This window comes from Dendrobates tinctorius, unplaced genomic scaffold, assembly GCF_039654945.1.
Source record: "Dendrobates tinctorius isolate UK_male_01 unplaced genomic scaffold, ASM3965494v1 ptg000386l, whole genome shotgun sequence".
Lineage (NCBI taxonomy): Eukaryota > Metazoa > Chordata > Amphibia > Anura > Dendrobatidae > Dendrobates > Dendrobates tinctorius.
This window is the reverse complement of record NW_027362052.1, coordinates 1,375,030-1,519,208: the sequence shown is the minus strand read 5'-3', so window position 1 is coordinate 1,519,208 and position 144,179 is coordinate 1,375,030. Positions and strand designations below refer to the sequence as shown.

The following is a 144,179-nucleotide window of genomic DNA, read 5'->3' as shown; positions in this document are numbered from 1 at the left end:
GGCTACCTTTTCTGGGAGTAGGTTAACTGCTTTTAAAGGCGGAGCATGAGGAACTGGTTTTGGCTTACATTGTCGAAACAGACTCCAGCAAATATGCCACCCTCTTCTGAAGTTTCAAAAAATGCAAGCACTGAGTCGTCAAGTGCTGGCTCCTGGTCAGGAAGAACCCCTTTCCTTGTGTCCTTCACCCCCACCAAAAGTGAATGATGCAGCAGGCCACACTTCCCATTAGTCTATGTAGCTCTTTCTATCATACCATGCCTGGGTTATCAAGTCAAATCGTGAATTCCCCAGTCCAAGATGAATCTGACATGGAGTGTGAGTGGCCAGCCAGGGCAGTGGGGTTAATTGGTACCAGGCCGGTGTCTCACAGGGATGTGTCAAGGTGGTGGTGACCCGTTCCGTGGCCCTTGGTGTCCATGCAAAGGGGTGAATTACGTTTATAAGTGAATGATACATGACGCCACCTGTCGTTCCTGATTAGATTGACCAGTGCTGCAGTGTCGCTTCTCTGGGACAGATGTTGTGGTGCAGCTAAGATGTAGAAGCCCTGCACAGGTAGGGCCGTAGTCGCAGGGCAGATGAAAGAGTTGGGAGATGGTGTGCAGTGCAGGATGTAGCAGAGCCGTGCGCCAGGCGCAGGAGAAAGATGACAGACACATTCGTCCAGTTCCTTTACCTGTACTTGGTAAGTGCCATCCAGGACCCAGAGTACAGATGGAGAAGAAGTTGGTCAGCCTGGAAGCCAATTTCGAATTCTCTCTCTGCAGATAGGTAGTGTGGCCTCCATTCTAGCGCTTATCTGAGGTACTCGCAGTGCTGAGTTCAATGAAGTTCCCCCTGTTGACTCTCTTTTGGAACTTTCTCGTATGGCAGGCAGCCGTAGCCTTTTCCTTCTGGCTCCCACGTCGATGCTGGGGCCTCCGAGCCTTAGTTGGGTTCAGAGCATTTACAACTGCTACTTCCTCCGGTTTCGGCTGCAGGAACATCAGTGCCCCTACAAACTCGGAGACCAGAATCCGGGCCATGCGCTCCAGCTAGGAGTGAGCCTTAACTCTGCTCATCCTCCAGCTCCCCTTCTCACGTCCACACACTTCCCATTCCCTGCACAGAGTGCCCTAACTTACCTCCTCCCGACCACAGAGAGCAGCTCCTCAGCAGTCAGGTTCAGAGGTCTCCCTGCTGGCCTGGAGTGGGAAATGTGTTGTGTGTTGGTTGAACTGCTAGAGAGATCCTTCGTTGCTCCCAAGCATGACATCACACTCCCTAGGAGGAAGGTAATGCCACTGTGGCGACCGTACTCCTGGAGACGCCACAAGTGCACTGATGCCCAGCCACTGCTAGATGATTCTGCTGGTACATTGACCCAGACCACTACATTCCCCTCACACTCTACACAGCCAGAATGTGACCAAGGAAACTCAGATTCCCCTTCCCGCATACTATACCACCTTACAAGGTGACAAAGAGGAAGATGCAGATGAAAGTGCAGGTTCCTTGAGCAGGTGGGGGGGGCAAACTCATGGGCACTGGCACAGGGCCCCTCATAGTACGCAAAAGTGTCTCTGCCGGTGGGAGAGGGCCACCCGCCGTCAGACAAACCGCCACACACCGCCGTACTATGAGGGGCCCTGTGCTAGTGCTGTCGCCAATGAGTGGGCCCCCCCTGCTTGCTCCGGATCACAGCACTTGCAACGTTGAAATACTTACCTCTCCCTGCTCCACCACCGTGATGTCTTCCGCGTGTCCTGACAGTGATATTCTGATCAGAGAGCGGGATGACATCACGTCTGTATGCCCTCTGCCTAAACAGCCAAGTGCAGTGAGATGGAAGATGGGGACGACGAGGAGTCCAGACTAGTACAGGGATTCCCTAGCGAGGAGACTTATTTAATTGTTTACAATGTTGGGACAGCAATCTCTGAAGAATGATATATGGGGCCCACCATACACTGGAGCATTCCAAAGGAGGACATCAGACACTGGAGCAGCATTTACAGGTCCCATTATACACTGGAACATTAGAAATGGGGCCCATTATATATGGAGCATTATTTGGGCCCATAAGACAGTGGAGCTTCATCCATGGGGACCAACATATACTGTAGCATTATGTGGAGCTCATCATATACTGTATGGAACATTATATGGGACCAATGATTCCGTATGGAGAAATATATGGGCCTCCTTACTCTGTATAGCGCACTATGCGGTGGCCATAATACTGTATGGAGTTATATACTGTCCGTTTTTGGAGGTATTGGAGAATTTAAAATGGATATCAGTCATGAGATGTAAGAAGTGAAGTATTTTTCATTGTACTATACCGCTATTTCTCTGCCGTATCGGAGCATGATGAGTTGTGGTATGTGTTAAAGGGGCGCTCTTTCGCCCAGGGCACATGAAAACCTGGAGCCAGCCCTCCCCCCCCACAACTTTAGCCAAATAACCCCCATTTTTCAGTGCGTAACTTGTATTATGAAGTAAATTAAGGTTGACAAGCTTCAGTAAGAAGAATTGATGTTTTTGCCATTCAAATGGGCACTGTAGGTGTGTTTCCTGTCCTCCTCTCACTGCCGACTTTAATTCTCCATTGACTTGCATTGGGTTTCGTGTTTCAGTCGGCCTTCGACTTTTTTTTTCAGTAAATATATTTATTAGAATTTTAAACAATAAGAGCAGTAAAAAGAATCATTACAGTGTCCAGAGCTATACATTACACCTCTGTAAAAGCAGCACACATGTAACCAAACAAGGACTCTGACATATGAGGGATATATGCTTGCTTTCTTGAGGATCCCATCCGGGCATGGACCTTACATACATAGCAAATAACCTATAAAAGGCAATTATAGAGATAGAAGAAAAGGAAAGAAGGAGAGAAAGAGAAAAGAAAAGGGGGGAAGAGGGAAGTAAGGAGGGAGAGGGGAGGGAGAGCTAACAGAGACCCAGCAGTGAAAATGCCCGCATATAAAGGATTATGAACATGTACGCAGCCAGGAACCCCGCGCTCTCCTTGAAGGATTGCCAGAGGAACCAGGTGCGTCCTTGTTCATACATAGCATCACTGCCACTCGCCGCCAGTGACTCCAGGCGCTGCAGTCTCTCCATCTCAGCTATCCATTCCTCTGTGGAGGGGACCTTAGTGGACCTCCAATGCCGGGGAATAACTGCTCTGGCAGCCGTTAGACAAAATCTTAGAATCCCCTTTTTAATGGAAGCTATCGAACTGGGTATCAGGGACAGTAGGGCCATTTGGGGGGAGGGCTCGTGGCGGACCCCAGTCATCAGGTGGAAGGCATCAAAAACTGAATTCCAGAAGGGTTGCAGTGAACCACAGGACCACAAAACATGGAGCATAGAGCCCACGGCGGATCCACATCTCCAGCAGGCGTCCGGGGTCTCCGGGTTAATCCTGTGGAGAAGTGTGGGACACCTATACCAGCGTGTCAGTAATTTATAATTCCTCTCCTGCGCCTGACTGGACATTGTCATCTTATGTGCAAGAGCGAAAATTTTTAAACTATCCGCCTCAGAAAAGGTGATCCCCAGGTCCCTCTCCCAAGCCTCCATAAATCCAAGCATAATGGGGGGAAGAGAATTCAAGACCAAGCCATAGAGCACCGAAACCATGTGGGAGGGACCCTCGGTAGGGAGCATCAGGGACTCAAATGGTGTCAGCGCCCCCAACGGCGTACTGAGAAAGAAGCTCTGCAATTGCAGGAACTCCAGCCAGGACAGCGGCATCGCACAATCAGAACTTCGCAACCCCCGCACGTCGTAGAGCCCCGCAAGCTTATCCCTCACCTGACCCAGTCCCACCTCGTCAAGTCGTGACCAGCACAGATACGTAGATCTATTAATTGCTGGGGGAAAGGCCGGATTGTCAAAAGGAGGACTCAGTCTGCTCAGTCGGGAGGTCAGGCGTAATTTCACATAGGATCTGTCCCAGAACCTCAGAACAATCTGTGTAAGTGGAGCATAGCTCGACTCAGGTGGGCGTCCGACCCCCCCAGCCAAGGCAGCGAGTACAAAGAAGAGGGCGATAAAAGTTTCACAAAGAACACCCACTGTTTATGAGCGTCACCAAACCTCCAGTCGACAATCCTAGAGAGCAGGACTGCCTGGTAATAACGTTTAAAATCAGGAAGGCCTACTCCCCCCTTAGTCTTAGGTCTCACTAGTACTGAGAACAGAGTCCGCGGTTTCCTAGTTCCTCAAATAAAGCTATTGATAGCCGAGTGCAGGCGCCTGAAAAAGCAATCCGGAACCTGCACTGGAGCCGTCTGAAAAAGATAAAGGAATCGGGGCAAGACCTCCATTTTTATCACTCCTACCCGTCCGAACCAAGATAGCTGAGGCCTGCTATAGAGTTTAAGGTCCGAGATAGTTCTCTGCAGGAGCAGGATATGTTGCGTCAATGTCAGCAGGTATTAAGACTCCTAAATATTTCAAGGCGGTAGTCTTTCATTTAAAAGAAAAGGACGCCTGGAGCTGAGAAACCAGATCATCAGGCAAGGAGATACTAAGCGCCTCCGTCTTGGAGTAGTTGACTTTAAAGTTTGAGACCTCCCCAAACCTACGGAACTCTCGGAGGAGTACAGGAAAGGCCACAGTCGGGTTGGTAATGTATAGCAGTAGGTCATCCGCGTACAGGGATATCTTAAACTCATGTTGGGCAATCCGCAGACCCTCAATATCAGTTGTCTTCCGTAGTGCTACTGCCAGATGTTCCATCGCAAGAATATAAAGTAAGGGGGAAAGGGGGCAACCCTGACGGGTCCCGTTCCTTATGTTAATGGGCGAGGAGAGGGTGCCATTCACTCTGAGACGGGCCGTAGCTCTATGATACAAAGCAAAAATCCTCTCCAACATATTTGGACCCACTCCCAGTTGCTTCAGGGAAGCACATAGAAAGGGCCAGCCAAGGCGATCGAATGCCTTCTCAGCGTCAATAGATAATAAGCATGCTGGTACCTTTCCTGTGCGCATGTACGAAGTCAGAAGCAACGTCTTCGCCGTGTTATCCCTGGCCTCCCTATATGGCACAAAGCCCGCTTGATCATTATGGATGGACCCAGGGAGAACAGGGTTCAGTCTACCAGCTAACACTTTCGCGAACACCTTTACATCCACATTAATAAGGGATATGGGCCTATAGCTTGCACATAATAGGGGGTCTTTCCCTGGTTTAGGAATCACGGTAATTGTAGCCATCAGCGTTTGGGGGGCAAAGGGACAGCTGGCCGAGATGGAGTTAAACAATTTGGTCATGAAGGGGACCAGGGAATTCGCATACAACTTATAAAAGGCGGCAGAAAATCCGTCCGGGCCAGGGCTTTTACCGTTAGCTAAGGATTTTATTGTGTCTAAATCCTCCTGTTCTGAAAGAGAACTCTCCAGGGCCTCCGACTCCTACACCGACATAGGTGGGAGCTCAGTGTCCCGGATGCAATCGTCCACCCATGCTTGAAACTCGGGAGGGGACATATCAGACAGCGGGCCGTTTAAATTATAAAGAGAGTCGTAATATGCTCTGAATGAGCCCACAATCTCCTCAGGAAAATGGACCAGATCGCCTGCGGCAGACCTCATGTAAGGAATATAAGTGGTGGGGGCACGGGGATGCAAAAACCTCACCAGGGCTCTCCCAGGTTTATCAGAATACTTGTACAGAAATTTATGAAAACGGTCTCTCTGTCGCGCTAACGTCGCGTCCAACAAGATACTCAGCTCAGAGCGTGCCCTAAGGAGATCAGTCAACACCCTGACGTCTCTAGTCCGTTTATGATCAAACTCCAAAGCTTGGACATGAGTCAACAAGTCCATTATGTTAGTTTCCAGCTCTCTTTTCAGTCGGGCCCCCTGTTGTATAAATACTCCCCGTATAACTCCCTTCAAAGCTTCCCATTGATACGGAATAGCCGTGGGGTCATGTTTGTGAAAATCTAGAAAGTCCGAGATTGCTGTCCGCACAGCCGCCTGACATGTTAGATCTCCGAGGAGTCCAGGGTTTAAGGACCAAGTCCATTCTCTCGGAGCGAGACTCGGCAGCTGCAGGGAGAGCAAGACCTGGGCATGGTCCGACCACAACATCGTGTCGATGTCAGACTTTGGGTGAAAAGACAGGAGTCCATGGCTTATGAAAAAATAATCCAATCTACTGTAAGAATTATGCACTGTGGACAAGTAGGTATAATCCCGGGCAGTGGGGTGTAATAACCTCCAGACATACACCAACCTTGAGTCCGTCAGGGCCCGACGTAGGCTCTCCAACTGTGAGGGGGACACTGCCGACCCGCCTGAAGAAGAATCCACAGCGCGGTTCAACACCATATTAAAGTCCCCTCCCATGATCACATAGCCCTCCGCAAAGGCCGAAAGGTCCCGCAGGTACTTTCTCCACGCTCGGACCTGGTCTTGATTGGGGAGATAAATGTTAGCTATGGTGAACAAATCGTGGGCAATTTTAAGCTTCAGAAACACATATTGACCATCAGAATCCGTCTTAGAGGCGACCACCTGAGCCTGTAGAGACTTATGTAATGCAATGCTGACTCCCTTAGACTTGGAGCCAGAATGACTTCCATGGAACCACTGTGTGTAGTATTTATGATTAAGCGTAGGGATTCTGTCTGATCGGAAATGTGTCTCCAGTAGCAAAAGTACGTCAACTCGTTGCTTATGCATACTGTATAAAACCTTCGATCGCTTTTCTGGGACATTAACCCCCTGACGTTAAGTGAGCAGAGCTGCAGGGATGCCATACAAACTATCGGGCCTACGGGTGGTATAAACGGGTCAGAAAGGAGAAGGGAGGGTGAAGAGTAAGAAGAGACAGAAACAGAGAAAGTAAAGCACCAAAGAGAAAGAGTAGTTCAGCCGGGAGACAGGGTTCCGACCAAGAAGAAAAGAAGAAACCAAAAGGCCACTAGCCCTCCGGTGTAGAGAACAAAATCAGAGAGACTCTGAAAAGTAGTGTCAAAGACACACCCTAGTGGGGATGTGATTGGGCAAAGAGCAAGCAGCCAAACCCCTGCAGCAGAAAAAGAAAAAAAAAAAAAAAGGGAAGTCCAAACTCCACCCTATAGGTCCGTAAACCTGTTAACATAAACATTATTAACAAACATGACAGGACGGGCCATGGGCCAGATATATTTGTAAAGGTGAGCACAGTCGGAATGAGACCCCGAAGGGGCATCCCCAGGAGCTTAATTTAGGAGAGAGAGTAGCGTTAGTCAACCAAGGATAATATTAGCGAAGTCATGCAGTAATACAACAGTTGAGCACAGCACAAAGAGCGCCATCGGAGCAGGAAGACATGCATAAACAGTGCAAAATAGACTAAGCTAAAAGCACCGCTCAAGGGTCCCAGATAAAGTCAGCTAGGAGTGACATCGATACCAGACATGCGTCTCAAGTCCCCCTACAATAATCAAATTTCAGCAAAGTTACGACCTGACTCCCTATGGGAGCTCAGCAACACATAGGGACAATGCAGGCGGCGAAACAGAGAGAAGGAGCAGTGGAAACCATATGGTCTGGGGTGAATGATCAAGTGTCGACAGCCTGAGTGACGGAACCACGTCTGCGGCGGGAGCCCCGTTTTCTCTTTCCCATAGACCCAGCAGGAGGTCCTCCATCGTGGCATAGTCCCCATAAGTCAGACGCAGTGAGACGAGGCCAGTCACCCAGTGTGACCATGGGTAGGCTCAGTGCAGCAGTGAAGTTCTGGAGGTCCGACGGGGATCTCAAAATTGTCAATCCCTTGTCACTGCGCACTTGCAATTGGAATGGGTAGCCCCAGCTGTAGGGGATCTTATTTTCACGCAACATCTCCAGAAGGGGACGCAGAGCCCTCCGTTTAGCCAGGGTAAAGCATGAGATATCAGCCAGGAGGAGGATGTCAGATCCATTAAAGTCTATGGCATCGTGGTACCTCGCCTTACGCATGATATCATCCTTAGTTTGGAAGTAGTGAACCCTGCAAATGACATCCCTCGGCTTAGCTGTGTCAGGGCTCCTTGGACCTAGCAACGGTCCATCAATTTCAATGTGCTCAGTGGATGATCTCCCTAAGAGCGAATTGAAAATGCCATGGAGGGCCGAGGGGAGGTCACTTGGGGCCACAGACTCAGGGATCCCTCGAAGCCTGATGCTATTCCTCCGGTTTCTGTTCTCAGAGTCCTCTAGCATATCTAGGACCACATTGAAAGATTCCGAGTGTAGGTCCAGAAGTTGTTGCTGACTCTGCAATTGCGAGGAAAGTGACTCCACCCTAGCCTCCAATGCAGAGACGTTGGTAGTAAGGTGGGACACGTCCTCCTTAAGGGACCCCATTTCACCCCTACACACCGCCTCCAGACGCTGTATATAGCCCTCCATATCAGCCTTGGTGGGGATGGCGCTCAGCTGTGCTCTCAGCCCTGAGGCATTTATAGGGTCATCAGGGCCCACAGATCTAAAGGGAGCCGGTGCAGGGGGACCACGAGACCAGGCAGGAAGAAGCCCCTCTCTCCTGTCTCCCTGATGGTTGTGGGAGGTCCGCTCCTGTCCCCTGGGTCTGGTAGGGGTGTAGTACAGGGGGAGACATGTCCCGCTCAGCCTGCGATATGGTTTGACCGGGGGGTGAGGGGCAGGGTGCAGCTCTCACCTCTCTCAAACTCTGTGCTTGGCTCCCTCCTGTCGGCTTCCCAGGTGAGCGGTCGGTCGCTGGTGCAGCAGACATCTGTTTCCCATCCAGTGCCTTCTCCGCTGTGGCCCCATTCCCCTGTGCGCCCATGGTCCCAGGCGATGAGCACCTGTGTGTGTGTGTGCGCGGCTGCATGAAGGAGGCACCTCCCCCCTCCACCATTGCTGAGAATGCCGCTCTCCTTCCCACGCTGCCAGGGGCCGACATGTACCTGGTGATTCCAGCTCCCCCGGGACCCGCAGTAAGCTCTCTGGACGTCTGGGAGCGGAGCCCGACCTTGCCCTTCATACCAGAGGGTGAGTGGAGCTGGAGGTAGCTGTTTAATCGCTGCAGGGGTCTCAGGCACGCTGGAGCTCAGAAGAGATGCGGCTTCACGGCTCCATGCCCAAGCCACGCCCCATGGCCTTCGACTTTTCACGATAATCGGCCGATTTCGTTCGACCCGACTTTTGAGAAAATCGGGTTTCATGAAACCCGACTCGACCCGAAAAAAGGCAAAGTCGCTCATCTCTAGTGATGAGTATTGATGCAACTAACAATCATTCTCTCCCCAGGAATGATGCTGATGGTGATGTAAATGTACCAAAGAAACCTGATAACCATTCTTTTCCTAGGAATGATGATGATGATGTATCTGTGCCGACTGAACCTGCTAACCATTTCTTTGAAACGGTAGATGTATCCACAGGTACCAAAGTGCTCAGCCCCGTCACTCTGCGGAGTGAGACGGCTGAGGAACCCCTAGCGGGAGCAAGCAACGGTGCTCAAAGAAATGTGGAGGTGCATGGGGACCATGAGGAAGGTAATGCCATGCAACTGACCAGTTCCACCGAGGAAGGTAACTGGCCCATAAGTAGCACTGCTCCTGAAGTGTTGGGGGTGGATGGGGAGGTAGAGCCCATAGCAGCACCGACTGGTGGGTCTGTAGAAATCCCCGGGGAGACAGCATACATAGCAGCTGTCACATGCAGCCAGAGTGCCCTGTCTTCTGGACCCTCTTCTGCTACAGGAGAGACTGAACCAGAGGTGAACCCAGAGCAGGTTCCCGAGGGTCCCAGTAAGGAAGGAACCCTGATGTCACTTCTGGCAGCCTCCAGCAATGAGTTCCAGGCAGCTCTGCACTCAGATGCAAGCCCGTAGAAATTGAGACACCTCGCCGAGACGCCCACCTCCGAGTCTGATAAGGAGAGGGTGTTCTGGGAACGAGGAAGGTTATACCGGGAGACAGTACCCGGAGATTCTCAAAAGGTGTGGTTGAGGGAAAGACAGCTAGTCATCCCCCTACAGTTCAGAACTGAGTTGTTGCGGATTGCCCATGAGATTCCACTTGCTGGTCACTTGGGGATCAGCAAAACAAAGGCACAGCAGTCTCAACACTTCTATTGGCCCAAGATGGGGACAGATGTAACACAATACTGCCGCTCCTGTGCCACCTGTCAAAAAGTGGGTAAGGCGGGGCCTGCTCTTAAGGCTCCCCTTATTCCTTTGCCAGCGAGAGGAGCCTTTCCAGAGAATCGTGGTGGACATTGTAGGCCCGCTGGCCATCCCCAGCAGCTCTGGAAAGCGATACATTCTCACGGTGGTAGACTACACTACCCGGTACTCAGAGGCAGTAGCTCTGTCTTCAACCAGGGCAGATAAGGTGGCTGACGCACTGGTGACCATCTTTTCAAGGGTAGGATTTCCCAGGGAGATGCTTACCGATCAAGGGACCCAATTCATGTCTCGCCTAATGGAGGCTCTCTGTGAGAAAATTCAGGTGAAGCACCTGGTATCGAGTGCGTATCACCCACAGACTAATGGTTTGTGTGAACGTTTCAATGGTACCCTCAAACAGATGCTCCGCATGCTGATTGAGACCCAAGGGCGCGACTGAGAGCGGTACCTCCCACACCTGCTGTTCGCTTACAGAGAAGTTCCGCAGGCCTCGACCGGGTTCTCCCCCTTCGAGCTCCTGTATGGCAGGTGAGTCCGGGGAACCCTTGGGTTGATAAGAGAATCCTGGGAAGATGAGCCAAACCCCACAGAAGTGTCCATCGTGGATTATGTCATGCGCTTCTGTGACAAGATGCAGACCTTGACGCAGTTGGTGCATGACAACATGACGCAGGCTCAGGCTGACCAGAAGCACTGGTACGACCAGAACGCCCAGGAGCGGACCTACCAGGTGGGTTAAAAGGTGTGGGTGCTGGTCCCCGTACCAACGGACAAGCTTCAGGCAGCCTAGGAAGGCCCATACGTCGTCCACCAACAGCTCTACCTGGTCACCTACATGGTCACGCTTGACCATGCTCGGGGTAGGCGCAAGACCTTTCACGTCAACCTGCTGAAGGCGCACCACGAATGTGAAGCTTGCGTCCTACCGGTCTGCAACCTGCCCGAGGATGGGGAGGAAGATCCCCTCCTGGACATGCTGGCCCAAGCTAAGGCCAATGGGTCCATTGAGGACATGGAGATAAGTGGTTTGCTAACCGTATCCCAGCGGTCGCAGTTGGAGGCCACCCTAGAACCCTTCCAGGACGTGTTTACCAACCGACCTGGGAGGACGGAGTTAGTGGTTCATGAGGTGGACATCGGAAATCACGCCCCACTATGGCAAACACCTTATTGGATCTCTGAGGTGCAACAGGTCATGCGCCAAGAGATCCATGAGATATTACAGCTGGGGGTGATTCGATGGTCAAAAAGCACGTGGGCCTCACCTGTAGTTCTCGTGCCCAAAAAGGATCGGACCACCCGGTTCTGCGTGGACTACAGGGGGCTCAACGCCATCACAACCTCTGATGCACACCCGATGCCACACATCGAGGATCTGCTTGAGCAGTTGGCAAAAGCAAAATACATATCCATCATGGATTTGAGTTGGGGACACTGGCAGATTCCCCTGAGCCCTGAGGCGCAGGAGAAATCTGCCTATATCACCCTCTTTGGACTGTACGAGTCCACAGTCATGCCCTTCGGCATGAAAAATGCCCCTGCCACTTTCCAGCGAGTGGTCAACCACCTGCTCCCGGGACTGGAGGAGTATGCGGTGGCGTACTTGCATGACATTGCAGTCTTCAGTTCCACCTGGAACACCTTCAGCATCTCCAGGAGGTACTCAAGCATCTTCACCAGGCAGGCCTGACCATCAAGCCGGGAAAGTGCCAGATGGGAATGAGTGAGGTCCACTACCTGGGGCACCGGGTAGGCGGGGGTTCCATAAGTCCAGAGCCAGAAAAGGTGGACACAATTGTGTCCTGGCGCACCCCAGGACCAAGAAACAGGTGAAGTCCTTCTTGGGCACTGCAGGGTACTATAGGCGGTTCGTACAGGACTATAGCGCCCTTGCAAAACCCTTGCCTGACCTCACCAAGCAGAAGCTAGCCCAAACAGTTAACTGGACGGCTGGCTGCGAGGCGGCTTTCCAAGCTTTAAAAACAGCCCTGTGTAACTCTCCAGTGTTGAAAGCAGTCAACAGCAGTCGCCCGTTCCTGGTACGGACCGACGCCAGCGAGTTTGGCCTCGGTGCAGTGCTCAGCCAGGTCGACTTGGGGAACCAGGAGCACCCCCCGTGTTGTACCTGAGCTGGAAACTTTTGCCGAGGGAAGTGGCATACTCCACCATCGAGGAGTGCCTGGCCATGGTGTGGGCACTGGACCATTTGCAGCCCTACCTGTACGGGCGCACCTTCACGGTGGTAACCGACCACAACCCTCTGAGATGGCTGCACAGTGTCCGGAACCAACGGAAGGTTGCTATGCTGGAGCCTTGCCCCTCAGTGCTACGAGTTTACCGTACAACACAAAAAGGGCAGTGAGCATGGGAATGCCGATGGGTTGTCCTGCAGGGGCGAACCTGCTGAGGTGCGCATGGCGGATTACCGTCAGGTTATGCCTCCGTAGCGCACTCAAAAAGGGGGAGGTGTAATAATAAGTAAGATATTGCTTCACTGGAACATTCCAGAATCTCCCATTGTTACACTGCAGATGAGATCCTACCTGTCAGCTCCTGCAAACCCCCTTCCCCCCTTAGCAGCTGTGTGTGTCCTCTCTGCCTGTTGGTAATCCTACACATTTCTTGTGCCAGCAGCCCTCTCTCTCTCCCCCCCCTGCACAGCCAGGAAAAGGATTCCTTTTGTTTTACGCCATGCGGCTGGATACTGGAATAGGAGATCTTAGAGGAGTCATAATGCAATGGTAGTCGGTACTACAAATATGAAATTGGCATATGGTAACGTACTCCGAGCCGGCTTCACTATGGTGGATCTTGCGAAGTTCTAACCCAAGGCAATGAGAAAAAACTTTGTCCAGCTCCACGATGTAGTGAAAAATATTCTTTATTCACTCAGTAGAAATGAGGTTTAAAAGCCAGCATGAGTTACAAGGCATGCGATCGATCTACGCGTTTCGAGTGGCTAGGCACTCTTAATCATGATACGCAGCTTTGTCCATGGGTAGATCTTATATACTCTATCCGGTCTACACACCGGTTAAATAATTAATTAAAACAAATATAAAACAAATAGAGAAAAAACTAACAATCACAATTAAATATAACAATTTGATTCGTTAAGATACAATATTATCGCCTTCAGTAGTATTTTATCTTTATTTTATTTCTTAATTTTTATTCATTATTCTCTTGTTATTATCCATGAAAAAATGAAGCAAACTTCTGAAATAGAAGAGAAACATAACAGATCTCAATGTTGCAACCATTCACAACAGTAAAATTCACATAGATACAATTTTTTAAGATGCATGCGGTTTTCAATTACATGTCAAATTTATATTTCTTTTTTGTGCAATGTTAATTTTAGCACAGCAAACCATTTTTTAGTATACACATGTATACAAAGAAAAAAAAAATTCAAGATTGGAAAGATCTTTTCAGGGACTATTTCAATTAGCGCACCAAATGTGCACACAGCCATAATATATTCGTTTAAAGAGGAGATAGAAAACTCCAATTTGCACTGTTCTAAAGAATTTTTTTCAGTGTATGTGATTTTTTTATTTATACACAGCCAAAAAAACATTTAATTCTTTTATTCCCCATCATACACCAATCATAAAAAATCCGTTCTGATACATTTATTGAAAAGTCGTTATCATAAACTTTGTCCAGACAGAAAGATAAAAAACTTCAATTTGCACACAAAAAAAAAAAAAAAAATTTTCGTTATATTTAATTTTTAGTTTATATCTGCAACCTAAAAAAAGGGGGGGGGGGAGCATTCGGTTATTATATTTCCACTTCATGCACTGAAAAAACCCGTTCTAATGCATATAGAAAGATTATCATAGACTTTCCCAAATAAATGAAGTATTTCTTAAGTAACTGTACAACACAAAACCATGTCGAATATTTTGGTTTTTATATTTTAAACATGCAGATTCGAAAAACGGCATGAAAATACAGTTCTGTGCACAAAAAATACCCCATGAAAAACCTTGCAAAAAACTCCCATATTCCCACATATTTTAGTATATATTTAATCAGAACATGAGGATTCATTATAGATGTAATAAGATAGATATTTCAGAGAGGAAAGGGTTAATAAGTGCTGGTCTAATAAAAGAGCATGGTGTCTCTTCTCTTATTCAGGCCTCGCGGCATACTGGTGTTTAACATCCCCCGCGCCTCCCTGTTCCTCCGCACAGGTTCTAGGTCCCCACCTCTGATCCGGTTGTGGACTCTCTCAATCCCATAGACTTTTAATGAGTCCAGTTTTTTTCTATGAGTCTCAATGAGCTGTCGGGAGAGCTGCGATATGTTTCTTTTCATATTAGCGTTCTCTACATCGAGAATGTGCTCTCTGATCCTAGTTTTTAACGTGCGTTTTGTGCCACCCACATATTGTAGTCGGCATGAAGCACATTCCATGATATAAACTACATTTTTGGTGTTGCAGTTTATGAAATCTTTGATGTCAAATAGGTTACTGTCATCAGAATCTCCACATTTATCACACCTTTTGGTATAGGTGCACATCTTGCACTGACTGGCAGCACATTTATAAAAATCCTCTCGTTTTCAACCAATTGCCCGTATGTTCTTGCCGAGTACAAAGAAAACTTGGTGATAAACTGTTTTTTAAGGATTGTGCTTTTCTGGAAACTATCCTTAGTCCTTTTTTTTATTATTTTTTCAATATCTGGATCTTCTTTTAAAATTGCCAGGTTATCCTCAACTATTTTTTTGATATTGGAAAACTGATTAGTAAATTGTAACACCATTGTTATGGGATTAGCAGAGTTTTTGGACAGTTTGTGCGAGTCTTTAAAACGAGATTTTTTTGAAACAATCTTTTCAGCCCTGTCTAGACTCCATCGATCGTAACCTCTCCTACCCAAACGTTGTCTGATGTCAGAAGCTTCTTTTTATAACCAGAGGGACAACTACAATTTCTCTTCGCACGCGTCATTTCACCCACAGGAAGACCCTTAATTGTGTGCCGGGGGTGATGACTTTTTGCATGGAGAATTGTGTTCCCAGCTGTCTCCTTGCGATATGTACGAGTAATAACGGATTTATTAGGTATGCCAGTCAGATTTAAATCCAAAAAATCAGAAGTGGTCTTTTCATGTCGCGTTAGAAATCTCAGATTCAGAGAGTTGCAATTGATATACGCATCAAACTTCTGTACTGTTATTATATCTGATTTCCAAATAATGACAATATCATCAATGTATCTACCGTAAAACTGTATCCAATCAGTGTAAGGATTATCAAGACTGTAGATATACATTTCTTCCCACCAACTCATGACAAGATTTGCTAGGGAAGGGGAATATTTAGCCCCCATGGAGACGCCATTCACTTGTATATAGTAATTCTCATTGAATATGAAATAATTGTTGGAAATCAACAAAAAAGTGACATCCAAGATGAAATCCTGGGAGTCACACGAGAAATTACTATATTTTTGTAGATGAAATTTTAATGCGTTAATTGCTACTGTGTATGGAATCGATGTGTAGAGAGAAGCAACATCAGTAGTTATCCATGAGAATTTGGAATCCCAGATTAAACCATCCATTGAGTTTAATACTTCTGTACTGTCTCTAATAAAACCAGGGACCCTCTGAACCGAGGGTTGTGGAAGCAGATCTAACCATTCCCCTAGTTTCTCACTCACAGATCCTATCCCTGATAGAATCGGTCTCATGGGTGGAGGAAAGCTTTTTTTATGGGTTTTTGGTAACGCATAAAGCGTTGGTGTAACTGGATTTAACACCTTTAGATAATCCCTCTCTCTCATAGTAATAAAACCCATACAAAAGCCTTCATCAATAATCTGAAAAATACGCTCTTTGATATTAAGAGAAGGATTCTCTAAAATACGTTTGTAAATCATGGGGTCATTAAGCATATTTTTAACCCAGTTCACAGAATCATCCCTATTCATAAGGACAATCGATCCACCCTTATCTGAATTGTTTTTTTGTGCAAATTGAAGTTTTTTATCTTTCTGTCTTGAGAAAGTTTATGATAACGACTTTTCAATAAATGTATCAGAACGGATTTTTTTTGATTGGTGTATGATGGGGAATAAAAGAATTAAATGTTTTTTTGGCTGTATATAAATAAAAAAATCACATACACTGAAAAAAATTCTTTAGAACAGTGCAAATTGGAGTTTTCTATCTCCTCTTTAAACGAATATATTATGGCTGTGTGCACATTTGGTGCGCTAATTGAAATAGTCCCTGAAAAGATCTTTCCAATCTTGAATTTTTTTTTTCTTTGTATACATGTGTATACTAAAAAATGGTTTGCTGTGCTAAAATTAACATTGCACAAAAAAGAAATAAAAATTTGACATGTAATTGAAAACCGCATGCATCTTGAAAAAATTGTATCTATGTGAATTTTACTGTTGTGAATGGTTGCAACATTGAGATCTGTTATGTTTCTCTTCTATTTCAGAAGTTTGCTTCATTTTTTCATGGATAATAACAAGAGAATAATGAATAAAAATTAAGAAATAAAATAAAGATAAAATACTACTAAAGGCGATAATATTGTATCTTAATGAATCAAATTGTTATATGTAATTGTGATTGTTAGTTTTTTCTCTATTTGTTTTATATTTGTTTTAATTAATTATTCAACCGGTGTGTAGACCGGATAGAGTATATAAGATCTACCCATGGACAAAGCTGCGTATCATGATTAAGAGTGCCTAGCCACTCGAAACGCGTAGATCGATCGTATGCCTTGTAACTCATGCTGGCTTTTAAACCTCCTTTCTATTGAGTGAATAAAGAATATTTTTCACTACATCGTGGAGCTGGACAAAGTTTTTTCTCATTGCCTTGGATTGTGCGCTTTGACACAGCAGTCTCGTGCTCCGATGTTGGAATGCCGTATCTGGTGAGCTGGATTTGTATCCTGATTTATTGCTTCAAGAGTCTCCGTGCACCCAGAGGCTTCCCTTCTCTATTTCACAAGAGGTTTTAAAGTAAGTGCTGGCATTATAAAAGACTTTCTTATTTGGCTATTTGACCATGGAAAATGAAGCTAGACAGAATAAAGCTGCCAAACTGTTTGCTGGGTTTACCGCTGAATCTGCACATGTTTCAACAAGCTCGAATGTGGAGCTAGAGGATTTGTTAGCACTTATGCTAAAGGAAAATCGGATATGGTGGAATGTGAGTTCGTTAAGAAATTATAGAGATAAAAACATTATTCCAGGAGGACTTAGAGTTAAAAAAGTCCCTAGTACAGTGTACTCAGATGGGTTTGTACAAGAATGGGATAATATATTATCAGACTGCTCCTTGAAATTGATTTCCCTAATCATAAGAAATGAAGAAATTCTCTTGCAAGATTTACAAAAACAAATTGATATCTTGAAACCAAATGCGCAAGACAAATTATCAAAAGAAGTTTATGAGGAATTTTTACATAATACTACTATCAAGATTAATAAAACTGAGGAAAAGATTATGGTTACTAAAAAACGCAAACTGGCGCGTGATCTATCTGATTATTCCAAAGAGCAGGTGTACGAATGGGGGAGATGGGAAAATGCTAACAAGTCTCCCAGGTCTATACTGCGAAGACCTAAACGACACCCATGAGACCGATTCTATCAGGGATAGGATCTGTGAGAAACTAGGGGAATGGTTAGATCTGCTTCCACAACCCTCGGTTCAGAGGGTCCCTGGTTTTATTAGAGACAGTACAGAAGTATTAAACTCAATGGATGGTTTAATCTGGGATTCCAAATTCTCATGGATAACTACTGATGTTGCTTCTCTCTACACATCGATTCCATACACAGTAGCAATTAACGCATTAAAATTTCATCTACAAAAATATAGTAATTTCTCGTGTGACTCCCAGGATTTCATCTCGGATGTCACTTTTTTGTTGATTTCCAACAATTATTTTATATTCAATGAGAATTACTATATACAAGTGAATGGCGTCTCCATGGGGGCTAAATATTCCCCTTCCCTAGCAAATCTTGTCATGAGTTGGTGGGAAGAAATGTATATCTACAGTCTTGACAGTCCTTACACTGATTGGATACAGTTTTACGGTAGATACATTGATGATATTGTCATTATTTGGAAATCAGATATAATAACAGTACAGAAGTTTGATGCGTATATCAATTGCAACTCTCTGAATCTGAGATTTCTAACACGACATGAAAAGACCACTTCTGATTTTTTGGATTTAAATCTGACTGGCATACCTAATAAATCCGTTATTACTCGTACATATCGCAAGGAGACAGCTGGGAACACAATTCTCCATGCAAAAAGTCATCACCCCCGGCACACAATTAAGGGTCTTCCTGTGGGTGAAATGACGCGTGCGAAGAGAAATTGTAGTTGTCCCTCTGGTTATAAAAAGAAGCTTCTGACATCAGACAACGTTTGGGTAGGAGAGGTTACGATCGATGGAGTCTAGACAGGGCTGAAAAGATTGTTTCAAAAAAATCTCGTTTTAAAGACTCGCACAAACTGTCCAAAAACTCTGCTAATCCTATAACAATGGTGTTACAATTTACTAATCAGTTTTCCAATATTAAAAAAATAGTTGAGGATAACTTGGCAATTTTAAAAGAAGATCCAGATATTGAAAAAATAATAAAAAAAAGGACTAAGGATAGTTTCCAGAAAAGCACAATCCTTAAAAAACAGTTTATCACCAAGTTTTCTTTGTACTCGGCAAGAACATACGGGCAATTGGTTGAAAACGAGAGGATTTTTATAAATGTGCTGCCAGTCAGTGCAAGATGTGCACCTATACCAAAAGGTGTGATAAATGTGGAGATTCTGATGACAGTAACCTATTTGACATCAAAGATTTCATAAACTGCAACACCAAAAATGTAGTTTATATCATGGAATGTGCTTCATGCCGACTACAATATGTGGGTGGCACAAAACGCACGTTAAAAACTAGGATCAGAGAGCACATTCTCGATGTAGAGAACGCTAATATGAAAAGAAACATATCGCAGCTCTCCCGACAGCTCATTGAGACTCATAGAAAAAAACTGGACTCATTAAAAGTCTATGGGATTGAGAGAGTCCACAACCGGATCAGAGGTGGGGACCTAGAACCTGTGCGGAGGAACAGGGAGGCGCGGGGGATGTTAAACACCAGTATGCCGCGAGGCCTGAATAAGAGAAGAGACACCATGCTCTTTTATTAGACCAGCACTTATTAACCCTTTCCTCTCTGAAATATCTATCTTATTACATCTATAATGAATCCTCATGTTCTGATTAAATATATATTAAAATATGTGGGAATATGGGAGTTTTTTGCAAGGTTTTTCATGGGGTATTTTTTGTGCATAGAACTGTATTTTCATGCCGTTTTTCGAATCTGCATGTTTAAAATATAAAAACTAAAATATTCGACATGGTTTTGTGTTGATCAGTTATTTAGGAAATACTTCATTTATTTGGGAAAGTCTATGATAATAATCTTTCTATATATGCATTAGAACGGGTTTTTTCAGTGCATGAAGGGGAAATACAATAACCAAATGCTCCCCCCCCTTTATGCTTTGATATAGTGTGGTCATTAGACCAAGGATGGAAAGTATTGCAAATATGAAATATGGTTGTTTGAATCCAAACACTATATTGCAATATACTATGGTGTAATATCATTAATGCTGAACTTTGACACTGACACAAAGCATTTGCTCATAATTCATAATAATTGTATGATTCACATGAAATTAATTAACAAGACAGGGTAATATTATATCTGCCATTCCATTAACTTGGTGTTCTATCATTTAAATTAATCATTGTATAATAAAATTGTGTCATATCCAAGTAGTAGCCTTCTTTAAAGCCGTATCCGAACCTTATTCCTGAACAGCTGGCAATACATAAATTGGCGTAGTCGGCAGGATACGCAGAAGGCCCAGAAGTTTTTTTTCTTTGTTGGGATAAGAAATAATCCTCACGTCCTAACTTATTTTAGAGTAAGAGAATAATTTGTTGGCACTAGGCCAAAATGTTCGGCTTTTTGGCACAAAGTCAGAAAAACAAAATGTTTAAGAAAGGGAAAAAGAAAGAGGATGGTTGTGTGATCGCCGGCTGGACCTGGGATCCATACAATATTATAGCGCAGGAAATGCGTTGTTGTGGATCGGCAGAACCCTGGGAGAATAAGCTCAAAGGGTCAGCACCCACTGATGTTGTTGAAGTACTCAGGGGTGTCCCTGCTCAGGCAGGTGATGTAGTGTCTGTAGGACGGCGTATGTGGATTTTACTCAGTGCGTATCGAGATATGCATGAGCAAAACACCCATATGCAAAGAAAGTTGTCAGAAATGGAACAAAAAGTGGTTGTGAGTCTATTGAGACTCCAGGGTGGGAGGAAACCCCATATGATATTTTGGCGACTATGTGGTCGCACAGTGTTGGTTCAAGTGAACATTGGGACAAATATGGGCAAGATGCAAAGCTTGTTGATGCAGCAGAATGCTGGCAGAAAGTAAAAGTAGAAAAAGGGAAAGAATTCTGTGCTCTTGGTAGGTCTGGCTGGATCCTGCAAAAAATGTTAACTAAAGTGCAGGAATTGGAAATACAGCTATGTGAGGCCCAGAATGCATTGGTGGCAGCACAGGGTCAGAATAAGTTAGTAATGGACACATGTGTTGGAACTCATCATGATGCAGGACAGACTGCTGTATGTGTAACACAGTATAAGTGCAGAAAGAAGAGGGGGAAGGTGAGCAGGAATGAAGCTTTGGCCATGGCCAGAGCAGAGATGGAGAGGACCCCAGATCAGGGGGATGGTGATGCACAGGAGTCAACTGACTCCGAAACTGTCACCAACCCAGAACAGGGGGATGATCATATTAGTGGGGAGATGGAAGAAATGGATCCTCTTCTTAACCCATTAAAAGCTCATCGCATTTGCCAGACCCAGGTTGTAGAGACAGCTACAGGGAAGATAGGCCAGAGTGAGGTAGAAGATTGCAGGGTGTCTGATAGATTTGAGTTGCAATCTACCTTTAGTAGAAGAAATACTAGGGGTGGCAAGGCCCCGGCAAGGTTCAGATTCAGGCGATCTGATGATCCCATGTTGTTCTGTAGTAATTATTTGGCATTGTACAGAAATGTTTGCAATCATCCCGATATGTCTCAGAGTGATCCTAGTTTTCTATTTTCAATGGCAAATCATTGTAATGTAGATTATGTCACAAAAGTGTCTCTAAGAAATACCAGATCATATGAAAGATTTGTAAAACTATTAAACGAGTGGTGTCTAAAGTCAAAAGAGCAGGATGGAGTATCCGAGAATGTGTCTGCTGTTTACAGGCCTAGGCATTGCTTTACATGTGGGAAGATGAGTCACATTAGACGTTAGTGTAATCCCAGACCAGAGAGCCATTCATTGCACCAGAAGATTGATAGTATGGAGAATAAGGAAGAACCTGCCATCTACGATACTGAATCTACAGACTCCTGTAGAAAAGCCGACATTGCTACAACTGCACAAAAGTCACAAGAAATGCAGATCCCAACAGTGGATAAGAGTGAGGCTGGGAAAGAGCCGGATGGAGTATCCGAGAATGTGTCTGCTGTTTACAGGCCTAGGCATTGCTTTACATGTGGGAAGATGAGTCACATTAGACGTTACTGTAATCCCAGACCAGAGAGCCATTCATTGCACCAGAAGATTGATAGTATGGAGAATAAGGAAGAACCTGCCATCTACGATACTGAATCTACAGACTCCTGTAGAAAAGCCGACATTGCTACAACTGCACAAAAGTCACAAGAAATGCAGATCCCAACGGTGGTTAAGAGTGAGGCTGGGAAAGAGCAGGATGGAGTATCCGAGAATGTGTCTGCTGTTTACAGGCCTAGGCATTGCTTTACATGTGGGAAGATGGGCCACATTAGACGTTACTGTAATCCCAGACCAGAGAGCCATTCATTGCACCAGAAGATTGATAGTATGGAGAATAAGGAAGGACCTGCCATCTACGATACTGAATCTACAGACTCCTGTAGAAAAGCCGACATTGCTACAACTGCACAAAAGTCACAAGAAATGCAGATCCCAACGGTGGATAAGAGTGAGGCTGGGAAAGAGCAGGATGGAGTATCCGAGAATGTGTCTGCTGTTTACAGGCCTAGGCATTGCTTTACATGTGGGAAGATGGGCCACATTAGACGTTACTGTAATCCCAGACCAGAGAGCCATTCATTGCACCAGAAGATTGATAGTATGGAGAATAAGGAAGGACCTGCCATCTACGATACTGAATCTACAGACTCCTGTAGAAAAGCCGACATTGCTACAACTGCACAAAAGTCACAAGAAATGCAGATCCCAACGGTGGATAAGAGTGAGGCTGGGAAAGAGCAGGATGGAGTATCCGAGAATGTGTCTGCTGTTTACAGGCCTAGGCATTGCTTTACATGTGGGAAGATGGGCCACATTAGACGTTACTGTAATCCCAGACCAGAGAGCCATTCATTGCACCAGAAGATTGATAGTATGGAGAATAAGGAAGGACCTGCCATCTACGATACTGAATCTACAGACTCCTGTAGAAAAGCCGACATTGCTACAACTGCACAAAAGTCACAAGAAATGCAGATCCCAACGGTGGATAAGAGTGAGGCTGGGAAAGAGCAGGATGGAGTATCCGAGAATGTGTCTGCTGTTTACAGGCCTAGGCATTGCTTTACATGTGGGAAGATGGGCCACATTAGACGTTACTGTAATCCCAGACCAGAGAGCCATTCATTGCACCAGAAGATTGATAGTATGGAGAATAAGGAAGAACCTGCCATCTACGATACTGAATCTACAGACTCCTGTAGAAAAGCCGACATTGCTACAACTGCACAAAAGTCACAAGAAATGCAGATCCCAACGGTGGATAAGAGTGAGGCTGGGAAAGAGCAGGATGGAGTATCCGAGAATGTGTCTGCTGTTTACAGGCCTAGGCATTGCTTTACATGTGGGAAGATGAGTCACATTAGACGTTACTGTAATCCCAGACCAGAGAGCCATTCATTGCACCAGAAGATTGATAGTATGGAGAATAAGGAAGAACCTGCCATCTACGATACTGAATCTACAGACTCCTGTAGAAAAGCCGACATTGCTACAACTGCACAAAAGTCACAAGAAATGCAGATCCCAACGGTGGTTAAGAGTGAGGCTGGGAAAGAGCAGGATGGAGTATCCGAGAATGTGTCTGCTGTTTACAGGCCTAGGCATTGCTTTACATGTGGGAAGATGGGCCACATTAGACGTTACTGTAATCCCAGACCAGAGAGCCATTCATTGCACCAGAAGATTGATAGTATGGAGAATAAGGAAGGACCTGCCATCTACGATACTGAATCTACAGACTCCTGTAGAAAAGCCGACATTGCTACAACTGCACAAAAGTCACAAGAAATGCAGATCCCAACGGTGGATAAGAGTGAGGCTGGGAAAGAGCAGGATGGAGTATCCGAGAATGTGTCTGCTGTTTACAGGCCTAGGCATTGCTTTACATGTGGGAAGATGGGCCACATTAGACGTTACTGTAATCCCAGACCAGAGAGCCATTCATTGCACCAGAAGATTGATAGTATGGAGAATAAGGAAGGACCTGCCATCTACGATACTGAATCTACAGACTCCTGTAGAAAAGCCGACATTGCTACAACTGCACAAAAGTCACAAGAAATGCAGATCCCAACGGTGGATAAGAGTGAGGCTGGGAAAGAGCAGGATGGAGTATCCGAGAATGTGTCTGCTGTTTACAGGCCTAGGCATTGCTTTACATGTGGGAAGATGGGCCACATTAGACGTTACTGTAATCCCAGACCAGAGAGCCATTCATTGCACCAGAAGATTGATAGTATGGAGAATAAGGAAGGACCTGCCATCTACGATACTGAATCTACAGACTCCTGTAGAAAAGCCGACATTGCTACAACTGCACAAAAGTCACAAGAAATGCAGATCCCAACGGTGGATAAGAGTGAGGCTGGGAAAGAGCAGGATGGAGTATCCGAGAATGTGTCTGCTGTTTACAGGCCTAGGCATTGCTTTACATGTGGGAAGATGAGTCACATTAGACGTTACTGTAATCCCAGACCAGAGAGCCATTCATTGCACCAGAAGATTGATAGTATGGAGAATAAGGAAGGACCTGCCATCTACGATACTGAATCTACAGACTCCTGTAGAAAAGCCGACATTGCTACAACTGCACAAAAGTCACAAGAAATGCAGATCCCAACGGTGGATAAGAGTGAGGCTGGGAAAGAGCAGGATGGAGTATCCGAGAATGTGTCTGCTGTTTACAGGCCTAGGCATTGCTTTACATGTGGGAAGATGGGCCACATTAGACGTTACTGTAATCCCAGACCAGAGAGCCATTCATTGCACCAGAAGATTGATGGTATGGAGAATAAGGAAGAACCTGCCATCTACGATACTGAATCTACAGACTCCTGTAGAAAAGCCGACATTGCTACAACTGCACAAAAGTCACAAGAAATGCAGATCCCAACGGTGGATAAGAGTGAGGCTGGGAAAGAGCCGAACTTGTCATATTGTAGACCCCCAAAAGACGGCGCTCCTATTCCTGTGCTCTGTCTATGGGGCTGGATCATTTTACATGGGTCACCAGTCATCATTCCTGGGCTATCCTTTTAAGACAGTGTCCAGTGAGGTTGTTTGTTTTTCTACAGATAGGATCAGGACAAAGTGCAGTATTTGACTTGTACGTATTCTAACCTTTTCTTTGTGTTTTCTTTCTCCAGACCGGACAAACCAGTTTTTCAGAGGAATCGGATTCAATGTATTTAGCTATTTATAAGACATGGGGGTAGACTAATGAGCTCAAAGGTAAAGGTTAAAATAATTGTTTGCAAACAATTAAATAAGTAATCATCCCACTGTGATGAATCGGACTGTATTTAGCTAAAAGTTGTGGTTTAGTTTTATAGAATCATAGAATCGTAGAGTTGGAAGGGACCTCCTGGGCCATCTGGTCCAACCCCCTGCTCAAAGCAGGATTCGCTAAATCATCCCAGTCAGATGTCTGTCCAGCCTCTGTTTGAAGACTTCCATTGAAGGAGAACTCACCACTTCTCGTGGCAGCCTGTTCCACTCATTGATCACTCTAACTGTCAAAAAGTTTTTTCTAATATCTAATCTGTGTCTCTTCCCATTCAGTTTCATCCCATTGCTTCTAGTCTTTCCTTGTGCAAATGAGAATAAAGTTGATCCTTCTACAATGTGACAGCCCTTTAGATATTTGTAGACAGCTATTAAGTCTCCTCTCAGTCTTCTCTTTTGCAAACTAAACATTCCCAAATCCTGCAACCTTTCCTCATAAGACAGGGTTTGCAGACCGGTCACCATTCTGGTCGCTCTTTTCTGAACTTGCTCCAGTTTGTTGATGTCTTTTTTAAAATGTGGTGCCCAAAACTGGACACAATATTCCAGATGAGGTCTGACCAAAGAGGAGTAGAGGGAAATAATGACTTCACGTGATCTAGACTGTATGCTTCTGTTAATACATCCTAGAATTGCATTTGCCTTTTTTGCTGCTGCATCACACTGTTGACTCATATTCAGTCTGTGATCTATTAGTATACCCAAGTCTTTTTCACATGTGCTGTCACTTAGCCCTATTCCTCCCATTCTATATATGCTTTTTTCATTTTTATTGCCCAGATGTAGTACTTTGCATTTCTCCCTGTTAAAAACCATTCTGTTAGTTGCTGCCCACTTCTCCAGTTTATTTAAATCTTTTTGAATCCTCTCTCTCTCTTCTCTAGTATTAGCTATCCCTCCTAGCTTTGTGTCATCAGCAAATTTAATCAGTTTACCCTCAATTCCTTCATCTAAATCGTTGATAAAGATGTTGAACAATACAGGGCCCAGGACAGAGCCCTGTGGTACCCCACTTGAGACATTCTTCCAACTGGATGTGCAGCCATTTACGACCACTCTTTGGGTCCGATCACTAAGCCAGTTATGAATCCACCTAACAGTTGCCTTGTCCATTCCATACTTAGTCATTTTTTCAATAAGGATTGTATGAGAGACTTTGTCAAATGCTTTGCTGAAGTCAAGATATACTATATCTACAGCATTTCCTTGATCCACCCAATCAGTGATACCGTCATAGAAGGAAATTAAGTTAGTCTGACATGACTTATTAGTTAGAAACCCATGCTGACTCTGTTTAATCACTTCATTCTTATCCAGATATTGACATACATGTTGTTTAATAATTTGTTCAAAGATCTTTCCTGGTATAGAAGTCAGACTCACCGGCCTATAGTTGCCTGGGTCCACCTTCTTCCCCTTTTTGAAGATAGGAACAACATTTGCTCTTCTCCAGTCTTCTGGCACTTCTCCTGTTCTCCAAGAATTTTCAAAGATTATGGAGAGGGGTTCAAAAATTTCTTCTGCTATCTCCTTCAGTACTCTGGGGTGTAATTCATCTGGACCTGGAGACTTGAATTCATTTAGGTTAGCTAAGTGTTTCCTCACTATCTTTCTGTTTATAGATATCCTGGATTCTTCTATTCCCTTAATAGGACAGTGAATAACAGTTGATGTTGCATTTCCTTTCTGAGAGAAAACAGATGCAAAATAGGAATTTAAAAGTTCAGCCTTCTCAACATCCTGTCTTACCATTTCATCATTTTCATCCTGTAAAAATCCTATAGCATCTTTGACTTTTCTTTTACTTTTGACATATCCCCAAAATCCTTTATTATTGCTTTTGACATCTCTTGCAAGCCTCAGTTCATTTTCAGCTTTAGCTAATCTGATTTGTGCCCTGCAGGTTCTGCAGACAGCATTATATTCTTCTTTAGATATGCCTCCCTCTTTCCATTTTATAAACATTTTTTTCTTCCTTTTTAGCATGTGCTTAAGTTCTGTGTTCATCCATCCTGGTTTCCTTAAATGCTTCCTATTCTTCCCTCTTTTCGGAATTGTTAACAACTGTGCTTTGAGAATTTCATTTTTCAAGATTTCCCATCCTTCCTGGACATTTTTGTCTTTAAGGATATCCAGCCATTGGATCCCTCCAATTCTCTTTCTGAATCCCTTAAAATCTGCCTTTCTGAAATCTAACCTTGACGTCTGAGTCTTCACAGGTCTTCCACCTCTAGTAATCCAAAATTCTAAAATAGCATGGTCGCTACCTCCTAGGGTCCCAGCCACTTTTACCTCCTCAACCATTTCCTCCCTGTTTATAAGGATTAGATCCAAGGTAGCAGTTCCCCTTGTTTTCTCCCTTACCTTTTGGAAGATAAAGTTGTCAGCAAGAGAGGATAAGAATTTCCTTGACCTGTTAGTTTTGCCTGAGAGAGATTCCCAACAAATGTCTGGATAGTTGAAATCTCCCATGACAACTATGTCATATTTTTTGGAGAACTTGGCCATCTGATGCATAAAGAGTTCATCTATATCTTCGGCTTGCTCAGGCGGCCTGTAGTAAATGCCTACAATGGTGTCCTTTCCATTGTTCTGTCCTTGTATTCTTACCCAAACAGTTTCCACAGAACTCCCAGTCTCTGAAGCTTCAATCTCTGTGCAGATATACGCGTTTCGAACATACAATGCGACACCCCCTCCTCGTTTATCAAGTCTGTTTCTTGCAAATAAGTTGTATCCTTCTAGTCTTGTATTCCAATCATGTGTATTGTCCCACCAAGTTTCAGTGATTCCAATTACATCATATTTCTGTTCCTGTGTTAGTAGTTCCAATTCTCCTTGTTTGTTGCCCATGCTTTGTGCATTAGTATAGAAACATTTTAGTTTGTGATTGGTTTCTCTTTCTCCAATATTTTTATTAATTAGATTCTTTCGTCTTTGTTCTTCCTTTCCACTTCTAATAGCAGAGTTCTCAATAGCATTTGTCAGGTGTATGGCTTTTTCTGGTCTTTTGCTTCCCTTCCCATGTTGTTCTAGTTTAAAGCTCTCCTTACAAGTGTAGCAAGGCGACTTCCAAATACATGCTTTCCAGTCTTCGTAAGGTGCACCCCATCTCTAGCAAGTAGTCCATCGTATAAGTAGTTCACTCCGTGATCCAGAAATCCAAATCGTTGCTGACGGCACCATCGACGTAGCCAGTTGTTCACCTGCAGAATCTTATTCCACCTCCTTGTTCCATGGCCATCCACTGGGAGGATGGAAGAGAAGACCACCTGCGCTCCCAGTTCTTTCACTTTCTTGCCTAAGTCTTCAAAGTCTCTGCAGATGGTTTCCAGGTCGTTTCTTGCGGTGTCATTTGTCCCCACATGTAGTAGCAGGAATGGGTAGTCATCTGTAGGTCTGAAGAGTCCTGATATCCTGTCAGACACATCTTTAATTTTTGCACCTGGAAGACAGCACAATTCTCTTGAAGTTATATCCGGTCTGCAGATAGCGGCCTCTGTTCCTCTCAACAGGGAATCCCCCATGACCACCACTCGCTGTTTCTTCTTCACATTTTTCTTTCTCCATCCAGGAGGACTCTGAGGGCGTACAAGGTTGGTGTTTGTTGGCAAAGTCTTATCCTGATGTATTTCTTCATCGTTTTCCTGCGTGAGAGCCTGGTACTGGTTCCTGAGCAGTATGGGTGCTAACTGCCTCCTGATCCTCCTGCTTCTCTGGGTCACATGTCTCCATTCCTCTGTTTCTTCAGGTGCACTTCGAATTTCTTCTCTTTCTGTAACATGAAGAGATAATTCTGCTCTGTCCAAGAACTCTTCACCTTCCTTAATGATCTTCAACGTAGCTAACCTCTCTTCGAGATTTTGCAACTTTTCCTCCAACAGGGACACAAGCTTGCATTTGTGGCATGTGAAGTTTGGCTTTTCCACTGGTAAATCTGTGAACATGTAGCAAGAAATGCAGCTCACCAAATGGCTCCTGGCCTCTTCCATCTTGAGATTTCTTAAAAACGATGAAAGATGAGCCAATTCCCTCTTTTCAGCTGCAACGGCCAAAACCCAGTGATCGTTGAGCTCGCAGAGACTCTTCACTTATCCCAGAAGGCACTGGGAATATGCAAATGATCTCCTCAAGACTCTTCCCCTGGTTTTCCGATTTCCTCTTTTCAGCTGCAACGGCCAAAACCCAGTGATCGTTGAGCTCGCGGAGACTCTTCACTTATCCCAGAAGGCACTGGGAATATGCAAATGATCTCCTCAAGACTCTTCCCCTGGTTTTCCGATTTCCTCTTTTCAGCTGCAACGGCCAAAACCCAGTGATCGTTGAGCTCGCGGAGACTCTTCACTTATCCCAGAAGGCACTGGGAATATGCAAATGATCTCCTCAAGACTCTTCCCCTGGTTTTCCGATTTCCTCTTTTCAGCTGCAACGGCCAAAACCCAGTGATCGTTGAGCTCGCGGAGACTCTTCACTTATCCCAGAAGGCACTGGGAATATGCAAATGATCTCCTCAAGACTCTTCCCCTGGTTTTCCGATTTCTTCTTTTCAGCTGCAACGGCCAAAACCCAGTGATCGTTGAGCTCGCGGAGACTCTTCACTTATCCCAGAAGGCACTGGGAATATGCAAATGATCTCCTCAAGACTCTTCCCCTGGTTTTCCGATTTCCTCTTTTCAGCTGCAACGGCCAAAACCCAGTGATCGTTGAGCTCGCGGAGACTCTTCACTTATCCCAGAAGGCACTGGGAATATACAAATGATCTCCTCAAGACTCTTCCCCTGGTTTTGTATGTCTTTAATCTTTATTTTCAATTAGGAACATAATAGGTTTGTAAAATCCGTTTGTAAGTTGCATCTTGAACAGTTACGATTGATATTTCAATGAATGGAGGTGATGTGATAGATCAGATTTATCCAGCAGAAATGTGTGAATATTGAGTGAAGTGACACGTCAGTAATACAGAGAGAAGCGAGAATAGCTCAGCCGGTGGATCTCTAAAATTTGGTGGAATCAGTTAGGTGTCCAGAATCTGCTCAGCTCATTTCTCAAGTAGCAGTCAATGATCTCAGATAATAATGTTTTTTGTTTTCCCTTTAGATCAAAATCTGATCTGTGAGTGTTATATTATTGCTTTCATCTTGTGCGACTGCTTTCAAGAGCCGAGCAATCTTCAGACAGACGCCAGCTATGGGAAGTGTGGATGTCTGAAAACCAAACAGAATCTATGGCTTCACTTGGCTCAGTGGACACGAGCCATTTTTGAAGGACAAACACCAAGAAGATGGGACCCAAAGTGTGAACTGTACTGAAGAAAATGTCTAATGGGAGACATGATTAACAGAAGGACTCCAAGAATGATGCCAGCTGATCCGTGCTGTCAGTGGACTTGTGATAAACATTGAAATGTGATGAATCAGACTGGGGATGGGGAGAGGGCTATTATATGTGGCTCCAGTTCTTAGGGTGGGCAATAGTGATCGCTCCATCATTTACAGAACATGTAAGATTGCCTAGAGGTGGGATGTTTTCCTTTGGAAATATCACTTCTCGTTATATTCCAACTAATGTAACTAGTGGGTCAGGTGTTGGCTCCAGGATAGCTTTAAGGAGTAATTTGTATTATGCATGCATTGGTTTGTTGTTGTTGGATAAATAATGTGTGGCTATAAGATATCCAAGGGTGGATTGTGGTGCTAATAAAAATATGGATATCTTATAGCCTACATATTGTAATAGATTGTTTATATGCTTTGATATAGTGTGGTCTCTAGACCAAGGGTGGAATGTATTGCAAATATGAAATATGGTTGTTTGAATCCAAACACTATATTGAAATATACTACAGTGTAATATCATTGATGCTGAACTTTGACACTGAGCCACAAAGCGTTTGCTCTGTGTCAATACCATAAGACAAGGAATTGTTCTGTGGTCTTTGAAGCTCTGTGCTTCAAAGATTCCTTATCCTGATTTGCATGCAAGTGACCCCTGTTGACAAACAGTGATAGATACTGAATACTTTCATTTGGGGGGTGGTTGATGGGAAGGAACTTTCCAACTAATTCTGTGTGGTGTATTCTTTACACATGTGCTAGGAAAGTTACAGAGACAATAGGAATAACAACTGTATAGATAATGAATATTTATGCTGCTTGAACAAGGAAGTCTTGTGCTCGGTAATAGAGAGACCAAAATGTGATGGTCTCATGTAGCAATGATCATGCATGACATCCATAATCGAGGACCGATTGTGATACATATCTGACATGTATGCGTGTGTGACTGGGTTACGATAGGTATCCAGTTTTCAGAATAGGTGATTATGGAAGTCATGCTGCCCATATGTTACCATCTTAGAGCGTTATGCTATGAGCATGAAGAGTTAACTTTGTAACACTAAACATATGTTGAACTTTAAACAGTGATAGACAACTTTGACAAGTTTACCAGAGGCAAACAGATCCTGGGTTATAATCAGTAGCAAAACATTGTGCTATTTTTAAGAGACATGCTAATGGCAAACGAATCTCTGCTTGGTGCAAACTAAGATTGTAGTAATCTATAACAAACAGACCTTGAAGTCTTGTGCTGTTATCAAGACAACAATGCACTGTGCAGATTCAAGATTCTGTTGCAGACTAAACATACTGCACAGTTGTAATGTGGGAGTGTTGTGTATAAAAAGGTGGACCCTACGTCAGTGAGGAGGGGACATTTCCAGGAAGGGACATTTCCAGAAGCTATCGTGGGTGCACGGTTTCTGTGATGACAAGACCAGAGTATTTCCTTCTCGCTGACACTGTGGTCCCTCCAGTAGAGAAGTGATGCTACAATGCTTGGTAATGTATAGTATTGATGCTTATTTCTCTATGTACTATAATTCATAATAATTGTATGATTCACATGAAATTAATTAACAAGACAGGGTAATATTATATCTGCCATTCCATTAACTTGGTGTTCTATTATTTAAATTAATCATTGTATAATAAAATTGTGTCATATCCAAGTAGTAGCCTTCTTTAAAGCCATATCCGAACCTTATTGCTGAACAGTTGGCAATACACTGTGACGGAAAGGGATTTTATAAGCTAATTGGGTGGCTGTGGCCAGAGCGTTTTAATTCCCTCACTGCAGCGTGCCGGGTGGCCAGACCTCATAGAAGCAGCCGGCCGGTGACCAATTATCCCAGGTGTAGTTCCCTGACTGACCTGAGGGTAAGGGGGACGCCAGAGAGCTGCGAGTTCCAAAGTGGAGCTGAGAAAGTGGGATATACGTAAATCCCAGCAGTTTGTGGAAGATTGCTAGCAGTGGTGGGGCACCCAAAATACCCCCCTGCGGTAAATTGTTAGAGCAAGATTAGCTTGCTGTTTTTATCACATGGTGCCAGCAGTGGGATAACTAAGATAAGCCCCCCTGCGCCTGTGATAGCAGTGTGTCGGTAGTGCGTCGCATCCCTCCGTCCGTGACATACCGGTGTCAGCGGTGGGATTGTGACATATTGGCGACAGAGGTGGGATCGTGACAGTCTGCTGTAATCCATTTAATAACGAGTGTCCCACGACGATCTCACATGTAGAACAGTCACATCGGGAGATGTGGGAAAAGTGAAAACGGTCTTAGGAGCGCAGGAAAGAGACTCAGACAAGAGATGGGTTTAAACCACAAGTGAACTTCCACCTGATGAAGACGGATCCTCCGTCGAAACGCGTCGTGGTTTAAACCCATCTCTTGTCTGAGTCTCTTTCCTGCGCTCCTAAGACAGTTTTCCATTTTCTCATTGCTCTTATCCTCCATTGGAGGTTTTCGGCTGGAGCTGCGGTGGAGACCTGACATCCTTGTCTGCCCCTGGGTTGCTTCCTAAGCGCTCCTTTATGACCGCTTATCACTGACTCCTACATCGGGAGATGTGACTGCTCCATCCGGTCTCCGTTGATGCACTGACAGGAGATAATCCTCCTGCAGTGCATCAGAGTTCATTGGAGTTCGTGCTCTCACTTTATGGCACTATCGCTGTGTGAGAATTTTCTCATGCAGCAGTGCCGCAAAAGACAGCACGAACTCTGGTGAACTCTCGGCGGCGGAGCGATACACTGACAGGAAATAATCCTCCTGCAGTGTATCACTGGAAGTCGGGTAGAGCAGTCACATCTCCCGATATGACTGTTCTACACAAGAGATCGTCGTGGGACACTCGTTATTAAATGGACTACGGTGGAAAGGTAATTATATGTTGGTTTATTACTTTATTTTTGTTGCAGATCGAGGGAGTCGGGGGTTAGCTGTTTGGGGAGTATGAATGTTTTTTTTACTATTGAACACAGACGCCGGATGATGGGACTACTTGTGTGCAGTTTTGGGCACCACATTTTAAAAAAGACATCAACAAACTGGAGCAAGTTCAGAAAAGAGCGACCAGAATGGTGACCGGTCTGCAAACCCTGTCTTATGAGGAAAGGTTGCAGGATTTGGGAATGTTTAGTTTGCAAAAGAGAAGACTGAGAGGAGACTTAATAGCTGTCTACAAATATCTAAAGCGCTGTCACATTGTAGAAGGATCAACTTTATTCTCATTTGCACAAGGAAAGACTAGAAGCAATGGGATGAAACTGAATGGGAGGAGACACATTAGATATTAGAAAAAACTTTTTGACAGAGTGATCAATTAGTGGAACAGGCTGCCACAAGAAGTGGTGAGTTCTCCTTCAATGGAAGTCTTCAAACAGAGGCTGGACAGACATCTGACTGGGATGATTGAGCGAATCCTGCTTTGAGCAGGGGGTTAGACCAGATGGCCCAGGAGGTCCCTTCCAACTCTACCATTCTGATACTATCCCACCATCAGCTCATGTTGTCACTGTTATATGTGACAGCAAAGCCGGATGGGAGTAGTAGTCCCATCAGATGATGCCTGCCCACACGCAGACCCATACACAAACACAGACCTGTACACAGCCACACAAACCGCAGGTACCCGCGCACACACACAGAAACACACACCCGACACCCACATATTCTCCGCTCACACACTCTTCCTCCTGCCTTTCTGCAGCGTTTTTGGCATGTATATCCTCAGCAAATCCGCAAACCTTCTTACACCTGCAGTTTTGCTGTGGATGTGCCTGACTCAATGGAAGTCAATAGGTGCAGAAATGCTGCAGGTCCGCAAAAAGAATTGACATGCTACAGAAAATAAAACGCTGTGAATCCGCAACGTGTGCACATAGCCCTCTCGCTCCCCTCCAATCTATCCTAAACTCTGCTGTCCGACTAATCCACCTGTCCCCCCGCTATTCCCCGGCTTCTCCCTTCTGTCAATCATCCACCTGTCCCCCTGCTATTCCCCGGCCGCTCCCCTCTGTCAATCACCCACCTGTCCCCCCGCTATTCCCCGGCTTCTCCCTTCTGTCAATTATCCACCTGTGCCCCCGCTATTCCCTGGCCGCTCCCCTCTGTCAATCACCCACCTGTCCCCCTGCTATTCCCCGGCCTCTCCCCTCTGTCAATCATCCACCTGTCCCCCCGCTATTCCCCGGCCTCTCCCCTCTGTCAATCATCCACCTGTCCCCCCGCTATTCCCCGGCTTCTCCCTTCTGTCAATTATCCACCTGTCCCCCCGCTATTCCCCGGCCGCTCCCCTCTGTCAATCACCCACTTGTCCCCCCGCTATTCCCCAGCCTCTCCCCTCTGTCAATCATCCACCTGTCCCCCCGCTATTCCCCGGCCTCTCCCCTCTGTCAATCATCCACCTGTCCCCCCGCTATTCCCCGGCCTCTCCCCTCTGTCAATCATCCACCTGTCCCCCCACTATTCCCCAGCCGCTTCCGTCAATCATCCACCTGTCCCCCCACTATTCCCCGGCTTCTCCCCTCTGTCAATCATCCACCTGTCCCCCCGCTATTTCCCGGCCGCTCCCCTCTGTCAATCACCCACTTGTCCCCCCGCTATTCCCCGGCCTCTCCCTTCTGTCAATCATCCACCTGTCCCCCCGCTATTCCCCGGCTTCTCCCTTCTGTCAATTATCCACCTGTCCCCCCGCTACTTCCCGGCCGCTGCCCTCTGTCAATCACCCACTTGTCCCCCCGCTATTCCCCGGCCGCTGCCCTCTGTCAATCACCCACTTGTCCCCCCGCTATTCCCCGGCCTCTCCCCTGTCAATCATCCACCTGTCCCCACGCTATTCCCCGGCTTCTCCCCTCTGTCAATCCCTGCATTGTCTCCCCATTATCCAGACTCCAGATCAAAACCCTAACCATGACATACAAAGCCATCCACAGCCTGAGTCCTCCATACATCTGTGACCTCGTCTCCCGGTACTTACCTGCACGCAACCTCCGATCCTCACAAGATCTCCTTCTCTATTCCCCTCTTATCTCCTCTTCCCACAATCGCATACAAGATTTCTCTCGCGCATCACCCCTACTCTGGAACTCTCTACCACAACATATCAGACTCTCACCTACCATGGAAACCTTCAAAAAGATCCTGAAGACCCACCTCTTCCGACAAGCCTACAACCTGCAGTAACCACCGATCCATCGCACCACGACCAGCTCTACCCTCGCCTACTGTACCCTCACCCATCCCTTGTAGATTGTGAGCCCTCGCGGGCAGGGTCCTCTCTCCTCCTGGACCAGTTGTGACTTGTATTGTGTAAGATTACTGCACTTGTATTTATTATATATACCCCTCCTCACATGTAAAGCACCATGGAATAAATGGCGCGATAATAATCTTCCTATGCTTGTCGTTACCTCCTGTGTGCGTGCCAATGGTGGGATAGTCGGCCATGGAAACCCCGAAATAGCAGCTGCCCTAATCCCGGCGAGTCTGCGGAGGGGTGAGACTTTTTGTAAGTTGCACCCTCTTGGGTCCTGGACTGGGACTGCTCTGCGTGTTATCTGCCAGTTTTGTGGTTCAGTAAAGCATTGCCACACTGTTTTATGGTAAAAGAAGAGCGGGCGCTCAGTAGGATGACCCTTGGTCCATGTGGTCCAGTGGACGAGAGCACCCACTGACCCCAGAGCCTCCACAAGGGCTGGAACTCTAGTGCCACCTATAGGAAGTAACAATCCCAATAGTGACGCTCGACCCTCTAATGAGCCTTGTCACAACTTAGAAATCAAAGCTTTGCCAGGCTTGACATGTCACTCTCTGCAAGGAGAAACATTAGCCCTTGGATCCCGGTCAGACGCCTCTCACACAGCCAAACCAGATCTCACACTTGGCACTGATGAGGGGCAGCACCCTGAAACAGTGTCTGCAAACTGAGATTCTGGTTTTAGTTTTTATCCTAAGTCATGTTTCAGGGCGCGTTAAAGGGTCGATATTGACTTTTATGATCGCTACTTCCTATAGGTGGCGCAAGAGTTCTAGTCCTCTTCCTCACTGAAGAGACAATTTGCATAGGACTGCAGGCAACATCTACTCGATGATCTGTAATCAGTGGTATCACTGTTATGTGTGGTGTTACACAGGACTGTGGACGGAGACAGAATCCCTTCTTTTTATTGCGGCAGTGATGCACTCATTTGCAGGAGTCGTTATCCTGGAGGCCACCTCATCTGACGGCCACCGATCACATGTAGATGGAGGTGATAGACGGACTGTGCCCCCTGCTGGCCATCATTGATAACTGGAAGAAGAGGGACAATTATTGTGGGGGGCGACCAATAGTATTGACCCCACTGTGTACATTATCTATCCACTCACCGATCCGATATCCATTCACCAGACCTTCCTTCTGTGCCAGGTGACTGGCGGTGACCAGTAGATGACCCAGGAGCTGGACAACCACAAAAACGCCAGTGACCAACAGTGTGAGGAGGAACGGATACAGCAGATAGGGACCAGTTGTGGGATATACAGTGGGTATAGAAAGTATTCACACCCTTTTACATTTTTCACTCTTTGTTTCATTGCAGCCATTTGGTAAATTCAGAAAAGTTATTTTTCCTCATTAATGTCCACTCCGCACCCCATCTGGACTGAAAAAACAGAAATGTAGAAGTTTTTGCAACTTTATTAAAAAAGAAAAGCTGAACTATCCCATGGCCATAAGTATTCAGCCCCTTTGCTCAGACACTCATATGTAAGTCACATGCTGTCCATTTCCTTGTGATCCTCCTTGAGATGGTTCTACTCCTTCATTGGAGTCCAGCTGTGTGTAATTACACTGATAGGACTTGATGTGTAAAGGCGCACACCTGTGTATATAAGACCTCACAGCTCATAGTGCATGTCAGACCAAATGAGAATCATGAGGCCAAAGGATCTGGCCAAGGAGCTCAGAGACAGAATTGTGGCAAGGCTCAGATCTGGCCAAGGTTACAGAAGAATTTGGGTTGCGCTGTCATCAATGGCTGATAAGTATACTTTCTGCACACTGTATGTGGCAGACTGTGACATTATACCTTGTAGCACTATGGAGGTTAATGGAGTACCCGGATGAGACGGCCTTTATAAGCATCTGCTATGTCCATGTGGAAAGTGTGTGTATATAGTCCACTGGGAAAGATTATATGTTGATCTGGCCCTAACCTCTTGCTACATAGGGTCATTGGTACCCCTGTCCCTAAGATTCATCATTGGGACACACCCGATGATTTGTTATGTGGGTTATTACATACTCTGTCTGTCACAGTGTGCTCCATTATACAGGCTGGTCCTGTGCTTTATTGCCACATCGTTTGCTGTAGACGTTTTTCTGAGGCATAATAAATCACACGTCGGCCCAGTAGCAGCATTTAATATTCCTTTTATTACGAGGTGTCGATAAGCTGCCTTAGCTCTCACTACGAGATATTACTTACTACGAGATATTAGCACTTTATATTAGTTTTTCCGGTATTGTGGTGTATGTGTGTGTTTTTTGTTTTTTTGTGTCCCCCATTTTTGTATACGCAGGGTGGTCTAGGGCGTTACTACAGGGTCTGTACCACAGGACTGGTGTATAGCAAATGTGGGGCCAATATTCAAAAAGGGGACAAAAACTGAACTTGGAAATTATAGGCCAGTAAGTTTAACCTCAACTGTGGGTAAAATCCTGGAGGGTTTTCTAAGAGATACTATACTGGAGTATCTGGAGAAGAATAACCTCATGACCCAATATCAACATGGGTTTACAAGGGACCGTTCCTGTCAGACTAATCTGATAAGCTTCTATGAAGAGGTAAGTTCCGGACTGGACCAAGGGAATGCAGTGGACATGGTGTACATGGACTTTTCAAAAGCTTTTGATACGGTGCCACACAAAAGGTTGATACATAAAATGAGAACAATGGGGATAGGGGAAAATATGTGTAGGTGGGTTAAGAGCTGGCTCAGGGATAGGAAACAAAGGGTGGTTATTAATGGAGCACACTCGGACTGGGTCACGGTTAGCAGTGGGGTACCACAGGGGTCAGTTTTGGGCCCGCTTCTTTTTAACATATTTATTAATGACCTTGTAGGGGGCATAGAGAGTAGAATTTCAATATTTGCAGATGACACTAAACTCTGCAGGGTAATCAATACAGAGGAGGACAATTTTATATTACAGGAGGATTTATGTAAACTAGAAGCTTGGGCTGATAAATGGCAAATGAGCTTTAATGGGGATAAATGTAAGGTCATGCACTAGGGTAGAACGCATAAGATGTATAATTATGTGCTTAATTGTAAAACACTGGTCAAAACTGTCACTGAAAAAGACCTGGGTGTATGTGTGGATGACAAACTCACATTTAGTGGCCAGTGTCAGGCAGCTGCTGCAAAGGCAAATAAAATAATGGGATGCATTAAAAGAGGCATAGATGCTCATGAGGAGAACATAATTTTACCTCTATATAAGTCTCTAGTGCGACCACACTTAGAATACTGTGTACAGTTCTTGTGTCCGGTGTATAAGAAAGACATAGCTGAACTGGAGCGGGTGCAGAGAAGAACGTCCAAGGTTATTAGGGAACTGGGGGGTCTGCAATACCAAGACAGGTTATTACACTTGGGGTTATTTAGTTTGGAGAATCGAAGGCTTAGGGGTGATCTTATTACAATGTATAAATATATGCGGGGACAGTACAAAGACCTTTCTAATGATCTTTTTACTCTTAGACCTGTGACGGGGACAAGGGGGCATCCTCTACGTCTGGAGGAAAGAAGGTTTAAGCATACTCACAGACGCAGATTCTTTACTGTAAGAGCAGTGAGACTATGGAACTCTCTGCCGTATGATGTTGTAATGAGTGATTCCCTACTAAAATTTAAGAAGGGACTGGACGCCTTTCTTGAAAAGTATATTACAGGGTATATACACTAGTCTCCTTAATATTGCGTTGATCCAGGGAGCTAGTCTGATTGCCGTATGTGGAGTCGGGAAGGAATTTTTTTCCCCAATGTGAAGCTTACTGTTTGCCACATGGGGTTTTTTTGCCTTCCTCTGGATCAACATGTTAGGGCAGGTTAGGATAGGATATGGGGTGAACTAGATGGACTTAAAGTCTCCCTTCAACCTTAATAACTATGTTACTATGTTACTATGTTACTAGGGACGCCGACGTTGAGCGGGGGCGCCATGTCATCAACAACTAGGGGGCCAACCTCCGCGGTTAGGAAGAGCCTTATTAGGGCATTATAGCTTTTCTGCCCCTTCTGTGATTTAACCATACTTGGAAATACATATTTTTTTGGACCCCCTGGTATTGTGTGTAATTTTACATGTGTGTGGTATCTTTTAATATTGAATTAAAAGTTATATTTTAGGGGGTTTTCCTTGTTGTGCTTTCTGGTTTAATAATATTACAAAAGAATTTCTGCAGTACTCAAGGCTCCTAAGAGCACAGTGGCCGCCACAATCCTTAAATGGAAGAAGTTTGGGACCACCAGAAGTCTCCCTAGACCTGGCCGTCCAGCCACACTGAGCAATCATGGGAGAAGAGCCTTGGTGAGAGAGGAAAAGAAGAACCCCAAGATCACTGCGGCTGAGCTACACAGATGCAGTAGGGAGATGGGAGAAAGTTCCACAGTCAACTATCACTGCAGCCCTCCACCAGTCAGGCCATTATAGCAGAGTGGCCCGACGGAAGCCTCTCCTCAGTGCCAGACATATGAAAGCCCCCATAGAGTTTGCTTTAAAAAAAAAAAAAAAAAAAAAAAACACATGAAGGACTCCCAGACTATGAGAAATAAGGTTCTCTGGTCTGATGAAACGACGATAGAACTTTCTGGTGATAACTCTAAGCGGTATGTGTGGAGAAAACCAGGCACTGCTCATCACCTGCCCAATACCATCCCAACAGTGAAACATCGTGGAGGCAGCATCATGCTATAGGGTGTTTTCCAGCTGCAGGGACAGGGCGACTGGTTGCAATTGAAGGAAACATGAATGCGGCCAAGTACAGAAATATCCTGGATGAAAACCTCTTCCAGAGTGCTCTGGACCTCAGACTTGGCCGAGGGTTCACCTTCCAACAAGACAATGACCCTAAGCACACAGCTAAAATAACAAAGGAGTGGCTTCAGAACAACTCTGTGACCATTCCTGACTGACCCAGCCAGAGCCCTGACCTAAACCCAACTGAGCATCTCTGGAGAGACCTGAAAATGGCTGTCCACCAACGTTCACCATCCAACCTGACGGAGCTGGAGAGGATCTGCAAGGAAGAATGGCCGAGGATCCCCAAATCCAGGGGGGAAAGACTTGTGGCATCATTCCCAAGAAGACTCATGGCTGTACTAGCTCAAAAGGTGTGTCTACTCAATACTGAGCAAAGGGGCTGAAAACTTATGACTACCCATTCCTGCTACTACATGTGGGGACAAATGACACTGCAAGAAACGACCTGGAAACCATCTGCAGAGACTTTGAAGACTTAGGCAAGAAAGTGAAAGAACTGGGAGCGCAGGTGGTCTTCTCTTCCATCCTCCCAGTGGATGGCCATGGAACAAGGAGGTGGAATAAGATTCTGCAGGTGAACAACTGGCTACGTCGATGGTGCCGTCAGCAACGATTTGGATTTCTGGATCACGGAGTGAACTACTTATACGATGGACTACTTTCTAGAGATGGGGTGCACCTTACGAAGACTGGAAAGCATGTATTTGGAAGTCGCCTTGCTACACTTGTAAGGAGAGCTTTAAACTAGAACAACATGGGAAGGGAAGCAAAAGACCAGAAAAAGCCATACACCTGACAAATGTTATTGAGAACTCTGCTATTAGAAGTGGAAAGGAAGAACAAAGACAAAAAAATCTAATTAATAAAAATATTGGAGAAAGAGAAACCAATCACAAACTAAAATGTTTCTATACTAATGCACAAAGCATGGGCAACAAACAAGGAGAATTGTAACTACTAACACAGGAAAAGAAATATGATGTCATTGGAATCACTGAAACTTGGTGGGACAATACACATGATTGGAATACAAGACTAGAAGGATACAACTTATTTGCAAGAAACAGACTTGATAAACGAGGAGGGGGTGTCGCATTGTATGTTAGAAACGCATATATCTGCACAGAGATTGAAGCTTCAGAGACTGGGAGTTCTGTGGAAACTGTTTGGGTAAGAATACAAGGACAGAACAATGGAAAGGACACCACTGTAGGCATTTACTACAGGCCGCCTGTGCAAGCTGAAGATATGGATGAACTCTTTATGCATCAAATGGCCAAGTTCTCCAAAAAATATGACATAGTTGTCATGGGAGATTTCAACTATCCAGACATTTGTTGGGAATCTCTCTCAGGCAAAACTAACAGGTCAAGGAAATTCTTATCCTCTCTTGCTGACAACTTTATCTTCCAAAAGGTAAGGGAGAAAACAAGGGGAACTGCTACCTTGGATCTAATCCTTATAAACAGGGAGGAAATGGTTGAGGAGGTAAAAGTGGCTGGGACCCTAGGAGGTAGCGACCATGCTATTTTAGAATTTTGGATAACTAGAGGCGGAAGACCTGTGAAGACTCAGACGTCAAGGTTAGATTTCAGAAAGGCAGATTTTAAGGGATTCAGAAAGAGAATTGGAGGGATCCAATGGCTGGATATCCTTAAAGACAAAAATGTCCAGGAAGGATGGGAAATCTTGAAAAATGAAATTCTCAAAGCACAGTTGTTAACAATTCCGAAAAGAGGGAAGAATAGGAAGCATTTAAGGAAACCAGGATGGATGAACACAGAACTTAAGCACATGCTAAAAAGGAAGCAAAAAATGTTTATAAAATGGAAAGAAGGAGGCATATCTAAAGAAGAATATAATGCTGTCTGCAGAACCTGCAAGGCACAAATCAGATTATCTAAAGCTGAAAATGAATTGAGGCTTGCAAGAGATGTCAAAAGCAATAATAAAGGATTTTGGGGATATGTCAAAAGTAAAAGAAAAGTCAAAGATGCTATAGGATTTTTACAGGATGAAAATGATGAAATGGTAAGACAGGATGTTGAGAAGGCTGAACTTTTAAATTCCTATTTTGCATCTGTTTTCTCTCAGAAAGGAAATGTAACATCAACTGTTATTCACTGTCCTATTAAGGGAATAGAAGAATCCAGGATATCTATAAACAGAAAGATAGTGAGGAAACACTTAGCTAACCTAAATGTATTCAAGTCTCCAGGTCCAGATGAATTACACCCCAGAGTACTGAAGGAGATAGCAGAAGAAATTTTTGAACCCCTCTCCATAATCTTTGAAAATTCTTGGAGAACAGGAGAAGTGCCAGAAGACTGGAGAAGAGCAAATGTTGTTCCTATCTTCAAAAAGGGGAAGAAGGTGGACCCAGGCAACTATAGGCCGGTGAGTCTGACTTCTATACCAGGAAAGATCTTTGAACAAATTATTAAACAACATGTATGTCAATACCTGGATAAGAATGAAGTGATTAAACAGAGTCAGCATGGGTTTGTAACTAATAAGTCATGTCAGACTAATTTAATTTCCTTCTATGATGGTATTACTGATTGGGTGGATCAAGGAAATGCTGTAGATATAGTATATCTTGACTTCAGCAAAGCATTTGACAAAGTCTCTCATACAATCCTTATTGAAAAAATGACTAAGTATGGAATGGACACGGCAACTGTTAGGTGGATTCATAACTGGCTTAGTGATCGGACCCAAAGAGTGGTCGTAAATGGCTGCACATCCAGTTGGAAGAATGTCTCAAGTGGGGTACCACAGGGCTCTGTCCTGGGCCCTGTATTGTTCAACATCTTTATCAACGATTTAGATGAAGGAATTGAGGGTAAACTGATTAAATTTGCTGATGACACAAAGCTAGGAGGGATAGCTAATACTAGAGAAGAGAGAGAGAGGATTCAAAAAGATTTAAATAAACTGGAGAAGTGGGCAGCAACTAACAGAATGGTTTTTAACAGGGAGAAATGCAAAGTACTACATCTGGGCAATAAAAATGAAAAAAGCATATATAGAATGGGAGGAATAGGGCTAAGTGACAGCACATGTGAAAAAGACTTGGGTATACTAATAGATCACAGACTGAATATGAGTCAACAGTGTGATGCAGCAGCAAAAAAGGCAAATGCAATTCTAGGATGTATTAACAGAAGCATACAGTCTAGATCACGTGAAGTCATTATTTCCCTCTACTCCTCTTTGGTCAGACCTCATCTGGAATATTGTGTCCAGTTTTGGGCACCACATTTTAAAAAAGACATCAACAAACTGGAGCAAGTTCAGAAAAGAGCGACCAGAATGGTGACCGGTCTGCAAACCCTGTCTTATGAGGAAAGGTTGCAGGATTTGGGAATGTTTAGTTTGCAAAAGAGAAGACTGAGAGGAGACTTAATAGCTGTCTACAAATATCTAAAGGGCTGTCACATTGTAGAAGGATCAACTTTATTCTCATTTGCACAAGGAAAGACTAGAAGCAATGGGATGAAGCTGAATGGGAGGAGACACAGATTAGATATTAGAAAAAACTTTTTGACAGTTAGAGTGATCAATGAGTGGAACAAGCTGCCACGAGAAGTGGTGAGTTCTCCTTCAATGGAAGTCTTCAAACAGAGGCTGGACAGACATCTAACTGGGATGATTTAGCGAATCCTGCTTTGAGCAGGGGGTTGGACCAGATGGCCCAGGAGGTCCCTTCCAACTCTACGATTCTATGATTCTATGTGAGATTTCAGTTTTTAATAAATTTGCAAAAATGTCTACATTTGTTTTTTTTCAGCCAATATGGGGTGCGGAGTGCACATTAATGGGGAAAAATGAACTTTTCTGAATTTACCAAATGGCTGCAATGAAACAAAGAGTGAAAAATGTAAAGGGGTCTGAATACTTTCTGTCCCCACTGTGTACAGCAGGTATGGGGTTAATAGCATGGGGGGATTTATACAGCAGATCAGTAACAGAGGGTTATAGACAGTGGGCCGAGGGTCAGTAACGTGGGGGGGCTATATATAGCAGGTCGGGGGTCAGTAGTGTTGGGGGTTATATATAGCAGGTCGGGGGTCAGTAGTGTGGAGGGTTATATATAGCAGGTCGGGGGTCAGTAGTGTGGAGGGTTATATATAGCAGGTCGGGGGTCAGTAGTGTGGGGGGTTATATATAGCAGGTCGGGGGTCAGTAGTGTGGGGGGTTATATATAGCAGGTCGGGGGTCAGTAGTGTGGAGGGTTACATATAGCAGGTCGGGGGGTCAGTAGTGTGGAGGGTTATATATAGCAGGTCGGGGGTCAGTAGTGTGGAGGGTTATATATAGCAGGTCGGGGGTCAGTAGTGTGGAGGGTTATATATAGCAGGTCGGGGGTCAGTAGTGTGGGGGGTTATATATAGCAGGTCGGGGGTCAGTAGTGTGGGGGGTTATATATAGCAGGTCGGGGGTCAGTAGTGTGGGGGGTTATATATAGCAGGTCGGGGGTCAGTAGTGTGGGGGGTTATATATAGCAGGTCGGGGGTCAGTAGTGTGGGGGGTTATATATAGCAGGTCGGGGGTCAGTAGTGTGGGGGGTTATATATAGCAGGTCGGGGGTCAGTAGTGTGGAGGGTTATATATAGCAGGTCGGGGGTCAGTAGTGTGGGGGGTTATATATAGCAGGTCGGGGGTCAGTAGTGTGGAGGGTTATATATAGCAGGTCGGGGGTCAGTAGTGTGGAGGGTTATATATAGCAGGTCGGGGGTCAGTAGTGTGGAGGGTTATATATAGCAGGTCGGGGGTCAGTAGTGTGGGGGGTTATATATAGCAGGTCGGGGGTCAGTAGTGTTGGGGGTTATATATAGCAGGTCGGGGGTCAGTAGTGTGGAGGGTTACATATAGCAGGTCGGGGGTCAGTAGTGTTGGGGGTTATATAAAGCAGGTCGGGGGTCAGTAGTGTGGGGGGGTTACATATAGCAGGTCGGGGGTCAGTAGTGTTGGGGGTTATATAAAGCAGGTCGGGGGTCAGTAGTGTGGGGGGGTTATATATAGCAGGTCGGGGGTCAGTAGTGTGGAGGGTTATATATAGCAGGTCGGGGGTCAGTAGTGTTGGGGGTTACATATAGCAGGTCGGGGGTCAGTAGTGTGGGGGGTTATATATAGCAGGTCGGGGGTCAGTAGTGTGGGGGGTTATATATAGCAGGTCGGGGGTCAGTAGTGTGGGGGTTATATATAGCAGGTCGGGGGTCAGTAGTGTGGAGGGTTACATATAGCAGGTCGGGGGTCAGTAGTGTGGGGGGTTATATATAGCAGGTCGGGGGTCAGTAGTGTGGAGGGTTATATATATAGCAGGTCGGGGGTCAGTAGTGTGGGGGGTTACATATAGCAGGTCGGGGGTCAGTAGTGTTGGGGGTTATATATAGCAGGTCGGGGGTCAGTAGTGTGGGGGGTTATATATAGCAGGTCGGGGGTCAGTAGTGTGGGGGGTTATATATAGCAGGTCGGAGGTCAGTAGTGTGGGGGGTTATATATAGCAGGTCGGAGGTCAGTAGTGTGGGGGGTTATATATAGCAGGTCGGGGGTCAGTAGTGTGGGGGGTTATATATAGCAGGTCGGGGGTCAGTAGTGTGGAGGGTTACATATATAGCAGGTCGGGGGTCAGTAGTGTGGGGGGTTACATATAGCAGGTCGGGGGTCAGTAGTGTGGGGGGTTATATATAGCAGGTCGGGGGTCAGTAGTGTGGGGGGTTATATATAGCAGGTCGGGGGTCAGTAGTGTGGAGGGTTACATATAGCAGGTCGGGGGTCAGTACTGTGGGGGGTTATATATAGCAGGTCGGGGGTCAGTAGTGCGGGGGGGGTTATATATAGCAGGTCGGGGGTCAGTAGTGTGGGAGGTTATATATAGCAGGTCGGGGGTCAGTAGTGTGGGGGTTATATATAGCAGGTCGGGGGTCAGTAGTGTGGGGGGTTATATATAGCAGGTCGGGGGTCAGTAGTGTGGGGGGGTTATATATATAGCAGGTCGGGGGTCAGTAGTGTGGGGGGTTATATATAGCAGGTCGGGGGTCAGTAGTGTGGAGGGTTACATATAGCAGGTCGGGGGTCAGTAGTGTGGGGGGTTATATATAGCAGGTCGGGGGTCAGTAGTGTGGGGGGTTATATATAGCAGGTCGGGGGTCAGTAGTGTGGGGGGGTTATATATAGCAGGTCGGGGGTCAGTAGTGTGGGGGGGTTATATATAGCAGGTCGGGGGTCAGTAGTGTTGGGGGTTATATATAGCAGGTCGGGGGTCAGTAGTGTGGGGGGTTATATATAGCAGGTCGGGGGTCAGTAGTGTGGGGGGTTATATATAGCAGGTCGGGGGTCAGTAGTGTTGGGGGTTATATATAGCAGGTCGGGGGTCAGTAGTGTGGGGGGTTATATATAGCAGGTCGGGGGTCAGTAGTGTGGGGGGGTTATATATAGCAGGTCGGGGGTCAGTAGTGTGGGGGTTATATATAGCAGGTCGGGGGTCAGTAGTGTGGGGGGTTATATATAGCAGGTCGGGGGTCAGTAGTGTGGGGGGTTATATATAGCAGGTCGGAGGTCAGTAGTGTGGGGGGTTATATATAGCAGGTCGGGGGTCAGTAGTGTGGGGGGTTATATATAGCAGGTCGGGGGTCAGTAGTGTGGGGGGGTTATATATAGCAGGTCGGGGGTCAGTAGTGTGGGGGTTATATATAGCAGGTCGGGGGTCAGTAGTGTGGGGGGGTTATATATAGCAGGTCGGGGGTCAGTAGTGCGGGGGGGGTTATATATAGCAGGTCGGGGGTCAGTAGTGTGGAGGGTTATATATAGCAGGTCGGGGGTCAGTAGTGTGGGGGGTTATATATAGCAGGTCGGGGGTCAGTAGTGTGGGGGTTATATATAGCAGGTCGGGGGTCAGTAGTGTGGGGGGTTATATATAGCAGGTCGGGGGTCAGTAGTGTGGAGGGTTATATATAGCAGGTCGGAGGTCAGTAGTGTGGGGGGTTATATATAGCAGGTCGGGGGTCAGTAGTGTGGGGGTTATATATAGCAGGTCGGGGGTCAGTAGTGTGGGGGGTTATATATAGCAGGTCGGGGGTCAGTAGTGTGGGGGGTTATATACAGCAGGTCGGGGGTCAGTAGTGTGGGGGGGTTATATACAGCAGGTCGGGGGTCAGTAGTGTGGAGGGTTATATACAGCAGGTCGGGGGTCAGTAGTGTGGGGGTTATATATAGCAGGTCGGGGGGTCAGTAGTGTGGGGGGGTTATATATAGCAGGTCGGGGGTCAGTAGTGTGGGGGGTTATATATAGCAGGTCGGGGGTCAGTAGTGTGGGGGGTTATATATAGCAGGTCGGGGGTCAGTAGTGTGGGGGGTTATATATAGCAGGTCGGGGGTCAGTAGTGTGGAGGGTTATATATAGCAGGTCGGGGGTCAGTAGTGTGGGGGGTTATATATAGCAGGTCGGGGGTCAGTAGTGTGGGGGGTTATATATAGCAGGTCGGGGGTCAGTAGTGTGGGGGGTTATATATAGCAGGTCGGGGGTCAGTAGTGTGGGGGGTTATATATAGCAGGTCGGGGTCAGTAGTGTGGGGGGTTATATATAGCAGGTCGGGGGTCAGTAGTGTGGAGGGTTATATATAGCAGGTCGGGGGTCAGTAGTGTGGGGGGTTATATATAGCAGGTCGGGGGTCAGTAGTGTGGGGGGTTATATATAGCAGGTCGGGGTCAGTAGTGTGGGGGGTTATATATAGCAGGTCGGGGTCAGTAGTGTGGGGGGTTATATATAGCAGGTCGGGGGTAAGTAGTGTGGGGGGTTATATATAGCAGGTCGGGGTCAGTAGTGTGGGGGGTTATATATAGCAGGTCGGGGGTAAGTAGTGTGGGGGGTTATATATAGCAGGTCGGGGTCAGTAGTGTGGGGGGTTATATATAGCAGGTCGGGGGTCAGTAGTGTGGGGGGTTATATATAGCAGGTCGGGGGTCAGTAGTGTGGGGGGTTATATATAGCAGGTCGGGGGTCAGTAGTGTGGGGGGTTATATATAGCAGGTCGGGGGTCAGTAGTGTGGGGGGTTATATATAGCAGGTCGGGGGTCAGTAGTGTGGGAGGGTTATATATAGCAGGTCGGAGGTCAGTAGTGTGGGGGGTTATATATAGCAGGTCGGGGGTCAGTAGTGTGGGGGGGTTATATATAGCAGGTCGGGGGTCAGTAGTGTGGGGGGTTATATATAGCAGGTCGGGGGGTCAGTAGTGTGGGGGGTTATATATAGCAGGTCGGGGGTCAGTAGTGTGGGGGGGTTATATATAGCAGGTCGGGGGTCAGTAGTGTGGGGGGTTATATATAGCAGGTCGGGGGTCAGTAGTGTGGGGGGGTTATATATAGCAGGTCGGGGGTCAGTAGTGTGGGGGGTTATATATAGCAGGTCGGGGGTCAGTAGTGTGGGGGGGTTATATATAGCAGGTCGGGGGTCAGTAGTGTGGAGGGTTATATATAGCAGGTCGGGGGTCAGTAGTGTGGGAGGTTATATATAGCAGGTCGGGGGTCAGTAGTGTGGGGGTTATATATAGCAGGTCGGGGGTCAGTAGTGTGGGGGGTTATATATAGCAGGTCGGGGGTCAGTAGTGTGGGGGGGTTATATATAGCAGGTCGGGGGTCAGTAGTGTGGAGGGTTATATATAGCAGGTCGGGGGTCAGTAGTGTGGGAGGTTATATATAGCAGGTCGGGGGTCAGTAGTGTGGGGGTTATATATAGCAGGTCGGGGGTCAGTAGTGTGGGAGGTTATATATAGCAGGTCGGGGGTCAGTAGTGTGGGGGTTATATATAGCAGGTCGGGGGTCAGTAGTGTGGGGGGTTATATATAGCAGGTCGGGGGTCAGTAGTGTGGGGGGTTATATATAGCAGGTCGGGGGTCAGTAGTGTGGGGGGTTATATATAGCAGGTCGGGGGTCAGTAGTGTGGGGGGTTATATATAGCAGGTCGGGGGTCAGTAGTGTGGGGGGTTATATATAGCAGGTCGGGGGTCAGTAGTGTGGGGGGTTATATATAGCAGGTCGGGGGTCAGTAGTGTGGGAGGTTATATATAGCAGGTCGGGGGTCAGTAGTGTGGGGGGGTTATATATAGCAGGTCGGGGGGTCAGTAGTGTGGGGGGTTATAGACAGCAGGTCGGGGGGTCAGTAGTGTGGGGGGTTATATATAGCAGGTCGGGGGTCAGTAGTGTGGGGGGGTTATATACAGCAGGTCGGGGGTCAGTAGTGTGGAGGGTTATATACAGCAGGTCGGGGGTCAGTAGTGTGGGGGGTTATATATAGCAGGTCGGGGGTCAGTAGTGTGGGGGTTATATATAGCAGGTCGGGGGGTCAGTAGTGTGGGGGGGTTATATATAGCAGGTCGGGGGTCAGTAGTGTGGGGGGTTATATATAGCAGGTCGGGGTCAGTAGTGTGGGGGGTTATATATAGCAGGTCGGGGTCAGTAGTGTGGGGGGTTATATATAGCAGGTCGGGGGTCAGTAGTGTGGGGGGTTATATATAGCAGGTCGGGGTCAGTAGTGTGGGGGGGTTATATATAGCAGGTCGGGGGTCAGTAGTGGGGGGGTTATATATAGCAGGTCGGGGGTCAGTAGTGTGGGGGGTTATAGACAGCAGGTCGGGGGTCAGTAGTGTGGGGGGTTATATATAGCAGGTCGGGGGTCAGTAGTGTGGGGGGTTATAGACAGCAGGTCGGGGGTCAGTAGTGTGGGGGGGTTACATATATAGCAGGTCGGGGGTCAGTAGTGTGGGGGGTTATATATAGCAGGTCGGGGGTCAGTAGTGTGGGGGGTTATATATAGCAGGTCGGGGGTCAGTAGTGTGGGGGGTTATAGACAGCAGGTCGGGGGTCAGTAGTGTGGGGGGGTTATATATAGCAGGTCGGGGGTCAGTAGTGTGGGGGGTTATATATAGCAGGTCGGGGGTCAGTAGTGTGGGGGTTATATATATCAGGTCGGGGGTCAGTAGTGTGGAGGGTTATATATAGCAGGTCGGGGGTCAGTAGTGTGGGGGGTTATATATAGCAGGTCGGGGGTCAGTAGTGTGGGGGGTTATATATAGCAGGTCGGGGGTCAGTAGTGTGGAGGGTTATATATATAGCAGGTCGGGGGTCAGTAGTGTGGGGGGGTTATATATAGCAGGTCGGGGGTCAGTAGTGTGGGGGGTTATATATAGCAGGTCGGGGGTCAGTAGTGTGGGGGGTTATATATAGCAGGTCGGGGGTCAGTAGTGTGGGGGGTTATATATAGCAGGTCGGGGGTCAGTAGTGTGGGGGGGTTATATATAGCAGGTCGGGGGTCAGTAGTGTGGGGGTTATAGACAGCAGGTCGGGGGTCAGTAGTGTGGGGGGTTATAGACAGGAGGTCGGGGGTCAGTAGTGTGGGGGTTATAGACAGGAGGTCGGGGGTCAGTAGTGTGGGGGTTATAGACAGCAGGTCGGGGGTCAGTAGTGTGGGGGGTTATAGACAGGAGGTCGGGGGTCAGTAGTGTGGGGGTTATAGACAGCAGGTCGGGGGTCAGTAGTGTGGGGGGTTATAGACAGGAGGTCGGGGGTCAGTAGTGTGGGGGTTATAGACAGCAGGTCGGGGATCAGTAGTGTGGGGGGTTATAGACAGGAGGTCGGGGGTCAGTAGTGTGGGGGTTATAGACAGCAGGTCGGGGGTCAGTAGTGTGGGGGCTATAGACAGCAGGTCGGGGGTCAGTAGTGTGGGGGTTATAGACAGCAGGTCGGGGGTCAGTAGTGTGGGGGGTTATATATAGCAGGTCGGGGGTCAGTAGTGTGGGGGGTTATAGACAGCAGGTCGGGGGTCAGTAGTGTGGGGGGTTATAGACAGCAGGTCGGGGGTCAGTAGTGTGGGGGGTTATATATAGCAGGTCGGGGGTCAGTAGTGTGGGGGGGTTATATATAGCAGGTCGGAGGTCAGTAGTGTGGGGGGTTATATATAGCAGGTCGGGGGTCAGTAGTGTTGGGGGTTATATATAGCAGGTCGGGGGTCAGTAGTGTTGGGGGTTATATATAGCAGGTCGGGGGTCAGTAGTGTTGGGGGTTATATATAGCAGGTCGGGGGTCAGTAGTATGGGGGGTTATATATAGCAGGTCGGGGGTCAGTAGTGTGGGGGTTATAGACAGCAGGTCGGGGGTCAGTAGTGTGGGGGTTATAGACAGGAGGTCGGGGGTCAGTAGTGTGGGGGTTATAGACAGGAGGTCGGGGGTCAGTAGTGTGGGGGGTTATAGACAGGAAGTCGGGGGTCAGTAGTGTGGGGGGGTTATAGACAGGAGGTCGGGGGTCAGTAGTGTGGGGGGGTTATAGAGAGGAGGTCGGGGGTCAGTAGTGTGGGGGGGTTATAGACAGGAGGTCGGGGGTCAGTAGTGTGGGGGGTTATAGACAGGAGGTCGGGGGTCAGTAGTGTGGGGGGTTATAGACAGGAGGTCGGGGGTCAGTAGTGTGGGGGGTTATAGACAGGAGGTCGGGGGTCAGTAGTGTGGGGGGTTATATATAGCAGGTCGGGGGTCAGTAGTGTGGGGGGTTATATATAGCAGGTCGGGGGTCAGTAGTGTGGGGGGTTATATATAGCAGGTCGGGGGTCAGTAGTGTGGGGGGTTATAGACAGCAGGTCGGGGGTCAGTAGTGTGGGGGGTTATAGACAGGAGGTCGGGGGTCAGTAGTGTGGGGGTTATAGACAGCAGGTCGGGGGTCAGTAGTGTGGGGGTTATAGACAGCAGGTCGGGGGTCAGTAGTGTGGGGGTTATAGACAGCAGGTCGGGGGTCAGTAGTGTGGGGGTTATAGACAGCAGGTCGGGGGTCAGTAGTGTGGGGGGTTATAGACAGCAGGTCGGGGGTCAGTAGTGTGGGGGTTATAGACAGCAGGTCGGGGGTCAGTAGTGTGGGGGTTATAGACAGCAGGTCGGGGGTCAGTAGTGTGGGGGTTATAGACAGCAGGTCGGGGGTCAGTCTCTTACCTCCTTGTCTTCCTGAGCTACTTGACTTATTCTGGGAATCTGAACTTTGGGAATCACAAGGAAATGAACCGGAGCCTGAGGGGCGACATCACGAAATGCCATACACTAGAAAACAGGAGTAAGGTGAGCGGGTGACCCCACATCAGACAGTGAGTGGCGGCCTCCTCAGGGGTCACTACCTGGTCATCTTCATAAATGATATCGGCAGGAACAGTCCTGTCCAGGATCTTGGAGAAGATGGTGGGTGAGGCCCCCTGAGCTGCTGCCCGCTGGGCCTTCTGCACCTCGTCACAGCCACTGTAAGATCGCTGAACAGAAAACAGATTGCGGCAACACCAAGAAGAGCCGATCTCACAGCACAAAGCAAAACACGCACCCTGCCTGTCCCCGATGAAGCTGCGGCCCCAGAGAGCAGCGGAGGCCCCGCCGTGAACTGTCCGAAGGCCGCATATATCAGATGTCATTACAGCCGGTGCCTGATATGTGCCGTCCGGGGATCGAGCAGCGTATATCAGATGTCATTACAGCCGGAGCCTGATATGTGCCGTCTGGGGATCGAGCAGCATATATCAGATGTCATTACAGCCGGTGACTGATATGTGCCGTCCGGGGATCGAGCAGCGTATATCAGATGTCATTACAGCCGGTGCCTGATATGTGCCGTCTGGGGATCGAGCAGCATATATCAGATGTCATTACAGACGGTGCCTGATATGTGCCGTCTGGGGATGGAGCAGCGTATATCAGATGTCATTACAGCCGGAGCCTGATATGTGCCGTCTGGGGATCGAGCAGCATATATCAGATGTCATTACAGCCGGTGCCTGATATGTGCCGTCTGGGGATGGAGCAGCGTATATCAGATGTCATTACAGCCGGTGCCTGATATGTGCCGTCTGGGGATCGAGCAGCGTATATCAGATGTCATTACAGCCGGTGCCTGATATGTGCCGTCTGGGGATGGAGCAGCGTATATCAGATGTCATTACAGCCGGTGCCTGATATGTGCCGTCCGGGGATCGAGCAGCATATATCAGATGTCATTACAGCCGGTGCCTGATATGTGCCGTCTGGGGATGGAGCAGCGTATATCAGATGTCATTACAGCCGGTGCCTGATATGTGCCGTCTGGGGATCGAGCAGCGTATATCAGATGTCATTACAGCCGGTGCCTGATATGTGCCGTCTGGGGATCGAGCAGCGTATATCAGATGTCATTACAGCCGGTGCCTGACATGTGCCGTCTGGGGATCGAGCAGCATATATCAGATGTCATTACAGCCGGAGCCTGACATGTGCCGTCTGGGGATCGAGCAGCATATATCAGATGTCATTACAGCCGGTGCCTGATATGTGCCGTCTGGGGATCGAGCAGCATATATCAGATGTCATTACAGCCGGTGCCTGATATGTGCCGTCTGGGGATCGAGCAGCATATATCAGATGTCATTACAGCCGGTGCCTGATATGTGCCGTCTGGGGATCGAGCAGCATATATCAGATGTCATTACAGCCGGAGCCTGATATGTGCCGTCTGGGGATCGAGCAGCGTATATCAGATGTCATTACAGCCGGAGCCTGATATGTGCCGTCTGGGGATCGAGCAGCATATATCAGATGTCATTACAGCCGGTGCCTGATATGTGCCGTCTGGGGATCGAGCAGCATATATCAGATGTCATTACAGCCGGTGCCTGATATGTGCCGTCTGGGGATCGAGCAGCATATATCAGATGTCATTACAGCCGGAGCCTGATATGTGCCGTCCGGGGATCGAGCAGCGTATATCAGATGTCATTACAGCCGGTGCCTGATATGTGCCGTCTGGGGATGGAGCAGCATATATCAGATGTCATTACAGCCGGAGCCTGATATGTGCCGTCTGGGGATGGAGCAGCGTATATCAGATGTCATTACAGCCGGAGCCTGATATGTGCCGTCTGGGGATCGAGCAGCGTCTATCAGATGTCATTACAGACGGTGCCTGATATGTGCCGTCCGAGGATCGAGCAGCATATATCAGATGTCATTACAGCCGGTGCCTGATATGTGCCGTCTGGGGATCGAGCAGCGTATATCAGATGTCATTACAGACGGTGCCTGATATGTGCCGTCTGGGGATGGAGCAGCATATATCAGATGTCATTACAGCCGGAGCCTGATATGTGCCGTCTGGGGATGGAGCAGCGTATATCAGATGTCATTACAGCCGGAGCCTGATATGTGCCGTCTGGGGATCGAGCAGCGTCTATCAGATGTCATTACAGACGGTGCCTGATATGTGCCGTCCGAGGATCGAGCAGCATATATCAGATGTCATTACAGCCGGTGCCTGATATGTGCCGTCTGGGGATCGAGCAGAGTATATCAGATGTCATTACAGCCGGTGCCTGATATGTGCCGTCCGGGGATCGAGCAGCGTATATCAGATGTCATTACAGCCGGTGCCTGATATGTGCCGTCTGGGGATGGAGCAGCGTATATCAGATGTCATTACAGCCGGTGCCTGATATGTGCCGTCCGGGGATCGAGCAGCGTATATCAGATGTCATTACAGCCGGTGCCTGATATGTGCCGTCTGGGGATGGAGCAGCGTATATCAGATGTCATTACAGCCGGTGCCTGATATGTGCCGTCCGGGGATCGAGCAGCATATATCAGATGTCATTACAGCCGGAGCCTGATATGTGCCGTCTGGGGATCGAGCAGCGTCTATCAGATGTCATTACAGCCAGTGCCTGATATGTGCCGTCCGGGGATCGAGCAGCATATATCAGATGTCATTACAGACGGTGCCTGATATGTGCCGTCCGAGGATCGAGCAGCATATATCAGATGTCATTACAGCCGGAGCCTGATATGTGCCGTCCGGGGATCGAGCAGCGTATATCAGATGTCATTACAGCCGGAGCCTGATATGTGCCGTCCGGGGATCGAGCAGCGTCTATCAGATGTCATTACAGACGGTGCCTGATATGTGCCGTCTGGGGATCGAGCAGCATATATCAGATGTCATTACAGCCGGTGCCTGATATGTGCCGTCTGGGGATCGATCAGCATATATCAGATGTCATTACAGCCGGAGCCTGATATGTGCCGTCCGGGGATCGAGCAGCATATATCAGATGTCATTACAGCCGGTGCCTGATATGTGCCGTCTGGGGATCGAGCAGCATATATCAGATGTCATTACAGCCGGAGCCTGATATGTGCCGTCTGGGGATCGAGCAGCGTCTATCAGATGTCATTACAGACGGTGCCTGATATGTGCCGTCCGGGGATCGAGCAGCATATATCAGATGTCATTACAGCCGGTGCCTGATATGTGCCGTCTGGGGATCGAGCAGCGTCTATCAGATGTCATTACAGACGGTGCCTGATATGTGCCGTCCGGGGATCGAGCAGCATATATCAGATGTCATTACAGCCGGTGCCTGATATGTGCCATCTGGGGATCGAGCAGCGTCTATCAGATGTCATTACAGACGGTGCCTGATATGTGCCGTCCGGGGATCGAGCAGCATATATCAGATGTCATTACAGCCGGAGCCTGATATGTACCGTCCGGGGATCGAGCAGCATATATCAGATGTCATTACAGCCGGTGCCTGATATGTGCCGTCTGGGGATCGAGCAGCGTATATCAGATGTCATTACAGACGGTGCCTGATATGTGCCGTCTGGGGATCGAGCAGCGTATATCAGATGTCATTACAGACGGTGCCTGATATGTGCCGTCTGGGGATCGAGCAGCATATATCAGATGTCATTACAGCCGGAGCCTGATATGTGCCGTCCGGGGATCGAGCAGCGTATATCAGATGTCATTACAGCCGGTGCCTGATATGTGCCGTCCGGGGATCGAGCAGCATATATCAGATGTCATTACAGCCGGTGCCTGATATGTGCCGTCCGGGGATCGAGCAGCGTATATCAGATGTCATTACAGCCGGAGCCTGATATGTGCCGTCTGGGGATCGAGCAGCATATATCAGATGTCATTACAGCCGGTGACTGATATGTGCCGTCCGGGGATCGAGCAGCGTATATCAGATGTCATTACAGCCGGTGCCTGATATGTGCCGTCTGGGGATCGAGCAGCATATATCAGATGTCATTACAGCCGGTGCCTGATATGTGCCGTCTGGGGATCGAGCAGCATATATCAGATGTCATTACAGCCGGTGCCTGATATGTGCCGTCTGGGGATCGAGCAGCATATATCAGATGTCATTACAGCCGGTGCCTGATATGTGCCGTCTGGGGATCGAGCAGCATATATCAGATGTCATTACAGCCGGTGCCTGATATGTGCCGTCTGGGGATCGAGCAGCATATATCAGATGTCATTACAGCCGGTGCCTGATATGTGCCGTCTGGGGATCGAGCAGCGTATATCAGATGTCATTACAGCCGGAGCCTGATATGTGCCGTCCGGGGATCGAGCAGCGTATATCAGATGTCATTACAGCCGGTGCCTGATATGTGCCGTCCGGGGATCGAGCAGCGTATATCAGATGTCATTACAGCCGGTGCCTGATATGTGCCGTCCGGGGATCGAGCAGCATATATCAGATGTCATTACAGCCGGTGCCTGATATGTGCCGTCCGGGGATCGAGCAGCGTATATCAGATGTCATTACAGCCGGAGCCTGATATGTGCCGTCTGGGGATCGAGCAGCATATATCAGATGTCATTACAGCCGGTGACTGATATGTGCCGTCCGGGGATCGAGCAGCGTATATCAGATGTCATTACAGCCGGTGCCTGATATGTGCCGTCTGGGGATCGAGCAGCATATATCAGATGTCATTACAGCCGGTGCCTGATATGTGCCGTCTGGGGATCGAGCAGCATATATCAGATGTCATTACAGCCGGAGCCTGATATGTGCCGTCTGGGGATCGAGCAGCGTATATCAGATGTCATTACAGCCGGAGCCTGATATGTGCTGTCTGGGGATCGAGCAGCGTATATCAGATGTCATTACAGCCGGAGCCTGATATGTGCCGTCTGGGGATGGAGCAGCGTATATCAGATGTCATTACAGCCGGTGCCTGATATGTGCCGTCTGGGGATCGAGCAGCATATATCAGATGTCATTACAGCCGGAGCCTGATATGTGCCGTCTGGGGATCGAGCAGAGTATATCAGATGTCATTACAGCCGGTGCCTGATATGTGCCGTCTGGGGATCGAGCAGCATGTATAAGATGTCATTACAGCCGGTGCCTGATATGTGCCGTCTGGGGATCGAGCAGCATATATCAGATGTCATTACAGCCGGAGCCTGATATGTGCCGTCTGGGGATCGAGCAGCATATATCAGATGTCATTACAGCCGGTGCCTGATATGTGCCGTCCGGGGATCGAGCAGCGTATATCAGATGTCATTACAGCCGGTGCCTGATATGTGCCGTCTGGGGATCGAGCAGAATATATCAGATGTCATTACAGCCGGAGCCTGATATGTGCCGTCTGGGGATGGAGCAGCGTATATCAGATGTCATTACAGCCGGTGCCTGATATGTGCCGTCTGGGGATCGAGCAGCATATATCAGATGTCATTACAGCCGGTGCCTGATATGTGCCGTCTGGGGATGGAGCAGCGTATATCAGATGTCATTACAGCCGGTGCCTGATATGTGCCGTCTGGGGATCGAGCAGCATATATCAGATGTCATTACAGCCGGTGCCTGATATGTGCCGTCTGGGGATGGAGCAGCGTATATCAGATGTCATTACAGCCGGAGCCTGATATGTGCCGTCTGGGGATGGAGCAGCATATATCAGATGTCATTACAGCCGGAGCCTGATATGTGCCGTCTGGGGATCGAGCAGCATATATCAGATGTCATTACAGCCGGAGCCTGATATGTGCCGTCCGGGGATGGAGCAGCGTATATCAGATGTCATTACAGCCGGAGCCTGATATGTGCCGTCTGGGGATGGAGCAGCATATATCAGATGTCATTACAGCCGGAGCCTGATATGTGCCGTCCGGGGATGGAGCAGCGTATATCAGATGTCATTACAGCCGGAGCCTGATATGTGCCGTCTGGGGATGGAGCAGCATATATCAGATGTCATTACAGCCGGAGCCTGATATGTGCCGTCTGGGGATGGAGCAGCGTATATCAGATGTCATTACAGCCGGTGCCTGATATGTGCCGTCTGGGGATGGAGCAGCGTATATCAGATGTCATTACAGCCGGAGCCTGATATGTGCCGTCCGGGGATGGAGCAGCTTATATCAGATGTCATTACAGCCGGAGCCTGATATGTGCCGTCTGGGGATGGAGCAGCATATATCAGATGTCATTACAGCCGGAGCCTGATATGTGCCGTCCGGGGATGGAGCAGCGTATATCAGATGTCATTACAGCCGGAGCCTGATATGTGCCGTCTGGGGATGGAGCAGCATATATCAGATGTCATTACAGCCGGAGCCTGATATGTGCCGTCTGGGGATGGAGCAGCGTATATCAGATGTCATTACAGCCGGTGCCTGATATGTGCCGTCTGGGGATGGAGCAGCGTATATCAGATGTCATTACAGCCGGAGCCTGATATGTGCCGTCCGGGGATGGAGCAGCTTATATCAGATGTCATTACAGCCGGAGCCTGATATGTGCCGTCTGGGGATGGAGCAGAGTATATCAGATGTCATTACAGCCGGTGCCTGATATGTGCCGTCTGGGGATGGAGCAGCGTATATCAGATGTCATTACAGCCGGAGCCTGATATGTGCCGTCTGGGGATGGAGCAGAGTATATCAGATGTCATTACAGCCGGTGCCTGATATGTGCCGTCCGGGGATGGAGCAGCGTATATCAGATGTCATTACAGCCGGAGCCTGATATGTGCCGTCTGGGGATGGAGCAGAGTATATCAGATGTCATTACAGCCGGTGCCTGATATGTGCCGTCTGGGGATGGAGCAGCGTATATCAGATGTCATTACAGCCGGTGCCTGATATGTGCCGTCCGGGGATGGAGCAGCATATATCAGATGTCATTACAGCCAGTGCCTGATATGTGCCGTCTGGGGTTGGAGCAGCGTATATCAGATGTCATTACAGCCGGAGCCTGATATGTGCCGTCCGGGGATGGAGCAGCATATATCAGATGTCATTACAGCCGGAGCCTGATATGTGCCGTCTGGGGATCGAGCAGCATATATCAGATGTCATTACAGCCGGTGCCTGATATGTGCCGTCTGAGGATGGAGCAGCATATATCAGATGTCATTACAGCCGGTGCCTGATATGTGCCGTCCGGGGATGGAGCAGCGTATATCAGATGTCATTACAGCCGGAGCCTGATATGTGCCGTCTGGGGATCGAGCAGCATATATCAGATGTCATTACAGACGGTGCCTGATATGTGCCGTCTGGGGATCGAGCAGCATATATCAGATGTCATTACAGCCGGAGAATGATATGTGCCGTCTGGGGATCGAGCAGCGTATATCAGATGTCATTACAGCCGGTGCCTGATATGTGCCGTCTGGGGATCGAGCAGCATATATCAGATGTCATTACAGCCGGTGCCTGATATGTGCCGTCTGGGGATCGAGCAGCGTATATCAGATGTCATTACAGCCGGAGAATGATATGTGCCGTCTGGGGATCGAGCAGCATATATCAGATGTCATTACAGCCGGTGCCTGATATGTGCCGTCCGGGGATCGAGCAGCGTATATCAGATGTCATTACAGCCGGAGAATGATATGTGCCGTCTGGGGATCGAGCAGCGTATATCAGATGTCATTACAGCCGGTGCCTGATATGTGCCGTCCGGGGATCGAGCAGCGTATATCAGATGTCATTACAGCCGGAGAATGATATGTGCCGTCTGGGGATGGAGCAGCGTATATCAGATGTCATTACAGCCGGTGCCTGATATGTGCCGTCTGGGGATCGAGCAGCGTATATCAGATGTCATTACAGCCGGTGCCTGATATGTGCCGTCTGGGGATGGAGCAGCGTATATCAGATGTCATTACAGCCGGAGCCTGATATGTGCCGTCTGGGGATCGAGCAGCATATATCAGATGTCATTACAGCCGGTGCCTGATATGTGCCGTCTGGGGATGGAGCAGCGTATATCAGATGTCATTACAGCCGGAGCCTGATATGTGCCGTCTGGGGATGGAGCAGCGTATATCAGATGTCATTACAGCCGGTGCCTGATATGTGCCGTCTGGGGATGGAGCAGCGTATATCAGATGTCATTACAGCCGGAGCCTGATATGTGCCGTCTGGGGATCGAGCAGCGTATATCAGATGTCATTACAGCCGGTGCCTGATATGTGCCGTCCGGGGATCGAGCAGCATATATCAGATGTCATTACAGCCGGAGCCTGATATGTGCCGTCTGGGGATCGAGCAGCATATATCAGATGTCATTACAGCCGGAGCCTGATATGTGCCGTCTGGGGATGGAGCAGAGTATATCAGATGTCATTACAGCCGGTGCCTGATATGTGCCGTCTGGGGATGGAGCAGCGTATATCAGATGTCATTACAGCCGGAGCCTGATATGTGCTGTCCGGGGATGGAGCAGCGTATATCAGATGTCATTACAGCCGGAGCCTGATATGTGCCGTCTGGGGATCGAGCAGCATATATCAGATGTCATTACAGCCGGAGCCTGATATGTGCCGTCTGGGGATCGAGCAGCGTATATCAGATGTCATTACAGCCGGTGCCTGATATGTGCCGTCTGGGGATCGAGCAGCATATATCAGATGTAATTACAGCCGGTGCCTGATATGTGCCGTCCGGGGATCGAGCAGCATATATCAGATGTTATTACAGCCAGAGCCTGATATGTGCCGTCTGGGGATCGAGCAGCATATATCAGATGTCATTACAGACGGTGCCTGATATGTGCCGTCTGGGGATCGAGCAGCATATATCAGATGTCATTACAGCCGGAGAATGATATGTGCCGTCTGGGGATCGAGCAGCGTATATCAGATGTAATTACAGCCGGTGCCTGATATGTGCCGTCTGGGGATCGAGCAGCATATATCAGATGTAATTACAGCCGGTGCCTGATATGTGCCGTCCGGGGATCGAGCAGCATATATCAGATGTTATTACAGCCAGAGCCTGATATGTGCCGTCTGGGGATCGAGCAGCATATATCAGATGTCATTACAGACGGTGCCTGATATGTGCCGTCCGGGGATCGAGCAGCATATATCAGATGTCATTACAGCCGGTGCCTGATATGTGCCGTCTGGGGATCGAGCAGCGTATATCAGATGTCATTACAGCCGGTGCCTGATATGTGCCGTCTGGGGATCGAGCAGCGTATATCAGATGTCATTACAGCCGGTGCCTGATATGTGCCGTCCGGGGATCGAGCAGCATATATCAGATGTCATTACAAACGGTGCCTGATATGTGCCGTCTGGGGATCGAGCAGCATATATCAGATGTCATTACAGACGGTGCCTGATATGTGCCGTCCGGGGATCGAGCAGCATATATCAGATGTCATTACAGCCGGTGACTGATATGTGCCGTCTGGGGATCGAGCAGCATATATCAGATGTCATTACAGCCGGTGACTGATATGTGCCGTCTGGGGATCGAGCAGCATATATCAGATGTCATTACAGCCGGTGACTGATATGTGCCGTCTGGGGATCGAGCAGCATATATCAGATGTCATTACAGCCGGTGCCTGATATGTGCCATCTGGGGATCGAGCAGCATATATCAGATGTCATTACAAACGGTGCCTGATATGTGCCGTCTGGGGATCGAGCAGCATATATCAGATGTCATTACAGACGGTGCCTGATATGTGCCGTCCGGGGATCGAGCAGCATATATCAGATGTCATTACAGCCGGTGCCTGATATGTGCCATCTGGGGATCGAGCAGCATATATCAGATGTCATTACAAACGGTGCCTGATATGTGCCGTCTGGGGATCGAGCAGCATATATCAGATGTCATTACAGCCGGTGCCTGATATGTGCCGTCCGGGGATCGAGCAGCATATATCAGATGTCATTACAAACGGTGCCTGATATGTGCCGTCTGGGGATCGAGCAGCATATATCAGATGTCATTACAGCCGGTGACTGATATGTGCCGTCTGGGGATCGAGCAGCATATATCAGATGTCATTACAGACGGTGCCTGATATGTGCCGTCCGGGGATCGAGCAGCATATATCAGATGTCATTACAGCCGGTGCCTGATATGTGCCGTCTGGGGATCGAGCAGAGTATATCAGATGTCATTACAGCCGGAGCCTGATATGTGCCGTCTGGGGATCGAGCAGCGTATATCAGATGTCATTACAGCCGGTGCCTGATATGTGCCATCTGGGGATCGAGCAGCATATATCAGATGTCATTACAGACGGTGCCTGATATGTGCCGTCCGGGGATCGAGCAGCATATATCAGATGTCATTACAGCCGGTGCCTGATATGTGCCGTCCGGGGATGGAGCAGCATATATCAGATGTCATTACAAACGGTGCCTGATATGTGCCGTCTGGGGATCGAGCAGCATATATCAGATGTCATTACAGCCGGTGCCTGATATGTGCCGTCTGGGGATCGAGCAGCATATATCAGATGTCATTACAGCCGGTGCCTGATATGTGCCGTCCGGGGATCGAGCAGCATATATCAGATGTCATTACAGCCGGTGCCTGATATGTGCCGTCTGGGGATCGAGCAGAGTATATCAGATGTCATTACAGACGGTGCCTGATATGTGCCGTCCGGGGATCGAGCAGCATATATCAGATGTCATTACAGCCGGTGCCTGATATGTGCCGTCTGGGGATCGAGCAGAGTATATCAGATGTCATTACAGCCGGAGCCTGATATGTGCCGTCTGGGGATCGAGCAGCGTATATCAGATGTCATTACAGCCGGTGCCTGATATGTGCCGTCTGGGGATCGAGCAGCATATATCAGATGTCATTACAGCCGGTGCCTGATATGTGCCGTCTGGGGATCGAGCAGCGTATATCAGATGTCATTACAGCCGGTGCCTGATATGTGCCGTCTGGGGATCGAGCAGCATATATCAGATGTCATTACAGCCAGTGCCTGATATGTGCCGTCCGGGGATGGAGCAGCGTATATCAGATGTCATTACAGCCGGAGCCTGATATGTGCCGTCTGGGGATGGAGCAGCGTATATCAGATGTCATTACAGCCGGTGCCTGATATGTGCCGTCCGGGGATCGAGCAGCGTATATCAGATGTCATTACAGACGGTGCCTGATATGTGCCGTCTGGGGATCGAGCAGCATATATCAGATGTCATTACAAACGGTGCCTGATATGTGCCGTCTGGGGATCGAGCAGCATATATCAGATGTCATTACAGCCGGTGCCTGATATGTGCCGTCTGGGGATGGAGCAGCGTATATCAGATGTCATTACAGCCGGAGCCTGATATGTGCCGTCTGGGGATCGAGCAGCGTATATCAGATGTCATTACAGCCGGAGCCTGATATGTGCCGTCTGGGGATCGAGCAGCATATATCAGATGTCATTACAGCCGGTGCCTGATATGTGCCGTCCGGGGATCGAGCAGCATATATCAGATGTCATTACAAACGGTGCCTCATATGTGCCGTCTGGGGATCGAGCAGCATATATCAGATGTCATTACAGCCAGTGCCTGATATGTGCCGTCTGGGGATCGAGCAGCATATATCAGATGTCATTACAAACGGTGCCTCATATGTGCCGTCTGGGGATCGAGCAGCATATATCAGATGTCATTACAGACGGTGCCTGATATGTGCCGTCTGGGGATCAAGCAGCATATATCAGATGTCATTACAGCCGGTGCCTGATATGTGCCGTCTGGGGATGGAGCAGCGTATATCAGATGTCATTACAGCCGGAGCCTGATATGTGCCGTCCGGGGATCGAGCAGCGTATATCAGATGTCATTACAGCCGGAGCCTGATATGTGCCGTCTGGGGATCGAGCAGCATATATCAGATGTCATTACAGCCGGTGCCTGATATGTGCCGTCCGGGGATCGAGCAGCATATATCAGATGTCATTACAAACGGTGCCTCATATGTGCCGTCTGGGGATCGAGCAGCATATATCAGATGTCATTACAGACGGTGCCTGATATGTGCCGTCTGGGGATCGAGCAGCATATATCAGATGTCATTACAGCCAGTGCCTGATATGTGCCGTCTGGGGATCGAGCAGCATATATCAGATGTCATTACAAACGGTGCCTCATATGTGCCGTCTGGGGATCGAGCAGCATATATCAGATGTCATTACAGACGGTGCCTGATATGTGCCGTCTGGGGATCAAGCAGCATATATCAGATGTCATTACAAACGGTGCCTCATATGTGCCGTCTGGGGATCGAGCAGCATATATCAGATGTCATTACAGACGGTGCCTGATATGTGCCGTCTGGGGATCGAGCAGCATATATCAGATGTCATTACAAACGGTGCCTCATATGTGCCGTCTGGGGATCGAGCAGCATATATCAGATGTCATTACAGCCAGTGCCTGATATGTGCCGTCTGGGGATCGAGCAGCATATATCAGATGTCATTACAGCCGGAGCCTGATATGTGCCGTCCGGGGATCGAGCAGCGTATATCAGATGTCATTACAGACGGTGCCTGATATGTGCCGTCCGGGGATCGAGCAGCGTATATCAGATGTCATTACAGCCGGAGCCTGATATGTGCCGTCTGGGGATCGAGCAGCATATATCAGATGTCATTACAAACGGTGCCTGATATGTGCCGTCCGGGGATCGAGCAGCATATATCAGATGTCATTACAGCCGGTGCCTGATATGTGCCGTCTGGGGATCGAGCAGCATATATCAGATGTCATTACAAACGGTGCCTCATATGTGCCGTCTGGGGATCGAGCAGCATATATCAGATGTCATTACAAACGGTGCCTCATATGTGCCGTCTGGGGATCGAGCAGCATATATCAGATGTCATTACAGACGGTGCCTGATATGTGCCGTCTGGGGATCGAGCAGCATATATCAGATGTCATTACAGACGGTGCCTGATATGTGCCGTCTGGGGATCGAGCAGAGTATATCAGATGTCATTACAGCCGGAGCCTGATATGTGCCGTCCGGGGATCGAGCAGCGTATATCAGATGTCATTACAGCCGGAGCCTGATATGTGCCGTCCGGGGATCGAGCAGCGTATATCAGATGTCATTACAGCCGGAGCCTGATATGTGCCGTCCGGGGATCGAGCAGAGTATATCAGATGTCATTACAGCCGGAGCCTGATATGTGCCGTCCGGGGATCGAGCAGCATATATCAGATGTCATTACAGCCGGTGCCTGATATGTGCCGTCCGGGGATCGAGCAGAGTATATCAGATGTCATTACAGCCGGTGCCTGATATGTGCCGTCTGGGGATCGAGCAGCGTATATCAGATGCCATTACAGCCGGTGCCTGATATGTGCCGTCCGGGGATCGAGCAGCATATATCAGATGTCATTACAGCCGGTGCCTGATATGTGCCGTCCGGGGATCGAGCAGAGTATATCAGATGTCATTACAGCCGGTGCCTGATATGTGCCGTCTGGGGATCGAGCAGCATATATCAGATGCCATTACAGCCGGTGCCTGATATGTGCCGTCTGGGGATCGAGCAGCGTATATCAGATGTCATTACAGCCGGTGCCTGATATGTGCCGTCTGGGGATCGAGCTGCGTATATCAGAAGTCATTACAGCCGGAGCCTGATATGTGCCGTCTGGGGATCGAGCAGCATATATCAGATGTCATTACAAACGGTGCCTCATATGTGCCGTCTGGGGATCGAGCAGCGTATATCAGATGTCATTACAGACGGTGCCTGATATGTGCCGTCCGGGGATCGAGCAGCATATATCAGATGCCATTACAGACGGTGCCTCATATGTGCCGTCTGGGGATCGAGCAGCACATATCAGATGTCATTACAGCCGGAGCCTGATATGTGCCGTCTGGGGATCGAGCAGCATATATCAGATGTCATTACAGCCGGTGCCTGATATGTGCCATCTGGGGATCGAGCAGCGTATATCAGATGTCATTACAGCCGGTGCCTGATATGTGCCGTCTGGGGATCGAGCAGCATATATCAGATGTCATTACAGACGGTGCCTGATATGTGCCGTCTGGGGATCGAGCAGAGTATATCAGATGTCATTACAGCCGGAGCCTGATATGTGCCGTCCGGGGATCGAGCAGCGTATATCAGATGTCATTACAGCCGGAGCCTGATATGTGCCGTCCGGGGATGGAGCAGCGTATATCAGATGTCATTACAGCCGGAGCCTGATATGTGCCGTCTGGGGATGGAGCAGCATATATCAGATGTCATTACAGACGGTGCCTGATATGTGCCGTCTGGGGATCGAGCAGAGTATATCAGATGTCATTACAGCCGGAGCCTGATATGTGCCGTCCGGGGATCGAGCAGAGTATATCAGATGTCATTACAGCCGGTGCCTGATATGTGCCGTCTGGGGATCGAGCAGCATATATCAGATGTCATTACAGCCGGAGCCTGATATGTGCCGTCCGGGGATCGAGCAGAGTATATCAGATGTCATTACAAACGGTGCCTCATATGTGCCGTCTGGGGATCGAGCAGCATATATCAGATGTCATTACAGCCGGTGCCTGATATGTGCCGTCTGGGGATCGAGCAGCATATATCAGATGTCATTACAGCCAGTGCCTGATATGTGCCGTCTGGGGATGGAGCAGCATATATCAGATGTCATTACAGACGGTGCCTGATATGTGCCGTCTGGGGATCGAGCAGAGTATATCAGATGTCATTACAGCCGGAGCCTGATATGTGCCGTCCGGGGATCGAGCAGAGTATATCAGATGTCATTACAGCCGGTGCCTGATATGTGCCGTCTGGGGATCGAGCAGCGTATATCAGATGCCATTACAGCCGGTGCCTGATATGTGCCGTCCGGGGATCGAGCAGCATATATCAGATGTCATTACAGCCGGTGCCTGATATGTGCCGTCTGGGGATCGAGCAGCGTATATCAGATGTCATTACAGCCGGAGCCTGATATGTGCCGTCTGGGGATGGAGCAGCGTATATCAGATGTCATTACAGCCGGTGCCTGATATGTGCCGTCTGGGGATCGAGCAGCATATATCAGATGTCATTACAGCCGGAGCCTGATATGTGCCGTCTGGGGATCGAGCAGCATATATCAGATGTCATTACAGCCGGTGCCTGATATGTGCCGTCTGGGGATCGAGCAGCGTATATCAGATGTCATTACAGACGGTGCCTGATATGTGCCGTCCGGGGATCGAGCAGCGTATATCAGATGTCATTACAGCCGGAGCCTGATATGTGCCGTCTGGGGATCGAGCAGCTTATATCAGATGTCATTACAAACGGTGCCTGATATGTGCCGTCTGGGGATCGAGCAGCATATATCAGATGTCATTACAGCCGGTGCCTGATATGTGCCGTCTGGGGATCGAGCAGCATATATCAGATGTCATTACAGCCGGTGCCTGATATGTGCCGTCTGAGGATCGAGCAGCATATATCAGATGTCATTACAGCCGGAGCCTGATATGTGCCGTCTGGGGATCGAGCAGCGTATATCAGATGTCATTACAGCCGGTGCCTGATATGTGCCGTCCGGGGATCGAGCAGAGTATATCAGATGTCATTACAGCCGGAGCCTGATATGTGCCGTCTGGGGATCGAGCAGCGTATATCAGATGTCATTACAGCCGGTGCCTGATATGTGCCGTCTGGGGATCGAGCAGAGTATATCAGATGTCATTACAGCCGGTGCCTGATATGTGCCGTCTGGGGATCGAGCAGAGTATATCAGATGTCATTACAGCCGGAGCCTGATATGTGCCGTCTGGGGATCGAGCAGAGTATATCAGATGTCATTACAGCCGGAGCCTGATATGTGCCGTCTGGGGATCGAGCAGAGTATATCAGATGTCATTACAGCCGGAGCCTGATATGTGCCGTCTGGGGATCGAGCAGAGTATATCAGATGTCATTACAGCCGGTGCCTGATATGTGCCGTCTGGGGATCGAGCAGAGTATATCAGATGTCATTACAGCCGGAGCCTGATATGTGCCGTCTGGGGATCGAGCAGCGTATATCAGATGTCATTACAGCCGGTGCCTGATATGTGCCGTCTGGGGATCGAGCAGCATATATCAGATGTCATTACAGACGGTGCCTGATATGTGCCGTCTGGGGATGGAGCAGCGTATATCAGATGTCATTACAGCCGGTGCCTGATATGTGCCGTCCGGGGATCGAGCAGCATATATCAGATGTCATTACAGCCGGAGCCTGATATGTGCCGTCTGGGGATCGAGCAGCATATATCAGATGTCATTACAGCCGGTGCCTGATATGTGCCGTCTGGGGATCGAGCAGCATATATCAGATGTCATTACAGCCGGTGCCTGATATGTGCCGTCTGGGGATCGAGCAGCATATATCAGATGTCATTACAGCCGGTGCCTGATATGTGCCGTCTGGGGATCGAGCAGCATATATCAGATGTCATTACAGCCGGAGCCTGATATGTGCCGTCTGGGGATCGAGCAGCATATATCAGATGTCATTACAGCCGGTGCCTGATATGTGCCGTCTGGGGATCGAGCAGCATATATCAGATGTCATTACAGCCGGTGCCTGATATGTGCCATCTGGGGATCGAGCAGCATATATCAGATGTCATTACAGCCGGTGCCTGATATGTGCCGACTGGGGATCGAGCAGCATATATCAGATGTCATTACAAACGGTGCCTGATATGTGCCGTCTGGGGATCGAGCAGCATATATCAGATGTCATTACAGACGGTGCCTGATATGTGCCGTCTGGGGATCGAGCAGCATATATCAGATGTCATTACAGCCGGTGCCTGATATGTGCCGTCTGGGGATCGAGCAGCATATATCAGATGTCATTACAGCCGGTGCCTGATATGTGCCGTCTGGGGATCGAGCAGCATATATCAGATGTCATTACAGCCGGAGCCTGATATGTGCCGTCTGGGGATCGAGCAGCGTATATCAGATGTCATTACAGCCGGTGCCTGATATGTGCCGTCTGGGGATCGAGCAGCATATATCAGATGTCATTACAGCCGGTGCCTGATATGTGCCGTCCGGGGATCGAGCAGCGTATATCAGATGTCATTACAGCCGGTGCCTGATATGTGCCGTCTGGGGATCGAGCAGCATATATCAGATGTCATTACAGCCGGAGCCTGATATGTGCCGTCTGGGGATCGAGCAGCATATATCAGATGTCATTACAGCCGGTGCCTGATATGTGCCGTCTGGGGATCGAGCAGCGTATATCAGATGTCATTACAGACGGTGCCTGATATGTGCCGTCTGGGGATCGAGCAGCATATATCAGATGTCATTACAGCCGGTGCATGATATGTGCCGTCCGGGGATCGAGCAGCATATATCAGATGTCATTACAGCCGGAGCCTGATATGTGCCGTCTGGGGATGGAGCAGCATATATCAGATGTCATTACAGCCGGTGCCTGACATGTGCCGTCCGGGGATCGAGCAGCATATATCAGATGTCATTACGGCCGGTGCCTGATATGTGCCGTCTGGGGATCGAGCAGCATATATCAGATGTCATTACAGCCGGAGCCTGATATGTGCCGTCTGGGGATGGAGCAGCATATATCAGATGTCATTACAGCCGGTGCCTGACATGTGCCGTCCGGGGATCGAGCAGCATATATCAGATGTCATTACAGCCGGAGCCTGATATGTGCCGTCTGGGGATCGAGCAGCGTATATCAGATGTCATTACAGCCGGTGCCTGATATGTGCCGTCTGGGGATCGAGCAGCGTATATCAGATGTCATTACAGCCGGAGCCTGATATGTGCCGTCTGGGGATCGAGCAGCGTATATCAGATGTCATTACAGCCGGTGCCTGATATGTGCCGTCTGGGGATCGAGCAGCGTATATCAGATGTCATTACAGCCGGAGCCTGATATGTGCCGTCTGGGGATCGAGCAGCGTATATCAGATGTCATTACAGCCGGAGCCTGATATGTGCCATCTGGGGATCGAGCAGCGTATATCAGATGTCATTACAGCCGGTGCCTGACATGTGCCGTCCGGGGATCGAGCAGCATATATCAGATGTCATTACAGCCGGAGCCTGATATGTGCCGTCTGGGGATCGAGCAGCGTATATCAGATGTCATTACAGCCGGTGCCTGATATGTGCCGTCTGGGGATCGAGCAGCGTATATCAGATGTCATTACAGCCGGAGCCTGATATGTGCCGTCCGGGGATCGAGCAGCGTATATCAGATGTCATTACAGCCGGTGCCTGATATGTGCCGTCCGGGGATCGAGCAGCATATATCAGATGTCATTACAGCCGGTGCCTGATATGTGCCGTCTGGGGATCGAGCAGCGTATATCAGATGTCATTACAGCCGGAGCCTGATATGTGCCGTCTGGGGATCGAGCAGCGTATATCAGATGTCATTACAGCCGGAGCCTGATATGTGCCGTCTGGGGATCGAGCAGCATATATCAGATGTCATTACAGCCGGTGCCTGATATGTGCCGTCCGGGGATCGAGCAGCATATATCAGATGTCATTACAGCCGGTGCCTGATATGTGCCGTCCGGGGATCGAGCAGCGTCTATCAGATGTCATTACAGCCGGAGCCTGATATGTGCCGTCCGGGGATCGAGCAGCGTCTATCAGATGTCATTACAGCCGGAGCCTGATATGTGCCGTCTGGGGATCGAGCAGCGTATATCAGATGTCATTACAGCCGGAGCCTGATATGTGCCGTCTGGGGATCGAGCAGCATATATCAGATGTCATTACAGCCGGTGCCTGATATGTGCCGTCCGGGGATCGAGCAGCATATATCAGATGTCATTACAGCCGGTGCCTGATATGTGCCGTGCGGGGATCGAGCAGCGTATATCAGATGTCATTACAGCCGGAGCCTGATATGTGCCGTCTGGGGATCGAGCAGCATATATCAGATGTCATTACAGCCGGAGCCTGATATGTGCCGTCTGGGGATCGAGCAGCATATATCAGATGTCATTACAGCCGGAGCCTGATATGTGCCGTCCGGGGATCGAGCAGCGTATATCAGATGTCATTACAGCCGGAGCCTGATATGTGCCGTCTGGGGATCGAGCAGCGTATATCAGATGTCATTACAGCCGGTGCCTGATATGTGCCGTCCGGGGATCGAGCAGCGTATATCAGATGTCATTACAGCCGGAGCCTGATATGTGCCGTCTGGGGATCGAGCAGCATATATCAGATGTCATTACAGCCGGAGCCTGATATGTGCCGTCTGGGGATCGAGCAGCATATATCAGATGTCATTACAGCCGGAGCCTGATATGTGCCGTCTGGGGATCGAGCAGCGTATATCAGATGTCATTACAGCCGGTGCCTGATATGTGCCGTCCGGGGATCGAGCAGCGTATATCAGATGTCATTACAGCCGGAGCCTGATATGTGCCGTCTGGGGATCGAGCAGCATATATCAGATGTCATTACAGCCGGTGCCTGATATGTGCCGTCCGGGGATCGAGCAGCGTATATCAGATGTCATTACAGCCGGTGCCTGATATGTGCCGTCCGGGGATCGAGCAGCATATATCAGATGTCATTACAGCCGGAGCCTGATATGTGCCGTCTGGGGATCGAGCAGCGTATATCAGATGTCATTACAGCCGGAGCCTGATATGTGCCGTCTGGGGATCGAGCAGCGTATATCAGATGTCATTACAGCCGGTGCCTGATATGTGCCGTCCGGGGATCGAGCAGCGTATATCAGATGTCATTACAGCCGGAGCCTGATATGTGCCGTCCGGGGATCGAGCAGCGTATATCAGATGTCATTACAGCCGGTGCATGATATGTGCCGTCTGGGGATCGAGCAGCATATATCAGATGTCATTACAGCCGGTGCCTGATATGTGCCGTCCGGGGATCGAGCAGCGTATATCAGATGTCATTACAGCCGGAGCCTGATATGTGCCGTCTGGGGATCGAGCAGCATATATCAGATGTCATTACAGCCGGAGCCTGATATGTGCCGTCTGGGGATCGAGCAGCGTATATCAGATGTCATTACAGCCGGAGCCTGATATGTGCCGTCTGGGGATCGAGCAGCGTATATCAGATGTCATTACAGCCGGTGCCTGATATGTGCCGTCCGGGGATCGAGCAGCGTATATCAGATGTCATTACAGCCGGAGCCTGATATGTGCCGTCTGGGGATCGAGCAGCGTATATCAGATGTCATTACAGCCGGAGCCTGATATGTGCCGTCTGGGGATCGAGCAGCGTATATCAGATGTCATTACAGCCGGAGCCTGATATGTGCCGTCTGGGGATCGAGCAGCGTATATCAGATGTCATTACAGCCGGAGCCTGATATGTGCCGTCTGGGGATCGAGCAGCGTATATCAGATGTCATTACAGCCGGTGCCTGATATGTGCCGTCCGGGGATCGAGCAGCGTATATCAGATGTCATTACAGCCGGTGCCTGATATGTGCCGTCCGGGGATCGAGCAGCATATATCAGATGTCATTACAGCCGGTGCCTGACATGTGCCGTCCGGGGATGGAGCAGCGTATATCAGATGTCATTACAGCCGGAGCCTGATATGTGCCGTCTGGGGATCGAGCAGCATATATCAGATGTCATTACAGCCGGAGCCTGATATGTGCCGTCTGGGGATCGAGCAGCGTATATCAGATGTCATTACAGCCGGTGCCTGATATGTGCCGTCCGGGGATCGAGCAGCGTATATCAGATGTCATTACAGCCGGAGCCTGATATGTGCCGTCTGGGGATCGAGCAGCGTATATCAGATGTCATTACAGCCGGTGCCTGATATGTGCCGTCCGGGGATCGAGCAGCGTATATCAGATGTCATTACAGCCGGTGCCTGATATGTGCCGTCCAAGGATCGAGCAGCGTATATCAGATGTCATTACAGCCGGTGCCTGATATGTGCCGTCCGGGGATCGAGCAGCGTATATCAGATGTCATTACAGCCGGTGCCTGATATGTGCCGTCCGGGGATGGAGCAGAGTATATCAGATGTCATTACAGCCGGAGCCTGATATGTGCCGTCCGGGGATCGAGCAGCATATATCAGATGTCATTACAGCCGGTGCCTGATATGTGCCGTCCGGGGATGGAGCAGAGTATATCAGATGTCATTACAGCCGGAGCCTGATATGTGCCGTCCGGGGATCGAGCAGCGTATATCAGATGTCATTACAGCCGGTGCCTGATATGTGCCGTCCGGGGATGGAGCAGAGTATATCAGATGTCATTACAGCCGGTGCCTGATATGTGCCGTCCGGGGATCGAGCAGCATATATCAGATGTCATTACAGCCGGTGCCTGATATGTGCCGTCCGGGGATGGAGCAGAGTATATCAGATGTCATTACAGCCGGAGCCTGATATGTGCCGTCCGGGGATCGAGCAGCATATATCAGATGTCATTACAGCCGGTGCCTGATATGTGCCGTCCGGGGATGGAGCAGAGTATATCAGATGTCATTACAGCCGGTGCCTGATATGTGCCGTCTGGGGATCGAGCAGAGTATATCAGATGTCATTACAGCCGGAGCCTGATATGTGCCGTCTGGGGATCGAGCAGCATATATCAGATGTCATTACAGCCGGTGCCTGATATGTGCCGTCCGGGGATCGAGCAGCATATATCAGATGTCATTACAGCCGGTGCCTGATATGTGCCGTCCGGGGATGGAGCAGAGTATATCAGATGTCATTACAGCCGGAGCCTGATATGTGCCGTCCGGGGATCGAGCAGCATATATCAGATGTCATTACAGCCGGTGCCTGATATGTGCCGTCCGGGGATGGAGCAGAGTATATCAGATGTCATTACAGCCGGTGCCTGATATGTGCCGTCCGGGGATCGAGCAGCGTATATCAGATGTCATTACAGCCGGTGCCTGACATGTGCCGTCCGGGGATGGAGCAGCGTATATCAGATGTCATTACAGCCGGTGCCTGACATGTGCCGTCCGGGGATGGAGCAGAGTATATCAGATGTCATTACAGCCGGTGCCTGATATGTGCCGTCCGGGGATCGAGCAGCATATATCAGATGTCATTACAGCCGGTGCCTGATATGTGCCGTCCGGGGATCGAGCAGCGTATATCAGATGTCATTACAGCCGGAGCCTGATATGTGCCGTCTGGGGATCGAGCAGCGTATATCAGATGTCATTACAGCCGGTGCCTGACATGTGCCGTCCGGGGATGGAGCAGCGTATATCAGATGTCATTACAGCCGGTGCCTGACATGTGCCGTCCGGGGATGGAGCAGCGTATATCAGATGTCATTACAGCCGGTGCCTGATATGTGCCGTCTGGGGATCGAGCAGCATATATCAGATGTCATTACAGCCGGTGCCTGATATGTGCCGTCTGGGGTTGGAGCAGCGTATATCAGATGTCATTACAGCAGGTGCCTGATATGTGCCGTCTGGGGATTGAGCAGCGTATATCAGATGTCATTACAGCCGGAGCCTGATATGTGCCGTCTGGGGATAGAGCAGCGTATATCAGATGTCATTACAGCAGGTGCCTGATATGTGCCGTCTGGGGATCGAGCAGCGTATATCAGATGTCATTACAGCCGGTGCCTGATATGTGCCGTCCGGGGATCGAGCAGCATATATCAGATGTCATTACAGCCGGTGCCTGATATGTGCCGTCCGGGGATCGAGAAGCGTATATCAGATGTCATTACAGCCGGAGCCTGATATGTGCCGTCCGGGGATCGAGCAGCATATATCAGATGTCATTACAGCCGGTGCCTGATATGTGCCGTCTGGGGATCGAGCAGCATATATCAGATGTCATTACAGCCGGTGCCTGATGTGTGCCGTCTGGGGATCGAGAAGCATATATCAGATGTCATTACAGCCGGAGCCTGATATGTGCCGTCTGGGGATGGAGCAGCATATATCAGATGTCATTACAGCCGGAGCCTGATATGTGCCGTCTGGGGATCGAGCAGCGTATATCAGATGTCATTACAGCCGGAGCCTGATATGTGCCGTCTGGGGATGGAGCAGCATATATCAGATGTCATTACAGCCGGTGCCTGATGTGTGCCGTCTGGGGATCGAGCAGCGTATATCAGATGTCATTACAGCCGGAGCCTGATATGTGCCGTCTGGGGATGGAGCAGCATATATCAGATGTCATTACAGCCGGTGCCTGATGTGTGCCGTCTGGGGATCGAGAAGCATATATCAGATGTCATTACAGCCGGAGCATGATATGTGCCGTCCGGGGATGGAGCAGCATATATCAGATGTCATTACAGCCGGAGCCTGATATGTGCCGTCTGGGGATGGAGCAGCATATATCAGATGTCATTACAGCCGGAGCCTGATATGTGCCGTCCGGGGATCGAGCAGCATATATCAGATGTCATTACAGCCGGTGCCTGATGTGTGCCGTCTGGGGATCGAGAAGCGTATATCAGATGTCATTACAGCCGGAGCCTGATATGTGCCGTCCGGGGATCGAGCAGCATATATCAGATGTCATTACAGCCGGAGCCTGATATGTGCCGTCTGGGGATGGAGCAGCATATATCAGATGTCATTACAGCCGGAGCCTGATATGTGCCATCTGGGGATGGAGCAGCATATATCAGATGTCATTACAGCCGGAGCCTGATATGTGCCGTCCGGGGATCGAGCAGCATATATCAGATGTCATTACAGCCGGTGCCTGATGTGTGCCGTCTGGGGATCGAGAAGCGTATATCAGATGTCATTACAGCCGGAGCCTGATATGTGCCGTCCGGGGATCGAGCAGCATATATCAGATGTCATTACAGCCGGAGCCTGATATGTGCCGTCTGGGGATGGAGCAGCATATATCAGATGTCATTACAGCCGGAGCCTGATATGTGCCATCTGGGGATCGAGCAGAGTATATCAGATGTCATTACAGACGGTGCCTGATATGTGCCGTCCGGGGATGGAGCAGCGTATATCAGATGTCATTACAGCCGGTGCCTGATATGTGCCGTCCGGGGATCGAGAAGCGTATATCAGATGTCATTACAGCCGGAGCCTGATATGTGCCGTCTGGGGATCGAGCAGCATATATCAGATGTCATTACAGACGGTGCCTGATATGTGCTGTCTGGGGATCGAGCAGCATATATCAGATGTCATTACAGCCAGTGCCTGATATGTGCCGTCTGGGGATCGAGAAGCGTATATCAGATGTCATTACAGCCGGTGCCTGATATGTGCCGTCTGGGGATCGAGCAGCGTATATCAGATGTCATTACAGCCGGTGCCTGATATGTGCCGTCTGGGGATCGAGCAGCGTATATCAGATGTCATTACAGCCGGTGCCTGATATGTGCCGTCTGGGGATCGAGCAGCGTATATCAGATGTCATTACAGCCGGTGCCTGATATGTGCCGTCCGGGGATCGAGCAGGGTATATCAGATGTCATTACAGCCGGTGCCTGATATGTGCCGTCTGGGGATCGAGCAGCATATATCAGATGTCATTACAGCCGGTGCCTGATATGTGCCGTCTGGGGATCGAGCAGCATATATCAGATGTCATTACAGCCGGTGCCTGATATGTGCCGTCTGGGGATCGAGCAGCATATATCAGATGTCATTACAGCCGGTGCCTGATATGTGCCGTCTGGGGATCGAGCAGCGTATATCAGATGTCATTACAGCCGGTGCCTGATATGTGCCGTCTGGGGATCGAGCAGCATATATCAGATGTCATTACAGCCGGTGCCTGATATGTGCCGTCTGGGGATCGAGCAGCATATATCAGATGTCATTACAGCCGGAGCCTGATATGTGCCGTCTGGGGATCGAGCAGCATATATCAGATGTCATTACAGCCGGTGCCTGATATGTGCCGTCTGGGGATCGAGCAGCATATATCAGATGTCATTACAGCCGGTGCCTGATATGTGCCGTCTGGGGATCGAGCAGCGTATATCAGATGTCATTACAGCCGGTGCCTGATATGTGCCGTCTGGGGATCGAGCAGCATATATCAGATGTCATTACAGCCGGTGCCTGATATGTGCCGTCTGGGGATCGAGCAGCATATATCAGATGTCATTACAGCCGGAGCCTGATATGTGCCGTCCGGGGATCGAGCAGAGTATATCAGATGTCATTACAGCCGGTGCCTGATATGTGCCGTCTGGGGATCGAGCAGCATATATCAGATGTCATTACAGCCGGTGCCTGATATGTGCCGTCTGGGGATCGAGCAGCATATATCAGATGTCATTACAGCCGGAGCCTGATATGTGCCGTCTGGGGATCGAGCAGCGTATATCAGATGTCATTACAGCCGGAGCCTGATATGTGCCGTCTGGGGATCGAGCAGCGTATATCAGATGTCATTACAGCCAGTGCCTGATATGTGCCGTCTGGGGATCGAGCAGCGTATATCAGATGTCATTACAGCCGGTGCCTGATATGTGCCGTCTGGGGATCGAGCAGCGTATATCAGATGTCATTACAGCCGGTGCCTGATATGTGCCGTCTGGGGATCGAGCTGCGTATATCAGAAGTCATTACAGCCGGTGCCTGATATGTGCCGTCTGGGGATCGAGCAGCATATATCAGATGTCATTACAGCCGGAGCCTGATATGTGCCGTCTGGGGATCGAGCAGCGTCTATCAGATGTCATTACAGCCGGAGCCTGATATGTGCCGTCTGGGGATCGAGCAGCGTATATCAGATGTCATTACAGCCGGTGCCTGATATGTGCCGTCCGGGGATCGAGCAGCGTATATCAGATGTCATTACAGCCGGAGCCTGATATGTGCCGTCTGGGGATCGAGCAGCATATATCAGATGTCATTACAGCCGGTGCCTGATATGTGCCGTCTGGGGATCGAGCAGCGTATATCAGATGTCATTACAGCCGGTGCCTGATATGTGCCGTCTGGGGATCGAGCAGCATATATCAGATGTCATTACAGCCGGTGCCTGATATGTGCCGTCTGGGGATCGAGCAGCGTATATCAGATGTCATTACAGCCGGAGCCTGATATGTGCCGTCTGGGGATCGAGCAGCATATATCAGATGTCATTACAGCCGGAGCCTGATATGTGCCGTCTGGGGATCGAGCAGAATATATCAGATGTCATTACAGCCGGAGCCTGATATGTGCCGTCTGGGGATCGAGCAGCGTATATCAGATGTCATTACAGCCGGTGCCTGATATGTGCCGTCTGGGGATCGAGCAGCATATATCAGATGTCATTACAGCCGGTGCCTGATATGTGCCGTCTGGGGATCGAGCAGCGTATATCAGATGTCATTACAGCCGGAGCCTGATATGTGCCGTCTGGGGATCGAGCAGCATATATCAGATGTCATTACAGCCGGAGCCTGATATGTGCCGTCTGGGGATCGAGCAGCGTATATCAGATGTCATTACAGCCAGTGCCTGATATGTGCCGTCTGGGGATCGAGCAGCGTATATCAGATGTCATTACAGCCGGTGCCTGATATGTGCCGTCTGGGGATCGAGCAGCGTATATCAGATGTCATTACAGCCGGTGCCTGATATGTGCCGTCCGGGGATCGAGCAGCATATATCAGATGTCATTACAGCCAGTGCCTGATATGTGCCGTCTGGGGATCGAGCAGCGTATATCAGATGTCATTACAGACGGTGCCTGATATGTGCCGTCTGGGGATCGAGCAGCGTATATCAGATGTCATTACAGCCGGTGCCTGATATGTGCCGTCTGGGGATCGAGCAGCATATATCAGATGTCATTACAGCCGGTGCCTGATATGTGCCGTCCGGGGATCGAGCAGCGTATATCAGATGTCATTACAGCCGGTGCCTGATATGTGCCGTCTGGGGATCGAGCAGCGTCTATCAGATGTCATTACAGCAGGTGCCTGATATGTGCCGTCCGGGGATCGAGCAGCATATATCAGATGTCATTACAGCCGGTGCCTGATATGTGCCGTCCGGGGATCGAGCAGCGTATATCAGATGTCATTACAGCCGGTGCCTGATATGTGCCGTCTGGGGATCGAGCAGCGTATATCAGATGTCATTACAGCCGGTGCCTGATATGTGCCGTCCGGGGATGGAGCAGCATATATCAGATGTCATTACAGCCGGTGCCTGATATGTGCCGTCTGGGGATCGAGCAGCGTATATCAGATGTCATTACAGCCGGTGCCTGATATGTGCCGTCTGGGGATCGAGCAGCGTATATCAGATGTCATTACAGCCGGTGCCTGATATGTGCCGTCTGGGGATCGAGCAGCATATATCAGATGTCATTACAGCCGGTGCCTGATATGTGCCGTCCGGGGATGGAGCAGCGTATATCAGATGTCATTACAGCCGGTGCCTGATATGTGCCGTCCGGGGATCGAGAAGCGTATATCAGATGTCATTACAGCCGGTGCCTGATATGTGCCGTCCGGGGATCGAGCAGCATATATCAGATGTCATTACAGACGGTGCCTGATATGTGCCGTCCGGGGATCGAGCAGCATATATCAGATGTCATTACAGACGGTGCCTGATATGTGCCGTCTGGGGATCGAGCAGCGTATATCAGATGTCATTACAGCAGGTGCCTGATATGTGCCGTCTGGGGATCGAGAAGCGTATATCAGATGTCATTACAGCCGGTGCCTGATATGTGCCGTCTGGGGATCGAGAAGCGTATATCAGATGTCATTACAGCCGGTGCCTGATATGTACCGTCCGGGGATCGAGCAGCATATATCAGATGTCATTACAGCAGGTGCCTGATATGTGCCGTCTGGGGGTCGAGAAGCGTATATTAGATGTCATTACAGCAGGTGCCTGATATGTGCCGTCTGGGGATCGAGAAGCGTATATCAGATGTCATTACAGACGGTGCCTGATATGTGCCGTCTGGGGATCGAGCAGCGTATATCAGATGTCATTACAGCAGGTGCCTGATATGTGCCGTCTGGGGATCGAGAAGCGTATATCAGATGTCATTACAGCCGGTGCCTGATATGTGCCGTCTGGGGATCGAGCAGCGTATATCAGATGTCATTACAGCAGGTGCCTGATATGTGCCGTCTGGGGATCGAGAAGCATATATCAGATGTCATTACAGCCGGTGCCTGATATGTACCGTCCGGGGATCGAGCAGCATATATCAGATGTCATTACAGCCGGTGCCTGATATGTGCCGTCCGGGGATCGAGCAGCATATATCAGATGTCATTACAGACGGTGCCTGATATGTGCCGTCTGGGGATCGAGCAGCGTATATCAGATGTCATTACAGCAGGTGCCTGATATGTGCCGTCTGGGGATCGAGAAGCGTATATCAGATGTCATTACAGCCGGTGCCTGATATGTGCCGTCCGGGGATCGAGCAGCATATATCAGATGTCATTACACACGGTGCCTGATATGTGCCGTCTGGGGATCGAGCAGCGTATATCAGATGTCATTACAGCAGGTGCCTGATATGTGCCGTCTGGGGATCGAGTAGCATATATCAGATGTCATTACAGCCGGTGCCTGATATGTGCCGTCTGGGGATCGAGCAGCGTATATCAGATGTCATTACAGCAGGTGCCTGATATGTGCCGTCTGGGGATCGAGCAGCGTATATCAGATGTCATTACAGCCGGTGCCTGATATGTGCCGTCTGGGGATCGAGCAGCGTATATCAGAAGTCATTACAGCCGGTGCCTGATATGTGCCGTCTGGGGATCGAGCAGCATATATCAGATGTCATTACAGCCGGTGCCTGATATGTGCCGTCTGGGGATCGAGCAGCGTATATCAGATGTCATTACAGCCGGTGCCTGATATGTGCCGTCTGGGGATCGAGCAGCATATATCAGATGTCATTACAGCCGGAGCCTGATATGTGCCGTCTGGGGATCGAGCAGCGTCTATCAGATGTCATTACAGCCGGAGCCTGATATGTGCCGTCTGGGGATCGAGAAGCGTATATCAGATGTCATTACAGCCGGAGCCTGATATGTGCCGTCTGGGGATCGAGCAGCGTATATCAGAAGTCATTACAGCCGGTGCCTGATATGTGCCGTCTGGGGATCGAGCAGCATATATCAGATGTCATTACAGCCGGTGCCTGATATGTGCCGTCCGGGGATGGAGCAGCGTATATCAGATGTCATTACAGCAGGTGCCTGATATGTGCCGTCTGGGGATCGAGAAGCGTATATCAGATGTCATTACAGCCGGAGCCTGATATGTGCCGTCTGGGGATCGAGCAGCGTATATCAGAAGTCATTACAGCAGGTGCCTGATATGTGCCGTCCGGGGATGGAGCAGCGTATATCAGATGTCATTACAGCCGGTGCCTGATATGTGCCGTCTGGGGATCGAGCAGCGTATATCAGATGTCATTACAGCAGGTGCCTGATATGTGCCGTCTGGGGATCGAGCAGCGTATATCAGAAGTCATTACAGCAGGTGCCTGATATGTGCCGTCCGGGGATGGAGCAGCGTATATCAGATGTCATTACAGCCGGTGCCTGATATGTGCCGTCTGGGGATCGAGCAGCGTATATCAGATGTCATTACAGCCGGAGCCTGATATGTGCCGTCTGGGGATCGAGCAGCGTATATCAGAAGTCATTACAGCAGGTGCCTGATATGTGCCGTCCGGGGATGGAGCAGCGTATATCAGATGTCATTACAGCCGGTGCCTGATATGTGCCGTCTGGGGATCGAGCAGCGTATATCAGATGTCATTACAGCCGGAGCCTGATATGTGCCGTCTGGGGATCGAGCAGCGTATATCAGAAGTCATTACAGCAGGTGCCTGATATGTGCCGTCCGGGGATGGAGCAGCGTATATCAGATGTCATTACAGCCGGTGCCTGATATGTGCCGTCTGGGGATCGAGCAGCGTATATCAGATGTCATTACAGCAGGTGCCTGATATGTGCCGTCTGGGGATCGAGCAGCATATATCAGATGTCATTACAGCCGGAGCCTGATATGTGCCGTCTGGGGATCGAGCAGCGTATATCAGAAGTCATTACAGCAGGTGCCTGATATGTGCCGTCCGGGGATGGAGCAGCGTATATCAGATGTCATTACAGCCGGAGCCTGATATGTACCGTCTGGGGATCGAGAAGCGTATATCAGATGTCATTACAGCCGGAGCCTGATATGTACCGTCTGGGGATCGAGAAGCGTATATCAGATGTCATTACAGCCGGTGCCTGATATGTGCCGTCCGGGGATCGAGCAGCATATATCAGATGTCATTACAGACGGTGCCTGATATGTGCCGTCTGGGGATCGAGCAGCGTATATCAGATGTCATTACAGCAGGTGCCTGATATGTGCCGTCCGGGGATCGAGCAGAATATATCAGATGTCATTACAGACGGTGCCTGATATGTACCTTCTGGGGATCGAGAAGCGTATATCAGATGTCATTACAGCCGGAGCCTGATATGTACCTTCTGGGGATCGAGAAGCGTATATCAGATGTCATTACAGCCGGAGCCTGATATGTATCGTCTGGGGATCGAGAAGCGTATATCAGATGTCATTACAGCCGGTGCCTGATATGTGCCGTCTGGGGATCGAGCAGCGTATATCAGATGTCATTACAGCCGGTGCCTGATATGTGCCGTCCGGGGATCGAGCAGAATATATCAGATGTCATTACAGACGGTGCCTGATATGTGCCGTCTGGGGATCGAGCAGCGTATATCAGATGTCATTACAGCCGGTGCCTGATATGTGCCGTCTGGGGATCGAGCAGCGTATATCAGATGTCATTACAGCCGGTGCCTGATATGTGCCGTCTGGGGATCGAGCAGCGTATATCAGATGTCATTACAGCCGGTGCCTGATATGTGCCGTCTGGGGATCGAGCAGCGTATATCAGATGTCATTACAGCCGGAGCCTGATATGTGCCGTCTGGGGATCGAGCAGTGTATATCAGATGTCATTACAGCCGGTGCCTGATATGTGCCGTCTGGGGATCGAGCAGCATATATCAGATGTCATTACAGCTGGAGCCTGATATGTGCCGTCTGGGGATCGAGCAGAGTATATCAGATGTCATTACAGACGGTGCCTGATATGTACCTTCTGGGGATCGAGAAGCGTATATCAGATGTCATTACAGCCGGAGCCTGATATGTACCTTCTGGGGATCGAGAAGCGTATATCAGATGTCATTACAGCCGGAGCCTGATATGTACCGTCTGGGGATCGAGAAGCGTATATCAGATGTCATTACAGCCGGAGCCTGATATGTGCCGTCTGGGGATCGAGCAGCGTATATCAGATGTCATTACAGCCGGAGCCTGATATGTGCCGTCTGGGGATCGAGCAGCATATATCAGATGTCATTACAGCCGGAGCCTGATATGTGCCGTCTGGGGATCGAGCAGCGTATATCAGATGTCATTACAGCCGGTGCCTGATATGTGCCGTCTGGGGATCGAGCAGCATATATCAGATGTCATTACAGCCGGAGCCTGATATGTGCCGTCTGGGGATCGAGCAGCGTATATCAGATGTCATTACAGCCGGAGCCTGATATGTGCCGTCTGGGGATCGAGCAGAGTATATCAGATGTCATTACAGCCGGTGCCTGATATGTGTCGTCTGGGGATCGAGCAGCGTATATCAGATGTCATTACAGCCGGAGCCTGATATATGCCGTCCGGGGATCGAGCAGCGTATATCAGATGTCATTACAGCCGGAGCCTGATATGTGCCGTCCGGGGATCGAGCAGCATATATCAGATGTCATTACAGCCGGTGCCTGATATGTGCCGTCTGGGGATCGAGCAGCATATATCAGATGTCATTACAGCCGGAGCCTGATATGTGCCGTCTGGGGATCGAGCAGCGTACATCAGATGTCATTACAGCCGGTGCCTGATATGTGCCGTCTGGGGATCGAGCAGCATATATCAGATGTCATTACAGCCGGAGCCTGATATGTGCCGTCTGGGGATCGAGCAGCGTATATCAGATGTCATTACAGCCGGAGCCTGATATGTGCCGTCCGGGGATCGAGCAGCATATATCAGATGTCATTACAGCCGGAGGCTGATATGTGCCGTCTGGGGATCGAGCAGCGTATATCAGATGTCATTACAGCCGGAGCCTGATATGTGCCGTCTGGGGATCGAGCAGCGTATATCAGATGTCATTACAGCCGGAGCCTGATATATGCCGTCCGGGGATCGAGCAGCATATATCAGATGTCATTACAGCCGGAGGCTGATATGTGCCGTCTGGGGATCGAGCAGCGTATATCAGATGTCATTACAGCCGGAGCCTGATATGTGCCGTCTGGGGATCGAGCAGCGTATATCAGATGTCATTACAGCCGGTGCCTGATATGTGCCGTCCGGGGATCGAGCAGCGTATATCAGATGTCATTACAGCCGGAGCCTGATATGTGCCGTCTGGGGATCGAGCAGCGTATATCAGATGTCATTACAGCCGGAGCCTGATATATGCCGTCCGGGGATCGAGCAGCGTATATCAGATGTCATTACAGCCGGAGCCTGATATGTGCCGTCTGGGGATCGAGCAGCGTATATCAGATGTCATTACAGCCGGAGCCTGATATATGCCGTCCGGGGATCGAGCAGCGTATATCAGATGTCATTACAGCCGGAGCCTGATATGTGCCGTCTGGGGATGGAGCAGCGTATATCAGATGTCATTACAGCCGGAGCCTGATATGTGCCGTCCGGGGATCGAGCAGCATATATCAGATGTCATTACAGCCGGTGCCTGATATGTGCCGTCTGGGGATCGAGCAGCATATATCAGATGTCATTACAGCCGGAGCCTGATATGTGCCGTCTGGGGATCGAGCAGCGTATATCAAATGTCATTACAGCCAGTGCCTGATATGTGCCGTCTGGGGATCGAGCAGCGTATATCAGATGTCATTACAGCCAGTGCCTGATATGTGCCGTCCGGGGATCGAGCAGCGTATATCAGATGTCATTACAGCCGGAGCCTGATATGTGCCGTCTGGGGATCGAGCAGCGTATATCAAATGTCATTACAGCCGGTGCCTGATATGTGCCGTCTGGGGATCGAGCAGCGTATATCAAATGTCATTACAGCCGGAGCCTGATATGTGCCGTCTGGGGATCGAGCAGCGTACATCAGATGTCATTACAGCCGGTGCCTGATATGTGCCGTCTGGGGATCGAGCAGCATATATCAGATGTCATTACAGCCGGAGCCTGATATGTGCCGTCTGGGGATCGAGCAGCGTATATCAGATGTCATTACAGCCGGAGCCTGATATGTGCCGTCCGGGGATCGAGCAGCGTATATCAGATGTCATTACAGCCGGAGCCTGATATATGCCGTCCGGGGATCGAGCAGCATATATCAGATGTCATTACAGCCGGAGGCTGATATGTGCCGTCTGGGGATCGAGCAGCGTATATCAGATGTCATTACAGCCGGAGCCTGATATGTGCCGTCTGGGGATCGAGCAGCGTATATCAGATGTCATTACAGCCGGTGCCTGATATGTGCCGTCCGGGGATCGAGCAGCGTATATCAGATGTCATTACAGCCGGAGCCTGATATGTGCCGTCTGGGGATCGAGCAGCGTATATCAGATGTCATTACAGCCGGAGCCTGATATATGCCGTCCGGGGATCGAGCAGCGTATATCAGATGTCATTACAGCCGGAGCCTGATATGTGCCGTCTGGGGATCGAGCAGCGTATATCAGATGTCATTACAGCCGGAGCCTGATATATGCCGTCCGGGGATCGAGCAGCGTATATCAGATGTCATTACAGCCGGAGCCTGATATGTGCCGTCTGGGGATGGAGCAGCGTATATCAGATGTCATTACAGCCGGAGCCTGATATGTGCCGTCCGGGGATCGAGCAGCATATATCAGATGTCATTACAGCCGGTGCCTGATATGTGCCGTCTGGGGATCGAGCAGCATATATCAGATGTCATTACAGCCGGAGCCTGATATGTGCCGTCTGGGGATCGAGCAGCGTATATCAAATGTCATTACAGCCAGTGCCTGATATGTGCCGTCTGGGGATCGAGCAGCGTATATCAGATGTCATTACAGCCAGTGCCTGATATGTGCCGTCCGGGGATCGAGCAGCGTATATCAGATGTCATTACAGCCGGAGCCTGATATGTGCCGTCTGGGGATCGAGCAGCGTATATCAAATGTCATTACAGCCGGAGCCTGATATGTGCCGTCTGGGGATCGAGCAGCGTATATCAGATGTCATTACAGCCGGTGCCTGATATGTGCCGTCTGGGGATCGAGCAGCGTATATCAAATGTCATTACAGCCAGTGCCTGATATGTGCCGTCCGGGGATCGAGCAGCGTATATCAGATGTCATTACAGCCGGTGCCTGATATGTGCCGTCTGGGGATCGAGCAGCGTATATCAAATGTCATTACAGCCAGTGCCTGATATGTGCCGTCTGGGGATCGAGCAGCGTATATCAGATGTCATTACAGCCAGTGCCTGATATGTGCCGTCCGGGGATCGAGCAGCGTATATCAGATGTCATTACAGCCGGAGCCTGATATGTGCCGTACGGGGATCGAGCAGCATATATCAGATGTCATTACAGCCGGTGCCTGATATGTGCCGTCTGGGGATCGAGCAGCATATATCAGATGTCATTACAGCCAGTGCCTGATATGTGCCGTCCGGGGATCGAGCAGCGTATATCAGATGTCATTACAGCCGGAGCCTGATATGTGCCGTCCGGGGATCGAGCAGCATATATCAGATGTCATTACAGCCGGTGCCTGATATGTGCCGTCTGGGGATCGAGCAGCATATATCAGATGTCATTACAGCCGGTGCCTGATATGTGCCATCTGGGGATCGAGCAGCATATATCAGATGTCATTACAGCCGAAGCCTGATATGTGCCGTCTGGGGATCGAGCAGCGTATATCAGATGTCATTACAGCCAGTGCCTGATATGTGCCGTCTGGGGATCGAGCAGCATATATCAGATGTCATTACAGCCGGAGCCTGATATGTGCCGTCCGGGGATCGAGCAGCGTATATCAGATGTCATTACAGCCGGAGCCTGATATGTGCCGTCCGGGGATCGAGCAGCATATATCAGATGTCATTACAGCCGGAGCCTGATATGTGCCGTCTGGGGATGGAGCAGCGTATATCAGATGTCATTACAGCCGGTGCCTGATATGTGCCGTCCGGGGATCGAGCAGCGTATATCAGATGTCATTACAGCCGGAGCCTGATATGTGCCGTCTGGGGATGGAGCAGCGTATATCAGATGTCATTACAGCCGGTGCCTGATATGTGCCGTCCGGGGATCGAGCAGCGTCTATCAGATGTCATTACAGCCGGTGCCTGATATGTGCCGTCTGGGGATGGAGCAGCGTATATCAGATGTCATTACAGCCGGTGCCTGATATGTGCCGTCCGGGGATCGAGCAGCGTATATCAGATGTCATTACAGCCGGAGCCTGATATGTGCCGTCCGGGGATCGAGCAGCGTATATCAGATGTCATTACAGCCGGAGCCTGATATGTGACGTCTGGGGATCGAGCAGCATATATCAGATGTCATTACAGACGGTGCCTGATATGTGCCGTCCGGGGATCGAGCAGCGTATATCAGATGTCATTACAGCCGGAGCCTGATATGTGCCATCTGGGGATCGAGCAGCATATATCAGATGTCATTACAGCCGAAGCCTGATATGTGCCGTCTGGGGATCGAGCAGCGTATATCAGATGTCATTACAGCCGGTGCCTAATATGTGCCGTCTGGGGATCGAGCAGCGTATATCAGATGTCATTACAGCCGGAGCCTGATATGTGCCGTCTGGGGATCGAGCAGCGTATATCAGATGTCATTACAGCCGGTGCCTGATATGTGCCGTCCGGGGATCGAGCAGCATATATCAGATGTCATTACAGCCGGTGCCTGATATGTGCCGTCTGGGGATCGAGCAGCATATATCAGATGTCATTACAGACGGTGCCTGATATGTGCCGTCTGGGGATCGAGCAGCGTATATCAGATGTCATTACAGCCGGAGCCTGATATGTGCCGTCTGGGGATCGAGCAGCGTATATCAGATGTCATTACAGCCGGTGCCTGATATGTGCCGTCTGGGGATCGAGCAGCATATATCAGATGTCATTACAGACGGTGCCTGATATGTGCCGTCTGGGGATCGAGCAGCGTATATCAGATGTCATTACAGCCGGTGCCTGATATGTGCCGTCTGGGGATCGAGCAGCGTATATCAGATGTCATTACAGCCGGAGCCTGATATGTGCCGTCCGGGGATCGAGCAGCATAAATCAGATGTCATTACAGCCGGTGCCTGATATGTGCCGTCCGGGGATCGAGCAGAGTATATCAGATGTCATTACAGCCGGTGCCTGATATGTGCCATCTGGGGATCGAGCAGCGTATATCAGATGTCATTACAGCCGGAGCCTGATATGTGCCGTCCGGGGATCGAGCAGCATAAATCAGATGTCATTACAGCCGGTGCCTGATATGTGCCGTCCGGGGATCGAGCAGAGTATATCAGGATGTCATTACAGCCGGTGCCAGATATGTGCCATCTGGGGATCGAGCAGAGTATATCAGATGTCATTACAGCCGGAGCCTGATATGTGCCATCTGGGGATCGAGCAGAGTATATCAGATGTCATTACAGCCGGAGCCTGATATGTGCCATCTGGGGATCGAGCAGAGTATATCAGATGTCATTACAGCCGGAGCCTGATATGTGCCATCTGGGGATCGAGCAGCGTATATCAGATGTCATTACAGCCAGTGCCTGATATGTGCCGTCTGGGGATCGAGCAGCGTATATCAGATGTCATTACAGCCAGTGCCTGATATGTGCCGTCCGGGGATCGAGCAGCATATATCAGATGTCATTACAGCCGGAGCCTGATATGTGCCGTCCGGGGATCGAGCAGCATATATCAGATGTCATTACAGCCGATGCCTGATATGTGCCATCTGGGGATCGAGCAGCGTATATCAGATGTCATTACAGCCAGTGCCTGATATGTGCCGTCCGGGGATCGAGCAGCATATATCAGATGTCATTACAGCCGGAGCCTGATATGTGCCGTCTGGGGATCGAGCAGCGTATATCAGATGTCATTACAGCCAGTGCCTGATATGTGCCGTCCGGGGATCGAGCAGCATATATCAGATGTCATTACAGCCGGAGCCTGATATGTGCCGTCCGGGGATCGAGCAGCATATATCAGATGTCATTACAGCCGGTGCCTGATATGTGCCATCTGGGGATCGAGCAGCGTATATCAGATGTCATTACAGCCGGAGCCTGATATGTGCCGTCCGGGGATCGAGCAGCATATATCAGATGTCATTACAGCCGGAGCCTGATATGTGCCATCTGGGGATCGAGCAGCGTATATCAGATGTCATTACAGCCAGTGCCTGATATGTGCCGTCCGGGGATCGAGCAGCATATATCAGATGTCATTACAGCCGGAGCCTGATATGTGCCGTCCGGGGATCGAGCAGCATATATCAGATGTCATTACAGCCGGTGCCTGATATGTGCCGTCCGGGGATCGAGCAGCGTATATCAGATGTCATTACAGCCGGAGCCTGATATGTGCCGTCTGGGGATCGAGCAGCGTATATCAGATGTCATTACAGCCGGAGCCTGATATGTGCCGTCTGGGGATCGAGCAGCGTATATCAGATGTCATTACAGCCGGAGCCTGATATGTGCCGTCTGGGGATCGAGCAGCATATATCAGATGTCATTACAGACGGTGCCTGATATGTGCCGTCTGGGGATCGAGCAGCATATATCAGATGTCATTACAGCCGGTGCCTGATATGTGCCGTCCGGGGATCGAGCAGCATATATCAGATGTCATTACAGCCGGAGCCTGATATGTGCCGTCCGGGGATCGAGCAGCGTATATCAGATGTCATTACAGCCGGAGCCTGATATGTGCCGTCTGGGGATCGAGCAGCATATATCAGATGTCATTACAGCCGGTGCCTGATATGTGCCGTCCGGGGATCGAGCAGCGTATATCAGATGTCATTACAGCCGGAGCCTGATATGTGCCATCTGGGGATCGAGCAGCGTATATCAGATGTCATTACAGCCGGAGCCTGATATGTGCCGTCTGGGGATCGAGCAGCGTATATCAGATGTCATTACAGCCGGAGCCTGATATGTGCCGTCCGGGGATCGAGCAGCGTATATCAGATGTCATTACAGCCGGTGCCTGATATGTGCCGTCTGGGGATCGAGCAGCGTATATCAGATGTCATTACAGCCGGAGCCTGATATGTGCCGTCTGGGGATCGAGCAGCGTATATCAGATGTCATTACAGCCGGAGCCTGATATGTGCCGTCTGGGGATCGAGCAGCGTATATCAGATGTCATTACAGCCGGTGCCTGATATGTGCCGTCTGGGGATCGAGCAGCGTATATCAGATGTCATTACAGCCGGAGCCTGATATGTGCCGTCTGGGGATCGAGCAGCGTATATCAGATGTCATTACAGCCGGAGCCTGATATGTGCCGTCCGGGGATCGAGCAGCATATATCAGATGTCATTACAGCCGGTGCCTGATATGTGCCGTCCGGGGATCGAGCAGCGTATATCAGATGTCATTACAGCCGGAGCCTGATATGTGCCATCTGGGGATCGAGCAGCGTATATCAGATGTCATTACAGCCGGTGCCTGATATGTGCCGTCTGGGGATCGAGCAGCATATATCAGATGTCATTACAGCCGGTGCCTGATATGTGCCGTCTGGGGATCGAGCAGCGTATATCAGATGTCATTACAGCCGGAGCCTGATATGTGCCGTCTGGGGATCGAGCAGCGTATATCAGATGTCATTACAGCCGGAGCCTGATATGTGCCGTCTGGGGATCGAGCAGCATATATCAGATGTCATTACAGCCGGTGCCTGATATGTGCCGTCTGGGGATCGAGCAGCGTATATCAGATGTCATTACAGCCGGAGCCTGATATGTGCCGTCCGGGGATCGAGCAGCGTATATCAGATGTCATTACAGCCGGAGCCTGATATGTGACGTCTGGGGATCGAGCAGCATATATCAGATGTCATTACAGCCGAAGCCTGATATGTGCCGTCTGGGGATCGAGCAGCGTATATCAGATGTCATTACAGCCGGTGCCTGATATGTGCCGTCTGGGGATCGAGCAGCGTATATCAGATGTCATTACAGCCGGAGCCTGATATGTGCCGTCCGGGGATCGAGCAGCGTATATCAGATGTCATTACAGCCGGTGCCTGATATGTGCCGTCTGGGGATCGAGCAGCATATATCAGATGTCATTACAGCCGGTGCCTGATATGTGCCGTCTGGGGATCGAGCAGCATATATCAGATGTCATTACAGACGGTGCCTGATATGTGCCGTCTGGGGATCGAGCAGCGTATATCAGATGTCATTACAGACGGTGCCTGATATGTGCCGTCCGGGGATCGAGCAGCATATATCAGATGTCATTACAGCCGGTGCCTGATATGTGCCGTCTGGGGATCGAGCAGCATATATCAGATGTCATTACAGCCGGTGCCTGATATGTGCCGTCTGGGGATCGAGCAGCATATATCAGATGTCATTACAGACGGTGCCTGATATGTGCCGTCTGGGGATCGAGCAGCGTATATCAGATGTCATTACAGACGGTGCCTGATATGTGCCGTCCGGGGATCGAGCAGCATATATCAGATGTCATTACAGACGGTGCCTGATATGTGCCGTCTGGGGATCGAGCAGCGTATATCAGATGTCATTACAGCCGGAGCCTGATATGTGCCGTCTGGGGATCGAGCAGCATATATCAGATGTCATTACAGACGGTGCCTGATATGTGCCGTCTGGGGATCGAGCAGCGTATATCAGATGTCATTACAGCCGGAGCCTGATATGTGCCGTCTGGGGATCGAGCAGCATATATCAGATGTCATTACAGCCGGAGCCTGATATGTGCCGTCCGGGGATGGAGCAGCGTATATCAGATGTCATTACAGCCGGAGCCTGATATGTGCCGTCTGGGGATCGAGCAGCATATATCAGATGTCATTACAGCCGGAGCCTGATATGTGCCGTCTGGGGATCGAGCAGCGTATATCAGATGTCATTACAGCCGGTGCCTGATATGTGCCGTCCGGGGATCGAGCAGCATATATCAGATGTCATTACAGCCGGAGCCTGATATGTGCCGTCTGGGGATCGAGCAGCATATATCAGATGTCATTACAGCCGGAGCCTGATATGTGCCGTCTGGGGATCGAGCAGCGTATATCAGATGTCATTACAGCCGGTGCCTGATATGTGCCGTCTGGGGATGGAGCAGCGTATATCAGATGTCATTACAACCGGAGCCTGATATGTGCCGTCCGGGGATCGAGCAGCATATATCAGATGTCATTACAGCCGGAGCCTGATATGTGCCGTCCGGGGATCGAGCAGCGTATATCAGATGTCATTACAGCCGGAGCCTGATATGTGCCGTCCGGGGATCGAGCAGCATATATCAGATGTCATTACAGCCGGAGCCTGATATGTGCCGTCTGGGGATCGAGCAGCATATATCAGATGTCATTACAGCCGGAGCCTGATATGTGCCGTCCGGGGATCGAGCAGCGTATATCAGATGTCATTACAGCCGGAGCCTGATATGTGCCGTCTGGGGATCGAGCAGCATATATCAGATGTCATTACAACCGGAGCCTGATATGTGCCGTCCGGGGATCGAGCAGCATATATCAGATGTCATTACAGCCAGTGCCTGATATGTGCCGTCCGGGGATCGAGCAGCGTATATCAGATGTCATTACAGCCGGTGCCTGATATGTGCCGTCTGGGGATCGAGCAGCGTATATCAGATGTCATTACAACCGGAGCCTGATATGTGCCGTCTGGGGATCGAGCAGCATATATCAGATGTCATTACAACCGGAGCCTGATATGTGCCGTCCGGGGATCGAGCAGCATATATCAGATGTCATTACAGCCAGTGCCTGATATGTGCCGTCCGGGGATCGAGCAGCGTATATCAGATGTCATTACAACCGGAGCCTGATATGTGCCGTCCGGGGATCGAGCAGCATATATCAGATGTCATTACAGCCAGTGCCTGATATGTGCCGTCTGGGGATCGAGCAGCGTATATCAGATGTCATTACAGCCGGTGCCTGATATGTGCCGTCTGGGGATCGAGCAGCGTATATCAGATGTCATTACAGCCAGTGCCTGATATGTGCCGTCCGGGGATCGAGCAGCATATATCAGATGTCATTACAGCCGGTGCCTGATATGTGCCATCTGGGGATCGAGCAGAGTATATCAGATGTCATTACAGACGGTGCCTGATATGTGCCATCTGGGGATCGAGCAGCGTATATCAGATGTCATTACAGCCGGAGCCTGATATGTGCCGTCTGGGGATCGAGCAGCGTATATCAGATGTCATTACAGCCGGAGCCTGATATGTGCCGTCCGGGGATCGAGCAGCATATATCAGATGTCATTACAGCCGGTGCCTGATATGTGCCGTCCGGGGATCGAGCAGCATATATCAGATGTCATTACAGCCGGAGCCTGATATGTGCCGTCTGGGGATCGAGCAGCATATATCAGATGTCATTACAGCCGGAGCCTGATATGTGCCATCTGGGGATCGAGCAGCGTATATCAGATGTCATTACAGCCGGAGCCTGATATGTGCCGTCTGGGGATCGAGCAGCGTATATCAGATGTCATTACAGCCGGTGCCTGATATGTGCCATCTGGGGATCGAGCAGCGTATATCAGATGTCATTACAGCCGGAGCCTGATATGTGCCGTCTGGGGATCGAGCAGCGTATATCAGATGTCATTACAGCCGGAGCCTGATATGTGCCGTCCGGGGATCGAGCAGCATATATCAGATGTCATTACAGCCGGAGCCTGATATGTGCCGTCCGGGGATCGAGCAGCGTATATCAGATGTCATTACAGCCGGAGCCTGATATGTGCCGTCTGGGGATCGAGCAGCGTATATCAGATGTCATTACAGCCGGTGCCTGATATGTGCCGTCTGGGGATCGAGCAGCGTCTATCAGATGTCATTACAGCCGGAGCCTGATATGTGCCGTCTGGGGATCGAGCAGCATATATCAGATGTCATTACAGCCGGAGCCTGATATGTGCCGTCTGGGGATCGAGCAGCGTATATCAGATGTCATTACAGCCGGAGCCTGATATGTGCCGTCTGGGGATCGAGCAGCGTATATCAGATGTCATTACAGCCGGAGCCTGATATGTGCCGTCCGGGGATCGAGCAGCGTATATCAGATGTCATTACAGCCGGAGCCTGATATGTGCCGTCCGGGGATCGAGCAGCGTATATCAGATGTCATTACAGCCGGAGCCTGATATGTGCCGTCTGGGGATCGAGCAGCGTATATCAGATGTCATTACAGCCGGTGCCTGATATGTGCCGTCTGGGGATCGAGCAGCGTATATCAGATGTCATTACAGCCGGAGCCTGATATGTGCCGTCCGGGGATCGAGCAGCATATATCAGATGTCATTACAGCCGGAGCCTGATATGTGCCGTCCGGGGATCGAGCAGCGTATATCAGATGTCATTACAGCCGGAGCCTGATATGTGCCGTCTGGGGATCGAGCAGCGTATATCAGATGTCATTACAGCCGGTGCCTGATATGTGCCGTCTGGGGATCGAGCAGCGTCTATCAGATGTCATTACAGCCGGAGCCTGATATGTGGCGTCTGGGGATCGAGCAGCGTATATCAGATGTCATTACAGCCGGAGCCTGATATGTGCCGTCTGGGGATCGAGCAGCATATATCAGATGTCATTACAACCGGAGCCTGATATGTGCCGTCCGGGGATCGAGCAGCATATATCAGATGTCATTACAGCCAGTGCCTGATATGTGCCGTCCGGGGATCGAGCAGCGTATATCAGATGTCATTACAGCCAGTGCCTGATATGTGCCGTCTGGGGATCGAGCAGCGTATATCAGATGTCATTACAGCCGGTGCCTGATATGTGCCGTCTGGGGATCGAGCAGCGTATATCAGATGTCATTACAGCCGGAGCCTGATATGTGCCGTCTGGGGATCGAGCAGCATATATCAGATGTCATTACAACCGGAGCCTGATATGTGCCGTCCGGGGATCGAGCAGCATATATCAGATGTCATTACAGCCGGTGCCTGATATGTGCCATCTGGGGATGGAGCAGCGTATATCAGATGTCATTACAGCCGGTGCCTGATATGTGCCGTCTGGGGATGGAGCAGCGTATATCAGATGTCATTACAGCCGGTGCCTGATATGTGCCATCTGGGGATCGAGCAGAGTATATCAGATGTCATTACAGCCGGTGCCTGATATGTGCCGTCTGGGGATGGAGCAGCGTATATCAGATGTCATTACAGCCGGTGCCTGATATGTGCCATCTGGGGATCGAGCAGAGTATATCAGATGTCATTACAGACGGTGCCTGATATGTGCCGTCTGGGGATCGAGCAGCGTATATCAGATGTCATTACAGCCGGAGCCTGATATGTGCCGTCTGGGGATCGAGCAGCGTATATCAGATGTCATTACAGCCGGTGCCTGATATGTGCCGTCTGGGGATCGAGCAGCGTATATCAGATGTCATTACAGCCGGTGCCTGATATGTGCCATCTGGGGATCGAGCAGCGTATATCAGATGTCATTACAGCCGGAGCCTGATATGTGCCGTCTGGGGATCGAGCAGCGTATATCAGATGTCATTACAGCCGGTGCCTGATATGTGCCGTCTGGGGATCGAGCAGCGTATATCAGATGTCATTACAGCCGGTGCCTGATATGTGCCGTCTGGGGATCGAGCAGCGTATATCAGATGTCATTACAGCCAGTGCCTGATATGTGCCATCTGGGGATCGAGCAGCGTATATCAGATGTCATTACAGCCGGAGCCTGATATGTGCCGTCTGGGGATCGAGCAGCGTATATCAGATGTCATTACAGCCGGTGCCTGATATGTGCCGTCTGGGGATCGAGCAGCGTATATCAGATGTCATTACAGCCGGTGCCTGATATGTGCCGTCTGGGGATCGAGCAGCGTATATCAGATGTCATTACAGCCGGAGCCTGATATGTGCCGTCTGGGGATCGAGCAGCGTATATCAGATGTCATTACAGCCGGTGCCTGATATGTGCCGTCTGGGGATCGAGCAGCGTATATCAGATGTCATTACAGCCGGTGCCTGATATGTGCCGTCTGGGGATCGAGCAGCATATATCAGATGTCATTACAGCCAGTGCATGATATGTGCCGTCTGGGGATCGAGCAGCATATATCAGATGTCATTACAGCCGGAGCCTGATATGTGCCGTCTGGGGATCGAGCAGCGTATATCAGATGTCATTACAGCCGGTGCCTGATATGTGCCGTCTGGGGATCGAGCAGCATATATCAGATGTCATTACAGCCGGAGCCTGATATGTGCCGTCTGGGGATCGAGCAGCGTATATCAGATGTCATTACAGCCGGTGCCTGATATGTGCCGTCTGGGGATGGAGCAGCATATATCAGATGTCATTACAGCCGGAGCCTGATATGTGCCGTCTGGGGATCGAGCAGCGTATATCAGATGTCATTACAGCCGGAGCCTGATATGTGCCATCTGGGGATCGAGCAGCATATATCAGATGTCATTACAGCCGGTGCCTGATATGTGCCGTCTGGGGATCGAGCAGAGTATATCAGATGTCATTACAGCCGGTGCCTGATATGTGCCATCTGGGGATCGAGCAGAGTATATCAGATGTCATTACAGCCGGTGCCTGATATGTGCCGTCTGGGGATCGAGCAGCGTATATCAGATGTCATTACAGCCGGAGCCTGATATGTGCCGTCTGGGGATCGAGCAGAGTATATCAGATGTCATTACAGCCGGTGCCTGATATGTGCCGTCTGGGGATCGAGCAGAGTATATCAGATGTCATTACAGCCGGTGCCTGATATGTGCCGTCTGGGGATCGAGCAGAGTATATCAGATGTCATTACAGCCGGTGCCTGATATGTGCCATCTGGGGATCGAGCAGTGTATATCAGATGTCATTACAGCCGGAGCCTGATATGTGCCGTCTGGGGATCGAGCAGAGTATATCAGATGTCATTACAGCCGGAGCCTGATATGTGCCATCTGGGGATCGAGCAGCGTATATCAGATGTCATTACAGCCGGTGCCTGATATGTGCCGTCTGGGGATCGAGCAGAGTATATCAGATGTCATTACAGCCGGTGCCTGATATGTGCCATCTGGGGATCGAGCAGCGTATATCAGATGTCATTACAGCCGGAGCCTGATATGTGCCGTCTGGGGATCGAGCAGAGTATATCAGATGTCATTACAGCCGGTGCCTGATATGTGCCGTCTGGGGATCGAGCAGAGTATATCAGATGTCATTACAGCCGGTGCCTGATATGTGCCGTCTGGGGATCGAGCAGCATATATCAGATGTCATTACAGCCGGAGCCTGATATGTGCCGTCTGGGGATCGAGTAGCATATATCAGATGTCATTACAGCCGGAGCCTGATATGTGCCGTCTGGGGATCGAGCAGAGTATATCAGATGTCATTACAGCCGGTGCCTGATATGTGCCGTCTGGGGATCGAGCAGCGTATATCAGATGTCATTACAGCCGGAGCCTGATATGTGCCGTCTGGGGATCGAGCAGCGTATATCAGATGTCATTACAGCCGGTGCCTGATATGTGCCGTCTGGGGATCGAGCAGCGTATATCAGATGTCATTACAGCCAGTGCCTGATATGTGCCGTCTGGGGATCGAGCAGAGTATATCAGATGTCATTACAGACGGTGCCTGATATGTGCCGTCTGGGGATCGAGCAGCGTATATCAGATGTCATTACAGCCGGTGCCTGATATGTGCCGTCTGGGGATCGAGCAGCGTATATCAGATGTCATTACAGCCGGAGCCTGATATGTGCCGTCTGGGGATCAAGCAGCATATATCAGATGTCATTACAGCCGGAGCCTGATATGTGCCATCTGGGGATCGAGCAGCGTATATCAGATGTCATTACAGCCGGAGCCTGATATGTGCCATCTGGGGATCGAGCAGCATATATCAGATGTCATTACAGCCGGTGCCTGATATGTGCCGTCTGGGGATCGAGCAGCATATATCAGATGTCATTACAGCCGGAGCCTGATATGTGCCGTCCGGGGATGGAGCAGCGTATATCAGATGTCATTACAGCCGGTGCCTGATATGTGCCATCTGGGGATCGAGCAGCGTATATCAGATGTCATTACAGCCGGAGCCTGATATGTGCCGTCTGGGGATCGAGCAGAGTATATCAGATGTCATTACAGCCGGTGCCTGATATGTGCCGTCTGGGGATCGAGCAGCGTATATCAGATGTCATTACAGCCGGTGCCTGATATGTGCCGTCTGGGGATCGAGCAGCATATATCAGATGTCATTACAGCCGGAGCCTGATATGTGCCGTCTGGGGATCGAGCAGCGTATATCAGATGTCATTACAGCCGGTGCCTGATATGTGCCGTCTGGGGATCGAGCAGCGTATATCAGATGTCATTACAGCCAGTGCCTGATATGTGCCGTCTGGGGATCGAGCAGCGTATATCAGATGTCATTACAGCCGGTGCCTGATATGTGCCGTCTGGGGATCGAGCAGCATATATCAGATGTCATTACAGCCGGTGCCTGATATGTGCCGTCTGGGGATGGAGCAGCGTATATCAGATGTCATTACAGCCGGTGCCTGATATGTGCCGTCTGGGGATCGAGCAGCGTATATCAGATGTCATTACAGCCGGTGCCTGATATGTGCCGTCTGGGGATGGAGCAGCGTATATCAGATGTCATTACAGCCGGTGCCTGATATGTGCCATCTGGGGATCGAGCAGCGTATATCAGATGTCATTACAGCCGGTGCCTGATATGTGCCGTCTGGGGATCGAGCAGCGTATATCAGATGTCATTACAGCCAGTGCCTGATATGTGCCGTCTGGGGATCGAGCAGCGTATATCAGATGTCATTACAGACGGTGCCTGATATGTGCCGTCTGGGGATCGAGCAGCATATATCAGATGTCATTACAGCCGGAGCCTGATATGTGCCGTCCGGGGATCGAGCAGCGTATATCAGATGTCATTACAGCCAGTGCCTGATATGTGCCGTCTGGGGATCGAGCAGCGTATATCAGATGTCATTACAGCCAGTGCCTGATATGTGCCGTCTGGGGATCGAGCAGCGTATATCAGATGTCATTACAGACGGTGCCTGATATGTGCCGTCTGGGGATCGAGCAGCATATATCAGATGTCATTACAGCCGGAGCCTGATATGTGCCGTCCGGGGATCGAGCAGCGTATATCAGATGTCATTACAGCCAGTGCCTGATATGTGCCGTCTGGGGATCGAGCAGCGTATATCAGATGTCATTACAGCCAGTGCCTGATATGTGCCGTCCGGGGATGGAGCAGCGTATATCAGATGTCATTACAGCCGGTGCCTGATATGTGCCGCCTGGGGATCGAGCAGCGTATATCAGATGTCATTACAGCCGGTGCCTGATATGTGCCGTCTGGGGATCGAGCAGCATATATCAGATGTCATTACAGCCGGAGCCTGATATGTGCCGTCCGGGGATGGAGCAGCGTATATCAGATGTCATTACAGCCAGTGCCTGATATGTGCCGTCTGGGGATCGAGCAGAGTATATCAGATGTCATTACAGCCAGTGCCTGATATGTGCCGTCTGGGGATCGAGCAGCGTATATCAGATGTCATTACAGCCAGTGCCTGATATGTGCCGTCTGGGGATCGAGCAGCGTATATCAGATGTCATTACAGACGGTGCCTGATATGTGCCGTCTGGGGATCGAGCAGCATATATCAGATGTCATTACAGCCGGAGCCTGATATGTGCCGTCCGGGGATCGAGCAGCATATATCAGATGTCATTACAGCCGGTGCCTGATATGTGCCGCCTGGGGATCGAGCAGCGTATATCAGATGTCATTACAGCCGGTGCCTGATATGTGCCGTCTGGGGATCGAGCAGCATATATCAGATGTCATTACAGCCGGAGCCTGATATGTGCCGTCCGGGGATGGAGCAGCGTATATCAGATGTCATTACAGCCAGTGCCTGATATGTGCCGTCTGGGGATCGAGCAGCGTATATCAGATGTCATTACAGCCGGAGCCTGATATGTGCCGTCTGGGGATCGAGCAGCGTATATCAGATGTCATTACAGCCGGAGCCTGATATGTGCCGTCTGGGGATCGAGCAGCATATATCAGATGTCATTACAGCCGGTGCCTGATATGTGCCGTCTGGGGATCGAGCAGCGTCTATCAGATGTCATTACAGCCGGAGCCTGATATGTGCCGTCCGGGGATCGAGCAGCATATATCAGATGTCATTACAGCCGGTGCCTGATATGTGCCGTCCGGGGATGGAGCAGCGTATATCAGATGTCATTACAGCCAGTGCCTGATATGTGCCGTCTGGGGATCGAGCAGCGTATATCAGATGTCATTACAGCCGGAGCCTGATATGTGCCGTCTGGGGATCGAGCAGCGTATATCAGATGTCATTACAGCCGGAGCCTGATATGTGCCGTCTGGGGATCGAGCAGCATATATCAGATGTCATTACAGCCGGTGCCTGATATGTGCCGTCTGGGGATCGAGCAGCGTCTATCAGATGTCATTACAGCCGGAGCCTGATATGTGCCGTCCGGGGATCGAGCAGCATATATCAGATGTCATTACAGCCGGTGCCTGATATGTGCCGTCTGGGGATCGAGCAGCGTCTATCAGATTTCATTACAGCCGGTGCCTGATATGTGCCGTCTGGGGATCGAGCAGCGTATATCAGATGTCATTACAGCCGGAGCCTGATATGTGCCGTCTGGGGATCGAGCAGCATATATCAGATGTCATTACAGCCGGTGCCTGATATGTGCCGTCTGGGGATCGAGCAGCGTCTATCAGATGTCATTACAGCCGGTGCCTGATATGTGCCGTCTGGGGATCGAGCAGCGTATATCAGATGTCATTACAGCCGGAGCCTGATATGTGCCGTCTGGGGATCGAGCAGCGTATATCAGATGTCATTACAGCCGGTGCCTGATATGTGCCGTCCGGGGATCGAGCAGCATATATCAGATGTCATTACAGCCGGTGCCTGATATGTGCCGTCCGGGGATCGAGCAGCATATATCAGATGTCATTACAGCCGGTGCCTGATATGTGCCGTCTGGGGATCGAGCAGCGTATATCAGATGTCATTACAGCCGGTGCCTGATATGTGCCGTCCGGGGATCGAGCAGCATATATCAGATGTCATTACAGCCGGAGCCTGATATGTGCCGTCTGGGGATCGAGCAGCGTATATCAGATGTCATTACAGCCGGTGCCTGATATGTGCCGTCTGGGGATCGAGCAGCGTATATCAGATGTCATTACAGCCGGAGCCTTATATGTGCCGTCTGGGGATCGAGCAGCATATATCAGATGTCATTACAGCCGGTGCCTGATATGTGCCGTCTGGGGATCGAGCAGCGTATATCAGATGTCATTACAGCCGGTGCCTGATATGTGCCATCTGGGGATCGAGCAGCATATATCAGATGTCATTACAGCCGGTGCCTGATATGTGCCGTCCGGGGATCGAGCAGCGTATATCAGATGTCATTACAGCCGGTGCCTGATATGTGCCATCTGGGGATCGAGCAGCGTATATCAGATGTCATTACAGCCGGTGCCTGATATGTGCCGTCTGGGGATCGAGCAGCGTATATCAGATGTCATTACAGCCGGTGCCTGATATGTGCCGTCTGGGGATCGAGCAGCGTATATCAGATGTCATTACAGCCGGAGCCTGATATGTGCCGTCCGGGGATCGAGCAGCGTATATCAGATGTCATTACAGCCGGTGCCTGATATGTGCCGTCTGGGGATGGAGCAGCGTATATCAGATGTCATTACAGCCGGTGCCTGATATGTGCCGTCCGGGGATCGAGCAGCGTATATCAGATGTCATTACAGCCGGTGCCTGATATGTGCCGTCCGGGGATCGAGCAGCGTATATCAGATGTCATTACAGCCGGTGCCTGATATGTGCCGTCTGGGGATGGAGCAGCGTATATCAGATGTCATTACAGCCGGTGCCTGATATGTGCCGTCCGGGGATCGAGCAGCGTATATCAGATGTCATTACAGCCGGTGCCTGATATGTGCCGTCTGGGGATCGAGCAGCGTATATCAGATGTCATTACAGCCGGTGCCTGATATGTGCCGTCTGGAGATCGAGCAGCATATATCAGATGTCATTGCAGCCGGTGCCTGATATGTGCCGTCTGGAGATCGAGCAGCGTATATCAGATGTCATTACAGCCGGAGCCTGATATGTGCCGTCCGGGGATCGAGCAGCATATATCAGATGTCATTATAGCCGGAGCCTGATATGTGCCATCTGGGGATCGAGCAGCATATATCAGATGTCATTACAGCCGGAGCCTGATATGTGCCGTCCGGGGATCGAGCAGCGTATATCAGATGTCATTACAGCCGGTGCCTGATATGTGCCGTCCGGGGATCGAGCAGCGTATATCAGATGTCATTACAGCCGGTGCCTGATATGTGCCGTCTGGGGATGGAGCAGCGTATATCAGATGTCATTACAGCCGGTGCCTGATATGTGCCGTCCGGGGATCGAGCAGAGTATATCAGATGTCATTACAGCCGGAGCCTGATATGTGCCGTCTGGGGATCGAGCAGAGTATATCAGATGTCATTACAGCCGGTGCCTGATATGTGCTGTACGAGGATCGAGCAGCGTATATCAGATGTCATTACAGCCGGTGCCTGATATGTGCCGTCTGGGGATCGAGCAGCATATATCAGATGTCATTACGGCCGGTGCCTGATATGTGCCGTCCGGGGATCGAGCAGCGTATATCAGATGTCATTACAGCCGGTGCCTGATATGTGCCGTCTGGGGATCGAGCAGAGTATATCAGATGTCATTACAGCCGGTGCCTGATATGTGCTGTACGGGGATCGAGCAGCGTATATCAGATGTCATTACAGCCGGTGCCTGATATGTGCCGTCTGGGGATCGAGCAGAGTATATCAGATGTCATTACAGCCGGAGCCTGATATGTGCCGTCTGGGGATCGAGCAGCGTATATCAGATGTCATTACAGCCGGAGCCTGATATGTGCCGTCTGGGGATGGAGCAGCATATATCAGATGTCATTACAGCCGGTGCCTGATATGTGCCGTCTGGAGATCGAGCAGCGTATATCAGATGTCATTACAGCCGGAGCCTGATATGTGCCGTCCGGGGATCGAGCAGCATATATCAGATGTCATTACAGCCGGTGCCTGATATGTGCCGTCCGGGGATCGAGCAGCGTATATCAGATGTCATTACAGCCGGTGCCTGATATGTGCCGTCTGGGGATCGAGCAGCATATATCAGATGTCATTGCAGCCGGTGCCTGATATGTGCCGTCTGGGGATCGAGCAGAGTATATCAGATGTCATTACAGCCGGTGCCTGATATGTGCCGTCTGGAGATCGAGCAGCGTATATCAGATGTCATTACAGCCGGAGCCTGATATGTGCCGTCCGGGGATCGAGCAGCATATATCAGATGTCATTACAGCCGGAGCCTGATATGTGCCGTCCGGGGATCGAGCAGCGTATATCAGATGTCATTACAGCCGGTGCCTGATATGTGCCGTCCGGGGATCGAGCAGAGTATATCAGATGTCATTACAGCCGGAGCCTGATATGTGCCGTCCGGGGATCGAGCAGAGTATATCAGATGTCATTACAGCCGGAGCCTGATATGTGCCGTCTGGGGATCGAGCAGCGTATATCAGATGTCATTACAGCCGGTGCCTGATATGTGCCGTCTGGGGATGGAGCGGCGTATATCAGATGTCATTACAGCCGGTGCCTGATATGTGCCGTCTGGGGATCGAGCAGAGTATATCAGATGTCATTACAGCCGGTGCCTGATATGTGCCGTCCGGGGATCGAGCAGCATATATCAGATGTCATTACAGCCGGAGCCTGATATGTGCCGTCTGGGGATCGAGCAGGCGTATATCAGATGTCATTACAGCCGGAGCCTGATATGTGCCGTCCGGGGATCGAGCAGCATATATCAGATGTCATTACAGCCGGAGCCTGATATGTGCCGTCCGGGGATCGAGCAGCATATATCAGATGTCATTACAGCCGGTGCCTGATATGTGCCGTCCGGGGATCGAGCAGCGTATATCAGATGTCATTACAGCCGGAGCCTGATATGTGCCGTCCGGGGATCGAGCAGCGTATATCAGATGTCATTACAGCCGGAGCCTGATATCTGCCGTCCGGGGATTGAGCAGCGTATATCAGATGTCATTACAGCCGGTGCCTGATATGTGCCGTCCGGGGATCGAGCAGAGTATATCAGATGTCATTACAGCCGGTGCCTGATATGTGCCGTCCGGGGATCGAGCAGCGTATATCAGATGTCATTACAGCCGGTGCCTGATATGTGCCGTCTGGGGATCGAGCAGCATATATCAGATGTCATTACAGCCGGAGCCTGATATGTGCCGTCTGGGGATCGAGCAGCGTATATCAGATGTCATTACAGCCGGAGCCTGATATGTGCCGTCTGGGGATCGAGCAGCATATATCAGATGTCATTACAGCCGGTGCCTGATATGTGCCGTCTGGGGATCGAGCAGCGTATATGAGATGTCATTACAGCCGGAGCCTGATATGTGCCGTCTGGGGATCGAGCAGCGTATATCAGATGTCATTACAGCCGGTGCCTGATATGTGCCGTCCGGGGATCGAGCAGCATATATCAGATGTCATTACAGCCGGTGCCTGATATGTGCCGTCTGGGGATGGAGCAGCGTATATCAGATGTCATTACAGCCGGTGCCTGATATGTGCCGTCTGGGGATCGAGCAGCATATATCAGATGTCATTACAGCCGGTGCCTGATATGTGCCGTCTGGGGATGGAGCAGCGTATATCAGATGTCATTACAGCCGGAGCCTGATATGTGCCGTCTGGGGATCGAGCAGCATATATCAGATGTCATTACAGCCGGTGCCTGATATGTGCCGTCTGGGGATCGAGCAGCATATATCAGATGTCATTACAGCCGGTGCCTGATATGTGCCGTCTGGGGATCGAGCAGCATATATCAGATGTCATTACAGCCGGTGCCTGATATGTGCCGTCTGGGGATCGAGCAGCGTATATCAGATGTCATTACAGCCGGAGCCTGATATGTGCCGTCTGGGGATGGAGCAGCGTATATCAGATGTCATTACAGCCGGAGCCTGATATGTGCCGTCTGGGGATCGAGCAGCATATATCAGATGTCATTACAGCCGGAGCCTGATATGTGCCGTCTGGGGATCGAGCAGCATATATCAGATGTCATTACAGCCGGTGCCTGATATGTGCCGTCCGGGGATCGAGCAGCGTATATCAGATGTCATTACAGCCGGTGCCTGATATGTGCCGTCTGTGGATCGAGCAGCGTATATCAGATGTCATTACAGCCGGAGCCTGATATGTGCCGTCTGGGGATCGAGCAGAGTATATCAGATGTCATTACAGCCGGAGCCTGATATGTGCCGTCTGGGGATCGAGCAGCGTATATCAGATGTCATTACAGCCGGTGCCTGATATGTGCCGTCTGGGGATCGAGCAGCATATATCAGATGTCATTACAGCCGGAGCCTGATATGTGCCGTCTGGGGATCGAGCAGAGTATATCAGATGTCATTACAGCCGGAGCCTGATATGTGCCGTCTGGGGATCGAGCAGAGTATATCAGATGTCATTACAGCCGGAGCCTGATATGTGCCGTCTGTGGATCGAGCAGCGTATATCAGATGTCATTACAGCCGGAGCCTGATATGTGCCGTCTGGGGATCGAGCAGAGTATATCAGATGTCATTACAGCCGGAGCCTGATATGTGCCGTCTGGGGATCGAGCAGCTTATATCAGATGTCATTACAGCCGGAGCCTGATATGTGCCGTCTGGGGATCGAGCAGCATATATCAGATGTCATTACAGCCGGAGCCTGATATGTGCCGTCTGGGGATCGAGCAGCATATATCAGATGTCATTACAGCCGGTGCCTGATATGTGCCGTCCGGGGATGGAGCAGCATATATCAGATGTCATTACAGACGGTGCCTGATATGTGCCGTCCGGGGATGGAGCAGCGTATATCAGATGTCATTACAGACGGTGCCTGATATGTGCCGTCCGGGGATGGAGCAGCGTATATCAGATGTCATTACAGACGGTGCCTGATATGTGCCGTCTGGGGATCGAGCAGCTTATATCAGATGTCATTACAGCCGGAGCCTGATATGTGCCGTCTGGGGATCGAGCAGCTTATATCAGATGTCATTACAGCCGGAGCCTGATATGTGCCGTCTGGGGATCGAGCAGCATATATCAGATGTCATTACAGCCGGTGCCTGATATGTGCCGTCCGGGGATGGAGCAGCATATATCAGATGTCATTACAGACGGTGCCTGATATGTGCCGTCCGGGGATGGAGCAGCATATATCAGATGTCATTACAGACGGTGCCTGATATGTGCCGTCTGGGGATGGAGCAGAATATATCAGATGTCATTACAGCCGGTGCCTGATATGTGCCGTCTGGGGATGGAGCAGCATATATCAGATGTCATTACAGACGGTGCCTGATATGTGCCGTCCGGGGATGGAGCAGAATATATCAGATGTCATTACAGCCGGTGCCTGATATGTGCCGTCTGGGGATGGAGCAGCATATATCAGATGTCATTACAGCCGGTGCCTGATATGTGCCGTCTGGGGATGGAGCAGCATATATCAGATGTCATTACAGACGGTGCCTGATATGTGCCGTCCGGGGATGGAGCAGCATATATCAGATGTCATTACAGACGGTGCCTGATATGTGCCGTCCGGGGATGGAGCAGAATATATCAGATGTCATTACAGCCGGTGCCTGATATGTGCCGTCTGGGGATGGAGCAGCATATATCAGATGTCATTACAGACGGTGCCTGATATGTGCCGTCCGGGGATGGAGCAGCATATATCAGATGTCATTACAGCCGGTGCCTGATATGTGCCGTCCGGGGATCGAGCAGCATATATCAGATGTCATTACAGCCGGAGCCTGATATGTGCCGTCCGGGGATCGAGCAGCATATATCAGATGTCATTACAGCCGGAGCCTGATATGTGCCGTCCGGGGATGGAGCAGCGTATATCAGATGTCATTACAGCCGGAGCCTGATATGTGCCGTCTGGGGATCGAGCAGCGTATATCAGATGTCATTACAGCCGGAGCCTGATATGTGCCGTCTGGGGATCGAGCAGCGTATATCAGATGTCATTACAGCCGGTGCCTGATATGTGCCGTCTGGGGATCGAGCAGCATATATCAGATGTCATTACAGCCGGTGCCTGATATGTGCCGTCCGGGGATCGAGCAGCATATATCAGATGTCATTACAGCCGGAGCCTGATATGTGCCGTCTGGGGATCGAGCAGCATATATCAGATGTCATTACAGCCGGAGCCTGATATGTGCCGTCTGGGGATCGAGCAGCGTATATCAGATGTCATTACAGCCGGTGCCTGATATGTGCCGTCCGGGGATCGAGCAGCGTATATCAGATGTCATTACAGCCGGTGCCTGATATGTGCCGTCTGGGGATCGAGCAGCATATATCAGATGTCATTACAGCCGGAGCCTGATATGTGCCGTCCGGGGATGGAGCAGCGTATATCAGATGTCATTACAGCCGGTGCCTGATATGTGCCGTCTGGGGATCGAGCAGCATATATCAGATGTCATTACAGCCGGAGCCTGATATGTGCCGTCTGGGGATCGAGCAGCGTATATCAGATGTCATTACAGCCGGTGCCTGATATGTGCCGTCTGGGGATCGAGCAGCATATATCAGATGTCATTACAGCCGGAGCCTGATATGTGCCGTCTGGGGATCGAGCAGCATATATCAGATGTCATTACAGCCGGAGCCTGATATGTGCCGTCTGGGGATCGAGCAGCGTATATCAGATGTCATTACAGCCGGTGCCTGATATGTGCCGTCTGGGGATCGAGCAGCGTATATCAGATGTCATTACAGCCGGTGCCTGATATGTGCCGTCTGGGGATCGAGCAGCATATATCAGATGTCATTACAGCCGGAGCCTGATATGTGCCGTCCGGGGATGGAGCAGCGTATATCAGATGTCATTACAGCCGGTGCCTGATATGTGCCGTCCGGGGATGGAGCAGCGTATATCAGATGTCATTACAGCCGGAGCCTGATATGTGCCGTCCGGGGATCGAGCAGCGTATATCAGATGTCATTACAGCCGGTGCCTGATATGTGCCGTCTGGGGATCGAGCAGCGTATATCAGATGTCATTACAGCCGGAGCCTGATATGTGCCGTCCGGGGATGGAGCAGCGTATATCAGATGTCATTACAGCCGGAGCCTGATATGTGCCGTCCGGGGATCGAGCAGCGTATATCAGATGTCATTACAGCCGGTGCCTGATATGTGCCGTCCGGGGATGGAGCAGCGTATATCAGATGTCATTACAGCCGGAGCCTGATATGTGCCGTCCGGGGATCGAGCAGCGTATATCAGATGTCATTACAGCCGGTGCCTGATATGTGCCGTCCGGGGATGGAGCAGCGTATATCAGATGTCATTACAGCCGGTGCCTGATATGTGCCGTCCGGGGATCGAGCAGCGTATATCAGATGTCATTACAGCCGGTGCCTGATATGTGCCGTCCGGGGATCGAGCAGCGTATATCAGATGTCATTACAGCCGGAGCCTGATATGTGCCGTCCGGGGATCGAGCAGCGTATATCAGATGTCATTACAGCCGGTGCCTGATATGTGCCGTCCGGGGATGGAGCAGCGTATATCAGATGTCATTACAGCCGGAGCCTGATATGTGCCGTCCGGGGATCGAGCAGCATATATCAGATGTCATTACAGCCGGAGCCTGATATGTGCCGTCTGGGGATGGAGCAGCGTATATCAGATGTCATTACAGCCGGAGCCTGATATGTGCCGTCCGGGGATCGAGCAGCGTATATCAGATGTCATTACAGCCGGTGCCTGATATGTGCCGTCCGGGGATGGAGCAGCGTCTATCAGATGTCATTACAGCCGGAGCCTGATATGTGCCGTCTGGGGATCGAGCAGCGTATATCAGATGTCATTACAGCCGGTGCCTGATATGTGCCGTCCGGGGATGGAGCAGCATATATCAGATGTCATTACAGCCGGAGCCTGATATGTGCCATCTGGGGATCGAGCAGCGTATATCAGATGTCATTACAGCCGGTGCCTGATATGTGCCGTCTGGGGATCGAGCAGCATATATCAGATGTCATTACAGCCGGAGCCTGATATGTGCCGTCCGGGGATGGAGCAGCATATATCAGATGTCATTACAGCCGGAGCCTGATATGTGCCATCTGGGGATCGAGCAGCGTATATCAGATGTCATTACAGCCGGTGCCTGATATGTGCCGTCCGGGGATCGAGCAGCGTATATCAGATGTCATTACAGCCGGAGCCTGATATGTGCCGTCCGGGGATGGAGCAGCGTATATCAGATGTCATTACAGCCGGAGCCTGATATGTGCCGTCCGGGGATCGAGCAGCGTATATCAGATGTCATTACAGCCGGTGCCTGATATGTGCCGTCAGGGGATGGAGCAGCGTATATCAGATGTCATTACAGCCGGTGCCTGATATGTGCCGTCCGGGGATGGAGCAGCGTATATCAGATGTCATTACAGCCGGAGCCTGATATGTGCCGTCCGGGGATCGAGCAGCGTATATCAGATGTCATTACAGCCGGTGCCTGATATGTGCCGTCCGGGGATGGAGCAGCGTATATCAGATGTCATTACAGCCGGAGCCTGATATGTGCCGTCCGGGGATGGAGCAGCGTATATCAGATGTCATTACAGCCGGTGCCTGATATGTGCCGTCCGGGGATGGAGCAGCGTATATCAGATGTCATTACAGCCGGAGCCTGATATGTGCCGTCCGGGGATGGAGCAGCATATATCAGATGTCATTACAGCCGGAGCCTGATATGTGCCGTCTGGGGATCGAGCAGCGTATATCAGATGTCATTACAGCCGGTGCCTGATATGTGCCGTCCGGGGATGGAGCAGCGTATATCAGATGTCATTACAGCCGGTGCCTGATATGTGCCGTCCGGGGATGGAGCAGCGTATATCAGATGTCATTACAGCCGGAGCCTGATATGTGCCGTCCGGGGATCGAGCAGCGTATATCAGATGTCATTACAGCCGGTGCCTGATATGTGCCGTCCGGGGATGGAGCAGCGTATATCAGATGTCATTACAGCCGGAGCCTGATATGTGCCGTCCGGGGATGGAGCAGCATATATCAGATGTCATTACAGCCGGAGCCTGATATGTGCCATCTGGGGATCGAGCAGCGTATATCAGATGTCATTACAGCCGGTGCCTGATATGTGCCGTCTGGGGATCGAGCAGCGTATATCAGATGTCATTACAGCCGGTGCCTGATATGTGCCGTCCGGGGATGGAGCAGCGTATATCAGATGTCATTACAGCCGGTGCCTGATATGTGCCGTCCGGGGATCGAGCAGCGTATATCAGATGTCATTACAGCCGGAGCCTGATATGTGCCGTCCGGGGATCGAGCAGCGTATATCAGATGTCATTACAGCCGGTGCCTGATATGTGCCGTCCGGGGATCGAGCAGCGTATATCAGATGTCATTACAGCCAGTGCCTGATATGTGCCATCTGGGGATCGAGCAGCGTATATCAGATGTCATTACAGCCGGTGCCTGATATGTGCCGTCTGGGGATCGAGCAGCGTATATCAGATGTCATTACAGCCGGAGCCTGATATGTGCCGTCCGGGGATCGAGCAGCGTATATCAGATGTCATTACAGCCGGAGCCTGATATGTGCCGTCTGGGGATCGAGCAGCGTATATCAGATGTCATTACAGCCGGTGCCTGATATGTGCCGTCCGGGGATCGAGCAGCGTATATCAGATGTCATTACAGCCAGTGCCTGATATGTGCCATCTGGGGATCGAGCAGCGTATATCAGATGTCATTACAGCCGGTGCCTGATATGTGCCGTCTGGGGATCGAGCAGCGTATATCAGATGTCATTACAGCCGGAGCCTGATATGTGCCGTCCGGGGATCGAGCAGCGTATATCAGATGTCATTACAGCCGGAGCCTGATATGTGCCGTCCGGGGATCGAGCAGCGTATATCAGATGTCATTACAGCCGGTGCCTGATATGTGCCGTCCGGGGATCGAGCAGCGTATATCAGATGTCATTACAGCCAGTGCCTGATATGTGCCATCTGGGGATCGAGCAGCGTATATCAGATGTCATTACAGCCGGTGCCTGATATGTGCCGTCTGGGGATCGAGCAGCGTATATCAGATGTCATTACAGCCGGAGCCTGATATGTGCCGTCCGGGGATCGAGCAGCGTATATCAGATGTCATTACAGCCGGAGCCTGATATGTGCCGTCCGGGGATCGAGCAGCGTATATCAGATGTCATTACAGCCAGTGCCTGATATGTGCCATCTGGGGATCGAGCAGCGTATATCAGATGTCATTACAGCCGGTGCCTGATATGTGCCGTCTGGGGATCGAGCAGCGTATATCAGATGTCATTACAGCCGGAGCCTGATATGTGCCGTCTGGGGATCGAGCAGAGTATATCAGATGTCATTACAGCCAGTGCCTGATATGTGCCATCTGGGGATCGAGCAGCGTATATCAGATGTCATTACAGCCGGTGCCTGATATGTGCCGTCTGGGGATCGAGCAGCATATATCAGATGTCATTACAGCCGGAGCCTGATATGTGCCGTCTGGGGATCGAGCAGCATATATCAGATGTCATTACAGCCGGAGCCTGATATGTGCCGTCTGGGGATGGAGCAGCGTATATCAGATGTCATTACAGCCGGAGCCTGATATGTGCCGTCTGGGGATCGAGCAGCATATATCAGATGTCATTACAGCCAGTGCCTGATATGTGCCGTCTGGGGATCGAGCAGCGTATATCAGATGTCATTACAGCCGGAGCCTGATATGTGCCGTCTGGGGATCGAGCAGCATATATCAGATGTCATTACAGCCGGAGCCTGATATGTGCCGTCTGGGGATGGAGCAGCGTATATCAGATGTCATTACAGCCGGTGCCTGATATGTGCCGTCTGGGGATCGAGCAGCGTATATCAGATGTCATTACAGCCGGAGCCTGATATGTGCCGTCTGGGGATCGAGCAGCGTATATCAGATGTCATTACAGCCGGAGCCTGATATGTGCCGTCTGGGGATGGAGCAGCGTATATCAGATGTCATTACAGCCGGAGCCTGATATGTGCCGTCTGGGGATGGAGCAGCGTATATCAGATGTCATTACAGCCGGTGCCTGATATGTGCCGTCCGGGGATCGAGCAGCATATATCAGATGTCAGTTCCCTTTAAGTGAGGGTGTAAATGTGCCGGACAATGAGACATTGTCACGCGACCAATCTGAGGCTTTCCCAGACTTTAGTGAAGAATGCTGCGTGATCCTGTCCTGCATTCTTCACTATTCTGTCCGCCAAAATACAAGGTCCTGTGATGGAAAGTGTTGAGTTCCTGCTTGTGTGCACAGCAGATCCCAGTAGTGACTGATGTACGGGGTCCGGACTGCTGCTAGTCATCATCCTCCAGTGATGGAGCAGAACTACTGAATTATACAAAATTGTCTTTTCCGAGTCCTCCCTCCATTGTTGATGTGTTTCAATCAAGATTGGCTCCATTTTTGATTCCGTGCCCACACACACTCTTCCTCCTTCTGATAATCTGATGCTTTTTTCCACCTGCAGATTTCAGCGCCTCGAAGGAAAAACGCCGCAGATCCGCAAAACGAATTGACATGCTGCAGAAAACGCTGCGAATCAGGAGAGCGTGTGCACACCAATTCTGGATTCCCACTGATCATTTGTGGATTTGGTGCAATTCCGGGCAGATAATCCGCTGCGGATCCACAACAAATACGCAACATGCGCACATAGCCTCAAACATAGTGTGGGTTGTTACTAAAGATGGGCAGACCCCTGGATGTTCGGGTCCAGTGGGTTCACTTGAATGGGGAGCTCGAACATCCAGTGTTTGCCGCTCTGTCATGTGCATGACAGCGTGGAAAGCACGGCCTCTGATTGACTGGCGGTGATGACTTTACTGCCAGACAACCATGGTTCTCACGGTGTCAAATGACAGCATGAGCCTGCAGCTGTGATCGGATGTATGAAGTTTACCTCCAGTCACTGGCGACGGCTGATGGGACTACAGCTCCCATTATCCGACATCTGCTGCCGCTAATAACAGTGAGGGCAGGAGCGGCTGATGGGAGCATTCAGCAGCCGACGCCTGCGCCCCGTATTATTGATAATCAGCCAGGCAAATCTCCAAGCTGTCAGCTTCAAAAAGGCTGGTTATCGAGAATAGAGGGGTCCACACAGTGGTTTTTTTTTTTTTGTTTTTTTTTTAAATAGTATTATTCTAATAAATAATAAAAAAAGACACATGTGGGCCCCTTCATTTTTGACAACCAGCCTTGCTAAAGCAGACAGCTGGGGGCTGGTATTCTCAGGCTGGTAAAGAGCCATGGATATTGGCCCCCTCAGGTTAAAAGTAGCAGCTCACAGCCACCCAGAAAAGGCGCATCTATTAGATATGCCAATTCTGGCACTTTGCGCAGCTCTTCGCATTAGACCTGTAGCGGTGACAAGTGGGGTTCATATTTGTGAGGTTGATGTCACCTTTGTATTGTCAGGGGACATCAAGCCCATGGATTAGTAATGAAGCGTCTATAAGACAACTATCCATTACTAATCCCATAGTTACATAGTAAATAAAGACACAGCCAGAATAAGGGCCTTTATTAGAGAAAAAAATAAAAACCTTGGCCTTCACTTCCATTGGGACCTTTCTGGACACCCCGTCTAGTTCTTGGCTCCTGGCATGTCCCCTGACACGCTCCTCATCACATGAGGATCCACACGTTTCTGATTGTCTTTGTACAGTATATAACAATACATCAGTTTTTATTTCTCTGCATGGAGGCCAGATGGCACACAATGTGGCACATGGCGGCACAGTCACTGTATGCCTATCCCCGAACCACGCCAAAAGCCGACAAGGCGAACCGAGAGTCTCCTGATTCTGCACCTCACATCAGTCACATATAGGAAACTGGTCAGTTATGATCCCCAATAGACTCTGCACCTCGGTCTTAGGGTACCGTCACACTTAGCGATGTACCAGCGATATGACGCGGTCAGGATCGCTTGTGCATCACTAAGTGGTCGCTAGTGAGCTGCCACACAGGCAGATCTCACCAGCGACATCGCAGGGGTCGGGGGTCGCTACTTACCTGTCACACCAGGCGATCCTGCGTCCTCCCGCCCGGCTCCACGCTCGTCTCTCCACAGGAAGCGCCGCAGGAAGCTGACGACGAGAAGCGGTCCTGAACGTTCTCGCGCGATCAGCGATAACCAGCGGGGGAGCCGGTCGTAGTAAGTATCCTTTAGACCAAGGATCCAGCAGGCAATAAGAGATATCAGAAATGTCTCTGTAACCCTTCCATTACTGGAAGAGATCAGATCCTCATGTAAAAAAGCTGCAGGTGTCTGGTTTCAGTCCTAAATGCAATTACGCTGTGAGTCAACATGTCCCCAGCTGCCGACCTCTGCAGAAACCTGCAATACCGAGTTGTGACTGGACATAAATCCTTCAGAATTGACACATCAAGGCGGTTCATGCATCTTCCACCTACCTGCTGACAACTCCATGAATTTCTCATGGCCAATGAGGAATTAAATGTTCCAGCACATCCTACAGCAAAGCCGGTGTACAATGCCCTCCACAGCGGCAGTGACCTCCACAGGGGCAGTGACCTCCACAGGGGCAGTGACCTCCACAGGGGCAGTGACGACATTGCTGGAAGACACAAAAGAAACTGAGCAAGAGAAGCTCAAAGGAATTGGGACAGAAAGAGAGCAGGGACAGAAAGCCCGGCCTCGCCAGAGAGCAGGGACAGAAAGCCCGGCCTCGCCAGAGAGCAGGGACAGAAAGCCCGGCCTCGCCAGAGAGCAGGGACAGAAAGCCCGGCCTCGCCAGAGAGCAGGGACAGAAAGCCCGGCCTCGCCAGAGAGCAGGGACAGAAAGCCCGGCCTCGCCAGAGAGCAGGGACAGAAAGCCCGGCCTCGCCAGAGAGCAGGGACAGAAAGCCCGGCCTCGCCAGAGAGCAGGGACAGAAAGCCCGGCCTCGCCAGAGAGCAGGGACAGAAAGCCCGGCCTCGCCAGAGAGCAGGGACAGAAAGCCCGGCCTCGCCAGAGAGCAGGGACAGAAAGCCCGGCCTCGCCAGAGAGCAGGGACAGAAAGCCCGGCCTCGCCAGAGAGCAGGGACAGAAAGCCCGGCCTCGCCAGAGAGCAGGGACAGAAAGCCCGGCCTCGCCAGAGAGCAGGGACAGAAAGCCCGGCCTCGCCAGAGAGCAGGGACAGAAAACCCGGCCTCGCCAGAGAGCAGGGACAGAAAGCCCGGCCTCGCCAGAGAGCAGGGACAGAAAGCCCGGCCTCGCCAGAGAGCAGGGACAGAAAGCCCGGCCTCGCCAGAGAGCAGGGACAGAAAGCCCGGCCTCGCCAGAGAGCAGGGACAGAAAGCCCGGCCTCGCCAGAGAGCAGGGACAGAAAGCCCGGCCTCGCCAGAGAGCAGGGACAGAAAGCCAGGCCTCGCCAGAGAGCAGGGACAGAAAGCAGAGACAGAGGTAGAGATCTCGCTAAAGAGCAAAGCCAGGTCTCACTAGAGTGCAGCTACAGAGCGATAGACTGTCAGAGTATAGCCAGACCTCACCAGACAGCAGAGACAGAATGCCAGATCTCACCAAGGAGCAGAGACAACCCTCAGACGAAAAAGGGGCGAGACCTCACGCGAGAGCAGACAAAAAGAAATGGATATAACTAAAAAGCAGAAACAGACCTCAGCAGAGAAAGAGTCAGACCCTGCTAGAGAGCAGAGGAAGAGTCAGACCCTGCCAGAGAGCAGAAGAAAGAGTCAGACCCTGCCAGAGAGGAGAAGAAGAGTCAGACCCTGCCAGAGAGCAGAAGAAAGAGTCAGACCCTGCCAGAGAGGAGAGAAAGAGTCAGACCCTGCCAGAGAGCAGAAGAAGAGTCAGACCCTGCCAGAGAGAAGAGAAAGAGTCAGACCCTGCCAGAGAGCAGAGGAAGAGTCAGACCCTGCCAGAGAGGAGAGAAAGAGTCAGACCCTGCCAGAGAGGAGAAGAAGAGTCAGACCCTGCCAGAGAGGAGAAGAAGAGTCAGACCCTGCCAGAGAGGAGAAGAAGAGTCAGACCCTGCCAGAGAGGAGAAGAAGAGTCAGACCCTGCCAGAGAGGAGAAGAAGAGTCAGACCCTGCCAGAGAGAAGAGAAAGAGTCAGACCCTGCCAGAGAGAAGAGAAAGAGTCAGACCCTGCCAGAGAGCAGAGGAAGAGTCAGACCCTGCCAGAGAGCAGAGAAAGAGTCAGACCCTGCCAGAGAGCAGAGAAAGAGTCAGACCCTGCCAGAGAGGAGAAGAAGAGTCAGACCCTGCCAGAGAGCAGAGGAAGAGTCAGACCCTGCCAGAGAGGAGAAGAAAGAGTCAGACCCTGCCAGAGAGCAGAGGAAGAGTCAGACCCTGCCAGAGAGCAGAAGAAAGAGTCAGACCCTGCCAGAGAGGAGAGAAAGAGTCAGACCCTGCCAGAGAGGAGAAGAAGAGTCAGACCCTGCCAGAGAGGAGAAGAAGAGTCAGACCCTGCCAGAGAGGAGAAGAAAGAGTCAGACCCTGCCAGAGAGCAGAAGAAAGAGTCAGACCCTGCCAGAGAGCAGAAGAAAGAGTCAGACCCTGCCAGAGAGCAGAAGAAAGAGTCAGACCCTGCCAGAGAGCAGAAGAAAGAGTCAGACCCTGCCAGAGAGGAGAAGAAGAGTCAGACCCTGCCAGAGAGCAGAAGAAAGAGTCAGACCCTGCCAGAGAGGAGAAGAAGAGTCAGACCCTGCCAGAGAGCAGAGGAAGAGTCAGACCCTGCCAGAGAGGAGAGAAAGAGTCAGACCCTGCCAGAGAGCAGAAGAAAGAGTCAGACCCTGCCAGGGAGCAGAGGAAGAGTCAGACCCTGCCAGGGAGCAGAAGAAAGAGTCAGACCCTGCCAGAGAGCAGAAGAAGAGTCAGACCCTGCCAGAGAGGAGAGAAAGAGTCAGACCCTGCCAGAGAGCAGAGAAAGAGTCAGACCCTGCCAGAGAGCAGAAGAAGAGTCAGACCCTGCCAGAGAGCAGAAGAAAGAGTCAGACCCTGCCAGAGAGGAGAAGAAGAGTCAGACCCTGCCAGAGAGCAGAAGAAAGAGTCAGACCCTGCCAGAGAGGAGAAGAAAGAGTCAGACCCTGCCAGAGAGCAGAAGAAAGAGTCAGACCCTGCCAGAGAGGAGAAGAAAGAGTCAGACCCTGCCAGAGAGCAGAAGAAAGAGTCAGACCCTGCCAGAGAGCAGAAGAAAGAGTCAGACCCTGCCAGAGAGCAGAAGAAGAGTCAGACCCTGCCAGAGAGGAGAAGAAGAGTCAGACCCTGCCAGAGAGGAGAAGAAAGAGTCAGACCCTGCCAGGGAGCAGAAGAAAGAGTCAGACCCTGCCAGAGAGGAGAAGAAAGAGTCAGACCCTGCCAGAGAGGAGAAGAAAGAGTCAGACCCTGCCAGAGAGGAGAAGAAGAGTCAGACCCTGCCAGAGAGGAGAAGAAAGAGTCAGACCCTGCCAGGGAGCAGAAGAAGAGTCAGACCCTGCCAGAGAGCAGAGGAAGAGTCAGACCCTGCCAGAGAGCAGAGGAAGAGTCAGACCCTGCCAGAGAGCAGAGGAAGAGTCAGACCCTGCCAGAGAGGAGAGAAAGAGTCAGACCCTGCCAGAGAGCAGAAGAAAGAGTCAGACCCTGCCAGGGAGCAGAGGAAGAGTCAGACCCTGCCAGAGAGCAGAGGAAGAGTCAGACCCTGCCAGAGAGCAGAGGAAGAGTCAGACCCTGCCAGAGAGCAGAGGAAGAGTCAGACCCTGCCAGAGAGCAGAGGAAGAGTCAGACCCTGCCAGAGAGCAGAGGAAGAGTCAGACCCTGCCAGAGAGCAGAGGAAGAGTCAGACCCTGCCAGAGAGCAGAGGAAGAGTCAGACCCTGCCAGAGAGCAGAGGAAGAGTCAGACCCTGCCAGAGAGCAGAGGAAGAGTCAGACCCTGCCAGAGAGGAGAAGAAAGAGTCAGACCCTGCCAGAGAGCAGAGGAAGAGTCAGACCCTGCCAGAGAGGAGAGAAAGAGTCAGACCCTGCCAGGGAGCAGAAGAAGAGTCAGACCCTGCCAGAGAGCAGAAGAAGAGTCAGACCCTGCCAGGGAGCAGAAGAAGAGTCAGACCCTGCCAGAGAGCAGAAGAAAGAGTCAGACCCTGCCAGAGAGCAGAAGAAGAGTCAGACCCTGCCAGAGAGCAGAAGAAGAGTCAGACCCTGCCAGAGAGCAGAGAAAGAGTCAGACCCTGCCAGAGAGCAGAAGAAGAGTCAGACCCTGCCAGAGAGCAGAGAAAGAGTCAGACCCTGCCAGAGAGCAGAGGAAGAACTATGCTAGAAAGAACAGAGACTGTCCCCCATGTAATAAACAGGAGTTGTATAACTATGGGGCTGATTGGATTATACCATATGCTGTACAGGGGGTGTATATTTATGGAGGTGATTGGAATATACCATATGGGGTTTGTATACTTATGGGGGTTATTTGGATATATTACATTGCATAAAGGGGGTGTAAACCTTTGAGGCGATGAGGACATACCATATACTATACATGGGGTGTATACTTATAGGGGAGGTCAGGATATTCCATATACAATGGGGGGGTGTATACCTATGGGGGAGATCGGGCTAAACCATAAGATGTACAGGGGTGTAAACTTATGACAGATGTTGGGATATACCATATACTATAAGGGGGTGTATAAAGACAGATAAGGGATGATGTCAGCTCACCTATAGTGGAGTCCGGAGCCTGGAAGATCGGGCAGAGCTGCAGGAAGAGAATGAGGATTCATTAGCCCCGGCAGGGGAAGATGACGGGCAGCATGCTGATGATAGCCCCGGCAGGGGAAGATGACGGGCAGCATGCTGATCATAGACCCTGGCAAGGGGAGATGACGGGCAGCATGCTGATCATAGACCCTGGCAGGGGGAGATGACGGGCAGCATGCTGATCATAGACCCTGGCAGGGGGAGATGGCGGGCAGCATGCTGATCATAGACCCTGGCAGGGGGAGATGACGGGCAGCATGCTGATCATAGACCCTGGCAGGGGGAGATGACGGGCAGCATGCTGATCATAGCCCCGGCAGTGGGAGATGACGGGCAGCATGCTGATCATAGACCCTGGCAGGGGGAGATGGCGGGCAGCATGCTGATCATAGACCCTGGCAGTGGGAGATGACGGGCAGCATGCTGATCATAGACCCTGGCAGGGGGAGATGACGGGCAGCATGCTGATCATAGACCCTGGCAGGGGGAGATGACGGGCAGCATGCTGATCATAGACCCTGGCAGGGGGAGATGACGGGCAGCATGCTGATCATAGACCCTGGCAGGGGGAGATGGCGGGCAGCATGCTGATCATAGACCCTGGCAGTGGGAGATGACGGGCAGCATGCTGATCATAGACCCTGGCAGGGGGAGATGGCGGGCAGCATGCTGATCATAGACCCTGGCAGTGGGAGATGACGGGCAGCATGCTGATCATAGACCCTGGCAGGGGGAGATGACGGGCAGCATGCTGATGATAGCCCCGGCAGTGGGAGATGACGGGCAGCATGCTGATCATAGACCCTGGCAGGGGGAGATGACGGGCAGCATGCTGATCATAGACCCTGGCAGGGGGAGATGACGGGCAGCATGCTGATCATAGACCCTGGCAGGGGGAGATGACGGGCAGCATGCTGATCATAGACCCTGGCAGGGGGAGATGACGGGCAGCATGCTGATCATAGACCCTGGCAGGGGGAGATGACGGGCAGCATGCTGATCATAGACCCTGGCAGGGGGAGATGGCGGGCAGCATGCTGATCATAGACCCTGGCAGTGGGAGATGACGGGCAGCATGCTGATCATAGACCCTGGCAGGGGGAGATGACGGGCAGCATGCTGATGATAGCCCCGGCAGTGGGAGATGACGGGCAGCATGCTGATCATAGACCCTGGCAGGGGGAGATGACGGGCAGCATGCTGATCATAGACCCTGGCAGGGGGAGATGACGGGCAGCATGCGGATCATAGACCCTGGCAGGGGGAGATGACGGGCAGCATGCTGATCATAGCCCCGGCAGGGGGAGATGGCGGGCAGCATGCTGATCATAGCCCCGGCAGGGGGAGATGGCGGGCAGCATGCTGATGATAGCCCCGGCAGGGGAAGATGACGGGCAGCATGCTGATGATAGCCCCGGCAGGGGGAGATGACGGGCAGCATGCTGATCATAGACCCTGGCAGGGGGAGATGACGGGCAGCATGCTGATGATAGCCCCGGCAGGGGGAGATGACGGGCAGCATGCTGATGATAGCCCCGGCAGGGGGAGATGACGGGCAGCATGCTGATCATAGCCCCGGCAGGGGGAGATGACGGGCAGCATGCTGATGATAGCCCCGGCGGGGGGAGATGGCGGGCAGCATGCTGATCATAGACCCTGGCAGGGGGAGATGACGGGCAGCATGCTGATGATAGCCCCGGCAGGGGGAGATGACGGGCAGCATGCTGATCATAGACCCTGGCAGTGGGAGATGACGGGCAGCATGCTGATGATAGCCCCGGCAGGGGGAGATGGCGGGCAGCATGCTGATGATAGCCCCGGCAGGGGGAGATGACGGGCAGCATGCTGATCATAGCCCCGGCGGGGGGAGATGGCGGGCAGCATGCTGATCATAGCCCCGGCGGGGGGAGATGACGGGCAGCATGCTGATCATAGCCCCGGCAGGGGGAGATGACGGGATATACCACACACACTATACGGGGGGTGTATACTTATGGAGGAGGTTGGGATATACCACACACTACACGGGGTGTATATTCATGGAGGAGGTCGGGATATAACACACACTATACGGGAGGTGTATACTTATGGGGGAGGTCGGGATATACCACACACTATACGGGGGTGTATATTTATGGAGGAGGTCGGGATATAACACACACTATACGGGGGGTGTATACTTATGGAAGAGGTCGGGATATACCACACACTATACGGGGGTGTATACTTATGGAAGAGGTCGGGATATACCACACACTATACGGGGGGTGTATACTTATGGAAGAGGTCGGGATATACCACACACTTTACGGGGGTGTATACTTATGGAGGAGGTCGCGATATACCACACACTATACGGGGGTGTATACTTATGGAGGAGGTCGGGATATACCACACACTACACAGGGGGGTCTATACTTATGGGGGAGGACGGGATATGCCACACACTACACAGGGGGTGTATACTTATGGAGGAGGTCGGGATATACCACACACTATACGGGGGTGTATACTTATGGAGGAGGTCGGGATATACCACACAATATACGGGGGGTGTATACTTATGGAGGAGGTCGGGATATATCACACACTATACGGGGGTGTATACTTATGGAGGAGGTCGGGATATATCACACACTATACGGGGGTGTATACTTATGGAGGAGGTCGGGATATACCACACTATACGGGGGTGTATACTTATGGAGGAGGTCGGGATATAACACACACTATACGGGGGTGTATACTTATGGAGGAGGTCGGGATATACCACACACTATACGGGGGGTGTATACTTATGGAGGTCGGGATATACCACACAACATACAGGGGGTGTATACTTATGGAGGAGGTCGGGATATACCACACACTATACGGGGGTGTATACTTAAGGAGGAGGTCGGGATATACCACACACTATACGGGGGTGTATACTTAAGGAGGAGGTCGGGATATACCAGACACTATACGGGGGTGTATACTTATGGAGGAGGTCGGGATATAACACACACTATACGGGGGTGTATACTTATGCAGGAGGTCGGGATATACGACACACTATACGGGGGTGTATACTTATGGAGGAGGTCGGGATATACCACACACTAAACGGGGGTGTATACTTATGGGGGAGGTCGGGATATACCACACACTATACGGGGGGTGTATACTTATGGAGGAGGTCGGGATATACCACAGACTATACGGGGGAGGTCGGGGTATACCACACACTATACGGGGGTGTATACTTATGGAGGAGGTCGGGATATACCACACACTATACGGGAGTGTATACTTATGCAGGAGGTCGGGATATACCACACACTATACGGGGGTGTATACTTATGGAGGAGGTCGGGATATACCACAGACTATACGGGGGAGGTCGGGGTATACCACACACTATACGGGGGTGTATACTTATGGAGGAGGTCGGGATATACCACACACTATACGGGGGTGTATACTTATGGAGGAGGTCGGGATATACCACACACTATACGGGGGTGTATACTTATGAAGGAGGTCGGGATATACCACACACTATACGGGGGTGTATACTTATGGAGGAGGTCGGGATATACCACACACTATACGGGGGTGTATACTTATGGAGGAGGTCGGGATATACCACACACTATACGGGGGTGTATACTTATGGAGGAGGTCGGGATATACCACACACTATACGGGGGTGTATACTTATGGAGGAGGTCGGGATATACCACACACTATACGGGGGTGTATACTTATGAAGGAGGTCGGGATATACCACAGACTATACGGGGGTTTATACTTATGGAGGAGGTCGGGATATACCACACACTATACGGGGGTGTATACTTATGGAGGAGGTCGGGATATACCACACACTATACGGGGGTGTATACTTATGGAGGAGGTCGGGATATACCACACACTATACGGGGGGTGTATACTTATGGAGGAGGTCGGGATATACCACACACTATGCGGGGGGTGTATACTTATGAGGAGGTCGGGATACACTATGCGGGGGGTGTATACTTATGGAATAGGTCGGGATACACTATGCAGGGGGTGTATACTTATGGAGGAGGTCGGGATACACTATGAGGGGGGTGTATACTTATGGAGGTCGGAATACACTATGCGGGGGTGTATACTTATGAGGAGGTCGGGATACACTATGCGGGGGGTGTATACTTATGGAGGAGGTCGGGATCCACTATGCGGGGGGTGTATACTTATGGAGGAGGTCGGGATACACTATGTGGGGGGTGTATACTTATGGAGGAGGTCGGGATACACTATGCGGGGGGTGTATACTTATGGAGGAGGTCGGGATACACTATGCGGGGGGTGTATACTTATGGAGGAGGTCGGGATACACTATACGGGGGTGTATACTTATGGAGGAGGTCGGGATACACTATGCGGGGGGTGTATACTTATGAGGAGGTCGGGATACACTATGCAGGGGGTGTATACTTATGGAAGAGGTCGGGATACACTATGCGGGGGGTGTATACTTATGGAGGTCGGAATACACTATGCGGGGGGTGTATACTTATGAGGAGGTCGTGATACACTATGCGGGGGGTGTATACTTATGGAGGAGGTCGGGATACACTATGCGGGGGGTGTATACTTATGGAGGTCGGGATACACTATGCGGGGGGTGTATACTTATGGAGGAGGTCGGGATACACTATGCGGGGGGTGTATACTTATGGAGGAGGTCGGGATACACTATGCGGGGGGTGTATACTTATGGAGGAGGTCGGGATACACTATGCGGGGGTGTATACTTATGGAAGAGGTCGGGATACACTATGCGGGGGGTGTATACTTATGGAGGAGGTCGGGATACACTATGCTGGGGGTGTATACTTATGGAGGAGGTCGGGATACACTATGCGGGGGGTGTATACTTATGGAGGAGGTCGGGATACACTATGCGGGGGGTATATACTTATGGAGGAGGTCGGGATACACTATGCGGGGGGTGTATACTTATGGAGGAGGTCGGGATACACTATGCGGGGGTGTATACTTATGGAGTAGGTCGGGATACACTATGCGGGGGGTGTATACTTATGGAGGAGGTCGGGATACACTATGCAGGGGGTGTATACTTATGGAAGAGGTCGGGATACAATATGCGGGGGTGTATACTTATGGAGGAGGTCGGGATACACTATCGGGGGGTGTATACTTATGGAGGAGGTCGGGATACACTATGCGGGGGGGTGTATACTTATGGAGGAGGTCGGGATACACTATGCGGGGGGGTGTATACTTATGGAGGAGGTCGGGATACACTATGCGGGGGGTGTATACTTATGGAGGAGGTCGGGATATACCACACACTATGCGGGGTTGTATACTTATGAGGAGGTCGGGATACACTATGCGGGGGTGTATACTTATGGAGGAGGTCGGGATACACTATGCGGGGGGTGTATACTTATGGAGGAGGTCGGGATACACTATGCAGGGGGTGTATACTTATGGAAGAGGTCGGGATACAATATGCTGGGGGTGTATACTTATGGAGGAGGTCGGGATACACTATGCAGGGGGTGTATACTTATGGAAGAGGTCGGGATACACTATGCGGGGGGTGTATACTTATGGAGGAGGTCGGGATACACTATCGGGGGGTGTATACTTATGGAGGAGGTCGGGATACACTATGCGGGGGGTGTATACTTATGGAGGAGGTCGGGATACACTATGCGGGGGGTGTATACTTATGGAGGAGGTCGGGATATACCACACACTATGCGGGGGGTGTATACTTATGAGGAGGTCGGGATACACTATGCGGGGGGTGTATACTTATGGAGGAGGTCGGGATACACTATGCGGGGGGTGTATACTTATGGAGGAGGTCGGGATACACTATGCGGGGGGTGTATACTTATGGAAGAGGTCGGGATATACCACACACTATGCGGGGGTTGTATACTTATGAGGAGGTCGGGATACACTATCGGGGGGTGTATACTTATGGAAGAGGTCGGGATACACTATGCGGGGGGTGTATACTTATGGAGGAGGTCGGGATACACTATGCAGGGGGTGTATACTTATGGAAGAGGTCGGGATACACTATGTAGGGGGTGTATACTTATGGAAAAGGTCGGGATACACTATGCGGGGGGTGTATACTTATGGAAGAAGTCGGGATACACTATGCGGGGGTGTATACTTATGGAAGAGGTCGGGATACACTATGCGGGGGGTGTATACTTATGGAGGAGGTCGGGATACACTATGCGGGGGGTGTATACTTATGGAGGAGGTCGGGATACACTATGCGGGGGGTGTATACTTATGGAGGAGGTCGGGATACACTATGCGGGGGTGTATACTTATGGAGGAGGTGGGGATACACTATGCGGGGGGTGTATACTTATGGAGGAGGTCGGGATACACTATGCGGGGGGTGTATACTTATGGAGGAGGTCGGGATACACTATGCGGGGGGTGTATACTTATGGAGGAGGTCGGGATACACTATGCGGGGGGTGTATACTTATGGAGGAGGTCGGGATACACTATGCGGGGGGTGTATACTTATGGAGGAGGTCGGGATACACTATGCGGGGGGTGTATACTTATGGAGGAGGTCGGGATACACTATCGGGGGGTGTATACTTATGGAGGAGGTCGGGATACACTATGCGGGGGGGTGTATACTTATGGAGGAGGTCGGGATACACTATGCGGGGGGGTGTATACTTATGGAGGAGGTCGGGATACACTATGCGGGGGGTGTATACTTATGGAGGAGGTCGGGATATACCACACACTATGCGGGGTTGTATACTTATGAGGAGGTCGGGATACACTATGCGGGGGTGTATACTTATGGAGGAGGTCGGGATACACTATGCGGGGGGTGTATACTTATGGAGGAGGTCGGGATACACTATGCAGGGGGTGTATACTTATGGAAGAGGTCGGGATACAATATGCTGGGGGTGTATACTTATGGAGGAGGTCGGGATACACTATGCAGGGGGTGTATACTTATGGAAGAGGTCGGGATACACTATGCGGGGGTGTATACTTATGGAGGAGGTCGGGATACACTATGCGGGGGGTGTATACTTATGGAGGAGGTCGGGATACACTATGCGGGGGGTGTATACTTATGGAGGAGGTCGGGATACACTATGCGGGGGGTGTATACTTATGGAGGAGGTCGGGATATACCACACACTATGCGGGGGGTGTATACTTATGAGGAGGTCGGGATACACTATGCGGGGGGTGTATACTTATGGAGGAGGTCGGGATACACTATGCGGGGGGTGTATACTTATGGAGGAGGTCGGGATACACTATGCGGGGGGTGTATACTTATGGAAGAGGTCGGGATATACCACACACTATGCGGGGGTTGTATACTTATGAGGAGGTCGGGATACACTATTGGGGGGTGTATACTTATGGAAGAGGTCGGGATACACTATGCGGGGGGTGTATACTTATGGAGGAGGTCGGGATACACTATGCAGGGGGTGTATACTTATGGAAGAGGTCGGGATACACTATGTAGGGGGTGTATACTTATGGAAAAGGTCGGGATACACTATGCGGGGGGTGTATACTTATGGAAGAAGTCGGGATACACTATGCGGGGGTGTATACTTATGGAAGAGGTCGGGATACACTATGCGGGGGGTGTATACTTATGGAGGAGGTCGGGATACACTATGCGGGGGGTGTATACTTATGGAGGAGGTCGGGATACACTATGCGGGGGGTGTATACTTATGGAGGAGGTCGGGATACACTATGCGGGGGTGTATACTTATGGAGGAGGTGGGGATACACTATGCGGGGGGTGTATACTTATGGAGGAGGTCGGGATACACTATGCGGGGGGTGTATACTTATGGAGGAGGTCGGGATACACTATGCGGGGGGTGTATACTTATGGAGGAGGTCGGGATACACTATGCGGGGGGTGTATACTTATGGAGGAGGTCGGGATACACTATGCGGGGGGTGTATACTTATGGAGGAGGTCGGGATACACTATGCGGGGGGTGTATACTTAGGCACACGCCGCCTCTTCGGTCACTTCCGGCTGTCTCGGTGGATGATGATTGTTCCGTGAGTTTTTCATTGCGGTGGGCGGGGCAACAAGTCATGAGATTATATATCCGCGTTTGGCTCCTCCCCTTTTCGCCCACGTGACCCGCGCTGTCAAAAGAGATGATGGAGTCTGGTGGGGGAGGGGCTGAGGAAGGACTCGGCGCTGATAGTGGAGGGAGCGCCCCCCGCTGTCCGGAGGACACGGCGCTGATAGTGGAGGGAGCGCCCCCCGCTGTCCGGAGGACACGGCGCTGATAGTGGAGAGAGCGCCCCCCGCTGTCCGGAGGACACGGCGCTGATAGTGGAGGGAGCGCTGACCGGAGGACACGGCGCTGATAGTGGAGGGAGCGCCCCCCGCTGTCCGGAGGACTCGGCGCTGATAGTGGAGAGAGCGCCCCCCGCTGTCCGGAGGACACGGCGCTGATAGTGGAGGGAGCGCCCCCCGCTGTCCGGAGGACACGGCGCTGATAGTGGAGGGAGCGCCCCCCGCTGTCCGGAGGACACGGCGCTGATAGTGGAGGGAGCGCCCCCCGCTGCCCGGAGGACACGGCCCTGATAGTGGAGAGAGCGCCCCCCGCTGTCCGGAGGACACGGCCCTGATAGTGGAGGGAGCGCCCCCCGCTGTCCGGAGGACACGGCGCTGATAGTGGAGGGAGCGCCCCCCCGCTGTCCGGAGGACACGGCGCTGATAGTGGAGGGAGCGCCCCCCCGCTGTCCGGAGGACACGGCGCTGATAGTGGAGGGAGCGCCCCCCGCTGTCCGGAGGACACGGCGCTGATAGTGGAGGGAGCGCCCCCCGCTGTCCGGAGGACACGGCGCTGATAGTGGAGGGAGCGCCCCCCGCTGTCCGGAGGACACGGCGCTGATAGTGGAGGGAGCGCCCCCCGCTGTCCGGAGGACACGGCGCTGATAGTGGAGGGAGCGTCCCCCCGCTGTCCGGAGGACACGGCCCTGATAGTGGAGAGAGCGCCCCCCGCTGTCCGGAGGACACGGCGCTGATAGTGGAGGGAGCGTCCCCCCGCTGTCCGGAGGACACGGCCCTGATAGTGGAGGGAGCGCCCCCCCGCTGTCCGGAGGACACGGCGCTGATAGTGGAGGGAGCGCCCCCCGCTGTCCGGAGGACACGGCGCTGATAGTGGAGGGAGCGCCCCCCGCTGCCCGGAGGACACGGCCCTGATAGTGGAGAGAGCGCCCCCCGCTGTCCGGAGGACACGGCGCTGATAGTGGAGGGAGCGCCCCCCCGCTGTCCGGAGGACACGGCCCTGATAGTGGAGGGAGCGCCCCCCGCTGCCCGGAGGACACGGCCCTGATAGTGGAGGGAGCGCCCCCCGCTGTCCGGAGGACACGGCGCTGATAGTGGAGGGAGCGCCCCCCCGCTGTCCGGAGGACACGGCCCTGATAGTGGAGGGAGCGCCCCCCGCTGCCCGGAGGACACGGCGCTGATAGTGGAGGGAGCGCCCCCCCGCTGTCCGGAGGACACGGCCCTGATAGTGGAGGGAGCGCCCCCCGCTGCCCGGAGGACACGGCCCTGATAGTGGAGAGAGCGCCCCCCGCTGTCCGGAGGACACGGCGCTGATAGTGGAGGGAGCGCCCCCCCGCTGTCCGGAGGACACGGCCCTGATAGTGGAGGGAGCGCCCCCCGCTGCCCGGAGGACACGGCGCTGATAGTGGAGGGAGCGCCCCCCCGCTGTCCGGAGGACACGGCCCTGATAGTGGAGGGAGCGTCCCCCCGCTGTCCGGAGGACACGGCGCTGATAGTGGAGGGAGCGCCCCCCGCTGTCCGGAGGACACGGCCCTGATAGTGGAGGGAGCGCCCCCCGCTGTCCGGAGGACACGGCCCTGATAGTGGAGGGAGCGCCCCCCCGCTGTCCGGAGGACACGGCCCTGATAGTGGAGGGAGCGCCCCCCGCTGTCCGGAGGACACGGCCCTGATAGTGGAGAGAGCGCCCCCCGCTGTCCGGAGGACACGGCGCTGATAGTGGAGGGAGCGCCCCCCGCTGTCCGGAGGACACGGCGCTGATAGTGGAGGGAGCGCCCCCCGCTGTCCGGAGGACACGGCGCTGATAGTGGAGGGAGCGCCCCCCGCTGTCCGGAGGACACGGCCCTGATAGTGGAGGGAGCGCCCCCCCGCTGTCCGGAGGACACGGCCCTGATAGTGGAGGGAGCGTCCCCCCGCTGTCCGGAGGACACGGCGCTGATAGTGGAGGGAGCGTCCCCCCGCTGTCCGGAGGACACGGCCCTGATAGTGGAGGGAGCGTCCCCCCGCTGTCCGGAGGACACGGCGCTGATAGTGGAGGGAGCGCCCCCCGCTGTCCGGAGGACACGGCGCTGATAGTGGAGGGAGCGCCCCCCCGCTGTCCGGAGGACACGGCCCTGATAGTGGAGGGAGCGCCCCCCCGCTGTCCGGAGGACACGGCGCTGATAGTGGAGGGAGCGCCCCCCCGCTGTCCGGAGGACACGGCGCTGATAGTGGAGGGAGCGCCCCCCGCTGTCCGGAGGACACGGCGCTGATAGTGGAGGGAGCGCCCCCCCGCTGTCCGGAGGACACGGCGCTGATAGTGGAGGGAGCGCCCCCCGCTGTCCGGAGGACACGGCCCTGATAGTGGAGGGAGCGCCCCCCGCTGTCCGGAGGACACGGCCCTGATAGTGGAGGGAGCGCCCCCCCGCTGTCCGGAGGACACGGCCCTGATAGTGGAGGGAGCGCCCCCCGCTGCCCGGAGGACACGGCGCTGATAGTGGAGGGAGCGCCCCCCCGCTGTCCGGAGGACACGGCCCTGATAGTGGAGGGAGCGCCCCCCCGCTGTCCGGAGGACACGGCCCTGATAGTGGAGGGAGCGTCCCCCCGCTGTCCGGAGGACACGGCGCTGATAGTGGAGGGAGCGCCCCCCCGCTGTCCGGAGGACACGGCCCTGATAGTGGAGGGAGCGCCCCCCCGCTGTCCGGAGGACACGGCGCTGATAGTGGAGGGAGCGCCCCCCCGCTGTCCGGAGGACACGGCGCTGATAGTGGAGGGAGCGCCCCCCGCTGTCCGGAGGACACGGCCCTGATAGTGGAGGGAGCGCCCCCCGCTGTCCGGAGGACACGGCCCTGATAGTGGAGGGAGCGCCCCCCGCTGTCCGGAGGACACGGCCCTGATAGTGGAGGGAGCGTCCCCCCGCTGTCCGGAGGACACGGCGCTGATAGTGGAGGGAGCGCCCCCCCGCTGTCCGGAGGACACGGCGCTGATAGTGGAGGGAGCGCCCCCCGCTGTCCGGAGGACACGGCGCTGATAGTGGAGGGAGCGCCCCCCCGCTGTCCGGAGGACACGGCCCTGATAGTGGAGGGAGCGCCCCCCCGCTGTCCGGAGGACACGGCCCTGATAGTGGAGGGAGCGTCCCCCCGCTGTCCGGAGGACACGGCGCTGATAGTGGAGGGAGCGCCCCCCCGCTGTCCGGAGGACACGGCGCTGATAGTGGAGGGAGCGCCCCCCGCTGTCCGGAGGACACGGCCCTGATAGAGGAGGGAGCGCCCCCCGCTGTCCGGAGGACACGGCGCTGATAGTGGAGGGAGCTCCCCCCGCTGTCCGGAGGACACGGCCCTGATAGAGGAGGGAGCGCCCCCCGCTGTCCGGAGGACACGGCGCTGATAGTGGAGAGAGCGCCCCCCGCTGTCCGGAGGACACGGCCCTGATAGAGGAGGGAGCGCCCCCCGCTGTCCGGAGGACACGGCGCTGATAGTGGAGAGAGCGCCCCCCGCTGACCGGAGGACACGGCCCTGATAGAGGAGGGAGCGCCCCCCGCTGTCCGGAGGACACGGCGCTGATAGTGGAGGGAGCGCCCCCCGCTGTCCGGAGGACACGGCGCTGATAGTGGAGGGAGCGCCCCCCGCTGTCCGGAGGACACGGCCCTGATAGTGGAGGGAGCGCCCCCCGCTGTCCGGAGGACACGGCCCTGATAGTGGAGGGAGCGCCCCCCGCTGTCCGGAGGACACGGCGCTGATAGTGGAGGGAGCCCCCCCCGCTGTCCGGAGGACACGGCGCTGATAGTGGAGAGAGCGCCCCCCGCTGTCCGGAGGACACGGCCCTGATAGAGGAGGGAGCGCCCCCCGCTGTCCGGAGGACACGGCGCTGATAGTGGAGAGAGCGCCCCCCGCTGTCCGGAGGACACGGCGCTGATAGTGGAGGGAGCGCCCCCCGCTGTCCGGAGGACACGGCCCTGATAGTGGAGGGAGCGCCCCCCGCTGTCCGGAGGACACGGCCCTGATAGTGGAGGGAGCGCCCCCCGCTGTCCGGAGGACACGGCGCTGATAGTGGAGGGAGCCCCCCCCGCTGTCCGGAGGACACGGCGCTGATAGTGGAGAGAGCGCCCCCCGCTGTCCGGAGGACACGGCCCTGATAGTGGAGAGAGCGCCCCCCGCTGCCCGGAGGACACGGCGCTGATAGTGGAGGGAGCGCCCCCCGCTGTCCGGAGGACACGGCGCTGATAGTGGAGGGAGCGCCCCCCGCTGTCCGGAGGACACGGCGCTGATAGTGGAGAGAGCGCCCCCCGCTGTCCGGAGGACACGGCCCTGATAGTGGAGGGAGCGCCCCCCGCTGTCCGGAGGACACGGCGCTGATAGTGGAGGGAGCGCCCCCCGCTGTCCGGAGGACACGGCGCTGATAGTGGAGAGAGCGCCCCCCGCTGTCCGGAGGACACGGCCCTGATAGTGGAGGGAGCGCCCCCCGCTGTCCGGAGGACACGGCGCTGATAGTGGAGGGAGCGCCCCCCCGCTGTCCGGAGGACACGGCGCTGATAGTGGAGAGAGCGCCCCCCGCTGTCCGGAGGACACGGCGCTGATAGTGGAGGGAGCGCCCCCCGCTGTCCGGAGGACACGGCGCTGATAGTGGAGGGAGCGCCCCCCGCTGTCCGGAGGACACGGCGCTGATAGTGGAGAGAGCGCCCCCCGCTGTCCGGAGGACACGGCCCTGATAGTGGAGGGAGCGCCCCCCGCTGTCCGGAGGACACGGCGCTGATAGTGGAGGGAGCGCCCCCCGCTGTCCGGAGGACACGGCGCTGATAGTGGAGGGAGCGCCCCCCCGCTGTCCGGAGGACACGGCGCTGATAGTGGAGGGAGCGCCCCCCGCTGTCCGGAGGACACGGCCCTGATAGTGGAGGGAGCGCCCCCCGCTGTCCGGAGGACACGGCGCTGATAGTGGAGGGAGCGCCCCCCGCTGTCCGGAGGACACGGCGCTGATAGTGGAGAGAGCGCCCCCCGCTGCCCTGAGGACACGGCGCTGATAGTGGAGGGAGCGCCCCCCGCTGTCCGGAGGACACGGCGCTGATAGTGGAGAGAGCCCCCCCCGCTGTCCGGAGGACACGGCGCTGATAGTGGAGGGAGCGCCCCCCGCTGTCCGGAGGACACGGCCCTGATAGTGGAGGGAGCGCCCCCCGCTGTCCGGAGGACACGGCGCTGATAGTGGAGGGAGCGCCCCCCGCTGTCCGGAGGACACGGCCCTGATAGTGGAGGGAGCGCCCCCCGCTGTCCGGAGGACACGGCGCTGATAGTGGAGGGAGCGCCCCCCGCTGTCCGGAGGACACGGCGCTGATAGTGGAGGGAGCGCCCCCCGCTGTCCGGAGGACACGGCCCTGATAGTGGAGGGAGCGCCCCCCGCTGTCCGGAGGACACGGCGCTGATAGTGGAGGGAGCGCCCCCCGCTGCCCTGAGGACACGGCGCTGATAGTGGAGGGAGCGCCCCCCGCTGTCCGGAGGACACGGCCCTGATAGTGGAGGGAGCGCCCCCCGCTGTCCGGAGGACACGGCGCTGATAGTGGAGGGAGCGTCCCCCGCTGTCCGGAGGACACGGCGCTGATAGTGGAGAGAGCGCCCCCCGCTGTCCGGAGGACACGGCGCTGATAGTGGAGAGAGCGCCCCCCGCTGTCCGGAGGACACGGCGCTGATAGTGGAGAGAGCGCCCCCCGCTGTCCGGAGGACACGGCCCTGATAGTGGAGGGAGCGCCCCCCGCTGTCCGGAGGACACGGCGCTGATAGTGGAGGGAGCGCCCCCCGCTGTCCGGAGGACACGGCCCTGATAGTGGAGGGAGCGCCCCCCCGCTGTCCGGAGGACACGGCGCTGATAGTGGAGAGAGCGCCCCCCGCTGTCCGGAGGACACGGCCCTGATAGAGGAGGGAGCGCCCCCCGCTGTCCGGAGGACACGGCGCTGATAGTGGAGGGAGCGCCCCCCGCTGTCCGGAGGACACGGCGCTGATAGTGGAGGGAGCTCCCCCCGCTGTCCGGAGGACACGGCGCTGATAGTGGAGGGAGCTCCCCCCGCTGTCCGGAGGACACGGCCCTGATAGAGGAGGGAGCGCCCCCCGCTGTCCGGAGGACACGGCGCTGATAGTGGAGGGAGCGCCCCCCGCTGTCCGGAGGACACGGCGCTGATAGTGGAGGGAGCGCCCCCCCGCTGTCCGGAGGACTCGGCGCTGATAGTGGAGGGAGCTCCCCCCGCTGTCCGGAGGACACGGCCCTGATAGAGGAGGGAGCGCCCCCCGCTGTCCGGAGGACACGGCGCTGATAGTGGAGGGAGCGCCCCCCGCTGTCCGGAGGACACGGCGCTGATAGTGGAGGGAGCTCCCCCCGCTGTCCGGAGGACACGGCGCTGATAGTGGAGGGAGCTCCCCCCGCTGTCCGGAGGACACGGCGCTGATAGTGGAGAGAGCGCCCCCCGCTGTCCGGAGGACACGGCCCTGATAGTGGAGGGAGCTCCCCCCGCTGTCCGGAGGACACGGCGCTGATAGTGGAGGGAGCTCCCCCCGCTGTCCGGAGGACACGGCGCTGATAGTGGAGAGAGCGCCCCCCGCTGTCCGGAGGACACGGCGCTGATAGTGGAGAGAGCGCCCCCCGCTGTCCGGAGGACACGGCGCTGATAGTGGAGAGAGCGCCCCCCTGCTGTCCGGAGGACACGGCCCTGATAGTGGAGAGAGCGCCCCCCGCTGTCCGGAGGACACGGCGCTGATAGTGGAGAGAGCGCCCCCCGCTGTCCGGAGGACACGGCGCTGATAGTGGAGGGAGCGCCCCCCTGCTGTCCGGAGGACACGGCCCTGATAGTGGAGAGAGCTCCCCCCGCTGTCCGGAGGACACGGCGCTGATAGTGGAGGGAGCGCCCCCCGCTGTCCGGAGGACACGGCGCTGATAGTGGAGGGAGCGCCCCCCGCTGTCCGGAGGACACGGCGCTGATAGTGGAGGGAGCGCCCCCCGCTGTCCGGAGGACACGGCGCTGATAGTGGAGGGAGCGCCCCCTGCTGTCCGGAGGACACGGCGCTGATAGTGGAGGGAGCGCCCCCCGCTGTCCGGAGGACACGGCGCTGATAGTGGAGGGAGCGCCCCCCTGCTGTCCGGAGGACACGGCGCTGATAGTGGAGGGAGCGCCCCCCGCTGTCCGGAGGACACGGCGCTGATAGTGGAGGGAGCTCCCCCCGCTGTCCGGAGGACACGGCGCTGATAGTGGAGAGAGCGCCCCCCGCTGCCCGGAGGACACGGCGCTGATAGTGGAGGGAGCTCCCCCCGCTGTCCGGAGGACACGGCGCTGATAGTGGAGGGAGCGCCCCCCGCTGCCCGGAGGACACGGCGCTGATAGTGGAGGGAGCGCCCCCCGCTGTCCGGAGGACTCGGCGCTGATAGTGGAGGGAGCGCCCCCCGCTGTCCGGAGGACACGGCCCTGATAGTGGAGGGAGCGCCCCCCGCTGTCCGGAGGACACGGCCCTGATAGTGGAGGGAGCGCCCCCCGCTGTCCGGAGGACACGGCGCTGATAGTGGAGGGAGCTCCCCCCGCTGTCCGGAGGACTCGGCGCTGATAGTGGAGGGAGCGCCCCCCGCTGTCCGGAGGACACGGCCCTGATAGTGGAGGGAGCGCCCCCCGCTGTCCGGAGGACACGGCGCTGATAGTGGAGGGAGCGCCCCCCGCTGTCCGGAGGACTCGGCGCTGATAGTGGAGGGAGCGCCCCCCGCTGTCCGGAGGACACGGCCCTGATAGTGGAGGGAGCGCCCCCCGCTGTCCGGAGGACACGGCCCTGATAGTGGAGGGAGCGCCCCCCGCTGTCCGGAGGACACGGCGCTGATAGTGGAGAGAGCGCCCCCCCGCTGTCCGGAGGACACGGCGCTGATAGTGGAGGGAGCGTCCCCCGCTGTCCGGAGGACACGGCGCTGATAGTGGAGGGAGCTCCCCCCGCTGTCCGGAGGACACGTCCCTGATAGTGGAGGGAGCCCCCCCCGCTGTCCGGAGGACACGGCGCTGATAGTGGAGGGAGCGCCCCCCGCTGTCCGGAGGACACGGCGCTGATAGTGGAGGGAGCTCCCCCCGCTGTCCGGAGGACACGGCGCTGATAGTGGAGGGAGCGCCCCCCGCTGCCCGGAGGACACGGCGCTGATAGTGGAGGGAGCGCCCCCCGCTGTCCGGAGGACTCGGCGCTGATAGTGGAGGGAGCGCCCCCCGCTGTCCGGAGGACACGGCGCTGATAGTGGAGGGAGCGCCCCCCGCTGCCCGGAGGACACGGCACTGATAGTGGAGAGAGCGCCCCCCGCTGTCCGGAGGACACGGCGCTGATAGTGGAGGGAGCGTCCCCCGCTGTCCGGAGGACACGGCGCTGATAGTGGAGGGAGCGTCCCCCGCTGTCCGGAGGACACGGCGCTGATAGTGGAGGGAGCGCCCCCCGCTGTCCGGAGGACACGGCGCTGATAGTGGAGGGAGCGCCCCCCCGCTGTCCGGAGGACACGGCGCTGATAGTGGAGGGAGCGCCCCCCCGCTGTCCGGAGGACACGGCGCTGATAGTGGAGGGAGCGCCCCCCGCTGTCCGGAGGACACGGCGCTGATAGTGGAGGGAGCGCCCCCCGCTGTCCGGAGGACACGGCGCTGATAGTGGAGGGAGCGCCCCCCCGCTGTCCGGAGGACACGGCGCTGATAGTGGAGGGAGCGCCCCCCGCTGTCCGGAGGACACGGCGCTGATAGTGGAGGGAGCGTCCCCCGCTGTCCGGAGGACACGGCGCTGATAGTGGAGGGAGCGCCCCCCGCTGTCCGGAGGACACGGCGCTGATAGTGGAGGGAGCTCCCCCCGCTGTCCGGAGGACACGGCGCTGATAGTGGAGGGAGCGCCCCCCGCTGCCCGGAGGACACGGCGCTGATAGTGGAGGGAGCGCCCCCCGCTGTCCGGAGGACTCGGCGCTGATAGTGGAGGGAGCGCCCCCCGCTGTCCGGAGGACACGGCCCTGATAGTGGAGGGAGCGCCCCCCGCTGTCCGGAGGACACGGCCCTGATAGTGGAGGGAGCGCCCCCCCGCTGTCCGGAGGACACGGCCCTGATAGTGGAGGGAGCGCCCCCCGCTGTCCGGAGGACACGGCGCTGATAGTGGAGGGAGCGCCCCCCGCTGTCCGGAGGACACGGCGCTGATAGTGGAGGGAGCTCCCCCCGCTGTCCGGAGGACACGGCGCTGATAGTGGAGGGAGCGCCCCCCGCTGTCCGGAGGACACGGCGCTGATAGTGGAGGGAGCGTCCCCCGCTGTCCGGAGGACTCGGCGCTGATAGTGGAGGGAGCGCCCCCCGCTGTCCGGAGGACACGGCGCTGATAGTGGAGGGAGCGCCCCCCGCTGTCCGGAGGACACGGCGCTGATAGTGGAGGGAGCGCCCCCCGCTGTCCGGAGGACACGGCGCTGATAGTGGAGGGAGCGTCCCCCGCTGTCCGGAGGACACGGCGCTGATAGTGGAGGGAGCGTCCCCCGCTGTCCGGAGGACACGGCGCTGATAGTGGAGGGAGCGCCCCCCGCTGTCCGGAGGACACGGCGCTGATAGTGGAGGGAGCGCCCCCCCGCTGTCCGGAGGACACGGCGCTGATAGTGGAGGGAGCGCCCCCCGCTGTCCGGAGGACACGGCGCTGATAGTGGAGGGAGCGTCCCCCGCTGTCCGGAGGACACGGCGCTGATAGTGGAGGGAGCGCCCCCCGCTGTCCGGAGGACACGGCGCTGATAGTGGAGGGAGCTCCCCCCGCTGTCCGGAGGACACGGCGCTGATAGTGGAGGGAGCGCCCCCCGCTGCCCGGAGGACACGGCGCTGATAGTGGAGGGAGCGCCCCCCGCTGTCCGGAGGACTCGGCGCTGATAGTGGAGGGAGCGCCCCCCGCTGTCCGGAGGACACGGCCCTGATAGTGGAGGGAGCGCCCCCCGCTGTCCGGAGGACACGGCGCTGATAGTGGAGGGAGCGCCCCCCGCTGTCCGGAGGACACGGCGCTGATAGTGGAGAGAGCCCCCCCCGCTGTCCGGAGGACACGGCGCTGATAGTGGAGGGAGCGCCCCCCGCTGCCCGGAGGACACGGCCCTGATAGTGGAGAGAGCGCCTCCCGCTGTCCGGAGGACACGGCGCTGATAGTGGAGGGAGCGTCCCCCGCTGACCGGAGGACACGGCGCTGATAGTGGAGGGAGCGCCCCCCGCTGTCCGGAGGACACGGCGCTGATAGTGGAGAGAGCGCCCCCCGCTGCCCGGAGGACACGGCGCTGATAGTGGAGGGAGCGCCCCCCGCTGTCCGGAGGACACGGCCCTGATAGTGGAGGGAGCGCCCCCCGCTGCCCGGAGGACACGGCGCTGATAGTGGAGAGAGCGCCCCCCGCTGTCCGGAGGACACGGCGCTGATAGTGGAGGGAGCGCCCCCCGCTGTCCGGAGGACACGGCGCTGATAGTGGAGAGAGCGCTGACCGGAGGACACGGCGCTGATAGTGGAGGGAGCGCCCCCCGCTGTCCGGAGGACACGGCGCTGATAGTGGAGGGAGCGCCCCCCGCTGCCCGGAGGACACGGCGCTGATAGTGGAGGGAGCGCCCCCCGCTGTCCGGAGGACACGGCGCTGATAGTGGAGGGAGCGCCCCCCGCTGCCCTGAGGACACGGCGCTGATAGTGGAGGGAGCGCCCCCCGCTGTCCGGAGGACACGGCGCTGATAGTGGAGGGAGCGCCCCCCGCTGTCCGGAGGACACGGCGCTGATAGTGGAGGGAGCGCCCCCCGCTGTCCGGAGGACACGGCGCTGATAGTGGAGGGAGCGCCCCCCGCTGTCCGGAGGACACGGCGCTGATAGTGGAGGGAGCGCCCCCCGCTGCCCTGAGGACACGGCGCTGATAGTGGAGGGAGCGCCCCCCGCTGTCCGGAGGACACGGCCCTGATAGTGGAGGGAGCGCCCCCCGCTGTCCGGAGGACACGGCGCTGATAGTGGAGAGAGCGCCCCCCGCTGTCCGGAGGACACGGCGCTGATAGTGGAGGGAGCGCCCCCCGCTGTCCGGAGGACACGGCGCTGATAGTGGAGGGAGCGCCCCCCGCTGTCCGGAGGACACGGCGCTGATAGTGGAGAGAGCGCCCCCCGCTGTCCGGAGGACACGGCGCTGATAGTGGAGAGAGCGCCCCCCGCTGTCCGGAGGACACGGCGCTGATAGTGGAGGGAGCGCCCCCCGCTGTCCGGAGGACACGGCGCTGATAGTGGAGGGAGCTCCCCCCGCTGTCCGGAGAACACGGCGCTGATAGTGGAGGGAGCGCGCCCCGCTGTCCGGAGGACACGGCGCTGATAGTGGAGGGAGCGCCCCCCGCTGCCCGGAGGACACGGCGCTGATAGTGGAGGGAGCGCCCCCCGCTGTCCGGAGGACACGGCGCTGATAGTGGAGGGAGCGCCCCCCGCTGTCCGGAGGACACGGCGCTGATAGTGGAGGGAGCGCCCCCCGCTGTCCGGAGGACACGGCGCTGATAGTGGAGGGAGCGCCCCCCGCTGTCCGGAGGACACGGCGCTGATAGTGGAGGGAGCGCCCCCCGCTGTCCGGAGAACACGGCGCTGATAGTGGAGGGAGCGCGCCCCGCTGTCCGGAGGACACGGCGCTGATAGTGGAGGGAGCGCCCCCCGCTGCCCGGAGGACACGGCGCTGATAGTGGAGGGAGCGCCCCCCGCTGTCCGGAGGACACGGCGCTGATAGTGGAGGGAGCGCCCCCCGCTGTCCGGAGGACACGGCGCTGATAGTGGAGGGAGCGCCCCCCGCTGTCCGGAGGACACGGCGCTGATAGTGGAGGGAGCGCCCCCCGCTGTCCGGAGGACACGGCGCTGATAGTGGAGGGAGCGCCCCCCGCTGCCCTGAGGACACGGCGCTGATAGTGGAGGGAGCGCCCCCCGCTGTCCGGAGGACACGGCGCTGATAGTGGAGGGAGCGCCCCCCGCTGTCCGGAGGACACGGCCCTGATAGTGGAGGGAGCGCCCCCCGCTGTCCGGAGGACACGGCGCTGATAGTGGAGAGAGCGCCCCCCGCTGTCCGGAGGACACGGCGCTGATAGTGGAGAGAGCGCCCCCCGCTGTCCGGAGGACACGGCGCTGATAGTGGAGGGAGCGCTGACCGGAGGACACGGCGCTGATAGTGGAGGGAGCGCCCCCCGCTGTCCGGAGGACACGGCGCTGATAGTGGAGGGAGCGCCCCCCGCTGTCCGGAGGACACGGCGCTGATAGTGGAGGGAGCGCCCCCCGCTGTCCGGAGGACACGGCGCTGATAGTGGAGGGAGCGCCCCCCGCTGCCCTGAGGACACGGCGCTGATAGTGGAGGGAGCGCCCCCCCGCTGTCCGGAGGACACGGCGCTGATAGTGGAGAGAGCGCCCCCCGCTGTCCGGAGGACACGGCGCTGATAGTGGAGGGAGCGCCCCCCGCTGCCCTGAGGACACGGCGCTGATAGTGGAGGGAGCGCCCCCCGCTGTCCGGAGGACACGGCCCTGATAGTGGAGGGAGCGCCCCCCGCTGCCCTGAGGACACGGCGCTGATAGTGGAGGGAGCGCCCCCCGCTGTCCGGAGGACACGGCCCTGATAGTGGAGGGAGCGCCCCCCGCTGTCCGGAGGACACGGCGCTGATAGTGGAGGGAGCGCCCCCCGCTGTCCGGAGGACACGGCCCTGATAGTGGAGGGAGCGCCCCCCGCTGTCCGGAGGACACGGCGCTGATAGTGGAGGGAGCGCCCCCCGCTGTCCGGAGGACACGGCCCTGATAGAGGAGGGAGCGCCCCCCGCTGTCCGGAGGACACGGCGTTGATAGTGGAGAGAGCGCCCCCCGCTGTCCGGAGGACACGGCGCTGATAGTGGAGGGAGCGCCCCCCGCTGTCCGGAGGACACGGCGCTGATAGTGGAGGGAGCGCCCCCCGCTGTCCGGAGGACACGGCGCTGATAGTGGAGGGAGCGCCCCCCGCTGTCCGGAGGACACGGCGCTGATAGTGGAGGGAGCGCCCCCCGCTGTCCGGAGGACACGGCGCTGATAGTGGAGGGAGCGCCCCCCCGCTGCCCGGAGGACACGGCGCTGATAGTGGAGGGAGCGCCCCCCGCTGTCCGGAGGACACGGCGCTGATAGTGGAGAGAGCGCCCCCCGCTGTCCGGAGGACACGGCCCTGATAGTGGAGGGAGCGCCCCCCGCTGTCCGGAGGACACGGCCCTGATAGTGGAGGGAGCGCCCCCCGCTGTCCGGAGGACACGGCGCTGATAGTGGAGAGAGCGCCCCCCGCTGTCCGGAGGACACGGCGCTGATAGTGGAGGGAGCGCCCCCCGCTGTCCGGAGGACACGGCGCTGATAGTGGAGAGAGCGCCCCCCGCTGTCCGGAGGACACGGCGCTGATAGTGGAGGGAGCGCTGACCGGAGGACACGGCGCTGATAGTGGAGGGAGCGCCCCCCGCTGTCCGGAGGACACGGCGCTGATAGTGGAGAGAGCGCCCCCCGCTGTCCGGAGGACACGGCGCTGATAGTGGAGAGAGCGTCCCCCGCTGTCCGGAGGACACGGCGCTGATAGTGGAGGGAGCGCCCCCCGCTGCCCGGAGGACACGGCGCTGATAGTGGAGAGAGCGCCCCCCGCTGTCCGGAGGACACGGCCCTGATAGAGGAGGGAGCGCCCCCCGCTGTCCGGAGGACACGGCGCTGATAGTGGAGGGAGCGCCCCCCGCTGTCCGGAGGACACGGCCCTGATAGTGGAGGGAGCGCCCCCCGCTGTCCGGAGGACACGGCGCTGATAGTGGAGGGAGCGCCCCCCGCTGTCCGGAGGACACGGCGCTGATAGTGGAGGGAGCGCCCCCCGCTGTCCGGAGGACACGGCGCTGATAGTGGAGAGAGCGCCCCCCGCTGTCCGGAGGACACGGCCCTGATAGTGGAGGGAGCGCCCCCCGCTGTCCGGAGGACACGGCCCTGATAGTGGAGGGAGCGCCCCCCGCTGTCCGGAGGACACGGCGCTGATAGAGGAGGGAGCGCCCCCCGCTGTCCGGAGGACACGGCGCTGATAGTGGAGGGAGCGCCCCCCGCTGTCCGGAGGACACGGCGCTGATAGTGGAGAGAGCGCCCCCCGCTGTCCGGAGGACACGGCGCTGATAGTGGAGAGAGCGCCCCCCGCTGTCCGGAGGACACGGCCCTGATAGTGGAGGGAGCGCCCCCCGCTGTCCGGAGGACACGGCGCTGATAGTGGAGAGAGCGCCCCCCGCTGTCCGGAGGACACGGCCCTGATAGTGGAGGGAGCGCCCCCCGCTGTCCGGAGGACACGGCCCTGATAGTGGAGGGAGCGCCCCCCGCTGTCCGGAGGACACGGCGCTGATAGTGGAGGGAGCGCCCCCCGCTGTCCGGAGGACACGGCGCTGATAGTGGAGGGAGCGCCCCCCGCTGTCCGGAGGACACGGCGCTGATAGTGGAGAGAGCGCCCCCCGCTGTCCGGAGGACACGGCGCTGATAGTGGAGAGAGCGCCCCCCGCTGTCCGGAGGACACGGCCCTGATAGTGGAGGGAGCGCCCCCCGCTGTCCGGAGGACACGGCGCTGATAGTGGAGAGAGCGCCCCCCGCTGTCCGGAGGACACGGCCCTGATAGTGGAGGGAGCGCCCCCCGCTGTCCGGAGGACACGGCCCTGATAGTGGAGGGAGCGCCCCCCGCTGTCCGGAGGACACGGCCCTGATAGTGGAGGGAGCGCCCCCCGCTGTCCGGAGGACACGGCCCTGATAGTGGAGAGAGCGCCCTCCGCTGTCCGGAGGACACGGCGCTGATAGTGGAGGGAGCGCCCCCCGCTGTCCGGAGGACACGGCGCTGATAGTGGAGGGAGCGCCCCCCGCTGTCCGGAGGACACGGCGCTGATAGTGGAGGGAGCGCCCCCCGCTGTCCGGAGGACACGGCCCTGATAGTGGAGGGAGCGCCCCCCGCTGTCCGGAGGACACGGCGCTGATAGAGGAGGGAGCGCCCCCCGCTGTCCGGAGGACACGGCGCTGATAGTGGAGGGAGCGCCCCCCGCTGTCCGGAGGACACGGCGCTGATAGTGGAGAGAGCGCCCCCCGCTGTCCGGAGGACACGGCGCTGATAGTGGAGGGAGCGCCCCCCGCTGTCCGGAGGACACGGCGCTGATAGTGGAGGGAGCGCCCCCCGCTGTCCGGAGGACACGGCGCTGATAGTGGAGGGAGCGCCCCCCGCTGTCCGGAGGACACGGCGCTGATAGTGGAGGGAGCGCCCCCCGCTGCCCGGAGGACACGGCCCTGATAGTGGAGAGAGCGCCCCCCGCTGTCCGGAGTACACGGCGCTGATAGTGGAGGGAGCGCCCCCCGCTGTCCGGAGGACACGGCGCTGATAGTGGAGAGAGCGCCCCCCGCTGCCCGGAGGACACGGCCCTGATAGTGGAGGGAGCGCCCCCCGCTGTCCGGAGGACACGGCGCTGATAGTGGAGGGAGCGCCCCCCGCTGTCCGGAGGACACGGCGCTGATAGTGGAGAGAGCGCCCCCCGCTGTCCGGAGGACACGGCGCTGATAGTGGAGGGAGCGCCCCCCGCTGTCCGGAGGACACGGCGCTGATAGTGGAGGGAGCGCCCCCCGCTGTCCGGAGGACACGGCGCTGATAGTGGAGGGAGCGCCCCCCGCTGTCCGGAGAACACGGCGCTGATAGTGGAGGGAGCGCGCCCCGCTGTCCGGAGGACACGGCGCTGATAGTGGAGGGAGCGCCCCCCGCTGCCCGGAGGACACGGCCCTGATAGTGGAGAGAGCGCCCCCCGCTGTCCGGAGGACACGGCGCTGATAGTGGAGGGAGCGCCCCCCGCTGCCCGGAGGACACGGCGCTGATAGTGGAGAGAGCGCCCCCCGCTGCCCGGAGGACACGGCCCTGATAGTGGAGAGAGCGCCCCCCGCTGCCCGGAGGACACGGCCCTGATAGTGGAGGGAGCGCCCCCCGC

The 144,179-nt window shown here is 52.6% G+C and overlaps 1 protein-coding gene across 2 annotated transcripts; it reads right to left on the bottom strand.

Annotated features, from left to right (window-relative positions):
• Positions 1–36,581: 36,581 nt before the first annotated feature.
• On the bottom strand, positions 36,582–128,265 carry LOC141076075 (uncharacterized HIT-like protein Synpcc7942_1390). 2 transcript variants are annotated; one of them, XM_073563314.1, is made up of 7 exons: positions 127,958–128,244; positions 119,866–119,902; positions 115,631–115,794; positions 52,618–52,746; positions 52,439–52,543; positions 36,802–36,874; positions 36,582–36,724 (listed from the first exon to the last, which is right to left on the bottom strand). In XM_073563314.1, exons 3-7 carry the CDS (start codon positions 115,790–115,792, stop codon positions 36,633–36,635), a joined length of 561 nt encoding a protein of 186 aa, XP_073419415.1. In that variant the 5' UTR covers positions 115,793–115,794; positions 119,866–119,902; positions 127,958–128,244; the 3' UTR covers positions 36,582–36,632. The 2 variants fall into 2 exon arrangements, with proteins under 2 accessions (XP_073419415.1, XP_073419416.1); XM_073563315.1 differs by lacking the exons at positions 36,582–36,724; positions 36,802–36,874 and adding an exon at positions 36,881–37,076 and having other exon boundaries at positions 127,958–128,265.
• Between the last annotated feature and the right edge of the window lie 15,914 nt (positions 128,266–144,179).

Excerpts from the sequence above, each read along its gene's own strand:
- LOC141076075 (XM_073563314.1), bottom strand. The coding sequence starts at position 115,792 with ATGTCGTCACTGCCCCTGTGGAGGTCACTGCCCCTGTGGAGGTCACTG. Across the intron at positions 52,747-115,630 it reads ATTCATGGAGTTGTCAGCAG|CGATCTTACAGTGGCTGTGA; the intron begins GTAGGTGGAAGA and ends TTTTCTGTTCAG. Across the intron at positions 52,544-52,617 it reads TCATTTATGAAGATGACCAG|TGTATGGCATTTCGTGATGT; the intron begins GTAGTGACCCCT and ends CCTGTTTTCTAG.